This window comes from Lemur catta, chromosome X (genome assembly GCF_020740605.2).
Source record: "Lemur catta isolate mLemCat1 chromosome X, mLemCat1.pri, whole genome shotgun sequence".
NCBI classification, from domain to species: Eukaryota; Metazoa; Chordata; class Mammalia; order Primates; family Lemuridae; genus Lemur; species Lemur catta.
The window spans coordinates 44,687,909-44,832,087 of NC_059155.1; the positions used below are offsets into that span (position 1 = coordinate 44,687,909).

Consider the following 144,179-nt stretch of genomic DNA (forward strand, 5'->3'; position numbering starts at 1 on the left):
AAGCTGGGTTATTAAAAAATAAAAAGGTGTTATTAGTAAAGTAATAATAAAAATACTTTCAAATTGTCAACATACATTTATTTTTGCCTGGGTTTTACTGGACATTTTTATGTTCTTGAGGTGTCAAGATTTGACATAAAGGTTATAAAAATATAAACTCAGCCAAAGACAAAATAATGTGTGATTTTTGATAAGTAAAAGCAAATTTAATATTTGGTCTGATAATCACTAAATCTGAGTTACCAACAAAAATACCTATGTGTTTAACTTTAAGGTAAAAATGCAAATGTGCCTAAGTGTCAGCAAATTAGAATAAACAGGAAGTAAAGCAAAAAAACAAAAAAAAACAAAAAAAAACTTATGGTCAAAGGTGTATGAAAATATTGTTGTTTTGGTCTTTTAACCCTAACTGCAGATATAGTTTACTTCCACTGATTCAATGTCTGTAGAGAGGTACACAAAACATGTTTCTAACTCAGTATCATCTAATATTAACAGTACTGTTAGGGATTCAAAGTTGTCCTAAAAGTTGCAGTTAGAAGAGCTTAAATTAGAAGCTTCAGTTTTCCCCTTGGTCTTGTCCATTTTTGTCCCACTCTTTACAAGCTAGCCAGTTCTGTGTACATTATTTATGTTCCTGTAACAAAGTTTGTGCCTAAATTATTAATTTTTATGTAGTAATTTATTTTAAGGTAAAAAGTGAATGATGGTTAAAATCAAAGAGAATCTCAAAACAGTCTTACTCTTTATAAATATTGCATGTACTCAAATTTACACCCGCACCAAAAAAAAAAATTGTTTTGAGGCTATCTGGATTGTATTCAAAACAGCTTAATCTTGATCCTCATGAAAAAAGCATGTTACAACTTTGTATCATTGTTTGAGGTGCTAAGGATTTGCGCTGAAGGTTTTTTCTCTCAGTCTACAGTCAGGTGATCTTATGTTGATGGGATTGAGAAAACTAACTTAAAGGCTTCAGAAGCAAAAAATTTTCTGACCTTGCCTTGTCTGGCTGCCTCTTGTACCAATTCTTCCCTGAAGCTAGCCATAAAAACCGGAGTCCCTCTACCCAAGGCAGGTCGTAAAGCCCAGAACCCCTTTTTTCTGAAAGCTAGCCATAAAACCTAAAATTATTCTATGTAAAATGGCCATAAAGTAATTATCTGACCTACTTTGTTTTTACTTTGTTTTACTGTAAAACCCCATGCCAGAAAGGGCCTTGCCCTACACCCAGAAGGAAGGAATGCACACTCAGAGAGGCCAAGCAGAATCTAAATATAAAAACCTTGCTGGTTCTGCCACTTAGCCTGTTAGAATTAGCTCATACCCCTTTTTGTCCAATCATATTTCTACTGGACTGTCCATACTTTAAACATAAAAAAATGGACAATTTCACCTACATCTTTGAGTGTTTGTTCTGAAGGTGTCCATGTATAAGTTTTAATTCTTTCTCCTATTAATCTTCATGTCAGTAAATTTTCAGCAAGTCTTTATGGGAACAGTGGCTTTTGCTCCCAAACTTTGGGGGGCCAGGGACACTTTAATCCCTATGATGTCAATAGATTTGTTTTGGGACATGATGTTTTGGAAGGATCTAATTAACTAATACCTTTAAATGGGATATTCTAAAATGTCTACTATGTTTATAAAATTTAAAAGTGACGTTATTTGTTTAATAAGTCTTATTGAAATACTTATTTGCTTTTCTCAATAAGATTTATGAGTTTAAGATTAAAAAGCCAATAACTTAAACTATATTTTAATCTCTGTTCTGTGTTACATATCTAATTTATAGGGTATAAAAATGGTAAACAGAAAAGTAACTTAAACTAATAGCTGGAATCTAAGTAAACTGCTAAGATAAATGAATAAATAAGACAAAGTAGGTAAATATAAATGAAATACAAATGAAATTTTCATACAATTTAAAATTTTAAAGTCATTATGTTAAGTTAAAAAAGATAATAATAAAATGTTTGGATCATTCATAAGGTAAAATACTACAACATTAGTTCTTAAACATAAGTTTAAGCTTATACCTGTTATCTTTCTATTCAGAAATGCTACTAAAATTGACTAACAGTTCAAAGTTACTTTAACTTCCTAGGTTTTTCTAAGAGTTGACATTATCATCCGTATATGTAATTAAAACTCCTAGATGAAAGGAAAATAATTCTATACAAAAATTTTTAATAAAAATATTATAAGATATGAGTATTTTCTTAAAAGATAATTTTGTCTAATTTATTGATTTTTGAAACTACTTTAAAATTCAATATGTAAATGGTCATTAAAAATTAAGTGGACATAAACGTTAAAGGTTATAAAAGGTTTGTAAAAGGCTTAACTTACAGTCAAGTTGGTTAAAATTAGATGGATTTGTTTATAAGATTTTATTAAAATTAACTTTATCATTACACTAATATAATGAAATTTGGTTTTGTCTTTTGAACTCAATTTTCATGACAATAAAAATAATAACAAGATTTTTCACCTTTTAATAAACTGCAAAAAGGAAGGGAAGAAAAGAAAGACACAGATTCAGCCTCATATTAACTTGTACTTCAGTCTGTCTATTGGGTCTTATACTTGTTTGAGAAACTGAGTCTCCTCTTTCTCAAAGAACAGAATTTTTGCATTAAAAAAATTACTTATCAGTTTGGCTATAATTGTATAGTAACCTGCAATCTTGCTTCATGACAGCAAGTGTCTTATGATGTACAATTCATGACTTCCTACTTTTTAGCTTTTACTAAAATTTAAAGTTATTAAAAATAAGAATTCTATTCAATGCATGTAATTGTATATATAAGGTGTAGCAAAAAATAAGATGTTTTTAATAAGAAAAATTATTAAAAAAACAGAATGTGTTATTAAAATATGTATACTTTGTCTAATTCAGAGGTTATTTGAAGGTTAAATCGAAATAAATTTAGAAAAAAAATAACAATTCCGCTTGTAAGAAAAAGATGTAAAAAGGCAATAAATATAGAAATATATTTTTTTGATAAGAAAGGTTAAACAGAAAAAATAATGTAAAAAAATGATCTTACATGGAATTTTTTTTTTTGTCCTAAAATGACTGGTTATTTAGGAAAAGGGAATGATAGGACAAAACAGAATGTTTTTAGGCATGTTTTGTAGATAAGTGTATGGTACGTGCAGGTTGGAATAAAGTTTATGAAAGGGAATTTGTTAATAATTTACTCTTAATGAAATGACATGATGTACTCATTTTGATTCTATAACATGTTTCCTTTTTAATTTAAAAAAATAACGCACTACAAAAGGTTTGTTTTTTTTTTTTTTTTTGAGACAGAGTCTTGTTTTGTTGCCCGGGCTAGAGTGAGTGCCATGGCATCAGCCTAGCTCACAGCAACCTCAAACTCCTGGGCTCGAGCAATCCTCCTGCCTCAGCCTCCCGAGTAGCTGGGACTGCAGGCATACGCCACCATTTCCGGCTAATTTTTTCTATATATATTTTTAGCTGTACAGATAGTTTCTTTCTATTTTTAATAGAGACGGGGGGTCTCGCTCTTGCTCAGGCTGGTCTCGAACTCCTGACCTCGAGCCAGCCACCCACCTCGGCCTCCCAGAGTGCTAGGGTTACAGGCATGAGCCACCACAAAAGGTTTTTCTTTTCTTTTTTTTTTTTTTTTGAGACAGAGTCTCTCTTTGTTGCCCAGGCTAGAGTGAGTGCCCTGGCATCAGCCTAGCTCACAGCAACCTCAAACTCCTGGGCTTAAGCGATCCTTCTGCCTCAGCCTCCCGAGTAGCTGGGACTACAGGCATGCGCCACTATGCCCGGCTAATTTTTTCTATATAGATTTTTAGTTGTCCAGATAATTTCTTTCAATTTTTTTAGTAGAGACGGGGTCTCGCTCTTGCTCAGGCTGGTCTCGAACTCCTGACCTCCAGCGATCCACCCACCTCAGCCTCCCAGAGTGCTAGGATTACAGGCATGAGCCACCACGCCCGGCCACTACAAAAGGTTTTTCTTTAATTTTGGTAATTAACCTTAAAGAAACAAAGATTTTATCCCTTATCAGATAATTCCTATGCTCTCTCTAGTTTGAAAAACTAAACTTTAAAAGGGTTAAGATTTACACCCATATAACTTTATCACCTTTAGAATCTTTCGATGAGTATCTCTTGGTTAAATAAATGACCCTTATTTTATGGTGGTTTGTGATTGTATATTAACAAATGTTTTAAACCTTTGATATTTGACAACCTTTCCAAAACTGAAATTTTAAATCCAGCCTTTTGACCTTAAACTAGCTTTTTATAAATTGGGGCCACTAAAAGTCTAAGACACATTAGGTTTATTTAGTATGTCAAAACCACACAGGAAACACTGTCAAATATAAAATGGCATTTAACTTTCTTTGGGCTATATTATTAATATATATTCCAGTATTGTAAAATATTGACATGTCTTGGTGTTGTGTTGTCAGTAATAATTATGATTATTATGTAAGTTGCTATATGCCACAAAAATAACCAATTTGGTTTATCAATTGTCTCTAACCATGGCTAGTCTAAGTTCCATCATCTTTAGAAAATTTGTTATTTTACTTTAATTCATCTAAAAAAATGGTTCTTTCTGGCTAAGTCCAAAGTTGGCTTCTTCCCAGTAAAATCATGGAAAGGACTGACAAATCCACTTGAATATTGGTTTCTACTATCTTTAGAGATTATATATCATTGGACTAAAACAAAACAAACTTCTAGGACTTTAATTTTAATTAGAAAACTGATATGACCATGAGTATAGCTAACTCAACCTCATGAAACTGAACTAATTTTCACAAAGAGACTCTTAATAAAATTATTAATTCTTTTGTTTTCCAGAGTCCTGACAAATTTTAAGTAAATAACAAGTTTCCCTGATCTCTGGGGCCTTAGAACCATGCAATCTACCAAAGCCCTGTTCAAATATCCTCCCTCTAGGCCCAGGGACTATTGTGGAAGAGGGGGGGCGTGTGAGATTGTAAGGGCTGATTCTGAGGGATGGAATTAGTTTACACCCTCCAGATCAAGGAAGGGCACACAAAAGTCTAAAGGAATACTAACTGAAATACTTTGTCTCTCATAGACTTAGCACTTCTTGAGTATAATTTTTCTCAGTTATAGATTTATACAAAAGGAAATAGGAGTAATTTATCAGCCACCTTAATATAAATTACTAAAGAGACTAAAATATTGTGACACAGTAAGTCTCTAAATTCCCTTACCTTAAATGTTAATGATGCTTACATTTCCTAGAAGTCTACCACGAAGCCCAAGAATATAGTAGCTCAACACTTATAGATAAATTACTTTTGTAGCCTTGCCTTTGGCATTTTGGATTTTACTCTTATGTCACCTAGAGGGTTTTAAAGTGTTGATGAGTGCCTGCCTACCTCCAGCCCTGTTTGGCCTAAAATATTTAATTGGCTGTAAGCCTCCCCTCGGCTCTTCAGTCCTCTTGGCCACAAGGGTCCCACTGAGGGACTAGATGGACCCAGGGCAGGTAGCCACACCACCCTGGCAACGAATGGGACAAAATAAAAGTTTGGCCATAGATGCTGTCTCTGACATATCTTGGCCAAAAGGGGGGAATTGTGAACTAAAATAAAGTTTTAAGGCTCACCTCCCATTGGCTGACTGAATAGACCCCCTCATGGCCAAAGGAATATCCTAAAACTAAATTGCCTGTCAGGAGGAGGGAGGTCAGACATGCCTCATCATGCCCCCTCCCTTCTTGGGGACATCTTTTATAACCCATTAACAAGCCTAAAGGTATGCAAGACAAACCTACAGGCCCTCAATTTATGCAACAAATCTATGTCTGGTGGCTTATCTCTGATAAACAGCAACTATGTTAAAACATTCCAAGCCCTTAGACAAAGCTTCATGTCTTTAACCAATTACAAGCCAAAGAATCTTTAAACCCACCTATAACCTGCAAGCCCCTGCTTTGAGATGGCCCACCTTTTTGGGCCAAACTAATGTATGAGTCCCACATATTGATTTATGACTTTACCTGTAACCCCTGTCTCCCTGAATGTATAAAACCAAACTGTAACCCAGCCAAAGCGAGTCCACTTGCTCAAGGCCTTTTAGGCATGGCTCCGGGTCATGATCCTCAAATTTGGCTCAGAATAAATCTCTTTAAAATTATTTTACAGGCCGGGCGCGGTGGCTCATGCCTGTAATCCTAGCACTCTCGGAGGCGGAGGCGGGTGGATCGCTCGAGGTCAGGAGTTCGAGACCAGCCTGAGCAAGAGTGAGACCCCATCTCTACTAAATATAGAAACAAATTATCTGGCCAACTAAAAATATATATACAAAAAAATTAGCCGGGCATGGTGGCGCATGTCTGTAGTCCCAGCTACTCAGGAGGCTGAGGCAGTAGGATCCCTTAAGCCCAGGAGTTTGAGGTTGCTGTGAGCTAGGCTGATGCCACGGCACTCACTCTAGCCCGGGCAACAGAGTGAGACTCTGTCTCAAAAAAAAAAAAAAAAAAAAAAATTATTTTACAGAGTTTGGTTTCTTTTCCGTTGACACTATAATAAATAATAATGCACTCCATATTTCAAAATTGCTAAAAAGGTATATTTTTTAATGTTTTCACAAGAAAATAAGTATAGGAGGTGATAGATTTGTTAATTAGCTTGATTTAGTCATTCTACAATGTAAACATGTATCAAAACATCACATTGTGCCCAATAAATGAAAGGGTGAATGACCCAAAGGACAGATTTCACACACAGGCTATGTGGGAGCAACAAGGTTGGTTTATTCACCCAGGTGTGAGTGGGCTGAGTCCAAAAAGAGTCAGCACAGAAGGGGGTTTTGTGAGGGTTTTTATAAGCGGGGATAGCTGACCCACTCCCACCTGCCCTGTTCAGTTCTTTGTTTCTGGGCCAAACTCCTGATCTGTATCCTTGTCGTGGTCAGGCAGGTGAAGAATTGCTTCCTGCTATGTGCAGTTTGTGCATGGCAGAGGACAGTGGGCAGAACAAGCTCTTTGTAATAAATTCTTCAAACAACCAACTTCTATGACCATTTTGCCCCAGTCACATCCATCCTTCTGCTCTGGCCTTCTTATCAGGAGAGCTGGAGGGGGGTGGGTAACCTTCCTCTCTATCAAGGAGGGAGGGGGAAGGAATGCTGGCTGCAGCTGTCCCTTAGATCTGTAAAGTCCCAGGACTCTCCAGACCGCCGAGGCTATTGTTTTACAAGTCTAAGTTTTACATTAACCACATTCTGTCTTATACATACTTTTTGGATTCCCACCTGGAACAAACCTAACATTCCACACTTTTTATTATATACATATAAGAAAAGGAAGGGTAAGGTATGGGGAAAGGGTAAAAATTAAGAATTAGAAAGATTGGGAAGTGGGTTTCATTGTCTTCCGACTGCTTGTTTTTGTCTGTTCCAGATTTGGTCGTCTTTGAAATGCAGTCAGGCCCACTGCAGGGGATGTGATCTTTGCCCCTGAGATTTGGTTTTAGGCAAGAAACAAGGGCCTGGAATTCACCCCCCTGCAGTCTGTCCTACAGGTTTTCAGGAACATTCTAAAAGCTGTGAGCAGGGAAAATGTAAAGAGAAAGATTTACATTTCTTTTCAGGGCTCTTTTAGGTGTTTGTGAAAACAGAGTCCCAGCAGGTTGCCTGCTAGTCTGGGAGGGAAATAGCAAAGAGTAGGGAGAGCTCAGGATTGATTTTTAGTTGTCATAAGAAAACTGGGAGATTCAATACTGCCTTACCATTCCTCACTTTTTGTCGTTAAAATTAAATTTTTATGTAAAATGAATTCAGAAGTTGGGAAAATGGGTGGAGATCTTTCTTTTGTAGCTTCTTCGAGCTGAGGAGGGGGGTAGAGATTGTAAGGTGTTTTGGATTACTCTTCACCAGAGAAAGAAAGACCAGCAGAGTTGAAAGGGATAAGTAAACAGGCTTTATTGGAGTGCTCCCTGGTGAGGGTAACGAGTCCCAAGAGAGGGCCCTGGCAAGATTTTCCGGTCGGGGGGAGAGGGGGAGAGACACCCAAGAAGTTACCCCGCCCAGAAATCTTAGTAGGTTTACAGGTTTTGGGGACTGGGGGATGGGTTTCCTCGGCCGGAAGATTTCAGCTCGAAGAGTGAGGAATTTCTTTGTTGCAGTTTTAGGGCGGGTATTGAGGAATAGGAGGGACTTCTTCTTTTTTTCATTGAGGGAGGGGTGCCTGCCACCAGCCTTACATTCTGGCCTTTTAGTGATAATAGGGCGCAGCATTCTTTCTGGCTACTTCCTGCTTTTGAGGGGCATAGTGGAGGCTATGGGGCAGAATCCGCTGGTGGAGGAATGACTGGAAGGGGAGAGTAGGGATGAAGAAGCATCTGATTTACTGTCACTCTGGATAATTTTTGTAGGCGATGTTGGAGAAATTTAAATCTCCAGACATAAATTGCATCAGGAGCAGCTGTTGGAAGGGTCAGAAGATATAGAACTCTGCATAAAACGAAGTTTAGTGAGACCAACCTGGTGGCAGGAGTAGGACAGGGAAGTACCTTGAGGTGAGGACCTTTTGATGCCTGAGATTGTTATGGTCTGGGACACGAGAAATCACCACCTAAAGACCAAATGGAGCCAAATCAGGAGTCTTTATTAGCTGGCCAGCGACTACTCTCTGCACCGCCCAAAGGCAGCACAGAAAGCAGCAGTGACCCTTTGAAACAGAAAGTTTTTATATTGTAAGTTTGTGGGTGGAAAATTATTAAGGTTGAGCAAGCACGTGTACAAAAAGCCTTGAGTAAGCATTACATAATTTTCTTATCTTTGGAGTAACAGGATCTGGGCAGTTTGGGCTCTGGGCCATATCTTGTTCACGCAAAACATGAGTGTTGTAATAGCTTCATGCAAAACGTGGGGGCTGTAATCATTTTACGTAGAACATGGGTGTTGTAGTCACTTAGGAATTTCTGTGTTGGGGGTAGCAAGCAGGAGCAAGCAGGTTTACAGAAGCAGAATGGCAGATTAATGATTTTTCAGTGAGAAACTCAGACTCTAACATTCCCAACTGGTTTTTAGGAGGAATCAAATCATTGATTCTTTGTTATTAGTATCACAGATATGTTGATAGTGAGTTTGGAGGAACATAAGTTTGACAGCTTCAACTCTTTGTTTAACATAAGAAGTTAGGCTGTTTATGATGCAGGGGCCAAGGAGCAGTGTCAGCAGAATGGGAATAACTGGTTTTATTATGGCTGACAAAAGTGTTGTCATCCACGGGGTTTAGGAATGCTAGAGATGACAAGTGCTTTTAAACTTACCCCCCTTTGTTTGGTGTTTATAGCACTGTCAAATATATTAATATATATTGTTAAAAATGATTTCCCAAACAATCTATTTTAACCTTTTTCTGGCTATCTGCACCACCCTGCCCTTCACATAAATGTTTTAAGTAAATAAGGTGCTTAGCTTATGTCTAAGGATTTATCTTTTAAGTACGGAGTGGAATTTTGTGTTTAAAGGACAGTCTTTTCTCCCAGCCTGAGAAGAGGGGGAGGAGGCCACTGAGAGACATGTCTTTAGAGGCAGCAGAGGGGCAGGGAGCTTGGACAGGCTCTAGCCCAGCTCTTGCTAAGGCTCTCCAGGCCTGCCTAATTATGACAGTGTCATTTATTTATTTATTTATTTTTTTTTGAGACAGAGTCTCACTCTGTTGCCCGGGCTAGAGTGAGTGCCGTGGCGTCAGCCTCGCTCACAGCAACCTCAAACTCCTGGGCTTAAGCGATCCTACTGCCTCAGCCTCCCGAGTAGCTGGGACTACAGGCATGCGCCACCATGCCCGGCTAATTTTTTTCTATATATAACAGTGTCATTTATTGTCTTTGTAATCACCTAAGTGTAGTTTATAGGCTGGTGGGAATTGTCATCTGCTGGATTAAAACAGGTAACTAGGAGGAGCCAGAGGAGTCTCTGGAAAGTCTTATCTTTAGTGGGTCCTCGGTGGGCCAGGTGATCCATTTTTCGGGGAGTTGATCTGGGGTCACATTTTGATCCGCGTGTGGTGGATCCATTGGTGCTTTTCGGCAACATTCACGGCTGTTGGCGTGGTGAGGACCACTGGCAGGGGTCCAGTCCACCTGGCCTCTAAGCTGGCAGGCTGAAGTTTTTTTATCCAGACGAGGTCTCCAGGCTGTACCTGAAATAGAGCTTTCTCGGGAGTGGGGTTAGTCGGCTGAACATGATTTTACATAGGGTTATGCTTTTAACATACGGAGTGTATCTGGTTTTCAGTAGGGCAAAGGGAAGGAGGCTTAGCCAGTCTGCGCCAGTCTCTACCTTTAATTTGTTTAATGTTTTTTAAGTTCTATTTATCCTTTTTATCTGTCCTGAACTCTGAGGTCTATAAGCACAGTGTAATTTTTAATTAATCTTTAATGTCTTAGTTAACAATTGAGTCTTTAGGCAATGAACACCGGGCCATTGTCAGACCCCAGTGCAAGTGGGAGGCTAAATTGGGGAACAATTTTAGTCACTAACTGTTTTTGCAACTACCTGTGCTGTCTCTGACTTCATAGGAAAAGTTTTCACCCATCTAGAGAAGGTGTCAATGAATACAAGCAAGTAGCGATATCTGTATTTGCTTAGTTTTACTTTTGTAAAGTCCACTTTCCACTGTTCCCCCAGGGTTTGTCCCCTTAACCTGGTGGTGGTGGGGGAGGATTAGTCCCTTTACCTGAATTGACTTGTGCACAGGCGAGACATCTCGTTGTTCCTGCTGGGCCATCTGATGTAGCTGAGGAATGTAGTGGTCCCTCTGGAGAAGTTTGGTTAACTTGGTGGTGCCAAGGTGGGTGTTCTCATGTATTTGTCTGATTAGGTCTCATCATGGGTGTTTAGGGTTTAAGACCCTATTGTCTGGGAGGATTTTCCAACCTCCTGAATTGGTTTTAGTCTTCAGGGTTTTTCTTAATTTAACTTTTTCTTTGGTATAGTTTGGAGGGTTTGGCAGGAGCCGTTCTGGCAGAATGGAGAGAATTTGGAGAGGCCCCACTGGTTTTTGTGTGACTTTTCTTCCTGTCATGTCGCCGAAAGTATTGTTTCTCGTCACTGGGGAGTCAGTCCTCGCTCTTGGTAAAGTGTCCCACGTACATGTGCCATTGCAAAGGCTCTCCCCCATCTTAGGGCCTGGGTCAGGGCTATGAGTTTAGCCTTTTGGGCTGACATTCCATGTCCGACAATCTGTGCCCAGATAACCCGGCCTGCAGTTACGACAGCCGCCCCTGCATACCTGACTCCTTCTGAGACGTAGCTGTTCCCATCTGTGTATAATTCTTCGTCGGGGTCCGGCCACGGGCAGTCAGTGAGGTCAGCTCTCAGGTAGGTAAGAGACTCGAGCATTTTGAGACAGTCATGGAGTGGCTCCGACGGCTCATCATCCGGAAGCAGGGTGGCAGGGTTGAGGGAGGCTGTCTTTAGGAACCGGATTCTGGGGGGATCTAGCAACAGCACTTCATACTGGGTTATACGCGAGTTGGAAAGTCATCTTTCAGGTGGCCTTTTAGTAGATCCTCCACCGATTGGGGGGGGGGGAATTATATGTAAGTCCTGCCCCAAAATGAGCTTGGAGGCTTCCTTTGCCAACACGGCTGTTGTAGCAATGGCCTGCAAGCAGCCTGGCCAGCCAGATGCTACAGGGTCCAGCCTTTTAGACAGGTGTGCAACCGGTCTGCTCCAGGGTCCTAGTTTTTGCGTTAGGACCCCTTTAGCTATCTCTCAGTTTTCAGCAACATATAACTGGAAAGCCTTGGTCAAACTGGGCAAGGCCAGTGCAGGGGCACTCACAGGTGCCTGTTTGAGGCTCTTGAAGGCTTTAGCCTCGTTTCCAGTCCAGATCAGAGCGTCCCTCTTTCCCCCTATGCTAGCATATGGGAGTTTTTGTTATCTCTGCAAACTTGGGGACCCAGAGTCTGCAGTACCCCACTGTCCCCAGGAACTCTCGAACTTATCTCTTAGTTCGGGGCTGTGGGATCTTTAGCACAGCTTAATCCTACTGGTGGAGAGGGTTTGTTTGCCCCTCTTTAGTTCCTACCCTAGGTAGGCTGCTGTCTGGGTATAAAGCTGAGCTTTTTTAGCTGGAACACGGTAGCCCAACTGAGCTAATCCTGTTAGCAAGTCCTCAGTAGCCCTTTTACATGTGGCTCGACCCTTGGTGGCTCCGGTGTCTATCAGAAACTCTATAGTTTTGCCCCCCACATTCAGAGTTACCTTGGGCCCCTGGGGGCTTATCAGAATGGAGCCCCGGCCCCCTCAGTCTGTGTCCTCCATGAGGACTCACGGGCTTAGCCACCTCCTGCTTTCGGTGAGGACATTCGTTTTTCCAGTGACCATGTTCTTTGCAGTAGGCACACTGGTCACGGCTTAGGCTGGTCTTCCTCCTTCTAGTATTCCCCTCTGGTCTTTTGGGCCTCTTGCCTTTTTCAGTTTTATATTTTTCTTGTTTTACCATAGCAGATATGAGAATTTTGGCCATCCTTTTAGAATGGGCAGTCTCAGGATCCTCTCTGTTGTTATAAAACTTCTGGGCAATTTCTATTAACTCAGACAGTAATTTTTCCTTAAATCTTTCTAATCTCTGCAGCTTTTTCCTAATATCAGGGGCTGACTGAGTGGCAAAGTCAATATTAATGGCACGTCTATTCTCTGGTGCCTCTGGGTCTATGGGAATATACAGGCGGTAAGCTTCAAAAAGGCATTCTAGGAATACCGCTGGGGACTCGTTAGGTCCCTGTACGGTTTCGCTTACCTTGGACAGATTAATTGGCTTTTTAGCTGCTGCTCCTATGCCTTCTAGCAGAGTCTGGCGGTACCGACCGAGAGCCTCCTTATCTCGTTTCTCATTTGGGTCCCAGTCCGGGCTCGTGGTGGGGAAGACAAACGAAGGTTGCCCGTCAGGGCCAGAAATTGTCTATGGATGACAAAACTCTTAGAATAGCCATGGGTAGAGAGACAATTGACAAAGTTGGTTAATTTTATGGCATATAACAATGTAACATAATAACTATAATTAATACTGATAATATATACGAAGATTATCAATATTTTACAATTTAGAACATATATTAATAACATGTTTATATAATCCCAAGAAAGTTAACACCATTTCCTGTTTGATAGTGCTTTCTGTATAGTTTTAGCATACCAAACAAGCCTAATATATCTTTCTTAGAGTTTTAGTGGCCCTAATATTTTAAAAAAGCTAGTTTGAGGTCAAAAAGACTGGAATTTCAATTTTGGAAAGTTTGTCAAATATCAGAGGCTTAAATCCCCTTTCATGAACTTTATCCCAACTTGCACAGATCAGCTACAACATATTGAAAACTTTTTGTCTTGCCTTAACTTTTATTTTGGAACAAAAGTTTACTATACAAGATTCTTTTTTATACAGTATTCTCCTGTTGTTTAACCTTTTTTACCAAAAATATGTTTATATATTTATAGCCTTTTTACATTTCTTTCCCTTACTTCACTGGTTATTTCCTATTTTGTTTTTATTATTATTTTTCAAATCTATATTTTGAATCAACCTTTAAATAACCTCTGAATTAGATACAATTCAACATCTAAGCAGACCACGTTTTTTTTTTTTTTTTTTTTTTTTTTATTTCAGCTCATCATGGGGGTACATAAGTTTGGGTCATATACATTGTCCATGTCCCGCCCATCCCCCTGAGTCAGAGTCCCAAGCGCGTCCGTTCTCATTCTCCAGACAGTGCGCCTGGCACTCATCATGTGGTCATACCTCCATCCCCTCCAGCAGACCACGTTTGACACAAGACTGGGACTGGTCCACACTGGCGACAAAAGAACTACCTTTTGTGAGGCATGAGGACAAAGAGAGACAGCACAAGGAGACAGACCAGAACAAATGGAAACACAGTTGGCCAATACCACTCAAAAGAACCCCATAAAGACAAAGACAGACAACATCATTCTTGACTGCACTGTGCGCCTGGTGGGCGGCGGTGGAGGACGAGTTGGGCAGCCCTGAGGTCGGCCTTACTGTTATCTTAGACCGAGACCCAATTTCACATTTTAGTCAAACGATTTCATATTTACAACTGATTGAGATGTAATCCAAGAGAGACACCAAAGCCCCAACAGGACCAACAACCCAAAAGTACCGATGGTGATATATTAGACTGGCTCTGTAGTAACCACCCAGAAGCCAGAATACCAGGAAACCAGAAAACCAGAACCAGAGTTTCCACCAAGTGGCCCTCGAAAAAGAAAACCAGAAAACCAAAAGTTTCAGCTGCCTAAAAAGATCTGAAGACCACACACATAGAGAAAGGCAGGGACAGAGAGGTGGGGGGGAGGCAGAGAGGGAGAGGTAGAGGGAGGCCCGGTTCTACCACCCCAGACAGATAGGAAACTGACAATCCCAATGATAGGCGCCTACCTTTCTTTAAAGTTCAAAACTATTACCTAAGACCCAGAAGACAGGTGAAACCAAAATGGAATCGAAGCCGAGAGAAATGAAAGCAGAAGAAGAGTAATCCGAAAGAAAGTACTCAGGAATCCGACCAGCAATCACAAGTCTTTGGTGACGTCTCACGTCCCAGGACTCGCCTGAGGAAAAGGGGAAACAGAATCAGATTCCAACAACACCCAATAAGTTCCAGGTGACGTCTGACCTCCTAGAACCCGCCTGAGGAGTGAAGCTGCGTCCAGCCAATCTCCTGAGGCACCAGACAACTCCGGAGCCAGAAACAGACCAGAACTCACTGGTGAACAGAACCAGAAGACTCATCCAGAAGAATTTGCGGGTTTGAAGGTGTCGGGGGCTGGTGCATTGTCAAGCCTCTGCCCAGGGCTGAGGAACGTCTCTCAGAGGCCTTCCCCTGGGCAAGACACTCAACTCCGCACCCAGTCTCCAGGCACCGGTGGTCGGGTGGTCGCCAGGTGCCCTATCTTAGCACAGGATCTCGCTGGGGCCTCCAAATGTTATGGTCTGAGACACGAGAAATGACCACCTAAAGACCGAATGGAGCCAAATCAGGAGTCTTTATTAGCTGGCCAGCGACTACTCTCTGCACGGCCCAAAGGCGGCACAGAGTGCAGCAGTGAGCCTTTGAAACGGAAAGTTTTTATATTGTAAATTTGTGGGTGTAAAATTATTAAAATTGAGCAAGCATGTGTACAACATCATTTTCTTATTTTTAGTGTAACAGGATCTGGGCAGTTTGGGCTCCAGGCCATTATCTTGTTCATGCAAAACATGGGTATTGTAATTGCTTCACGCAGAACATGGGTGCTGTAGCTGTTTTACATAGAACATGGGTGTTGTAGTCACTTACGAATTTCTGTGTTGCGGGTACTATCTTGAGTAAGCAGGAGCAAGCAGGTTTACAGAAGCAGAATGGCAAATTAATGATTTTTCAGCACGAAACTCACACTTTAACAGAGATGTGATGCCAACAACCAGTAGGGTCGTTTAGGAGTTTTACAGCCGTAGGTATTGTCAAAACGACTGTATGAGGCCCCGTCCACCGGGGCTCAAGCGGCTTAGGATGAAGAGTTTTAAGAAGTACCGAGTTGCCACACTGTATACCTGTGTGAGAGATATCAGAGTCAGTCTCCGGAGGCTGAGGCAAATATCTGTGTTCGTGGGCACGGAGAAGTTGCCTGAGGAGACAGAGATATGGGAGATACGAGGCCAAAGGTGGGAGCTGGGCTGGAAGATGATGGTTAATGAGAAAAGGCCGGCCGTAAATGAGTTCAAAACGGCTAAGGTAGGTAGGATACCGAGGGGCTGCCTGATCCAGGTGAGAGCTAAGGGTAAAAGGTCAAGCCATGATTGGCGGGTCTCAATAATGACTTTGGTGAGGTGGTCTTTGATTAATCTGTTAGCCCTTTCAACCTTTCCTGAGGGCTTCGGCCTGTAGGGAACATGAAGTTTCCACTCAATATCAAGAGCCCCACAGACATGATGAACAACTTTAGAAATGAAAGCAGGGCCATTGTCAGACTGTATGGAGGAAGGAAGGCCGAAGTGTGGAATAATTTCAGTAATGAGAGTGGAGGCAGCAACAGCAGCAGTTTCACTGGTGGTGGGGAAGGCTTCAACCCATCCTGTAAAGGTATCTACCAGTATTAACAGATATTTGAAACGCCTGTGAGGTGGCATATGAGTGAAATTGACCTGCCAGTCTTGTCCAGGGAGGTGACCACACATCTGGTGGGTGGACACAGGGGGTTTGAGGCCCCCTTGAGGGTCAACAGAGGCACAAATATCACCGTACGAGCAAACAGTTTTGATGAGAGAATATAGGTAAGGGTGTGAAAATAGAGGCTGTAGGAAGTGGGAGAGGCCTTTGCTGTCAATATGAAGTGAGGAGTGGACCCGGTCAATGAGTTTTAGGGCTTGTGTCTTAGGGAGAGCCAGCTTGCCGTCCTTAAGAAGGACCCGGCACCAAATTAAAGGGTGAATGACCCAAAGGACAGATTTCACACACAGGCTATGTGGGAGCAACAAGGTTGGTTTAATCACTCGGGTGTGAGTGGGCTGAGTCTGAAAAGAGAGTCAGCACAGAAGGGGGTTTTGTGAGGGTTTTTATAAACGGGAATAGCTGACCCACTCCCACCTGCCCTGTTCAGTTCTTTGTTTCTGGGCCAAACTCCTTTTTTTTTTTTTCTTTTTTTGAGACAGAGTCTCGCTTTGTTGCCCGGGCTAGAGTGAGTGCCATGGCGTCAGCCTCGCTCACAGCAACCTCACACTCCTGGGCTTAAGAGATCCTCCTGCCTCAGCCTCCCCAGTAGCTGGGACTACAGGCATGTGCCACCATGCCCGGCTAATTTTTAATATATATATTTTAGTTGGCCAGATAATTTCTTTCTATTTTTTTAGTAGAGAAGGGGTCTCACTCTTGCTCAGGTCGGTCTCGAACTCCTGAGCTCAAACGATCCACCCGCCTGGGCCTCCCAAAGTGCTAGGATTACAGATGTGAGCCACCACGCCCGGCCTGGGCCAAACTCCTGATCTGTATCCTTGTCGCGGTCAGGCAGGTGAAGAATTGCTTCCTGCTATGTGCAGTTTGTGCATGGCAGAGGACAGTGGGCAGAACAAGCTCTTTGTAATAAATTCTTCAAACAACCAACTCCTATGACCCTTTTGTCCCAATCACATCCATCCTTCTGCTCTGGCCTTCTTATCAGGAGAGCTAGGGAGGGATAGGGAGGGAGGGGGAAAGGAATGCTAGCTGCAGCTGTCCTTTAGATCTGTAAAGTCCTGAGGCTATTGTTTTACAAGCCTAAGTTTTGCATTAACCACATCCTGTCCTATACATACTTTTTTGGGTTCTCACCTGGAACAAACCTAACAATAAATACATAACAGACACAAGTTTTTAAAATTTTTTTTTTTTTTTTTTTTTTTTTTGAGACAGAGTGTCGCTTTGTTGCCCTGGCTAGAGTGAGTGCCTTAGCATCAGCCTGGCTCACAGCAACCTCAAACTCCTGGGCTTAAGAGATCCTACTGCCTCAGCCTCCCGAGTAGCTGGGACTACAGGCATGCGCCACCATGCCTGGCTAATTTTTTTTTTCTATATATATTTTAGTTGGCCAGATAATTTCTTTCTATTTTTAGTAGAGACGGGGTCTCGCTGTTGCTCAGGCTGGTCTCGAACTCCTGATCTTGAGTGATCCACCTGCCTCGGCCTCCCAGAGTGCTAGGATTACAGGCGTGAGCCACCGCGCCCGGCCCAAGTTTTTAAAATTTTAAGGTAGCAAATTATAAGTCAATACCTCTAACGAAGATACAAAAATTGTCAACAAAATATTATCAAATCTAGCAATAAAAAATAAAATTATTTTAAACACTGTAATACACCACAATCAAGTGAGTTTCATCCAAGGAGTGCAAAGTTAGTTCAACATTCAGAAATCTATCAGTGAAATTCAGTACCAACAATTTAAAAAAAAAAGACTCCACAATCAAGTCAACAGATGTGGGAAAAGGTATTTGACAAAATTCAATGTATGTTCACAATAAAAGCCCTCAGACAACTAAAAATAGAGTGAAAAGTGCTTAACCTAATGAAGGGCATCTATGAAAGACCTACAGCTGACATAAACACTGGAAAGAAGGAAAGCATGCCCTCCCCCTCTACCCTATTCAATATCATACTGGAAGGCATACTCATTCAGTAAAGCAAGAAAAACAATTATAAGGCACAGATATTAGAAAGGAAGAAATTACAAAGGCTCTTATTTGCAGAAAACAGAATTGTGTATCTGGAAAATATCAATCTACAAAAGAAAACTTTTTAGAACAAAAAATGAGTTTAACAAAGTTGTAGAACATAAGGCCAGTAAACAAAAATCAGTTGTGCTCCTAATATGTAGCTATGCATAATTGGAATTTGAAGTAAAAAAATAAAAACAATAGAATTTATAAAAGCATCCCCAAAACAAAGTTCTTATGTATAAATCGAGCAAAATATATGTAGGCTCTGTATGCTGAAAACTGCAAAACATTGATGAAAGAAATCAAAAAAGATCTACTTGAACAGAGAGAAATACTATGTGTATGAAACAGAAGACTCAGTACAGTATCAATTCTCCCCAATTTCATCTATACATTCAAGGTCATCCCAACCAAAATCTCAGCAACCTCTTTTTGTAGCTATTGCCAAGCTCATTCTAAACTTTATATTAAGAAGCAAAGAAACTAGAATAGCCAAAACAATTCTGAAAAATAAAAAAGTTTGAAAGCTCACACTACATGATTTAGAGACTGATGATAAAGATGTAGTAACCAATACTGTGCATGGTTTTGGTGAAAGGATAAACACAAATGTCAATGGAACAGAACAAGGATTCCAGAAAAAGACCGGAGCAAATCTAGCTAACTTTATTTTAAACACAGATGCAAAAATCACGAAACCTAGAAAGGACAGTCTTCATAATAAAAGGTGCTAAAACAACTAGAGGACCACATGTCAAAAAAGTATCAACACATACCTCATTCATTATTCAAATATTAATTAAAATGGTCATAGACAAAAGTAAAAGGGAAAGCATACATATATATGACAACTACAAGAAAAAACAGAAGAAAACACCTGCATTTTTAGAAACTGCACTGAAGGCAGAATACTAATAAATTTGTTTTTACAGGAACATGGGCAGTTATAAAACCACTTTACATGTATAATAGAGTAAAACAAGTAAATAAGTTATAGATGGTAAGACAGTTTCCTTACTGTCCGAGAAAGAGGTTTAAAATAAGGGGGATAACAACTATGAGACCTAATCTCAGATTAGAATCAAAGATACACTGTTCACTGATGTTTATTTTAATAGATACATAGATACTTTTGTCTATAATGTGTATATATAAATAAAGATACAAGCATTACTCTGTACACATACATTTTCTAGCTCTCTGCTTAGAGGGTCCAGAAGCAGTGACACCACAGTAGCTAAAATGGCACTCAGTGCTCAGACCTTTGTTTCTTTTTTTTTATTTTTATTTTTTTACCTGGAGCCACGCCCAAGAAGCCTTGAGCAAGTGGATTTCAATCTCTAAATGTATTTTTCAATAAAAATCATATATATACATATATATATATTCTGATATTATGCTTTGAGAAGGGCACTTGATCTGTGTGATGTTCATCCCAAAAATCCATAATACCAATCTAATTATGAGACCATATCAGACAAATCCAAATTGAGGAACATTCTACAAAATACCTACCAGTACACTTTAAATCTTTCAAGGTCATGAAAAATAGAGACAGACTAAGAAACCATGAGGACTAAGTACAACATGATATTTTAGATTGCATCCTGAAAAAAATGAAAAGGAAAAAAACTGGCAAAATCCAAATAAAGTCTATAGTTTACTTAATAATATTGTGCCAATGTTAATTTCTTAGTTGTGATGCATGCATCGTGATAAATGTAGGATAATAACATTAGGGAAATTTGGGAATTCTCTAAACTATCCTGGAATTATTTCTGTAAATTTAAAACAATTTCAAACTAAATAGTATTTTTTCAAATTAGAGATATAAATCTAACAATACCAAGAATCAAAGTTAATATGAATGGGCTTCACATAGTAATAAAATGAAAGACATTGCTAGACTAGATTTAAAAACATCATCTGTTTCTGGTAGGTTGAAAGCTAGAAAGAACATTACTTCCACACTTACAGAAAAGGGGGGAGGATGGGAAACAACAAGTTCACACCTTTTCTTGAATTCCATAGACACACCAGGTCTTGTGGGGGCCAACTGGCCAAAACCTAAATTGAGGTGCCTGAAGGGAGTAAGGAGACACAACCACTGGCTTAACTGTGAAAGTAGATGCTATCAGACATCAGTAAGAGACCAACTAAAGTGGTTGGTCAATTTGGCAAGAACAAGTGTTAACTGGTGTCAAGTGTGAAGCCCATGGGGGGGACACAGAAATTGAGGGGTCTATTCATTATTCAGTGACTTTCTCCACTAACCCATTCAAGAGATCACACAAAAGATAGGTGAGAGTCCAGAGAAATTACCTGGAAGGTAAATACCTGGGGAAGGGGAACAAAAGCAGTTTGGGGAGGATCAAAGAAATGGTTCAGATCCTATTCCCATCTACAGAACCCTTATTCATTGGGAGGAAGGGCAACAAACACTCTGGCCCTTAGGACAGCTGTAAAAACTCTCTGACCCTAGGGGAATGGAACAGGAAAAAAAAAATAGCCCTGAGGAAAGGGCAAAAAAATGCACATGAGTCCAAAATTACAGCAGTGGGGAGGGGCAAGAGTACTGCGTAGGACACAATCATAATACCCAAGGACATGGTACCTAAGACTAAACCTAAATAAATAAAACAATAGATAAGGCACACCCCCTGCCAACCACCACCAGGCTAAAAAAATCATATAGCAATAGCAAGTAACAAAGGAATACTACTGAGAAAGGGACAGAAGAGGGACAATCATGTGGAAAGAGACCTTCTCTGAGACACAGCAAAAATAGAAGACTTAACCTGAGGGTGACACAGTCATTTAGGAAAACCAGAGGTTACCACCCCTGCCAGACACCCTGCTCGTGAAGTAGAGGTATCACTGTAAGAAAAGTGAGCCACTTGCCCTGCCCTCAGTTTAAGAGCAGCAGTGCAGAGGTTTTGCTCAGGGGGCAGAGGGCAGGCTGTGACAGCACTCCAAAGAGAAGTGACTTAATTTGGAACACAATAGGGTAAAATAAAAGCTGAAAGATGCTTCCAATAACAATAGAGATTTTCGTGGTAAGCAATTAACAGGAGACTGGTAACTTCTTGAGAGCAACAAGCTAAAGGAATACCAGCTAGACGTTTACCAGAGAGAACCAAAGAGACAGGAGCCCACCTGGGGTCTGAACCAACCTCTAAGACTGGACTCAAATGCAACGACCTCTGCAAAAGGGCCAAACTTATTGGGATCACAGTGGAGCAATTTATGCCCTGGGGCATGGTCAAAAACAATAGAGCAATCAGTCTGAAATTGGTGCAAACTACTGGTTAGGTGTGACAGCAACAGAGGCAGACAGTTTAACAGAGAAATTAGGAAAAAACACTGAAACGTAGCCCTGCTAAAACCCGTCATTCCATAGTGAGTATGCTTATGCCCAAAGCTGTTCCCTCTAAAGAGGGACATCACAGGATGGATGCACAGTGTAGGTAAAAAATACATCACTGAAAGCCCCAGCAAATCACTAAACAAATAAAGACCTAACACCAATAAGCCCCACAGAGGATGGGGCAGAGGGTAGCAGTATCCAGAATCACTACCTAATTCAAATCTAAAATTATAGCAGCAAAAAGTATGAGGCAAAGAAACAAAGTGAGATTCATAAAAGAAACAAAAAAGCAGGCTAACAGAAAATGCCAGAGAGGGCTGTGTAGAGTAGACTTTACATAGAGGCCTGAGGCTCATACTTTGAAAGTCCTGCTTACAAGGATGGCTCTTGGCTGGCATCTGGGAACTTGGATTTCAAGAGGGTTCCCACCACTGCCTGACGGCTTACCGTGGCTAACCTGTCTAAACAATGTGGTTTATGCTGAACACCTGCTTTCCTTCCACAAGTCTGGAATTTTACTGCATTAGGCAGAGGGTGCTTACATGACCAGCTCCCAACAAAAGCTACAGTCACTGAGCCTTTAAGGAGCTTCCCTAGCAGACAACACTTCATATGTGCTCTCACAATGCATTCCTGGAGGACTGAGGTCTGTTCTGAGTGACCCTACTTGGAAGAGAACACTTGGAAACTTGCACTTGGCTTCAACAGACTTTTGCCTCATGTACCTTTTCCCTCTGCTGATTTTGCTTTGTATCCTTTTCATGGTTATAACTCATAGCCATGAGTACAATTAAATGCCAGGTCTTGTGGGTCCTCCTAACAAATCACTGAAACTGCCCTTGTGTTGGTGACCAAAATTTAAGGGGTAAAGAGCAAGCAGTTCTAAAGGCATTTTAAGCATTAAATATTTGTCTTTAAAAAGGTCTCCTATCATCAATCTAAGCTTCCACTGTAGGAAGCTATTTAAAAAACAAATTACATTCAAAGTAACAGAAGAGTAAAATAAAGATTGGAGCAGAAATGACTAAAACTGCAAATTATATATCAATGAAACTAAAAGCAAGTTTGTTTAAAAAAGTCAACAAAATTGATAATTGTAAGGCTGGTGGTAGGCACCCCTCCCCTCCTTAATGGAAAAAGAAGAAGCCCACGAGACCTGCCGAGAACAATGCCTGCAAGGCCCAGGTAAGTTAAAGAATAGCCACACCTGGATGGTCACCCCGATAAGAGTCTCAGTTCCTGGAGTCACACATACCACCAGCCCTCCTATTTCTCAATACCTGCACTAAAACTGCAATGGAAAATTCCTTGCTCTCCCCACCATAAATCTTCCTGCCAAAGAAACCCCTACCCCCAGCCCTAAAAACATACATAACCCCCCTCAAAACTTCTGGGGGATGCGACTTCCTGGGTCTCTCTCTTGGGGCCCGTGAACCTCACCCGGGAGCGCCCCAATAAAGCCTCGTTGCTTACCCCTTTCAACTCTGCTCGTCTTTCTTTCTCTGGCGCCGGCCAATCCAAAAAACCTTACAATAATCTATTAGCAAAAAATTACCACTATAAAAAGAGAAGAAAATCAATTTATGAATATCAGCAATGAGAGTGTACACATCACTACATACTCCACACACATTAAAAGTGTAGCAAAGAAATACTATACTACACACAACAATAAATTTAACTTATATGAAAAGAAGCAATTCCTTGGAAAACATAACTTTCAATAACTCACAACTCAATAAAAAATAGAACTGTATCTCTTTCAGAAATTAAATTCACAATTTAAAACCATCCACCCAAGAAATAAAATCACCAGACTTGAATAGTTTCACTAGAAAACCAGCTCTTCCACAACAAGAAGAGGAATAAACACTTCCTGGCTGGGCAAGGTGACTCAGGCCTGTAATCCTAGCATTCTGGGAGGCCAAGGCAGGAGGATAGCTTGAGCTCAGGAGTTCAAGGCCAGCCTGAGCAGGAGTCAGACCCTGTCTCTATAAAAAAATACAAAAATTAGCTGGGTGTGGTGGCATGTGCCCGTAGCCCCAGCTACTTGGCAGGCTGAAGCAAGAGGATCGATCGCTTGAGGCCAGGAGTCTGAGGGTTCAGTGAGCTATGATGACACCACTGTACTCCAGCCTGGGCAACAGAGCAAGACCCTTTCTCTAAAACAAATAAATAAATAAATAAAATTTTTAAAAAACAACCCAATCCCCATTCATGATAACAAGTCTCAGCAAACTAGAAAATTGAAGGAAACTTCATCTTGATGAAAAGCATCTGCATAAAACCTACAGTTAACATCATACTTAATGGTGAAAGATTGAATGCTTTCCCAATAAGATTATGGGGGGGTGGGAGATGTCTGCTCTTACCATTATTATTCACAGTACTGGAAGTTCTAGCCAGCACAGTAAGAAAAAGATAAAAAAAAAAAAAAAAAAGACATACAAATTGGAAAGGAGGAAGCAAAACTGTTTCTGACAGGCAGAGCAAAGAAATTACAAAAACAACAACAACAATAAAAAACTATAAACTAATATCCACCAGGAACATAGATGGAAAACCCCTCATGAAAATATCACCAACTCTAATCCAGCACAGGCAAGTGGAATTCATCACCACAAAGCAAGGGAAGTTAAACTTTTAAAAATTGATCAATGAAATTCACTATAACAACAGTCTAAAGAAAAAACAATCATCTCAATGGATGCATAAAAAATCATTTGAAGCTACTCAGGAGGCTGATGCAGGAGGATCATTTGAGCTCGGAAGTTTGCGGTTGTAGTGAGCTGTAATCATGCCACTGCACTCTACCATAGGCTGTCTCCAAAAAAAAAAAAAAAAAAAAAAAACAATGCATAATAATACATGCTAGCAACAAACCATTATAAATTGAAATTTTGGTAAGTCACATTTACAACAGTAACAAATAATATGGAATACCTAATATAAAACTAACAAAACATATTCAGCATGTATATGCTGAAAACTAAAATTGAAGGTTTAAATAAATTTTGATATTGCCCTAAACTGATATATGGATGCAACATAATCCCAATTAGCTGTACCAAAAATTTATATGGGACTTCTGGTCTACAGTCCAACATGCACAAAGCCTGAAAGTTACCACTCCATTGTAAAAATAAGCAATAAGTTAAACAATCTGAAATATCAACAATTCTTAGATCCTTCAAAAATCACAAAGCAAAACTTCTGTGGGAATCAGTACTGGGACAGGAAAAGGTAAATTGTAATTAATGAATAGCTGGAAGCTCAAGGTGGATAAATCTGACAGTGCAAAACTCTAGGGGGGGCTCAATCCTATGGAGAATCCAACTACTTTTATGGTTTTTACCTCTGAGAGCACTATCAGGTTCTCACAGTGAATATCATACTTCTAGTAAGGAAAGCACATGTAACCATTTTGAAACACATGAAAAGTAACAATTTTGAAATATATGACAGCATTCTGTCCATAACAAGGCCTCAACTCAAGATAAAGTAATTTAGTAGAGCCTAACTGACCTGGGGGAAAGAAAATACCCAATTCCAGCCTCTCTGGCCTTCCACTTGGAGTAAGGGAAATACCCAACTCACCCTCCTCTAGCCATCATATCCCACCTGAACAGGGGATGGTGAGGACTGAGAAGCAGTTGCTAAGTTCATAGTCCAGGAGCACAGGCTCATTAAAAGACTGAAAACTAACAAGAAACTTTTCCCCACACATCTTACCGTATCACAAAAGGCCTATTTACTAAAGTTCCTTTTACTCAGTACATCATGTCTGGCTTTCAAAAAAAAAGGTTTTTTACAAGGTATTTGAAAAAGGAAAAAACAGTTTGAAGTGACACAGCAAGCAACAGTACCAGACTCAGATATCTCATAGGTGTTGGAATTATCAGACTAGAAATTTAAAATAACTGATTAACAAACTCAGGGCTCTAAAGGAAAAAAAGTAGACAATATGCAAAAGTAGACATTATGCTTACATTACATGGGTAATGTAAGCAGAGATAGAAATTCTAAGAAATAATCAAAAAGAAATGCTAAAGATCAAAAAGATTACTATAGAAATAAAGAATGCCTTTGATGGCCTCATTAGTAGACTGGACATGGCTGAGGAAAGAATCTCTGAACTTGAGGATATGTCAATAAAAACTCCCAAAACCAAAAATCAAAGAGAAATAAGATCAAAAAAAGTAGAACAAATAATTGAAGAACTGTGCAATAATCATAAAGGGTGTAACATACATGTAATAGAAATACCAGAAAGAAAGGAACAGAAGCAATATTTGAAGCAATAATGATGAAGAATTTTCCTCAAAATAAATGTCAGACACCAAAGCACAAATCCAGGAAGCTGAGAGAACACCAAGCAATTTAAATGCAAAAAAAAAAAAAAAAAACCCTATACCTAGGTATATCATATTCACACTGCAAAAAACAAAGATACAGAAGAAAATCTTCAAAGAAACCATGGGGAAAAAACAAAACTTACTCGTAAGGAACAAAGATAACAATTACACCTGATTTCTCCTTAGAAAACACGAAAGGAGAAAAAGTAAAATATTTAAAGTGTTGAGAGAAAAAAACACATAGAATTCTGTGCCCTAAAAAATTATCCTTCAAAACTGAGGGAGAATTAAAGTCTTTCTCAGAAAAACAAAAATTGAGGGTATTTGTTGTCAGTAGATCGGACTTGCAAGAAATGTTAAAAGGAGTTCGTCAGGAAGATGGAAAATGATATAGCTCAGAAAAAGAAGGACAGAAAGAAGACTTTCTTCTCCATCGGAAAAGGAATAAGTGACAGTAAAATAAAACCTTTTTTTCCTATTCTTAATTAACCAAATGGTTAACAGTTTGTTCAGAATAATAACACCAACAATGTATTTAATGGTTATAACTTATATGTATAAGCAAAATGAAAGATATCAATGATACAAGGCACAGGAGGGCAGAATTAAAAATATTTTGTTATTATAAGGTACTTGCATTATCCCAAAAGTGATATAGCATTATTTGAAAGTGAACTTCTAATAGTTGTAAATGTATATTGCAAGCACCAGGGCACCCGCTAAAAAGGTGGGGAAAAAAAGCATAATTGATATGCTAAGAGAGAAAACAAAATCCTAGAAAATACACACAAGGCATTTTATATTAATGTAAAACCACAAAAGGCATAAAAATGTGGAAGACAAAAATAAGAACAAAGAATAAGGGAAATTAACAGAAGAAAGCAATAAATATGGTAGATATTAATCCCATTATATCAATAATCACATTAGATGCCACTGGTCTAAATATATGAATTAAAACACACCGATTGTCAGAGTGGATCGGAAAAACAAGACCTAACTAAACGTCTCCAAGAAACCCACTTTAAATATAAACATACATGTAGGCTAAAAGGGATAGAGAAAGATATACCATGATAACACTATCAAAAGAAAGCTGGGGTAGCTATAGTTAAAGCAGTCTTCAGAGAAAAGAAAATTATAAGGGACAAAGAGAGGCATTACATAATGATAAAGGGGTCAATTCTCTAAGAAGATATAAACAATCTTTAATGTGTATATGACCAAGAGAGTGTCAAAATATGTGAGGCAAAAACTGATAGAACTACAAGGAGAAAACAGATAAATCCACTATTATGTGTGAAGGCTTCAACAACACTCTGTTAGAAAGACACAAACACAGCAGGCAGAAAATCAGTAAAGACGGTACTGAACTCAACAGCACAGCAACAATCAACTGGACATAATGGAATTCATCCAATTACACCAGAATACACATTATTCTCAAGTTCACATGGAACATTCACTAAGATAGACTACATTCTGGGCCAAAAAACAGCCCTTAACAAATTTAAAAGAATAGAAATCATACCATGTATGCTCTTAGACCACAGTGGAATTAAACTAGAAGTCAATAACAGAAAAATAGATGCAAAATCCCAAAATACTTGGAGATGAAATAACACACTTCTAAATAACACATGGATCAAACAAAAAATGAAGAGAACAGAAAATATATTTTGAACTAAATGAAAATACAACCTAAGAAAATTTGCAGGATACAGTAAAAGCAGTGATAAGAGGGAAATTTGTAGCATTAAACCCACATATTAAAAAAAGAAGATCTAAAATCAATAATTTAAGCTTCCACATTAGGAAACCATAAAAAGAACAAATTAAATCCAAAGAAAAGAGAAGAAATTTTTTAAAAAGAGCAGAAAACAATGAAACTAAAAATAGGAAATCAATTGAGAAAAATCAACAAAAACAGAAACTGGTTCTTTCAACAGATCAACAAAATCAATTAGCCTCCAGCCAGGCTACCTAAGAATAAAAAAGACAACATAAATTAAGAATATCAGAAATGAAAGAGGGGACATCGCTACAGATCCCATGGACATTAAATGGATAATAAAGGAATACAATAAGCAATTCCATGCCCACAAATTTGATAACCTAGATGAAATAGACCAATACCTTGAAAGAAACAACGTGCCAAAACTCACAGAAAAGGAGAAACAATCTGAACAGGCCTATGTCTATTAAAGAAATGAATCATCAATTAATAACCTTTCAAAACAGAAAGCACTAAGGCCAGATAGATTCACTGGTGAATTCTACCAAACATTTAAGAGAGAAATCCTGTACATCTCTTCCATAACATAGCAGCAGTAGAACAATTCCTAATTCATTCTAAGAGGCCAGCATTACCCAAATACCCAAAGCAAAGACATTACAAAGACAAAAAATTACACACCAATATCTCTCATGAACATAGATGCAAAAATCCTCCAAAAAAATTACCAAATTGAATCCAACATCCTATGAAAAGAATATATGCCACGAAGAAGTGGGGTTTATCTCAGGTATTCAAAGCTAGTTCAACATTCAAAAATCATTTAATGTAATTCATCACATTAACAGGCTAAAGAACAATCACATGATTATATAAATAGGTGCACAAAAAAGCATTTGACAAAACCCAACACCCATTCTTGGCAAAAAAACCTCTCAAAAAACTAGGAATAGAGCGGACCTCCCTCAATTTAATAAAGAACATCTACAAAATCCTCAATTTGATAAAGAACATCTACAAAAATCTTACCACAAACATCATACTTAAAGGTGAAAAACTAAACACTTTCCCACTAAAATTAGGAACAAGGAAAGGGTGTCTCTTCTCACTACTCCTTTTTAGTATTATACTGGATGTCCCAGCTAATGCAATAGGACAAGAAAAGGAAATAAAAAGTATACACGTTGGGAAAGAAGAACTCAAATTACCTTTCTTTTTAAAAAGTTAGGTTGACAATTAGCTGAAAAGTATCAGTTTGTTTTTAAATGTTATCCAAAGATATACTTCACAATTATAATTCTATTATACCTTAAGATTTTAAGGCCAGGCGTGGTGGTGGCTCACGCCTGTAATCCTAGCACTCTGGGAGGCCAAGGCAGGAGGATCATTTGAGCTCAGGAGTTAGAGACCAGCCTGAGTAAGAGCGAGACCCCGTCTCTACTAAAAAAAAAAATAGAAAGAAATTAGCTGGACAACTAAAAATATATAGAAAAAATTAGCCTGGCATGGTGGCACATGCCTGTGGTCCCAGCTACTCAGGAGGCTGAGGCAGAAGGATCACTTGAGCCCAGGAGTTTGAGGTTGCTGTGAGCTAGGCTGACGCCACAGCACTCTAGCTCAGGCAACAGAGTAAGACTCTGTCTCAAAAAAAAAAAAGATTTTAATAGAAGAACTCTACCCCTTAATTTTACAAACAGAGTCAATGGGAAAATAGGAGTAATATTTATAAACACATTTTGAGGAGTGGGTCTAGTCTACAAATTAGTAGCCTCTTAAATCTTTATAAAATATTCTATTTAATGTAACTCTTTATAAATAAATCTTTCACATCCTGCAAATAATTATCTGTAATGACAAAATCTAAGTCTAGCTTGTCAAGTTTTCTCTATAACATATTCTCTTAACAATATGCACCCTTGAATACTAAGGTAAGAATAGTCAAACACTTTGTTCACATGTAGGTGTAAAAAAAAAAAAAAAAGAATAGTCAAACACAGTTCCTGCAAATGAACCAATCACTAATCAATTAAAGAAAAGCTAGCAAAAATTAATTAAATGGTCTCAAACACTGCTTTCATAAAAAAAATACAAAATGAACACCAATGCAATTTCAAACAGTGCAAAAAAGGTAAAATGTTTTATTCTTTACGTAGATTTCATCAAGTGTTCTGCCTTCTCTTAAGGGTTGAAAGTTTAGAATTATGAATGTTCTATGTCTACAAGGTTGTTCTACTAACAAAGTCCATGTCCTGGAACTAAATGATTGCTAAAATGTTTTGCATATAGCAGCTTAATGTAATCACATTAATATGAAACCAGAAACAACTGATACATCTATGAGTAACCTCATTTCCTTCAGATGCCTCCAAGGCAACTGAAATTCATAGGCTTTGTCTGATTACAAGTGCAGGTTCAAATCAATTTGGAATTGAGTTGGGATACAGAGTTTTTGGTTTGTTTGTTTCCAATCTCAGGCATCTTGCTTATGTAACATTCTTTCTAGCTTGAGATTGCTTCCATTCCCAGCTGCTTACCTTCTTTTCCACTAGCATTTAATCTCCTCCCTCTGACTCAACTGCTTGCTAGATTCTCTTCTCAATTAAGAAATTTCTATTGGCCCCTGTTACAGTAATCCAGATAACAGACACAAGTTTTCTTCTTTCTCATCGACTTTCTTTTTTAAATTCATCTTCAACATTTACAAAAAATAACCCATGCTAGAAGTTCATATGTTACAAAAGTTTACGAAATGCATGGGAAAAATAATCACTAACTTTAAAATAATGGTTACCTATGGAGATGGGGAGAGAGAGATGCAATCGGGGTAGGGTACACAGAAAACTTCAACTGAAATGGTAATGCCTGATTTTTTATTTTGGGTGGTGAGTACAGAGGTTCACTGTATTATAAGTGTTTATATGTTTGTATATGACTTAAGTATTTCATAATACATAAAGTCCCACTGAAAAGATAAAGAAAAGCTAATCCTACATTCCCCATCACCCCCTCACCACCATAAGAAATAGAATCATACTATTCTGCAACTTACTTTTCTCACATAACAATTGTTCATAGCATCCTCTGGGGCAAGAATCAAAATATTCCATAATATTAATGTACCATAATTTATTCAAATATTCCATTAATGGATACACAGGTTGTTTCCAGTTACTTGTCACAAGAACAAAGGTGCACAAATATCCTTGATAATGTGTCCTTATATATTGGTACTTTTATTTCTGCAGGATGGATTATTAATACACGGGTTGTTTCCAGTTACTTGTCACAAGAACAAAGGTGCACAAATATCCTTGATAATGTGTCCTTATATATTGGTACTTTTATTTCTGCAGGATGGATTATTAATACACAGGTTGTTTCCAGTTACTTGTCACAAGAACAAAGGTGCACAAATATCCTTGATAATGTGTCCTTATATATTGGTACTTTTATTTCTGCAGGATGGATTATTAATACACAGGTTGTTTCCAGTTACTTGTCACAAGAACAAAGGTGCACAAATATCCTTGATAACGTGTCCTTATATATTGGTACTTTTATTTCTGCAGGATGTATTATTAAAAGTCAGACTATTGGGTTCCAGTATTTGGTCAAGTGATAACTGCATTTTTTATTTCCCTAAATACTGCCAGATTACTTTCCTAAAAGTTTGCAAAAATTCATACTTTCTCCACCAATACATTAGTGAAATATGGGCACTTCTTAACTGAAAATTTTTAACCACATAAGCATTTAACAACAGATTAAATGTCATTCTTTACTGGCCTCCCATATAGTGAGCATATTATGCTTAACATAAATTTATTTTCACCAAAAGATCTGAACACAGGAAATCTAGCTCTTTTCTTACTGAATAATAAACCTAGCAATCTACATAATGTGGCAAGTCCTCCAAAGGTTACTCGTACACGCAAACACACAATTCTGAGGTATTTTAAGAATAAATGTTAAGTATTATATGCCCCAAAGTCCACATTTGGAGTGGGTACAAAAAATTTTTTTAATCTAGTTCATAATGAATACGTTACAAAAAGGTTAGTTTATCAAAACTACAACAGTTTGGACCCGCATGGCAAAGCGAAGGAAATACCCATTTAGACAAGGAAAAACAAGAGAATGACTCAGATATACCTCCTAAGGAGCTAACTTCCGCAACCTCTTTGCCTCATCTGTGGCGGTAAGGTGATCAGGAGACAAAGAAATTATTCTCCGATATTTTGAAGAGACGAGAAAGAGAAAAATGAAATACAAGCCGGTTCCTCCCCCTTTTGCCCCACCCCCAGGCAGGCTACACCATCCCGAATTGTGTAGCCCCGCCAACAGCCACTCCTCTAGCCGACTTGAGGCTTAGCACTCACCACAGCACAAAAACTGACGAGTTTCTGGACTTTCGTTAGCAGATTTCATCCTTTGGCCGCCTTGCCACCCCGGGTGAGCATGCAGCACTTGCACGCAAACGCCGCCATCTTAGGTCTTCCACTAACCATACAGCAGGCCAATAAAACCTGGGGTGACAGTCACAGTCAAATAGGCCCCGCGCCTAGCCGGCGTGCACTACCCAAATGGCTCCGCCGGCAACGTGACCCAGCCGCCCTGCGGCCCGTCCCCCAGTTTTCCCCACGGGTTGCACTTCTCTCACAGCCTGTGTTATCTCTTTTAAAATAACCTCGTTCTTCCTCCTTTTCTTTCCCTTCATTTCTTTTTTCCTTTTCCATCCCAAATTTCTTTTAGCTTTGCCTCGACTCCTTTCTACCTTCCCTATTTCCAGATCTCTCGCTCTCATTAACCATGTCACAAACCTAGAGCACTTTGTAATAGACAAAGCTGTCATTCACTTCTGTTATTGTTACGGCAAGTGTTACAGCGAGTGGTCCCGAGGACAAACCCAGCGGCACACGGAGAGTCGGAGAATCAACGTTTATTCGCCGGCGGGCTCAGAGGGGTCTCGCCACCAAATTCTGAGCCCCGTCTACCTAATTTTTCCGATTTTTATTAAGTTGGGGTGATCCAAGGGGAGGGGGGGTCTCAGGTGACAATGCCCGCCAGGTAATAAGTTTAGTGTCTGCACTAGGCAATAGGATTAGTGTTATGCTGATGTGCCAAATGTTAGGTTAGTGATATGCTAATGTGGGTCCTCCGCGGGGGGTGGGGTTCTCGGGCGGCTGCTGCGCCAAGTAATGATAGATGGAAGTTTTCCTTATCATTATCTCACAAAGTTATTGCAACATAAGGTAAGTTGAAGACTGATTTTCCCTGTTTTATAGACAAGGAAACTTAAACTCAAAAAGGTGGTCCAACTTCCCAAAAGTTCCAACAGCTAGTGTTAGAGTGAACTAGAACCTAATTTTTTTTTTTTTTTTTTTTTTGAGACAAGAGTCTTACTCTGTTTCCCTGACTAGAGTGCCGTGGCGTCAGCCTAACTCACAGCAGCCTCAGACTCCTGGGCTCAAGTGATCCTTCTGCCTCAGCCTCCCCAGTAGCTGGGACTACAGACATGCGCCACCATGCCTGGGTAATTTTTTCTATATATATTTTTAGTTGTCCAGCTAATTTCTTTCTATTTTTAATAGAGACGGGTCTCGCTCTTGCTCAGGCTGGTCTCTAACTCCTGAGCTCAAACGATCGGCCCGCCTCGGCCTCCCAGAGGGCTAGGATTACAGGCATGAGCCACCGCGCCCGGCCCTACAACCTAATTCTTTTCACTCAAGTAAGCCCCGTGCTCCTATAGATCACAGTCTACTTCAAGCACCTAATTGAAAAGATGGGAAAACTGAAACCAGAGATAGGATGGGTTTTGGCCTAAACTCATACAGTGAGTCTGTCAATGGCAAAACTGGATTCAAAACAAGCCACTTCCTTTAATTTTGTGCTTCCTTTAATTCTGTAAACAAAGGAGTCTTCGTAAAGAGGTTGGGATGCTATTCTCCAGCCTAAAAGTTCTTCCTTTCTCCCTCTTGTTTTAGACTCAGTTCAAGTCCTGACTTCTTTTTTTTTTTTTTTTTTTATTTTACTTCATCCTTCAACTGCTTGAAGGTCCTGACTTCTGTAAGAGGCCTCTATATTTATAAAAATGTTTATCATTTTTGTTCTCTCTCCATGATGGAAAATACAGTAGCCGGATGCCAACCACAAAGTATTAAAAAATCGAGACCAAAATGCGTTTATGAAGTATTATGTGTGAGTGGTGTAGAAGGTTAGTAGGTGAAGGTCTGTTCAGTACAGGTTAGGAAAAGACAATTTAGAGGTCCTAATCCCCTTCCAAAACTAGTTTCTGTTTGCACTAATGTTGCCTCTGGCTTTCTACAGGAACCCATCATAGAACACCTCTTATTCTATTCATTTGCATCGTTATTTTTTCTACCTTTATTTTGATATTGTCACCTTCACATGGAGAGTAATGGTAGAGAATTGTATAAAACATCGGGGCTTTGATGTATGGCCATTTTGGTGTAAAACACCACATGAAGCCACTATGTGTTACATTTTCATTAATGTGTCTGGGAAAAAAATGACCATCTGGATTTAAAGAAATATGTATAAATAAATAATCAGCAAGAAGCATTACCAGAGCAATAGGCTTGTAAAGCTACTAGTCAAATTTAAAAACGAAAAAACTGAGGCCGGGCGAGGTGGCTCACGCCTGTAATCCTAGCCTTCTGGGAGGCTGAGGCGGGTGGATCGCTCGAGGTCAGGAGTTCGAGACTAGCCTGAGCGAGACTCCGTCTCTACTAAAAATAGAAATAAAAATTATCTGGACAACTAAAAACATATATAGAAAAAATTAGCCGGGCATGGTGGCGCATGCCTGTAGTCCCAGCTACTCGGGAGGCTGAGGCAGTAGGATCGCTTAAGCCCAGGAGTTTGAGGTTGCTGTGAGCTAGGCTGATGCCACGGCACTCACTCTAGCCCAGGCAACAAAGTGAGACTCTGTCTCAAAAAAAAAAAAAAAAAAAAAAAAACAACCCTGATGCACTGGTTTTACTTGGGGATGTTTCAAATTGGAAGGTGCTAGACCCAGAGACCTAGGGACAAAAAAGCTGTATTAATTCACAGACAAGGTGCAAAGTTCATACCCCTGCCTCCACCCACTCATGTTTCCCCTACTCTACCTGCCTCGATTTAAATCCCCCCCCAAAAAAAGTGACTCCAGAAAACACCAGAGACAGAGTTTGGTTGCCAGGATTGATTTTTTAAGATTGATCTGCGTGGCTTCACGGACTATTGGCAAGCCAGTGCCTATTCCATTCTCTATGGCAACCCACTTTTCCTCTTTCGTAAGTAATTGTTCCAAAGGTAAGAAATGTCTCCTGCAAGGATATAAAATCCAAATAGGCAAAAGAAGAGTTGGGATTTCACCATCATCCAACTGTATTTGGCAGGCACTTACTTACAAAGTGCTCTCAGTTGGAAAATTTACAGAGAAAATTGCATAGGCAATGACCCCTGAGATACTACTTCCTGTTAGCTTTGCATTGACAATCTAGGACAAATAACAGTCCTGACAGTCAAAATGATAGATACATGCAAAGTTAGACTAAAACACAGTCATTTGAAACATGAGTTGGAAAAGTACAATTTGATGTGGCAAGTGGGAGAATAAATATAACATAGAATTCATTCATTAAGAACTTATATGTAATGAATAAGACTGCACAAGAGGGCAGTGGAGAGTACAGAAGTGAATGCAACTTAGTATTGATCTTCAAGGAGATTACATTCAAGTTGGGGAGGGGAAAATAAGAAGAGTTCTAAAAGAATTATAAGCAGTGTCTATATTCCAGGTACTGTACTAGGTACACAGTAGAAATAGAACTGAGGGTTGGGTGTGGGAAGAGAATATGGGGATGAATCTAGCATGAATCTTAGCCTTAGGGAATTTACAGACTACTAGGGAGAAATAAAACAATAATATTTTTTATTGGGGGACTCAAGGAGATGAAAAAGTAATACATTTCAACACCTAAAATAGTTTATAAAGTCATACATTTTGCAAGGCACTGTACTAAGTAATGTAAGGAATGGGAAAAACAACAAAAAGGAAACTTATGAATGTAATGCCACCCAATAAAGGCAACATATTAAAATAAAGGTTGTATCATGAGATATAAAATCACACCACTTATACTATGTGTAAACTTGACCTGTCCTGAGGCTCCTTTTTTATTGAGATAAAATTCATATAACTTAAAAAGTTCACCCTTTCTAAGAGTACAATTCAGTGGTTGTTGATATACTCACAGATTTATGTAACTCTCACCACTATTTTTAGAACATTCTCATCACCCCAAAAAGAAACCCCATACCCATTGTTAGTCACTACCCATTCCCTCTTCCCTTGACCAGCCCTGGCAAATACTATTTTTTGTCTTTATAAATTTGACTATTGTGAACATTTCATATAAATGAAATCAATAGGTGGCCTTTTGTGCCTGACTTCTTTTATTTTGTATATTCATGCATTTTCAAGGTTCATGCATGTTGTAGCATGTATCAATACTTCATTCATTTTTATGACTAAATATTTCATTGTATAAATATACAATATTGTTTATCCATTCATCAAATGATGCATGTTTGGGTTTCCACCTTTTGGCTACTATGGACAATGCTGCTATGAACATTTTAATGTACAAGTTTTTGTGTCAACACACATTTTCAATTCTCTTGGGTATATACCTAGGAGTGTAACTGCTGGGTAATATAGTAACTCCATGATGACCCCTTTGAAGAATTACCAGACTCTCTTCCAAGGTGCTGCATTATTTTACATTTCTACCAGCAATGTATGAATGTTCCAATTTCTTCACATTCTTGCCAAACTTGTCATTTTAATCATAGCCAGCTTAGTGGGTATTAAGTAGTATCTCATCGTGCTTTTGGTGTGCATGTTCCTCGTGGCTAATTATGTAGAGCATCTTTTTATGTGTTTATTGGCCCTTTATATATCTTCTTTAGATGAATGTCTATTCAAACCTTTGGCCTAGTTTTTTGATCGGGTTATCTATTGGTCATTTATTGAGTTGTAAGAGTTTTATATATATTCTGGATGCATGTCCATTATCAGATAAAAGATTTGCAAATATTTTGTTCTATTCCATGGGTTTTTTCAGCTTCTTGATATGTCCTTAGAGCACAAAGGTTTTTCATGTTTATTGAGTACAATTTATCTATTTTTTCTTTTGTTTCTTGTGGTTTTAGTGTCATATCTAAACAATCATTGTCTAACCTAAAGGCACAAAGATTGACAACTAAGTTTTCTTCTAAGAGTTTCATAGTCTTAGAAGTTACATTTAAGTCTTTGATCCATTTTGAGTTAATTTTTGTATATGATGGGAGATAAGGCTCCAACTTCTTTCTTTTGTGGGTAGATATCCAGTTTTTCCAGCACCATATGTTTAAAACTATTCTTTCTTTGTTTAAAATGAATTGACCATAAATGTAAGGGTTTATTTCTGGACTTGCAATTCTATTCCCTTGTATATATCTAACTTTATGATAATCCCACAGTCTTGATGACTATAGCTTTGAAGTGAGGTTTGAAATGAAGAAGCATGAGCACTCCAACTTTATTCTGGATTGTTTTAGTGATTCTGGTCCCTTGGAGTTTCATGTGGATTTTAGGATCAGCTTATCAATTTCTGCGGTAATCAAGCTGGGATTTTGATAGAGATTGTATTAAATCTGTAGATAAATTTGGAGAGTTTTGACATTTTAACAATATTAAGTCTTCCAATTCATGAACACAGAATAAATGTCTTCCCATAAACTTAGGTATTCTTAAATTTTTTTCAGGAGTGTTTTGTACTTTTCTATGTACAAGTTTTAAACTTCTTTTGTTAAATTTATTCCTAAGTACAGGTATTTTTTATCCTATTATAAATAGAATTGTTTTCTTAATTTCATTTTCATTTTTTTAAAATTTTTACTTCCCATGTAACATCCTGTTGAAATTTCATTTTCAGATTGTTCATTGCAAGTCTTTAAAAATACAATTGCTTGTTGTATATTGGTTTTGTATTATATAACCTTTTAAAAGTGGTTTGTTAGTTCTAGTTCCAGTACAGTTGTCCCACAGTATCCACAAGGAATTTGTTCCAGGACCCCCCATGAATACTAAAATCCTTGGATGCTGAAGTCTCTTATATAACATGGAGTGGTATTTGCATATAACCTACATATATCCTTCCACATACTTTAAATCATCTCTAAATTACTTATAATATCTAATACATGTAAATGATATGTAAAGAGTTGGTATACTGTATTTGTCTTATATTTGTATTATTTTATTGTCGTATTTTTATTTTTGTTTTATTTTTGATCTGTGGTTGTTTGAATTCATGGATACAGAACCCATAGATATGTAAGGCCAACTGTAGTTTTCTGTGGATTCCTTAGGATTTTCTATACACAAGATTATTTCATTTAAAAGTGGATATAGTGTTACTTTTTCCTTAATAATCTGGTTGGTTTTATTTTTTCCTTGCCTAATTGTCCTGGACAAAAACCTCCAGTACAAAGATGAATAGGAATGGTCAGAGCAAACATTCTTGACTTATTCCTGATCTTAGGAAAAAAGGATTTTCATAGGTGTTAGATTAGCTTCCTATTACCAGTGTAACAAATTATTGCAAAGTTAGTGGCTTACAATAATACAGATTTATTCTCTTACACTTCTGGAGGTCAGAAATCTGAAATCAGTTTCATTGGTTAAAATCAAGGCATCAGCAAGCCTGTATTCCTTCTAGAGGCTCTAAGGGGGAATCCATTTATTTGCATTTGCTTGCTTCTAGAGGGTACAGACATTCCTTTGTCTATTGGCCCCTTTCTCCATCTTCAATCCAACAGTGTAGCATCTTCTCTAATTTCTCACCCCTGCTTCTGGCCTCTCGTCTTCTCTTTGACTCTGATCCCCTGCCTCCCTCTTGTAAGGAATCTTGTGATTTTTATTGGGCCCACCCAATTCATCCAGCATGATGTCCCTATCTCTAGACCTTAATTTAATCACATCTGCAAAGTCCCCTTTACCATATAAGGTAACATACTCATAGGTTATGGGGATTAGGACATGGACATCTTTGGTCGAGGGCATTATTCAACATACCAAAGATGGCCTTTATCTTCCTTCAAGGGCAAGTTTTGAGTTCCCTTCTATTCCTACTTTGTTGAGTACCCTAGTTTTTGTCATGAAAAGGTTTGGATTTTGTCAAATGATTTTTCTGCATCTATTGAGATGATCATGTGGTCTTTGTGCTTTATTTAATTAATAGGGTGATTGATTTTCCTATGTTGAACCAACCTAGCATTCCTGAAATAAATCCCACTGGATCATGATGTATAATCCCATTTAGCACTTCATGCCTGCTAGAATGGCTATAACCAAAAAGACAGACAAACAAGTGTTGGCAAAAATATGAAGAAATTGGAACCCTCATACATTGCTGGTAGTAACATACAGTGGGGAACAGTTTGGCAGTTCCTCAAAAAGGTAAACATAGAGTTATCATATGACCCAAAGTTTTTCTTCTAGGAAAATACCCAAGAGAAGTTAGAACATAGATTCATACCGAAACTTGTTTATAACAGCATTGTTCATAATAGCCCCGAAGTGGAAATAACTCAAATGTCCATTAACTGATGAGTGGATAAACAAAATGTAGTATATCCACACAATGAAATATTATTTAAAATAAATGTCATACTGAGACATGAATGGACTTTGAAAATATTATATACATGAAAGAAGCCAATCACAAAAGACCACATGTTCTATAACATTATTTATATAAAATGTCTAGAATACACAAATCTATAGAGACAGAAAGTAGATTTGTGGTTGCCTAGGACTAGGAAGAAAGGGGTTGGGGTGAGGATAGTGTGCGCTGACTACCATTAGGTAGAAGATTTCTCTTTGTGGTGATACAAATTTTCGAAAACTAGATTATAGTGATAGTTGCACAATTCTGTAAAATACTAAAAACCATTGTATTGTACACTTTAAATGAGTGAACTTTATGATATGTAAGTTATATCTCAAAAAGTTGTGGAAAAAGTAAAATAAAACATTATATTAAAATATTATTTATCACGATTACTGAGTTTTTTGAAGTTCTCTGAAATTTTATACCAAAGGTGAGTGCATTACTCACCTCACCCTAATCCTGACTCTGGGAATAAGTGATTCCCAAAGCCTCCTTGCATAAAATAACATCTCCCACAAGCTACTGATCCCTAAAATTTCAATCTTCAGAGATTGTCCCTTAACCAAAAATTTTCACTCCTGTTAGAATAACTCAGGCTGAGTCAGGTTTAGGCTGAGGCAGAAGGATCACTTGAGCTCAGGAGTTTGAAGTTGCAGTGAACTACGATAACACCACTGCATTCTAGCCCAGGCAACAGAGTGAGACCCCATCTCAAAAAAATAATAATAATAGCTACAAAATTTATGAGGGAATACACTATATAAAAAGGCATAAATTATAACATCAAAAATGTAAAATGCTGGGGGGATTAAAAATGTTGAGATTTTTATGTGATCAAAGTTGAGTTGTTAGTTTAAAATAGACTGTTATAACAATAAAGTGTTTTTATATAAACATTATGGTGCCATAAAGCAAAAATCTATAGCAGATACACACAATATAAAAAGTAAGGAATAAAAACATACCAGTAGAGGAAAACATCTAATCATTAAGGAAGATAGCAAGTGAGAAAGAAAGGCACAAAGGATCTGCAAAAACAGAACGAAAAATGACAGTAGTAATCCTTACCTATCAATAATTACCTTGAATGTAAATGGATTAAATTCTCTAATCAAAAGACATAGAGTAGCTGAATGAATAAAAAATAAGACCCAACTGTATGCTGCCTACAAGAGACTCACTTAACCTGCAAGGATACACATAGACTCAAAGTAAAGGGTTGAGGCCGGGTGCAGTGGCTCATGCCTGTAATCCTAACACTCTGGGAGGCCAAGGCAGGTGGATCGCTCAAGGTCAGGAGTTCGAGACCAGCCTGAGCAAGAGCGAGACCCCCGTCTCTACCAAAAATAAAGAAATTAGCTGGACAACTAAAAATATATATAGAAAATATTAGCCAGGCATGGAGGGACATGCCTGTAGTCCCAGCTACTCGGGAGGCTGAGGCAGAAGGATCACTTGAGCCCAGGAATATGAGGTTGCTGTGAGCTAGGCTGATGCCACGGCACTCTAGCCCAGGTGACAGAGTGAGACTCTGTCTCAAAAATAAAAAAAAAGTAAAGGGATGAAAAAAGATATTCTGTGTACCCTATGTTAGAACACAAAACAAGTCTTAACAAATTTAAGAACATTGAAATCATATCAAATATCTTTTTTGACCACAATGGTACTAAACTAGAAATCAATAACACAAATTTTAGAAAATTCAAAAATATAAGGAAATTAAACATGTTCCTGTACACCCAATGGGCTAAAACCAAAATTAAATATGAAATTTAATAATATTCCCATTCTACTAAGTGAAGTATCCCAAGAATGGAAAAATAAACACCACATGTACTCACTATCAAATTGATTTCACTGATCATCACATAAGAGCACATTTAGGAATAACATTAATCGGTGTCGGGCAGATGTGGGGGGGGAGGGGGTGAGTGTATACATACATAATGAGTGCAATGCACACCATCTAGGGGATGGACACACTCGAAGCTCTGATTTGGGGAGGCAAGGGAAATATACAGAACCTAAACTTTTGTACCCCCATAATATGCTGAAATTAAAAAAAATAATAATATCTTGAGCAAGCAAAAATAGAAACACAATATACCAAAACTTATGGGATGCAGCAAAAGCAGTTTTAAAAGAGAATTTTACCGCAATAAATGCATACATCAAAAAGAAGAAAGATTCCAAATAAACAACCTAATGTTCCACCTCAAGTACTAGAAATAGAACGAACTAAGCCCAAAGTTGGTAAGAACAAAACATTTCCCCTTCCATGATGGAAGCAGTTGAACATAATCAACCTGCCACCAGGTAGCTGGCTGATCACACTGGGGAATGGTGCCATCTCAAGAACTCAGCGTTAGTCTCTGCTCCTGGGCAGAGCACTCCACTCAGTAGTGGCTGTAGCCAGGCTGGCCTTGGTAAATGGAAGTTCATGTCACTAAGCCCATGTATAGTCAACACCCCTGCCACCATGGTCACTTTGTTCATGATGCCATTGAGTAATGAACGGGTGTTAAAATCCTCCTTTGCTGAAGTCATTCTTTGATGAGTATTCACATGGGACACAAATGTCTTCATGGTTTTACCCATTCAGAGAGATCTGTTCACATACCTCTTCCCCCAATTTCTTTGTCACCAAATTTCCAATCCTGTTCATTCTAAGTCCCTAACCATCCAGCCAAACTACTGGCCACAGCCTATGAATTGGCATATAATTACACATCTGGATATTTCTCCATCCAAGCAAAGTAAATGACCAGGTGCACTGCTGAGAGTTCTGCGGACTGGAAGGATTTTGTATTCCTCAGGGACTGTTGTGCTACAGGTATTTACTTTTCGGTGGTGCCTGTAAATCATGCAGAACCATCTGTAAACCAGCCAAACCTGAGTCTTCTCTTCCTCTGCTAACTGACCATAGGGAACTCCCCCATGAGGTCATGGGTGTAGGCTGAGAGAGAGAAGGGAGTGTAGCAGGAGTGGAGGCCAAGGGCATTTGAGCCACTTCTTCATGTAACATACTTGTGCCCTCAGGGCCTGCTCAGGTCCGATAACATATGTATCACTTCCATTCAATGATGAAGTGTTGCTGTGCATGCCTAACTATATGGATTTGTGGGTCAGATAACATCCAGTTCATGGTGGGCAGCTCAGGTTGCATGATAACTTGGTGGCCCATGGTTAAATATTCAATCTCCACTAAGACACAGTAGCAGGCCAAGAGCTGTTTATCAAAAGGAGAATAGTTATCTGTTGAGGGTGGTAGGGATTTGCTCCAAACTATTAAGAACCTATACTGCAATTCACCTATAGGGACTTGCCAAAGATCCCAAACAGCATCTGTATCTGCCACTGACACTTGAAGGACCATTGTATCTGCTGTATCATGTGGCTCAAGTGGCAGAGCAGGTGGCACAGAAGTCTAGACCTATTGCATAGCTTTTTCCAACTCTGGGCCTGATTGAAAACTAGCAGTTTTTTTGGCTACTTGGAAAATGAGCCAGAGTAGCATACCCAAATAAGGCATGTGTTGCCTCTAAAATCCAAAGAGGCCTACTAGGCCTTGTGCCTCATTTTTGGTTGTAGGAGGGGCAACAACTTATAACTCATCTTAGAAGGAATAACTGGACTCTAGAAATTTCACTGAAGTACAAGGCCCCTGAATTCTTGTTGGATTTATTTCCTACCCTCTGGCATGCAAATGTCATACCAATAGATCTAGAGTAGTTTCTACTTCCTGCTCACTAGGTCCATCACCAATATACCAGTGTAATATCTTATGGAAGTAAAAGGTGATCAGCATCTCTGTGAACTAAATTATGATATAGGACTGGAGAGTTGATATGCCCCTGAGGTAGGACAGTGAAGCTGTACTACTGAACTTGACAGCTGAAAGCAAACAGCTTCTACAGGATGTTGTTGATGGGGTGGAGAAAAAAGGCATTTGCTAGATCAATAGATGCATAGCAGGTACCAGGAGATGTGTTAATTTTCTCCAGTAATGAAACTACATCTGGTACAGCCACTGCAATTGGTTAAGTTTACTATAGCCCGCTGTCATTCTCTAAGATCCATCCATCTTCTGCACAGGCCAAATAGGTGAGTTAAATGGGGATGTGGTGGGATCAACACCCCTGCATATTTCAAACCCTTTAAGGCAACACTAATCTCTGCAATCCCTCTAGAAATGCAGTATTGCTTTGGTTTAGTATTTTCCTAGATAAAGGCAGTTCTAGTGGCTTCCACTTGGCCTTTTCCACCAAAATAGCCCTCATTCCACAGGTCAGAGAACGAATGTTGGAATTCTACCAGCTGCTGAGTATTTCTATTCCATTTATTCATTCCAGGACCTAGGAAATAACCACAGGGTGGGTTCAGGGACACACTGGGCCCACTGTGACACAGACTTGGTCTAAAATTCCATTGATCACCAGATCTCTATAAGTTTCTACTCTGACTGGTGGGCCACCCTGATGGTTTGGGTCTCCTGGAATTAGTGTCAGTTCAGAGCCAGTGTCCAGTAGTCCCCAACGGTCTTCTGATTATTTCCTATCTCTAATTCACAATTACCCTGGAAAAAGGCTATAGATCTCTTTGGGGAAGTCTGAGGGAAAGATTAACATTACAAATTTTAGTTGCATGCTGGATCCTTTCTCAAGAAGACCTGGTTTCCTCTTAATTCAAGTAGGTTTGGTTCTGTAAACTGGCTCAAGTCTGGAAATCGATTGAGGGGATGTAACTCTCTGCTTTTATGGTTCATGTTAGACTTTTGTTCACTTAACCTGGAACTTCTATGCTTATACAAATCAAATAAGAATTTAGTAGGCTTCCTATCTTTTTCACTTCCAAGAACACCATGACCAACTAGCCAAAGCCAAAGGTCTCTGTGAGTCAGAATATTCTGATTGCTCCTTTTCCTCTGCTGTTCATTATAATAACCATACCACCTTTCCTTTGGCAGCTGAGTGCCACCACTTGATCCCTGATGGTCCCACAACCCAATTATTGCCATTGCAGTTAGGTTTCCCAATCCAATGTCCACAGTTCTCAGTGTGAGGTCTTGCCTACAAAGATAAATGATCACTGAGCTCTTCAAGAATACCAGAGCTCCCCCTACAAGTTTATTTTTCACAGTATTGGTGAAAGGTATGTCTTCTGGACCCTCACAGTATGGGTGAATAGGTTTTAAATGACAGATCCATTCAACATTCCAATCTCCTCAGAGCTTTAAAAATTTTTTTAATTAATTATTTTTATTTTTAATTATTATAGGTACACAATAGTTGTATATCTTTATAGGGTACATGTGATATTTTGATACAAGCTTACAATGTGACTTAATCAAATCAGGGTAATTGGGGTATCCATCACCTCAGGCATTTAACATTTCTTTGTGTTAGGAACATTCTCATTCCACTCTTTTAGTTATTTTAAAGTATACCCTAACCTATTGTTGATTATGTCACTTTGTTGTGCTATCAAATATTGTTCATTCTACCTAATTAACTATATTTTTGCACCCATTAACCATCCCCAGTCTGTCCCCCCCAACCCTTCTCTGCCTCTGATAATCATCATTCTACTCTCTGTCTCCATGAGATCAATTGTTTTAAATATTTAGCTTCCACATACGAGTGAGAACACGTGAGATTTGTCTTTCTGTGCTTGGCTTATTTCACTTAACATAATGTTCTCCTGTTCCATCTATGTTGTTGCAAATAGCAGGATTTCATTCTTTCTTGTGGCTATATAATATTCCATTGTGTATATGTATCACAATTTCTTTATCCATTCATCCATTGATGGACACTTAGATTGATTCCAAATCTTGGCTATTGTAAATAGTGCTGAAATGAACATGAGAGTGCAGATATCTTTTTGATATGGTGAATTCCCCTCCTGTGGATTTGATTTGCATTCCCCTGATGATTAGTGATGTTGAGCATTTTTTCATATATCTATTGGCCATTTATAAGTCTTAATTTGAGAAATGTCTATTCAGGTCATTTGCCCATTTTTTAATTGGGCTATTTGTTTTCTTGCTGTTGAGTTCTTTGAGTCTCTTATATATTTTGGATATTAACCCCTTATCACATGTTTGGTTTGCAATTATATTCTCCCATTCCAAAGGTTGTCTCCACAATGCAATATCACCTCACATCTGTTAGAATGGTTATTACCAAAAGACAAAAGTTAAGTGTTGATGAGGATGTGGAGAAAAAGGAACCCGTATACAGTGTTGGTGGAAATGTAACTTAGTACAACCATTATGGAAAATATTATGGAGGTTCCTCAAAAAACAAAAAATAAAATTACCTTATGATCCAGTAATCCCACTTCTGGGTATATATTATTCAAAGGAATTAAAATCAGTATGTTGAATATCTGCACTCCAATGTTCATTGCAGCATTATTCACAATAGCTAGCCAAGATATCAAATCAACCTAAGTGCTCATCAATGGATGAATGGACAAAAAAATGTGATATATGTATATACACAATGGAACACTAGTCAGCCTTAGAAAAGAAGGAAAATCTGTTATTTGCAACAACATGTGTGAACCTGGAGGACACTGTGCTAAGTGAAATAAGTCAGGCACAGAAAGACATACTACATTATCTCACTTACACGTGGAATTTTCAAAAGTCAAACTTATAGATGTAGAGAGTGGAATGGTGGTTACCAGACCTGAGGGAGAGGGGCAGCGGGATGAGGTCGAAGGATAAAAATTTTAGTTAGAGGGAAGGCGTAAGTTTTTGAGATATATTGCACAGCCTGGTGACTATAGCTAAAGTATTGTGTATTTCAAAATTGCTAAGAGAGTAAATTTTAAATATTCTCATCATAAGAAATAAGTATGTGACCTGATATATATGGTAATTATCTTGATTTAATCATTCTGCAATGCATACATATACCAAAACACATTTTATCTCACACACACACATACATACTATTTGTGAATTAAAACCAAATTTAAAGAACTATTAAACTAAAAATAAGTAAATCAATCGATAAATAAAATCCTTATGTAGTAAGTCCAGTGTTGGTGCTTTATCAGGAACCATTTTTATTAATTACAATTTTTTTCTATGTATGGGCCATACTTTCCTGTTTTTTTGTATGCCTTGTAATTTTTGTGAAAACTGCATATTTTTAATATTATAATATGTTAACTTGGGAAATAAAATTCATCCCCCTCCGCAGTGTTTGCTAGTAGTACTTTTAATAGGTTATAGTTGTTCATCTTTGCAGATTGGCTCTGATTTGTGACACTCCTTCAATCCTTAGCCAGACTGATTACAATTTTGCCTTAGCATTCCCGTCCCATTTACATAGAGCCTAAGGACCAGCCAGATCTTTTAAGTGAATCACTTAAGTGGCTATAAGTGAAAGCTTACAATTTTTTCTTTTCTGGGTGTGCATCTAGCTATGGTCATGCTTATAGCCTTCTTGATTTATCAGTATATGCAGAATCTTTGCAAAACATTTATTTTCTCATTATCTCTTTCCTCATACTCTTTCTTCCTTGGCTTTATGGTTTGCTGCTTGCCCTGTTTGTTGTCCCTTGTCCAGGTGTCTGGAAGTAATATATGCCTTTAAATACTTTGAATAAACACCAGCTGGGAGGCTGCTCTAGTCCTGAGTGAGTTCTCAGGGGTGTGAAACAAAAGCAAACCCCTGAGCCAATTTCTCAGGGAGCCCTTAGACAGGCCAAAATACCCAAGTAAAATTCTTTGAGAACAAGATCCATGTTGCTCCTTCTGGCACCAGCAAACCACAACAGGAATGCAGGCTGACATCCCCACTGCACCCGCCAAGTTGTGATATGGGAAATGGATGGTGGGCAAGCAAAAATGCCACAATGATCTCTTATCGAATTTTAGTAGCCTTTCTTCATTAATCACTCCTCTAGTTGCTCTATATTTTTAATTAGGTTTCAGAGTTCCAAAAAAGTTGATTCTGACAGTTTTCCCAAGCTTTAATGGTTGTTTCAGTAGATGGAGGAATCTTTGGAACACCCTCCTCTTTTATTCTCAGTGATATGCCCACACACACACATTTCATTTTGTTTATGAAAATTTTCAATCATGCAGCCAAAATGAAAGAATATTACAGTGAAGACTCACCACATAGGTTCTACTACTAATATGCTATTATACTTGTTTTATCATATAACCACGTACCTATCCATCTCTCTATTCATCTATTAGTTTATCTTGTGTTTTGATGTATTCCAACATAAACTGACACTTTCCCATGTATATCATTAATAGAATTCAATATTCCTTTACAGTAGTTTCAATGTTGATGTAAAGTATATATACAATGAATTGTTAAGTGCACTCACTGAGCCTTGAGACATGTAACCCTATGGTCCCTTTTGATAAACTAGAAAACCTCTCCCAACATCCTGGTACACTCTTGAAGGACACCATAAATAGTGTGTGTGAGGTCAGGGCTGGAGGAATGCCCCAAATACTCTGATGAGGTTCAGAGGATTTGGGGCTATTTAGAAGACCCTTATAGGACATGTGGCCCAACTTTTCTATCTGATGATTATCCCTGTAGCATCCACACAAACTCCACCATTGGTTTGCATACCTTCAGAGTGTTAGAGCTGGATCCCCTCGGCCCCGGGAACAGAAAGACAGGGTCACTGAGGCTGCAATAAGGCAAAGGAGTTTTATTGACTAGCTCGAGCTAGGGTCCAAGCCCCGAGCACCAACGCAGTGGTCTCTTTCCATGGGCAGGGACCCCGCGCAGCGGGGGCGCATGTCTTTTATATTTTTCAGCAGATTGCATGCATGGGGCATGCCATCCCCCCCTCCCTCCCTTAATTCATTTGCTCCTTCAAAAGTGGCTGATTGTCTTGGCTCCTGATTGGTTGGTTTTCAAGCCACGGTACTGGCTTTTGATTGGTTGGTTTTTAAGTTGTGGGACAGGCTTCTGATTATGCCTTGCCCTTCTAATCTGGTTGGAGGGCCCCGGGACTCTCCAGCCCTTTATCAGGAAGTAACTTGCGGTTATCTCCCCGGGGCCTGTTACCACCATTGAGGCTTCACTTAAGCTAGGTCAGCAAGCCATATTTACAGAAGCAATTAGCATCTGTTAGAATCAAAGAGAGCACACTTTTTTTTTCTTTTTCTTTTTTTAAAACAATTCCCATTCTTCAAGAGATTGGCATCTCACCAGTTCTGGAGGTAGTCTGTTCCATATTTGGACAGCTCAAAGTGTTGCGGCCCGATTACAGAACGGGGGATGAACACAGAAAGAAACACACAGACACACAAAGACGGTACAAGACTGCAGTGCTGACTGCACCAGTCGTTTTATTTTTATACTTTCTGCCCCGAAGCTACTTCCTGGTACGTGACTTTCTTTGATGCTTTGAGGTAACCTGTTCCATTCGTTCTGGGCGATTGCTCAAGGGAGGTGAATGTTTGCATCTCAACCTCTTGATCTCATCACTGCGTGCAGGACAATGAGACGCCTTGGCTTGCGTGCAAGACCCCAGGCCCTTGGCTATCTGTCATAGGGAACGGTTTGTTTGTTCAACAGGCCATGTCCGGACCTATTGATCTCTGGCCTCAAGAAGCACATCCAGCTTCGCTGACTCTGGGCAAAAGCCAATTTCCTGCCCAGGGGCGGCCCCTACACAAAGTATTCAGACATACTATTTATATAGAACTACAAACAACAAGATTATTTATCTATTAATATTTCTCTCTTTGCAGACAATCCTTCTGAGTTGCTAAGAGCCCTTCCCTGGTTCTTCTATTCTCTTTTCCATAATATGTCCTGGTCCCTTTAACTGCTTTTCAGGGCCCCCACAGGTCTGCTAATTTGACCCCGAATGCTTTATCAAAGTCCTCTTTAAAGAAGACAGACTAATGGCCAGCAAACATATAAAAAAGTGCTCAACATCTCTAATCATTAGGGAAATGCAAACTACAATGAGATATCACCCAACTCCAGTGAGAATGGCTATTATCAAAAAGTCCCAAAACAACAAATGCTGGCATGGATGTGGAGAGACTGGAACACTCTTACACTGTTGGTGGGACTGCAAATTAGTATAACCCCTGTGAAAAGTAATTTGGAGATACCTCAAAGAGCTAAAAATAGACATACCATTTGATCCAGCAATCCTACTACTAGGCATCTCTCCAAAGAAAAAAAACACGTTCTATAATAAAGACATCTGCACTTGAATGTTTAGCACAGCACAATTCACAATTGCAAAGATGTGGAAACAACCCAAATGCTCACCAACACATGAGTGGATTAATAAAATGTGGTAAATGTATACCATGGAATACTACTCAACTACAAAAAACGATGGTGATCTAGCACCTCTTATGTTATCCTGTATAGAGACTGAGCCCATCCTTTGAAGTGAGGTATCACAAGGATGGAAAAACATGCACCACATGTATTCACCATCAAATTGGCACTAACTGACCAACACTAGGGTGTTCACATGGTAGTAATACTCATTGGGTGCCGGTCAGGTTGAGGTGGGTAGCAGGGGTAAACCCACAACTAATGGAAGCTGAATGCACTGTATGGGGGAGGGACATGCTTGTAGCCCTGCCTTGGGAGGGGCAAATGCATTACGTGTAACCAAAATGTTTGTACTCCTGTAATATCCTGAATAATAAATAAATAAATTAGTTAATTAAATTGAAACTCGAACAAAGAAAAAAAACGTTCTCTTTAAATAGTACTACCCTGTAGCCAGACTCCCACTCTTAAAATTAGAGGAAATTGAGTACTATTCTTTCACCCTTTCTTTGAATACTGAACTTGTATGAATCAGACTTTTTCCCTTTCATATCAGGTCCCAGTCCTGCTTGGTATAAGACTTCGGCTCCATGCTCAGAAGTGAAGCTGTTAAAGGAAAAAAAAAAAAGACTTTGGCTCCTTTCTTGCATTCTGGTTCAGTGCTTCTTTGATAATTTTATGCTGCCATCTGGTGGCTACATCAGACAGTGCATGACTTTTTTTTTTTTTTTTTTTTTTGGTCTTTGTTTAGCAGAGTAGAGGACAAACAGGTTAACAAAGTGACAAGTCTAGAATTAGAATAATCTGAATCTTTTAAAAAGAGGGTCTGATTTTTTCCAGTTGTGTGCCATGCATTTAGGAGCCCAAAGTAAACGATGGTTACACAGGTAGGGCATGGCCACAAAAAATATACATCCAACATTCCCATTTGGGTCCAACTCTAACTAGCTAATTGACTTTAAGTAAGTCACTTTTCCTTCTAGTGTCTCGTCTCAGTTTCCACACCTATGATCCTAACAGGTTTATAAAATGGAGCCAAGCAGTGGTGAAGGTAAGGTAAGGTCTGGAAGGGGAGGAAGTGAAGTGGAGGATTGAGGCCTGGTGGGTGAGGGGAGTAAATAAAGCCTGAAGGTGATAAATGGCAGCAGAGCTGCTCCAGGGCATGTAGTGCCCTAGGCAAATATTTTTGGAGAGTCCCTTTCTATATAGACAGTTTGATTAAAAGTATATTAAAAAATCCTGGGCCCATGTGAAGTATAGTGATTTATCAATGAAGGTTTAGAATACTGGGTAGAGAAGAGACACTTGCATATTTGCTTATTCAACAGTTAATGTGAAAATTCTTCATAATGTCTTTGCAGAATCTCTTCTTTTTCAGGTCCAGAAATCATTTTTTGTGTTCTTGATTGTCAAATTCACCATTTCTGTTTAATTTCTTATCTTCCACCAAGAGAAATAGGTAGCAACATGGTTGCTACTTCCAATGCAATGGCTGTTTGGAAACTGTTTGTATCAAAACAATGTAGATTTCTTGCTTCCGCAGTTCCTTTAGCCTAAGGGTCAATAGTAGACCTTGGTACCCCATAGCTCTGAACGTGCCATGTTCAATGTGTCACCCCAAATTGTCATGTCAGCACCATTTTGGAGGCTTAGTCTAAGGAGTTTCCATGAAAAAAAATACAATGACAGCCAATGAGAGTGATCTGCTAGCCTGGGCTCCCACCTGGAACCAGGGCCTGTGGCCACAGAAACCGAGGACAACCAGTTTATAACTTGTCTTTTTGTCTTTTCACTTTTTAAGGTATTTTTGTGGAACAAAAGTTATAATTACAAAGAGTCAAATTTTATAGTAGATGCTCCTTGAGTCTTGTTTAAGAAAAATTTCCCTAACCTATAAGGTCTAAAAAGTATAGAACATTTCTACAACTGTAGAAACTTTAATTATCTTTCAAATTATTTTTTAGAGCAGTTTTTGTGAAACCAAGGATACCAAGGATACATCAAAAATTTGAGTTATTTTCAAATATGAGTTCCATTGTTGAACCAATGAAGCTCAAAATAGCAATGAAGTGTTTGGGAAGAATGTGGCTAATGCACACATGGCACATCGATGGTTCCAGAAGTTCCGTTCTGGTGATTTCAATCTTGAACATGAGCCATGTGAGCAACCTGAGACCAAGATGGAGAACGATGAGCTGAAAGTTGCAGTTGAAGTGTATCCATCTCAACCTACATGTGAATTAGCAGCAAGGTTTGCTGTTACTCTTCAAACAATATTGGAACATTTTAAACAAATCATCAAGGTAAAGAAGCTGGATAGATAAATTCCACATGAATTAAACAAGTGTCAGAAGAGAAATTGTGTCAAAGCTTGCCTTTCTTTGTTGTCATGATATAAAGGCAAGCTATTTCTATACCGTACTGCAATGTATGATGATAAATGGATTCTTTTTGATAATCCTGAGTGTTGGGCACCATGGTTGGATAAAAATGAAGTGCCAAAACACAGTCCAAAATCCACTATTCATCAAAAAAGGTAATGTTGTCTCCTTGGTGGTCTGGCACTGGTATCATCCACTACAGTTTCATGAAGCCTGGTCAATTGCTTATGGCGGACGTCTACTGCAACCAATTGGATGAAACGATGAGCATGCTTGTGATTAAGCAGCCAATACTGGTCAATAGATATAGGCCAATCCTCTTGCAAGACAACTCTCAACCACATGTCACCACTCAAACTACAGAAGGTGGACTTGCAAACTCTTATCAGCCGCCATATTGGTTAGATGTTGCTGCAAACTCACTACCACTTCTTTGCGGCTTTGGAGCACTTTTAAGGAAAAATATTCAATTTTCAACTAGCTGTAGAGAACCCTTTTCTCCATTTCATTGTGGATGGTTGAGGCACGTACTTTGATTAATCGTACTTTTTTTTTGTCTTTTTTTATATTTCAGCATATTATGGGAGTACAAAAGTTTAGGTTATGTATATTGCCCATGTCTCCCCCCCCCCTCCCCCCCCCCCCCCGAGTCAGAGCTTCAAGCGGGTCCATTCTCCAGACAGTGCGCATAGCACTCATTATGTAGCTATATACCCATCCCCTCCCCCCCTTACATCTGCCCGACATCCAATTGGTGTTATTCCCAAATGTGCACTTAGGTGATGATCAGGGAAACCAATTTGCTGGTGAGTACATGTGGTGCCTATTTTTCCATTCTTGGGATACTTCACTTAGTAGAATAGGTTCCAACTCTATCCAGGAGAACATAAGAGATTCTACATCACTGTTATTTCTTATAGCTGAGTAATACTCCATGGTATACCTATACTACATTTTACTAATCCACTCATGTATTGATGAGCATTTGGGTTGTTTCCACATCTTTGTGATTGTGAATTGTGCTGCTATAAACATTCCACTGCAGATGTCTTTTTTATAGAATGTCTTTTGTTCTTTTGGCTAGATGCCCAATAATGGGATTGCTGGATCAAATGGTAGGTCTACTTGTATCTGTTTAAGGTATCTCCATATTGCTTTTCATAGAGGTTGCAGTAGTTTGCAGTCCCACCAGCAGTGTATGAGTGTTCTTGTCTCTCTTCATCCATGCCAACATGTATTGTTTTGGGACGTTTTGATAAAGGCCATTTTCACTGGAGTTCAGTGATGTCTCATTGTGGTTTTGATTTGCATTTCCCTGATGATTAGAGATGTTGAGCATTTTTTCATGTTTGTTGGCCATTCTTCTATCTTCCTTTGAAAAGTTTCTATTCATGTCCTTTGCCCACTGTTTGATAGGGTTGTTTGATTTTTTCTTGCTGATTTTCCTGAGTTCTAAATAGACTCTAGTTATCAGTCCTTTATTGGATGTGTAGCATGGGAAAATTTTTTCCCATTTTGTAGGTTGTCTGTTTGCTCTCATGACTGTTTCTTTGGGTGTGCAGAAGCTTTTTAATTTAATCAGGTCCCATTTATTTATTTATTTAATTTATTTATTTATTTATTTTTGAGACAGAGTCTCGCTTTGTTGCCCGGGCTAGAGTGAGTGCCGTGGCGTCAGCCTAGCTCACAGCAACCTCAAACTCCTGGGCTTAAACGATCCTACTGCCTCAGCCTCCCGAGTAGCTGGGACTATAGACATGCGCCACCATGCCCGGCTAATTTTTTCTATATATGTATTTTAGTTGACCAGATAATTTCTTTCTATTTTTCAATAGAGACAGGGTCTCGCTCTTGCTCAGGCTGGTCTCAAACTCCTGAGCTCAAGCAATCCACCCGCCTCGGCCTCCCAGAGTGCTAGGATTACAGGCGTGAGCCACCTCGCCCGGCCCATTTATTTATTTTTGTTGTTGCTGTGATTGCCTTTGGGGTCTTCTTCATAAATTCTTTGCATAGGCCAATATCTATAAGAGTCTTTCCCACATTTTCTTCTAGAATGCTAATAGTTTCACACCTAAGGTTTAAGTCTGTTATCCACCGTGATTTGATTTTTGTGAGAGGTGAAAGGTGTGGTCGTGTTTCAGTCTTCTACATGTGGCTATCCTGTTTTCCCAGCACCATTTATTGAATAAGGAATATTTTCCCCAGAGTATGTTTTTGTCTGCTTTGTCAAAGATTAGATGGCTATATGAGGACAGTTTTATATCTGGATTCTCAATTCTGTTCCACTGGTCTGTGTCTCTGTTCTTGTGCCAGTACCAAGATGTTTTAATAACCATAGCCTTGTAGTATAGTTTGAAGTCTGGTAAATTAATGCCTCCCATTTTGTTCTTACTGCCTAAAATTGCTTTTGATAAACAGGGTCTTCTCTGGTTCCATACAAAGCATAAAATTATTTTTTCTATATCTGTGAAAAGTGATGTTGGTAATTTAATAGGGATTGCATTGAATCTGTAGATCACTTTGGGTAGTATAGACATTTTAACAATGTTAGAGGCAAGAAAGTTGAGTAGAAAGGCAGTGTGTGTGTGTGGCTGTTGGGGTATGAGGGGCTGCAAATTAATAAATTGTCCACATATTGGAAGACAGTACTCGGCTGTAAGGGGCATTGAAGAAGATCTTGGGCAAGAGTCTGACCAAAGAGGTGGGGGCTGTCCCTGAACTCCTGAGGCAGGACAGTCCAAGTGAGTTGTCGAGACGTGTTTGTGTCAGGATCTTCCCACGTGAAGGCAAAGAGATTGTAGCTGCCTGGGTCTAAAGGAATGGTAAAGAAAGCGTCTTTGAGTTCCAAGACAGAAAAGTAGGTAGTGGAGGGCGGAATATGAGAAAGTACTGCTTGGCCCAGTGGCCTTCCTTACCGCACTTGAAGCAGGTGCCTGGTGGAGCACGGCTGGTCGCCTTAGACAAGGTCGATGGCTTCATGGGTCCCGCCGGCCACAGGGCTGCAACCAAGGCTCGCACTTGCAGATGTGCCTTTTGGCGGACACGGGCCTCCTTTTAAGCCTCTGCCTGTTCATCTTGCGAATTGAAGACTTTAAATGCCATGTTCACCAGGTCTCGGATAGGGGTCTGAGGGCCCTCCTCTGCCTTTTTGAGTTTTTTTCTGATGTCAGGGGAAGACTGAGTAATAAAGTGGGTTGAAAGGACAGTAGTTTCCGTGGAGGAGGTAGGATCTAGGCGGGTATATTGGATAAGGGCATCTGTAAGGCAGCCGAGAAAGGTCTTGGGGGTTTTTGTGTGCCCTTTCAGTGATTTTCCTGAGTTTATCATAATTTACAGCACGATGTGCTGCAGCCTGAAGGCTGGCAAGGACACACTGTAACATGCGGTCCCACCATTCCCTGCCCTTCCGGCCGGCCGGGGTGTCGTGTTGGTATTCCCACTCCGGCTCTTTGCAAGGGACAGGTTCAGACCCCACCAGCATAGAGTGGTCTGTAAGATGGACTTGGTCAGCATGTCCTTGAGCCCAGACGCACTCCTTTTCATCAGTAGTAAGGGTAGAGGATAGTATAACAAAAATATCATGCCAGGTAAGGTCATATGCCTGTGTCAAGTAGTGGAACTCTTTGGTGTAGGCTGTAGGGTCATCAAAAAATGAACCCAGGTGCTTTTCAATCTGGGAAAGGTCGGAATGGGAGAAGGGAACATGCACCCGTACGACCCCCTCGGTGCCTGCCACCTCCCATAATGGACATATGGGATCTCCGACCAGTTGCCATTCCTGTGACAAAAATTATCAAGGTCTTGTAGAATATTGAAATCAAAAGTCCCATTCTCAGGCCATTGGGAGCCATTGTCCAATTTATATATTGGCCAGGGAGTATTGTAGTAAAGAATGAGGCGCTTGGGCTGGATGTCTAAATCCAGGGCCTTCAGATTGGCCAGCAGATACCCTAGGGGCGTCTCGCGGGGAATTTTGGAAGATTGACTACCCGTGTCACCTCAACCCGGATGGGCAAACAGACAGGAACAGTATCCCCACTATGGAGGAAGCAAAAGTCTGGGGGAACGTCTCCACTGGAGACTAGTCTGCTGGTATGGAAAAGGGTGAGAGGAATTCAGATGTCCCCAAGTAGCCTCAGCCCCTGAATGGGGGAGCCTCCGACATGGGCCCACGGTTTAATGGACAGGGAACAGTTTCCTGGAGAACAGAGGCTCCTGGTGGAGGATCCAGGCTGGGACAACACGGGGTGACTCACCCAGGCCGAGGTAGTCAAGTAGGGACTCAAAGGCAGTCAGCAGAGGTCCTGGTCTGGAATTCGAGAGTTTGCAGAAGGGGGTGGTGCCCCCAAACGCCCCTCCTTGGTTTCAGCACCAAATGTAAGGGTTTTTGGATTGGCTGGTGCCAGAGAAAGAAAGACCAGCAGAGTTGAAAGGGATGAGTAAAGAGGCTTCATTGAAGTGCTCTCAGGTGATGGTAACGAGTTCCAAGAGAGGAGCCTGGACGAGGTTTTTGGGTCCCAGGAGAGAGAGACCCAATAAATCACCCCGCCCAAAAGTCTGAGTGGGTTTATATATGTTTTTTGGGCTGGGGGCTGGGGGTTTCTTCAGTGGGAAAATTTTGGGGTGAAGAGTGAGGAATTTCTTTGTTGCAGTTTTAGGTCGGGCGTCGAGGAGGAGCTTCCTTTTTTCATTAGGGAAAGGAAGAGTGCCGGCCACGAGGCTGACACCACGTTCCTCACCTTTCGAATTCAAAAGCAAATTAGGTTGACACATTACCTTTGTTATGCATTTTGTGGAAATTTTTGCATAAGCTATCTGATCATTCAATGTTTTGCAAATGAGCCACTTACCGACTGATTAAAGTTATTCTTGCACTAGAGGTGGTCTTCTTGTAGTTAAGCATTGTTTACAGTATGTTACCAAGTTGTTGAATTTTCCCTTTGTTTTGTAAATTTTGAACCGTTCCTAACCCTCAGATCTCTTTAAATGTGTTAGGCCACGCCTTTTATGCCTTCCCTACCGCCATACTTCCCGCTGTGCTTAGAGCACTGCAATTGTCTCCTGCGGCCATGTTTCTTCTTCTCCTCAGTATCCTAACTTCCTGACCGAAGGTCTTTATGCACTTATGGACCTTTTTGGAACCTTTTTCCATACCCTACCACCACTTTTGGTGTATTTCTTGAAAGAAAACATCAAAATTCTGTAAAATATTTTAAAAATTCTATACTTTCTCCTAGTTGTTTCTTGACAGTTCCTCCATATTTTTCAGGTATTTGGAGTATTTTTAGGCAATTTTTAATTTTTAAGGAATTTTTTTCTTTGGGATGATTTTTGGTTGACATCACTTTTTTGTATCATTTAGTATTCTTAGTGTATACTGTTTTTGTATATTTGGCCCATCGGGGCTGCGGATACCTGGTTTCATTATTGTTTTTTCTTTGCCCAACGGGGCTGTGGATAGCTGCTTTTTAATTCTTTTTCTTTTTCAAAATTTGCCTATCGGGGCCGTGGATACCTGCTTTTTTTTTTTTTTTTCCTTAGCCCATCGGGGCAGCGGATACTTGCTGTGTCCACCCGCCCCTCCCCCCACTCCTCGCTGGCTGATCGGGGCAACGGACACCCGCTTTTTAAAAATATTTGTTTTTGGCCCATCGGGGCCTCGGATACCTGCTTTTATTATTTTTTTCCTTGCCCATCGGGGCCTCGGATACCTGCTTTTATTATTTTTTTCCTTGCCCATCGGGGCCTCGGATACCTGCTCTAATTTTTTTTTTCCATCGCCCAGCGGGGCTTTATGTGGATGAAGAAGTGTTGGTTTTGTCGGCTGTTCCACTATCTGGAATAGCTACACATTTTTTTCTGCTGATCATTTGGTGGTGTGTGAGTGTATCTACGGCTTTGACAGGAGAATGGCTTTGCAGTTATGCTAAGGCGCTGTTCAGGTTCTGGAGGACAAGTGGCCGCCATTTTAGACTTGCCACATAACTCGGTTTAGGGGTGTTTGTGCTAAGTATAATCTAGGGAGGCAAGATGGATGACAGAGGCAGTCAAGTGCGTCACAGGAGCTAAACGTGTTTGAAGGAGCTAATTTGGGGTTTGTTAGGAGCTTTGCCTGAATTGTATAGGGAGGCAAAGAAACAGGATCTTGTCTTATATCGGCGCTAGGTGAAAATGAGAGGTTCAAGAAGAGTTATGCGCAGGGCTTCAAATGGCGATTTTGACATGAGGCATTGCTCAGGATGGCAGGCTATGGTTTCCCCCAAATGGTGGATCTAGTTCTGCCACAGTGTTCAAGTGGCAGGAAGGCCACATCATGACGAGTGAGGCTTTGTTCCTGTGCATAGCATGCAGTGGACATGTGCGATCACAGATTAAAAGATGGCGGCTGAAGGACTTGCCGCAGTGTGCAACGTAGTGGTCCTCTTTGTCTTTGCTGTGTGCTTTCCATGTTGGATTTCACAGCAGGGACGATATGGCAGACTTTGTCATGTTAATATCATGGCTTTTGTCACCTGGACGTCACAGCAGGTGTTTGTTTAGTATGATCTTGGTGGACTTGCCGCATCATGCTTGCCACTTGGTATTGCCGCACACAGCAGGTATTGCCGCACACAGCAGGTATTACCGCACACAACAGGAATTGCCGCACAGCGCAGGTATTGCCGCACACCGCAGGAATTGCTGCACACAGCAGGTATTGCCTCACACAGCAGGTATTGCGGCACACAGCAGGAGTTGCCGCACACAGCAGGAGACCGGGAGAAACGGTGGGATGGACAGTGCTGGATTGCCACATGACACAACCAATGAGAAATGCAAGTGGAATTGGTCACAATCAGTTAGAGCAGAGGATGTAATTAGACCGATGACACACTGTCCAGCTACTCAGGACAGACTTGTCCCCCCCACCCAGGGAGGACTTGGGTGAATTAGCACATCCCATTCCTTTGTATTGGTGCCATGGGCTGAGGCTAGTCTACTCCCCCCTCCTCGGCCTCTAATCTCTGCACTGTGTGGAGATGGTGGTAAGCCATGGCAAGGACCAGAGTGGATCACAGATGATCGTTGCCCAACAGGTGGGAGAAGAAGAATTCCTGCCTTCCTCAAGAGGAACACCTACCCCGTGGCTAATGCTGGGGTCGGATTTTGATTTATCTTTCCGGTATCAGTCATATTGTCTGATTGTGTGATTTGATGCTGTTTGAATTTAAGTCTTAAGTGACTATTATAGAAATGTATTTAGGGGCTTTATTTGTAGAAAATTCATTTTAATTACATTTAATGCGTTTTCATTTTGGGTTTTAAAAAATTGTTTAAAGTCTCCAGTTTCTCTCTAAATGCCTTAATTTTTTTTTTTTTTGACGAGAGATATTGAAAGTCAAATCATGTGGCATTTTTTAAAAAAAGCTGATTATTTTCTTTAAGATTAGCTTAACAAACTACTTTCCTCTGGCTTTTTGAAGAATTTTAAATCACAGAAACAGTTAATTAAAAGTTTAACGTCATGACTGATTGTAAAAAGGAGTATTTGAAGGTCCACACTGGTCCAGGCCTTGCTTTGTTTCCATCCTTGATAGTGCTGCACTAATTGACTAACGACCTACCTAGTTGGTTAATGGCCTACCTATTCAGCAACTTGATTGCTGTGGTTTGGTATCCTATGCAGGCTCATGCGAATGTTAATGGCCACATTTCAATTTTCCATGACACCCTGCCTTCCCAGTACCCAGTTCCTCCCATGTCCTGCTCCCAGCAACCCCCAGCCTATCCCTGGCCCTTCCCCAGCCCCTATGCTCCATCCCTGCCCCAGCCCCAGCCCCAGCCCCAGCCCGAGCCCCAGCCCGAGCCCCAGTCACCCCAGTCACAGTCGCCGAGACCCCAGCCCCAGCCCCCGCTGGCCCCACCTCCCAGCCCCAGCGCCGCAAGTCCCAGTCCGTCCCAGCCAGGCTTCTTTCTATTTTTTTTTTTTTTTTCTTTTTGAGACAGAGTCTTGCACTGTTGCCCGCGCTAGAGTGCCATGGCGTCAGCCTAGCTCACAGCAACCTCAGACTCCTGGGCTCAAGCGATCCTCCTGCCTCAGCCTCCCGAGTAGCTGGGACTACAGGCATGCGCCACCATGCCCGGCTAACTTTTTCTACGTATTTTTAGTTGTCCGATTCCACCCGCCTCGGCCTCCCAGAGTGCTGGGATTGCAGGCAAGAGCCACCCCGTCCCACACAGCTTGTTTCTAAAGCCACGCTAATTTTCATTGATTCAGCGCTCAAAATAGTCTGTTATTTATCTCATTACAATGGAATATCTACCTACCTCTGGCATTGCCGATCTTCAGTGCTGATGACTGGAGTCGCCATCTTCCATTTGTTAAACAAATTCCTGCATATCAGCATTATTGCCGGTAATTAAAGTTACTCATCTTCTCAGTCTCCTGCGGGTAAGGAAGAAGCCATTGCTCCGCCATGGCTGCAGTCTTCGCAGTCCCAGTTTTCTAAGTAGTTCCAAGCCAGGATTTGTTACCTACTGCATCAGTCTCCCAAAACTTTTTGCACTGAGTGAAATTCTCGAATCCCTGGACTTGAGCAATCGTTCCTTCTTGGCCTCCCAGAGTGGTATGGTTAACGTTAAAGGCAAGAGTCACCACGCCCAGCCTGAGTGAAATTCTAATTGCCAGTTGTCCTGCCCCCTTTTCATTGAATTAAACCCAGCCGGAACCTAATTTTCATTCATCCTGGTGTCATTTGTTGGACAGTTAAGTGCTCAGTCCCAGTTGTCATAGCCTTGCCTAGTAAACAAAGGCACTTTTTTTTTTTTTTTTTTGGCGACAGAGTCTCACTCTGTTGCCCTGGCTAGAGTGCCGCAGCGTCAGCCTAGCTCACAGCAACCTCAAACTCCTGGGCTCAAGCGATCCTCCTGCCTCAGCCTCCCAGGTAGCTGGGGCTACAGGCATGCGCCACCATGCCTGGCTAATTTTTTTCTCTATATATTTTTAGCTGTCCAGATAATTTCTTTCTATTTTTAGCAGAGACGGGGTCTTGCTTTTGCTCAGGCTGGTCTCGAATTCCTGACCTCGAGTCATCCTCCCGCCTCAGCCTCCGGGAGTCCTAGGATTACAAGCATGAGCCACCTCACCTAGCCTGATACTCTTTTAAAGTCCTGCTGTTCTTGGACAATTAAAGAACAAAAATAGTAATTATTCATTGTCCCATCCAGTAATCACAAGTACCTCCAATCCCCTTTGCATCTGCTCTGAGGCAGTGCTGACCACCTGAGACCACATTTCTTAAATTCTTGAGTAGAATCCCAATTGTCCATAGTCCTGCTAAGTACACCAGGGCCCTTTGCAACCTCTTTGCACAACAGCAGAGATGCTCATTCTCAAAGCCCCTTCCCTGGGAATATTAATGGATATAATCATAATTGTTCATGGTCCTACCTAACAGAAAAGACACACCTATGCCCTTTCCATTGCTCCTACATACTGCAAACTACCTACTACCTTGCATTAATATGTAAAATCCTCATTGCCCATGGTCCCACCCATTAGTCTAGGATGTCTCCTACCTATACCTCCATGCTATTGTTGCTGAATTCTTAACTACCCAAGGTTCCTTCTCTTAAACAGCTGATATGCATAATTGCATATACCATGGCTCTGTGCAATAAAAAATGGATTCTCACCCCATCCCACCCTCTGTGAAATGTTGCTAGGGAATGAAAATTATTCAAGAACCCAGCTCTTGGACAGTTAATCAGCACAGTTGCAGTTGTCCAGAGTCCTGTCTATTAGAAAGGGCCACTGTATCCTACGTGCATGCTATAATGTGGGCTGATCACCCAAGGCCACTTCTCTTGAATTAATGATGTCCATAATTGCATTCGTACAAGATCTTGTGTACTAGCTTCATCCACTCTCTGTATTCCAGCAGCATAACCTTACTAAACAAGACCTCTGCACTGGACAGTTTATATGCATAATCTTGATTGATTAGAACTGAGTTTTTTATATCAGGATCCTCTTGCTATATATCAAGAGGGTGCTGATTACCTAATGGCCCTCCTTCTGAAATTACTGGAGTGCAAAACTGCAACTGTCCGTTTCCCATTAGTATGAGATCGCGTTCCCTCATACTCCTTTTGCCTCATTGCAGGGGGTACTTGGGACTGTAAATGTGGGACTGTAAATTGCAATTTCTCCGGTCCATGAAACTAAGGTCCCACCTAATCATACCCTCTTAGCAATAGAGGGTGTTAACCACTAAAGAAGCCCCGCCTTTTGTACTGTTAAGGTGCACAGTAGCATTTGTTCCTCTTTCTGTGTACTAGGTAAAAGACCTCACTCATTTCCCTTAAATTCAGCAGTGGATAACCTCTGCTGAAGACCTTTGCAGTGGGATAGTTAACATGAACCATGGTAATTGGTCACAGCTGTCTTTCAGATCAGTTCCACTGTACACTCCTTGTTTTACAGCAAGGGGTATTAATTACCTTCATTACTTTTTCCTGGGACTGTGAATGTGCCAAATTCCAATATTCGTTTTCCCTCCCTTCAAACTAATGCCCCACTCCTTTTATATTAAAGCAAGGGATGCTGGTGACCCAAAGTCCTTCTCCTGGGACTCTTAATGTGTATATTTCCAATTGGCATGACTCTTAATCTGCATATTTCCAGTTGTCTATGGTCTCTCCCAATAAGCTAGTATTATAGCAGGAGGTACTGATGCTTAAAGTTTTTCTCTTGCACTGTTCATGTGCAAAATTGCTCTAGGATTCCATCCCCTCAAACCTCCTTTGCATAAAAACAGGAGCAGCCATGGCTGCTGCTCTTATACTGATTAAATGTGTATAATTTACAGTAGTTGATGTGCCCTTAGAGTCAAAGCCCATTTCCTTGCTCCATTTGCATTATTGCAGGAGCTTCTAAATAACCAAGATTCACTCTTATGCATACTTACATTTTCTCCTGTACTTTTACACCAGGTAAGGACCCCACCTACTCTGTTTACATTCCACCAGGAGGTAATTACTACTCAAGACCCTTAGACTAGTAAAGTTAATGTGCACAATCTTAGTTGTCTTGTACAGGCTCTCAGTTGTCCACAATTATACATTTTAGATCAGGACTCCTGTACTTATCAAAGCAGAGAGTGCTAACAAACATAAAGCCCTTCTCTAATTACGTATATTATGCACATATACATAATTGCAATGTCAGTGGTCCTTCAAGTTAGGCTTAGGTCTCTGACCCTTCACATCCTCTTGCTTTATTGCGTGGGGTACTGTTCACTTAAGGCCCCTTTCTCAAACTGTTAATGTGCCTAATGAAAATTCCATTAGGATCCCTGCCCTTCACACTTCCTTTGAAGTACAGCACGGATGCTGACCCCTAAGGCCCCACTTTTTTGCTTGTTAATATGTGTGACTGTATTTGTCCAGGTTCCTATGCACTAGACAAGGAAGATCTTCCCCCATCCCCCACCTTTCCCTTCCAGCAGGAAGTGCCCGCTCTATAAGATCCTTATGTTTGGGCAGTCAAGGTGCACAATTGTAAGTGACCACAGCCATGCACCTTGGACACTAATGTGCTTAACTGCACACGGCTCATCCCATTTGCGTAAGATCCTACTCTCAGACCCCTTTGTAGTACAGCAGGGGTGCTGATCACCAAGGCCCCTTTTCGTGGCCTGTTATGGGGATGATGCTTGTCCGAGTTCCTGTGCACTAGACAGGAAGCCTCCCTACCCCACCCCACCCCCAATCTTCCTTTCCCTTCCAGCAGGAAGTGCCCACTGTATAAGATCTTTATGTTTGGGCAGTCAAGGTGCACAATTGTAAGTGACCACAGCCATGCACCTTGGACACTAATGTGCTTAACTGCACACGGCTCATCCCATTTGCGTAAGATCCTACTCTCAGACCCCTTTGTAGTACAGCAGGGGTGCTGATCACCAAGGCCCCTTTTCGTGGCCTGTTATGGGGATGATGCTTGTCCGAGTTCCTGTGCACTAGACAGGAAGCCTCCCTACCCCACCCCACCCCCAATCTTCCTTTCCCTTCCAGCAGGAAGTGCCCACTGTATAAGATCTTTATGTTTGGGCAGTCAAGGTGCACAATTGTAAGTGACCACAGCCGTGCACCTTGGACACTAATGTGCTTAACTGCACACGGCTCATCCCATTTGCGTAAGATCCTACTCTCAGACCCCTTTGTAGTACAGCAGGGGTGCTGATCACCAAGGCCCCTTTTCGTGGCCTGTTATGGGGATGATGCTTGTCCGAGTTCCTGTGCACTAGACAGGAAGCCTCCCTACCCCACCCCACCCCCAATCTTCCTTTCCCTTCCAGCAGGAAGTGCCCACTGTATAAGATCTTTATGTTTGGGCAGTCAAGGTGCACAATTGTAAGTGACCACAGCCGTGCACCTTGGACACTAATGTGCTTAACTGCACACGGCTCATCCCATTTGACTACGATCCTACTCTCAGACCCCTTTGTAGTACAACAGGGGTGCTGATCACCAAGGCCCCTTTTCTTGGCCTGTTATGGGGATGATGCTTGTCCGAGTTCCTGTGCACTAGACAGGAAGCCTCCCTACCCCACCCCACCCCCAATCTCCCTTTCCCTTCCAGCAGGAAGTGTCTGCTCTATAAGATCTTTATGTTTGGGCAGTCAGGGTGCACAATTGTAAGCGACCACAGCCGTGCACCTTGGACACTAATGTGCTTAACTGCACACGGCTCATCCCATTTGACTACGATCCTACTCTCAGACCCCTTTGTAGTACAGCAGGGGTGCTGATCACCAAGGCCCCTTTTCGTGGCCTGTTATGGGGATGATGCTTGTCCGAGTTCCTGTGCACTAGACAGGAAGCCTCCCTACCCCACCCCACCCCCAATCTTCCTTTCCCTTCCAGCAGGAAGTGCCCACTGTATAAGATCTTTATGTTTGGGCAGTCAAGGTGCACAATTGTAAGTGACCACAGCCGTGCACCTTGGACACTAATGTGCTTAACTGCACACGGCTCATCCCATTTGACTACGATCCTACTCTCAGACCCCTTTGTAGTACAGCAGGGGTGCTGATCACCAAGGCCCCTTTTCTTGGCCTGTTATGGGGATGATGCTTGTCCGAGTTCCTGTGCACTAGACAGGAGGCCTCCCTACCACACCCCACCCCCAATCTTCCTTTCCCTTCCAGCAGGAAGTGCCCACTGTATAAGATCTTTATGTTTGGGCAGTCAAGGTGCACAATTGTAAGTGACCACAGCCGTGCACCTTGGACACTAATGTGCTTAACTGCACACGGCTCATCCCATTTGACTACGATCCTACTCTCAGACCCCTTTGTAGTACAACAGGGGTGCTGATCACCAAGGCCCCTTTTCTTGGCCTGTTATGGGGATGATGCTTGTCCGAGTTCCTGTGCACTAGACAGGAAGCCTCCCTACCCCACCCCACCCCCAATCTCCCTTTCCCTTCCAGCAGGAAGTGTCTGCTCTATAAGATCTTTATGTTTGGGCAGTCAGGGTGCACAATTGTAAGCGACCACAGCCGTGCACCTTGGACACTAATGTGCTTAACTGCACACGGCTCATCCCATTTGACTACGATCCTACTCTCAGACCCCTTTGTAGTACAGCAGGGGTGCTGATCACCAAGGCCCCTTTTCATGGCCTGTTATGGGGATGATGCTTGTCCGAGTTCCTGTGCACTAGACAGGAAGCCTCCCTACCCCACCCCACCCCCAATCTTCCTTTCCCTTCCAGCAGGAAGTGCCCACTGTATAAGATCTTTATGTTTGGGCAGTCAAGGTGCACAATTGTAAGTGACCACAGCCGTGCACCTTGGACACTAATGTGCTTAACTGCACACGGCTCATCCCATTTGCGTAAGATCCTACTCTCAGACCCCTTTGTAGTACAGCAGGGGTGCTGATCACCAAGGCCCCTTTTCTTGGCCTGTTATGGGGATGATGCTTGTCCGAGTTCCTGTGCACTAGACAGGAAGCCTCCCTACCCCACCCCACCCCCAATCTCCCTTTCCCTTCCAGCAGGAAGTGCCCACTGTATAAGATCTTTATGTTTGGGCAGTCAGGGTGCACAATTGTAAGCGACCACAGCCGTGCACCTTGGACACTAATGTGCTTAACTGCACACGGCTCATCCCATTTGACTACGATCCTACTCTCAGACCCCTTTGTAGTACAGCAGGGGTGCTGATCACCAAGGCCCCTTTTCGTGGCCTGTTATGGGGATGATGCTTGTCCGAGTTCCTGTGCACTAGACAGGAAGCCTCCCTACCCCACCCCACCCCCAATCTTCCTTTCCCTTCCAGCAGGAAGTGTCTGCTCTATAAGATCTTTATGTTTGGGCAGTCAAGGTGCACAATTGTAAGTGACCACAGCCGTGCACCTTGGACACTAATGTGCTTAACTGCACACGGCTCATCCCATTTGCGTAAGATCCTACTCTCAGACCCCTTTGTAGTACAGCAGGGGTGCTGATCACCAAGGCCCCTTTTCTTGGCCTGTTATGGGGATGATGCTTGTCCGAGTTCCTGTGTACTGGACAGGAAGCCTCCCTACCACACCCCACCCCCAATCTCCCTTTCCCTTCCAGCAGGAAGTGCCCACTGTATAAGATCTTTATGTTTGGGCAGTCAAGGTGCACAATTGTAAGTGACCACAGCCGTGCACCTTGGACACTAATGTGCTTAACTGCACACGGCTCATCCCATTTGCGTAAGATCCTACTCTCAGACCCCTTTGTAGTACAGCAGGGGTGCTGATCACCAAGGCCCCTTTTCGTGGCCTGTTATGGGGATGATGCTTGTCCGAGTTCCTGTGCACTAGACAGGAAGCCTCCCTACCCCACCCCACCCCCAATCTTCCTTTCCCTTCCAGCAGGAAGTGTCTGCTCTATAAGATCTTTATGTTTGGGCAGTCAAGGTGCACAATTGTAAGTGACCACAGCCATGCACCTTGGACACTAATGTGCTTAACTGCACACGGCTCATCCCATTTGCGTAAGATCCTACTCTCAGACCCCTTTGTAGTACAGCAGGGGTGCTGATCACCAAGGCCCCTTTTCGTGGCCTGTTATGGGGATGATGCTTGTCCGAGTTCCTGTGCACTAGACAGGAAGCCTCCCTACCCCACCCCACCCCCAATCTTCCTTTCCCTTCCAGCAGGAAGTGCCCACTGTATAAGATCTTTATGTTTGGGCAGTCAGGGTGCACAATTGTAAGTGACCACAGCCGTGCACCTTGGACGATGTGCATAATTGCACATCGTGCATCTCATTTGAATAAGGTTCTACTCTCAGACCCTTTTTGCAGTACAGCAGGTGTGTTGATCACTAAAGCTTCTTTCCTTGGCTTGTTCATGTTCCTCTGTACCAGATAAGGACACCCTCCCTCCCACTCCATTTGGTTTTAAGCAGGGTATGCCCACTACTGTAAGATTCTTATATTTGTACAAAGTATGTGGTTTTGATGACCATGACCATGTCCCTCGGACATTAATTGTTATGTGGTTCATCCTGTTTAACCAACGTCCTATCCTCTTGCCCTCAATTTGCAGTTTACCAGAGGTGTGGACCCCTAAATCCCCTTTTCTTGGGCTGTTAATGTGAATAATTGCATTTGCGTGGGATCTTGTGCACTGGACAAGGACATTCCCCCTTGGACTCCCTAGCTTGGATGGGGAATGTGCGGCCTTCTGATTTCAAGATTGTTCTTTTTTAAGCACCAAAGGAGGCAAGAAAAGCTTCATCTTTCTCTGCACCCCTTTTAATAAAGGGATTTTTTCTGTAAAATTTGGATTCAGTCAAAAGGCTGTACTTAAGGACCCCAGGACCTTTACATTTGGACAGTTATTATGCATAATTGCAGTTGTTCACAACCCTGTAACTTTCAGGACCATCGTGCCTCCTTTGTGTTACTGCAAGGGATACTGTTTTCCTCCAAGGCCCCTTGTAGTGGACTGTTAACATACATAATTGAAATGTTCTTTTGTCTTCATCAGTAGACTAAGGTCATACACCCTAACCCTTCCTTTGCAGTACAGCAGGGTGTGCTGATCAACCAAGGCCCTATTCTTTGGGACTGTTAATTTGTGCAATTGTATTACCTCCTATTTTGTGCACTAGATAAGGAGCCCACCTACTTTCTTAACATTTTCAGTAGGTAGTGCCCACTACTCGAGACTCTTTCACTTAGAAAGTTCATGTGAACAAACACGATTTTCTAAGCATGTCTTACACCACCAGAACCCTTCCTGTATCCTCCTTGCTTTAGAGCAGGGGATGTTGTTCACCGAGTGCCCCTTTTGGACTTTAATGTGCATTAATGCAATTTCCCATCCCTTGTTTTGGACCAGGATTTTATCTTCTCATAGCCCCTTTGGGTTAAGTGCGTATTAACTATGAATGATCCCCTCTCTTTTGAATATTAATGTGCATAATTATATTTGTCTGTGGACCTGTATAGTAGAAAAGGACCCTGTGCTCCTGCCACTGCTTTTTTGATAGCTGCTGAGGAGTGCTAAATATTCATAACCTCAGCTCATGGACAGTTAATATGCAACAATAACCGTTAGTAAGAGTACTGATCATTAGATAGATCCCTTGCATCCTCTTTGCATATATCATGGGTATTGACCAACTAAGGCCTCTTGGACTGGTAATGTGAATATTTGCAATTATACATGCCCCTTTCTGTTAAACTGGGATATTATGCCCTCACACCCACTTTGCATTACTGCAGGGGCTGCTTCCTACCCAAAACTTCTCCGGGACTGTTAATAGACACAATGGCAATTATCAGTGATTTCTTCCTTTCCTAAAACTTTCCTGGGATTATTAACAGGCACAATGGCAATTATCGATGGCTTTTTTCCTCCCTGGCCTTGTGAAGCAAGCATCCCTCACCCCCAGTTTCCCATGGCATAATAAAGTATAAACAGTGCAGTGTGCCATGCACTTGTCTATCCAACAATGGCCCGTACTCCCACTCCTTTTGCATTACTCCAGTGTATAAAATCCTAGGTAGCCATGGTCTCACCCTTCATACAAGGTCTTCCCTTTCCCTGCCCCTGTCTGCCCTTGGCCCCTTCTTATGGGCTACTAATGCTCACAATCTCAGTTGTCCATGTATCCAGCCATTAGATAAGATTGTGCTCCCTCTCTCCCCACTTCTTCCTGGCCCTGCCCCTTTGGCCTCTTTGCTGGGTAATGTTGACTGACCAAAGCCCTTTTTCTTAGACTTAAAAAGTTAACAATCCCAGACATCATTGGTTTACCTACTTTGTATTGCTATAATGTCTCAGTTGCACTGTCCTTGCTCCCGCCCATTATGAAGCCCTCTATTTCTTTTGCATTGCTTCTGAGTAGTGCTAACTACCCAAAGCCCTCTCTGTGTTGTTTAATGAACACAGTACTAATTGTCCCATTTTTAAGCCCATCAGTCCAAGGTCTCCCTACCACTTTGGTGTCTTTGTGCAGTGTTGACTATCAAAAGCAGGCCTGAACTAGGTGTATGAACCTTAACTCTTTTTCTTTCATTTGTTAATGATCTCAGTTTAAATTATTGTCCGATTCTGGGGACAGGAACTATTCCTGTCCACCTCTTTTACTGCTTTGCAGTGCAAAATACTCAAGGCAAGTCAGGCCCAGGAAGCCGGGTTGCTACCCTTTATTTTATGTTTTTAATATACAGCATCAAATTGTCTCCCCAGCAAGGAAGGTTAGCACTTTTTTTGCATTTTTCAAGAGGAGATTGCCTGGTTAAAAATCTCTCCTTGTCTCCTTTGTATATTGCTATTGTACAGTGCCAGTTGCTAGGATACAACCAGAAAATTTACTATTGATTTTTTAATCTTTTATGAAAGACATCTAGATTGCAAAGTGGAATTGATAACCTGGTCATTTTTTTACCCCTCCCCCAATCCATTGATGTTATGTACCTGATGACCAGTGTATCTCATTTTCTCATTTTACTGAGGGTGGTGGATCTGTGGATAGACCACTGTGACTCTTGCTATTTTAATATTACCAAAGGAGACTAGTATCTTTGTTTGGGCTGTACCACCATTTTAGAACCAATCCTTGTTTGAGCTTTAACACCATTGACTTTAAGAAAAATGACCTACACTTTCTAATCCTTAAATTTCTTCATCTACTTATTTCAAGAATAATGCTGTAAAAGGATTAAAGGAGAGAATATATGCCGAGGCACTTTTAAGAAGCATAGGTCACCTTGTTTGATTAATCTATTATATAAAATGAACCATTTAATTATGCTATTAATTTTAAGTAGTTTGAAACACCACCCTGAAGTGAGTACTTATCTGAGAAATGATGAAATCAGTTTGCCCATTTTATAAGAAAAATAAGCCAAGATCTAATAATTTATATTTCAACAGTGAGAGATAGCTGCCTAGTAAAAATGAATTAATATCCCAGCCTCTAGTGTACAGGGTGTTTGTGGCAAAGGAGCATTTAATATGGAATTGCTGAAGCAAATAACTAGTTAATGCAACAGAAGTTCTTTTTAATCACTTGAAAAGGATACTATTTCTCTGAGAAGAATGTCAAAAGATTGGCCCAGCTCAGTGTGCAGTTTGCGCTACTAGCTCCTTGGACTGCTGTAAGAAGAGTCTCTGGAATACTGTAAGTACTACTTTGTAGTTATTAAGTAATCTTTTCCCCATTCTATTTTCTTTCTTTTAAATGCCACCCATAGAAAAGTCAGAGGGTCCAGTCATAAGCTTGAGCTTTTAAGGTTTAAGGATTGAGGGTATAAATCTGATACTTTGGCTCTTTGCACCATTTTACTATATTTCTGTCCAAGAACAGATGGCCATGGATAATCCAGACCAGCGATACTTTTTTAGTTTGGAATCTTTAGTTTGGAACCAAGAGGGCAGTGGAGAACTGTAAGTTTTAGAAGAAAACCTTGACCTTCCTTGCCTACTTTATACTGTAGTTTATATGCCCTCTTTCCCTTCATCTTTTTCAATGGTGTTTTTTTTCAAAGAAGCCTAGCATCCTTGATGTAAAACAAACACAAAGTCCAGCTGAAAAAATATTCTTTAACACAAAATTTGAAACTCTTTTTGGTGCATATCTATGCATCCTAGCAGGAGCAACAAGAATCATATAAATGAGTTGGGCTTCTCTTACTGCCCATTTTAATTCATGTCCATATTTCTTTATAGCTTGTCTCCCCCACCCCCACCCCCAATGCCCAATGACTTTGGCTGACTCGGGGTAATATACATAATGGTACTGAATCTTCTTGAAAATGTGGTCTGTGCCACTGTTTCTCAAACTCAAGTAATGTTTCAGGATGAAACACCTTTTAAAGGAACAAAATTTTCTGAGACCCTAAATAATATTTGTTTTGAGGAACACTGACTTAAGAAAGTTATTTGAAATGTAAACATGTTTTCCAATTTCAAGTAATTTTTGTCAAAGACATGTTTTATGCAATTCATGTGGAACTTAGGGATCCATGAAAATATATCCACAGACCCCTAGTGTTCTTATCATCCCAATTTGAGAAACACTGGTCTATGCTTATGAAATCTTCTATTGCTACTAATCAAATTGTTATTCATTCTCAATGTTCAACTATAACTATTATTGGAATTTGTTTTAAAGGGATGAATTTAGAGGCGGTTCTGTACCACAACTCAAGAGGAACGATGGCTTGATTTTTGGTGGATTGGTGCCTCATAGATAGCATCCAAAGGTGAATCTTGGAGTTGGATTTCAATTCATTGCTTGCAATAATCTCTATCCTTAAGAAAAATCTCAGCAGTTGTAAAAGAGGATGCTCTAGAAATGTGGGCATCTTCAAAACCGAGATAATTCTTGTGTTAATTCAATAAATATTTATTATGCCAGGCACTACAAAACCAGACATAATTTCTGCCAAGGGATTTGCTTTCTTATGGTGGATGCAGAAATGAACAATTCATTATGGTGTTGTGCAGTATGTTGAGTACCATAAAAACGGTAGGAAGTGGGGCACAGAGGAAGAGTGGCAGAAACACTCTTATTGAGCAAAGTAATAGGGAAAATGCAAGGTGTGACCTTGGTTGGTCAGCTCAGGATGTGTAAACTTAAGGCTTACAGGCACTGTTCCAGTATATCTTGCTTTTTGCAAGTGCATTTTAATGAACCATATGTTCCCTTACATGGAGTGAATTGCTATTTCTCATGGATTGGGAGTGGGAGTTAGATGCTGGCAAAGTTATGAAAAAGTTCTGAACTGGGAATAAAACTTAGATTTTAGTCTTGATGCTAACTTTAGTTCAAATTGCCATCAATTTGAACTTCAACATCTCAGGACTGTGGATAAATTAAGATAGGGACTTAAATTGAATGCCACAATCCCTCAGAATGGCATTTTAAAAGATCAATAAAAGCAAGCACTTAAATTTTTTTTTTGGCATTTCTCTAAATGATTATCATGATTTCTGACTTTTATAGAACCTTAATGTATAAGATTACAGGAAGTTTTCTGACCCTAGTTTTGTACATCTTTTCTCACACCCCCTTTCAGCTTTCTCTTTCTGTAACATTTCTACCCATTTCTCTGGCCACCTGCCTAAATTACAAAAGACCATGAGACTGAGGGCTGTTATGATTAAGCATTCATAATTTCTTTTCAGGGTATTTGGGCCCTGGTTATCAAATGTATGGCCTGGATGGGAGTTTGTGTCTTGAAGTAATGAATTAAAAGTTGGTCTGTGGTGACTGCTGGAATATTCTTTTTTTTTTTCGAGACAGAGTCTTGTTCTGTTGCCTGGCCTACAGTGCCATGGCATCAGCCTAGCTCACAGCAACCTCAAACTCCTGGGTTCAAGTGATCCTCCTGCCTCAGCCTCCCAAGTAGCTGGGACTAAAGGCCTGCGCTACGACACCCAGCTAATTTTTCTATTTTTAGTAGCAACAGGGTCTCGCTCTTGCTCAGGCTGGTCTCAAACTCAAGTGATCCCCCTGCCTCGGCCTCCCAGAGTGCTAGGATTACAGGCGTGGGCCACCACACCTGGCCTGGAATATTGTCATATGTGAAAGCATCCTGAAAAAATTCTTTCAGCTTAAACAGAAGGAAACTAGAAGTTAGATCTAAACACGCTAATATTTCTTTTGTTCCTCTAAACTTTGTAAGCTTGGATGACAAAAGAGTACTTATATGTATAGTTAAACAGAGCTAATGCCTTCCTGTGCTTCAGGTCTTACAGATTGCATTGAAAGGAAACCTGCTATTCCTACTACCATATTTTGGGTTGCAGACAAGTAGCATTTTACAGGGGTGTCCTTCAAAATACAACTCAAGTTGGATCCTCAAGTATTTGAGACTTAGCTGGCCTGCTGAATTTGACAAACTAAACTTCAGTGGCCATGCACAGTTATATATCAATGTGTTGGGCCATTGAGTTGGATATGTTTTTGTGGTGATTTAGGCTTTAATTCATAGCTCTTCCTTGGCCTCTCCACATTAGAGCACTGAGATATGGAACATTGGACTCCTTCTGCATCTTGTACAAATGAGTTTGGTAAAGAACTCTTTCCTTTACTGTTTTGTTTTGATGCCTATATTGGAAATGAGCTTTTGATTTTTTTCTTGTTAGGATAAGAAATTAAAACAAAATATAAATTAGACTAGTGCTAGACTTCTTAGATTATGGGTAGAAGGGTAGAATTAAAGTATTATTTTCTTTAACCAACTAGAATGTTATTCTTTTAGTTTCCCTGGAAATATTTGAGACTATACAGTAGACCTAAGTAATATCTTCTTATTGCATAATCTATGTAATCAAATGCTTAAAAGAATTTAAAAATAGGGATATGGCTGGGAGATCAGTGTACTTTACTGGGTCCCATTATAAAATGTCTAGGTTATTTTACCCATAGCTTTAGAAACTGTTGGCAGACTATATTTTATAGTGTGGTGTTACTATGATTGCCATTGTACAGTGTTGGGGTATAATCACTCTACAATCTATATATTAAAGTTTTCCAGCCTTATAGGTCTCCCTTGACTGAAAACTAGCTACTAATTCACTGACTTGCTTTTAGAACAGATTGACTAGGGCTTTCTAGGAAATCTGTTGATGTGCAAAAAGAACAAAGTTTAATTGCTAAAGACTTTTAAAAAATAACCTTTTGATATTATGGATACCTGGCTATTTGGGCCTTGTATATTTCTTTTTTTAAATTTTTATATATATATTTTTATTTCAGCTCATTATGGGGGTACAAAAGTTCAGGTTATATATGTTAACCATGTCCCCCCATCCCCCCCTAGTCTGAGCTTCAATCATGTCCATTCCCCAGACAGTGCGCATCGCACTCATCAAGTAGGTATACACCCATCCCCTCCCCCCAGCCCCAGGGCCTTGTATATTTCAACTTCAAAACTGAGTACAATTAAATCCATATAAACAGAAAAGAGGCAAGTCTTTAGATTAGATCTGTAAATAATGATGGGGCCTACGGTTACATTTTGTAACCGTAGAACACAGACTTACCAGTTCTCAGGTTCCATTTTGCTTGCTTTTTAAAAACTGTGTCTTAGAAGTCTTCAGCACCTGGTTGGGAGATTTAAAAAAAAAAAAAACCTTTTAATTTTATACCAGTTTAGAGATTTACAGAACAATTCTGAAGACAGTTATAGAGTTTCTGTATATTTCACACAAGTTTTCCCCAGTGTTACTATCTTACATTAGTATCTTACATTTGTGACAATTAGTATCTTACATTTGTGACAATTAACAAACCAATATTGCTACATTATTTTAAACTAGGGTCCATATTTTACTTAGATTTTCTCAGTTTTAGTATCAATTAGTATCAATTAGTGACAATTAGTATCTTACATTTGTGACAATTAACAAACCAATATTGCTACATTATTTTAAACTAAGGTCCATATTTTACTTAGATTTTCTCAGTTTTCCCTTAATGCTTTTATGTTACAGGGTCCCATCCAGGATACCGCATTGCTTGTGTCCTTGGTAGTACGTCTCCTTGGGCTCCTCTTGGTTTCTTGGATACTTTTTGTTTTAATGAACTTCACAGTTTTGAGGACTAATGGTCAGGTATTCTGTAGAATGTCTCCCTATTGGGATTTGTCTCATGTTCTTTTCATAATTAGATTGGGTTTATTAGTTTTTGGGAGCAGGACCAAAGAGACAGAGTGCCATTCTTATCATTTATCAAGAGTACATGCTATCAATCATGTGGATATTGCCCTTAATCACCTGTCTGAGGTTACCGTTAGGTTTCTCTACTGTGAAATTATTTTTTATTTTCCCTTTCCATACTGGACTCTTCAGAAGTAAGTCACTATGTGCAGCCAACACTTTAAGAAGCAGGGAATTATCTTCCATCTCCATGAGGGCAGAGTATCTACATAAATTATTTGGAATTCTTCCGCACAGGAAGTTTATCTTTTCTCCCCAATTTATGTATTTATTCAATCATTTTTTTTATCAGTATGACCTCATAACTTTCAGTTATGTTCTAGCTTTGATCATTTTTTTCAGTAACTCCCTGACATAACTCCCTCATTGTGAGTCTTTCGTTTGAACACTTTTTTTTTTTTTTTCACCTTCCCACCCTTCCTGGCCAGACTGGGGGCAGGATGTTGGCTCCCAGGTCAAGGTCTTGCAAGGCAGGGCCCTCCCCTCCCTGGGCCTCAGCTTTTCCATCTCTCATCTGTGCAATGGGGTTGACCAAACCCCATCCAGAGCCACTGGATGGCAAACCCCTGAGCAGAGGAGAGGGGCTGCCATGCCGCTCCACGTGTCCCACCCAGCAGGTTGTGGAACTTTCAAGCCCTGGAAGCAAAACAGGATGGGGAAGGCTCCGTAGGACTGAGGCCAAGTCACTTTGCCCCTCCCCTGCTGCCTTGTGGGGAGGCCGGACACTGACCTAGGCCTTAGCCTCGGCCCCGTCTGTCCCTCTGCCTCCAAGCTCTCTCATCACCTCTTCGGAGAAGTCCTCCTGAGCTGCCTGTCCTGGCTACGTAGCCTGTGTTCTCTGCACAGCACTGGGGCGCGTCAGAAGCAGCCCATGTTCACATAAGCGCTGCGTCCACCCCTCGCGTGCTCGTGACCGATCCCCTAGGACAGCACCTGGCACAAAATAAGCTCCCAACACGGTGTCACGATGTGACCCAGTGGCCCCTGGACCTGCGCTGTCCCTGCGCGCTACGCGACCCGCCACTGCGCGGCCCCGCACCCAAACAGACCAAGGCGCCTTCGGAGGCAGCGGGGTCACCCGTGGAGGAGGAGGGGACAGGACATCCCTGTCCCCGGGGAAGGGAGCGGGGACCGTCGCAGGGCTCCACGGGGCTCCCTCTCCCGCCATGGCAGGACCCGGGGAGCAGTTCCCCTCCTTACCTGAGAGTCCCGTGTCGCAGTCAGGCCCCACCGCCGCTGCCGCCGCCGCCAATCCGCCGCCGCGGGACCCGGCACAAGCCGCCACACTGCGGGACCCGGCACAAGCCGCCACACTGCGGGACCCGGCACAAGCCGCCACACTGCGGGACCCGGCACAAGCCGCGACACTGCGGGACCCGGCACAAGCCGCCACACTGCGGGACCCGGCACAAGCCGCGACACTGCGGGACCCGGCACAAACCGCGACACTCCGGCCTCCAGCGCCGCAGCGAGGCGACTGGGCTGGGGGGCGTAGCTCAAAAGCCGCAGGTGCCAGGAAGTAGGGGTGGGGAGCCCGGAAAAGTGACCCGAGGTCAACGCCCCGGGACCCCCCACAGGGGACCGCCCACAGCGCTTCTGGCAGCAGCTACCTGGAAGGCAAAACAGTCCCTTGCCTCCAGCCACAATTCTGAGCACTTTCTTATTTTGGGCACTGCAGTATGCTCCATGCTCATTTGTTATTTCCTGCCTGATCCTAGAGTCAGCTGTTTCTCCAGGGGGCCTTGATTCCTTTTATTGGAGAATGATATTAGAAATCAAGATCTGAGGCCGGGCGTGGTGGCTCATGCCTGTAATCCTAGCACTCTGGGAGGCCGATGCGGGTGGATGGCTTGAGGTCAGGAGTTAGAGACCAGCCTGAGCAAGAGCGAGACTCCGTCTCTACTAAAAATAGAAAGAAATTATCTGGCCAACTAAAAGTATATATAGAAAAAATTAGCTGGGCATGGTGGGACATGCCTGTAGTCCCAGCTACTCGAGAGATTGAGGCAGGAGGATTGCTTGAGCCCAGGAGTCTGAGGTTGCTGTGAGCTAGGCTGATGCCACGGCACTCTAGCCCAGGCAACAGAGCGAGACTCTGTCAAAAAACAAAACAAAACAAAACAAAACAAAAAACAAATTTAGTCAGCTCTTAAGGTGGTTATTGGTTTGACCCATATTTTCATGGAGCTCTTTTATCTTCATTTGCCTAATCTTTCTGTGGTACCGACAGTGCTTTTCATTACATGACCTTTGGGAGACCAAACAGGCTACAAAGTAGGCAGAAGACACCTATGTCTAATGCTTCAGCTTATACTTTCTAGTTTTTTTCCTTAGGGTATTTGTAACAGTTTTGATATCCTACTGGTGCTTTGGTAGCCTACTGAACCTTGTCTTTCTTTTCAAGGACATTCTGAGCATGTGAAACCTGAGAACTGCAAGCAGCTGTAAGAGGCTCCAAATTCAGCAGATCTTTCCTTTTGAGAATCTGGGACAAACTCTAGCTAATCTGAGCGGATGGCTTGCAAGCCACCTGGAGAAACAGGTAGTTTGGGGAGCTTATTGTTGTAGGACTCCTGTCTTTGGCTTTAAGGGCTTTGAACTTCCTGCAACTCTCCTTTTAAAAGCAGAGCGTAAGCCAGTTTTCGTAAGTTTATACACAATTTATTTTTTGCATATACACATATATTTTAACTTTTCTATAGTGAGTTTGACTCACTTCATTTATCCCTCAGAGCTGGGGTCCTGTGAAGTCTGTAAGGGCAAGGATACTTGATCCCCATTTCATAAATGAAGAATGAGAGATTCAGAGCAATAAATTACTTCCTTTCCAATCACATAGCTAGTGAGTAAGAGAAGTAGAATGAATCTACACCTTTTGATGAGTGGGCCCTTTAAATTATTCCTGCCTTCCTTTGGCAAGCTGGAATTAAGTTCTCAGGATTTGTTTATGACTAGGACCAGTTTGATCTGTGTCCTCTGTTTGGGCAGGCCAGATTCCCTTATCACTGCCATTTCCTTGTTTTAAGAAATTGAGGGCTTCTTAATTTGAACAACAATTAAATTGCTGAAAGGTAGAATAGGAGGGTCCCAGGGCCTGTATGAGCTAGTTACTGAATCCCTAGCCTTCTGTACCATTTTTCCTTTTGCACAGATTTGATTAGCTGTTGTCATAACTGGGGTTCTGTATGCCTTTGACCATTCTTGGTTTCTCTGAATATCCTAGAATTCTGGTGGTGCCCTACTGTACAAGTTGTTCAAGAAATATTACCATGTGGATTGAGTAGAAAGCAATTCTGTGTACCTTGTCAGTATTTCAGCATAGTAATACTTAAAGTACAAATTAAAAGAGGGGAATGCTGAAAAAGACAGGAACTTTGATTGAGGTGGATTGCTCAGTTCTTAAAATAGTGCTTTATGAAAGAAGCCAGGGGCAATGTGAAGGAGAATTCTTACAGAATTCATAGGGTCAGACCACATTTGAGCTTTTCTGAGGGGCTTCATGACTTTCTTGGTTAAGAAAGCTTTAGCTTCTCCTTCCATTAGTTTCAACCCCTTGATTTCTTGCCCCCCACTATATTTTCTGATGAGAACCCAAGAGTGTTAATAATCGACATTCTAGAGGATTGTCATTAATAAAGACTGGAGAATAAAATGCAGTGTGGAAATTTTGGTAATTATTCAGGTCTAAATTGCTCTTGGAGATGAGGGGAAGTACATGAAATGGAGCTGGAATGAATAGAAGTCTCATGTTGCTAGACTGATAGCCAGAATAAAGAGCTCTATACAGCTGTAAATGTCCACTCCTCAATCCATACGAAGAAAAGGGCTGAATTCAACTACTAGTTACCCATTGGGACAGACTTTCCCAGTGTACTCCATTTCAATAATTTATTTTTCTTTTGTCTCTTTTCCAGGTTTTCCTCCAAAGAATAGGCTTGTTGCTTTACAGTGTTAGTGACCCATTCCCTTTGACGATCCCTAGGTGGAGATGGGGCATGAGGATCCTCCAGGGGAAAAGCTCCCTACCACTGGGCAACAACCCTAGGTCAGGAGGTTCTACCAAGATACTTTTCTGGGCCCAGATAGGAAGATGAAGTCTCGAAGACAACCACCACATGTCAAGGTGGGTAAGCTGTCCCTAAAAGCATAATAAGTCATTGATCTTATTTTCCAGTATACATTGCACTTAGCTTTCCATCATTATCCTGTGTCTGCTTTGGCAAAAACAGCTTCCTAACTAACCTGGGAAGCAACTGGGTGAGACATTGGTGAAAATGATGATGTGTAGAGGGTAGAAGGTTGCATGATTGATTTAAGGTGTTTAGGGTGAGAATGTAGTAAGTGGTAGAGGCCTACAACTAAATTGTTCTTGTTTTTAGGAGAACACAGACAACTGCCACATCAGTGACACTGATCTCATGGGCAAATCGTTCTGTTCCATCTCGTCCTCAGTCTCCTTGAGGCCTAAATGAGAACTTTGTCAATCATTTACATATAAGATGCCTTGGGATGTCCATGGGAGATAACACACAAGAAGCTGTTTGAGAAGATAAATAAGAGCTGTATCTTTTTATGCTTCGTTTGCTGATTCATGGGCGCCTCATAATCACAAATGGAAACCTGACCAAAGATGGCACAAAGTTTTCTCTCATCAGGCAAGATCTAAAGAATCGGGACCCTACATTCTCTAGGTCAGTGATGGAAGAGGCTGATTAGTGGGTGAGGGTTGGCAGATGAAGGTGACCATTCAGTGCAGTGAATTCTGATTGTACAGGCATTGTCCAGCATTCTTCATAACCAGTGGGTGCCTTGTAAATTTTTTTCTTTCTTTTTTTTTTTTTTTGGGCTGGTCAAGTGAAGTGGTGGGAGTGGAGAATACCTTGTAAATTTCATGAGATGTTTTCATGGGTAGAACCCTTGAAATGTTATAATTGACTAGAAAGACTCGTAGATTTAAAAATAGAGAAAGTTAGTAACAGAACATAATAGAATGCTAAGGTGAGAGTTATCTAGGAAGATTGCTACTCTATGGTTGTGTTTTGGTAGTCCTGAACCAAGATTTAAATAAAGCAAATTTGAGGCAGTCCTGTTCTTAGACCTTATTCCCTTTCCCCCTCATATCTATTATTTGTTTTTTGTGATCTCAGTTATTAATCATTTAAAGGGACTCCTTCCTAGTTGATTGCCATGTTAAACAGGATTCCAGTCTTCAACTAAAGATATAAGCCTGTGACTGGTGGTAGTGTCTCCTAGTGAGTTATTAAGTAATATTGGGCAAGACATTTTCTCATTTATGTCATAGTTTCCTATTCTGTTGAATGAGAAATTGTAGTCATTTTATCTCTAAAGACCTAAAAGCTTTGACTTTATAAGTGTCTAAGCTCTGTAGAAACACTGCCTATATCTAATTTGAATCTTCTGTAATCTAGCACAGTTCTTAATACCTACAGCATTTACATGGTTTCTCTCTTGTTTTTTTTAGCTCTTGATTGTTCCCTTCATATTTGCCAAATCATTATCCTTCTCAAAAGCAGTGGAGAGAGTTGGGTTTTCATCAGAAACAAGAAATTTGAACACACCAAAAGAAGTCAGCTTTCCCACTCGAAGATCAACATGCCTGGCACTCTAGCACTTTAGAATAGCAGGATGAAGTAAGTTGTTGGTGTTGCAATCCTGTGAGGATTGCTCCAGAACTAATAGCTGTTTTTTGGGAGTTGGTATTGGATGGGAATGTGGTGGCCTAACATGGAGCAGGGCCAAATGTGAGATTAGAAGATGAGCAGCCTCCCATATTACTGACTGGGTTCACTGAAACAACTCAAAGACATTACAGTCTGCTTACCAGATGTATCAGAGGAATTTAGCCTCTTTTTGTCTGTCGTATGTCTTCACTGCATTGAGAAGCCTAAAACAGTTTTTGCTTTCTGCCGAAAAGGTGGCCCTTTCTCATCTCCATTTGTGAGAGAATATCTGCAGTTAAGGTTTAGTATAAAAAGAAATTTAGACCCTGAAGCAACCATTATAATTGTGAAGGATGTGAAAACTAAGTTTTCTAAAGGGAGGGGGAAAGGAGAAAGTATAAAATGAGGGGAATGACTTAAGTGCTGTGTAAGGGTCCTTTATGGAAATATTCACTCATCTGTGATGTCTCATTTGGCTCTTATGGAAATCCTAGTAAATAGTTGGAGCAGAATGTTAAGAGGCACACATTCTAATTACATCCTCTCTGCTACTCATTGGGTGTGTGACTTTTGACAATTTAGAGTCTCCCAATAGACTTGTCTGTTTGTGAGGCTTAAATGAAATAATGTGTGTAAAATGCTTAATACAGGTGCCTGGCACATGGCAAGTAAAAGGTAACCCAAGACGTTTCATAAGTTCATTGGATACAATACAAGTGACCACTAACACTATTTGGTAGCAGGCAGAGTCGGCACATTTTGGTTCTATGTAAGAAATTCCCTAAGGTAAAAATTTGTTTAAGTAGGAGAGCATCTATGCTGGTGGTCGTGGTTGTTTTCATTATTATTGGTAGTAGTATAAGTAGTACTGTTATAATAATTGCTTATAATAATTATTAATGGCATTTTTGCTTTTATTTTTGTAATCTTTTTGTGACAGTTTTCATGTCTGTTGTGCCCCTCACTGTATCTTATTTTTTCTACTTCTTACCCTCTTTTCCTAAATGTTTGCCTTTGCTTATATCTCATTTATAAGGGTGTATTCCTTTGCTTATTTCTTTCTTCCTTGAGTGTCTTTGCTCTTTCTTCTCTCTCTACAGTGTCTCACCCATTTCCATGTTTTCTCTTGCTAATTTCTTCTGTGTGTGCCTTTGCCCCATTTTCTCTTTGTTCCCGTGAGTGGTCTGTGCCTTGGCTTAGATGTATCTCATTTTTTCATTTTGTTGCTCTGTCTCTTTAATGTCCTAGATCTCACTCTTCCTTCACTCTTTTGTCCTTTTGTGTCTCTTCTTTGGGTCACATGCTCCCGTACTTTTTGTGGTTTTCTTCTTCTGCCTGCCTCTCTTCTTTTTCTCTTTGTGAATTCTGATTGTCACTCTTTCCCTTTTTCTTTTGACATTTCACCTTTTTCTGAGTCTGGCCTCCTTTCTTTTGTTTCTACTCCTTATCTCACATTTCTCTTTTCTAGACTTCCTTTCTGCCTCTCTTGGGCTGTTTTCTCTCCCCCCAGCCCCATGTGCCTCAGTGTCCCTTTGCTGTTTGTGATTTTCTGTTTCAACATTAATCTCTCTGCTTGCCTGTGTTTCTTCTCTGCTTTTTACCTTTCTACTCACCTTTGAGTATTCCAGCCTCTTCATGAGTCTATGTCTCCCTCTTTTGATTTTATATAATCCTCTCTCCTTGAATTTCTTTGCATATGTCGGCATGTGTATGTGTGTGCATCATGTGTGACAAAGTAGGTGCGGAATGTCAGCTATCAAAATAAGCATTGCAGAGCTGTTCCTTATGCCAGGCTGCCCTGCGAGATGATCGAAGACCAAAACAAGGCCCTAGGGTCTAGACTGAAGTAAATCCCAAGATGTAAGACAGACAGAAGGTGGAAGGCTCATAATGGACAGATGGCCCAAAGTAGAAGACAAATGGTTTGAGACCTGAGGGCTAAGATGGAAAGCCCATGTCCCAAGATAGATGGAAACTTCAGGCCTGAGACCAACAAAAGCCTCAAGAGCCAAGATGTACAGAAGGTAGCCTGAGTTGGACAGAAAACCTGAATTGGATAGAAGGCTCAAGTCTTGAGTTGGACAGAAGGCCAGAGACTAGGAGGGAGGCTGAAGGCCTAGGAGCTGGGACAGGACACATGGAAGGCCTGAGAACTGAAACCTGTGACACAAGGCCCAAGTCCTGAGATAAGCCCAAGGTTGTATTTTGAAGACCTATGACTCAAGGATGGAAGACCCCAGACACAAACAAGACCAAGTACTCAAACCTCCCTGGATGGACAGAAGGCCCAAGAGAAACATATCTTAAGACTAAAGGCTGGAAGCTGGAGGTTCCTGACCCAGAACCCAGAAAAAGTAGAAGCCCCAAGACCAAGGGAAGTCTCAAGATGAGAACCCTAAACCCTGTCTCTTTTCTATTGTTATATCCCCTTAGACATTTTCAGTTCTCTTATTTCCATTTAAGTCTGTTTCTTTCAAGATGTACTTTTTTGATGTTGCCATTTACCTTAAAGGAACATATCTTTAGATTGATGGTATTATTGCTGGGCAAGTCTTGAGCAAGTTTTTAATTACAGTTTTTAGCTATTCGTTAAGGTGTTAGTGTTTTTTAAACTTCCATATCTATTCACATCTACTCCACTTACAAGAGACACCAAAATCCAGCCAATATCTGGGCTGGCTTTTGTTATTCTTCTCAGGAGCAAGCATCCATTGGGATTTCTAGTGATGGTTACAGAAGGGATGACTGGGCCTGGGACACAGTGAGGCCCCAAAGGGACAGCTGAACTCCCTGCTCATAGTAGTGGCCAAATAGTTTGGTGGATTGTGCCAACCCTACTCCTGGATTTAATAGACATCTCTAGGCTTAAAGATGAGAGAATTTGGGACTATTTAGTAGGTTTAATCCTTTCCTTGATTTTCCCTCCTTTATCAGGGAAGTTGATTGAAATGATTGATAATGTGTATGAAAGTACTATAAAACACAAGAGAAAAAAGCAAGGCATGCTTATTAATAGTATATTGGCAATCATGCACAGCTAACATTTGAAAGTGCAGTGTAAGTTGTAAAGCATTGTGTAAATCAGTAGTCATCACAGTTTTTCTGTAAGGAGTCAGATTGTAAATACTTTAGACTTTACAGGCCATGTGGTCTCTGTTGCATATTCTTTGTTTACACAACCTTTTTAAAAGGTAAGAACTATTCTAACCTTTTGAGCCAAGTAGATTTGGCCTACCATTCATAGTTTACCACCCCCTGAGGTAAATGCCAGAGAATTCGCCTGCATAATATTATTAATTGCCTTCTCTGTGCCTGTCCCTGTGCTAGGCACTAAAGATGCAATGATTATTTATCACATCCAGGTTACCTGAAGAAAAATATGTGAAAGTGCCTTGTAAACTATAAAGCACTTGCACTCTATTGTGCAAGGCACTGTAGATACAAAGAAAGAAGCATGAATAAAAAAGTGCTTTGTCAAAAGAATACTATGTAGACATAAGAAATTAAATGTTCAATAAATGAATAATTTATTCATATTTATATATTTGAGGCCAATGTGTTTCTGTTGCTCTGGTGATTTTGAGTAAAGATACAGTATTCCTGGTAGCAGAAAAGAAAACACATGGAAACTGCTTTTAAACTATAAAGTATACCGCAAATACAAGGCATTAAGCTATTGTGATCACCTATAATGTGCCAGATACCATGCTAGGCACTGGAGATACCAAAGTGTTCTCATAGAACTCAAGATTTCAGAAAAGGAGCACAGATTGAAGTGCTTTGTAAGCCAAAGCACTATACAAATGTCAATGGGCTGCATATTTATGAATGAATGAATATTAACCACCTCTTACCTACCAGATACTGTTTTGTGTTCTATGAAATCCAAGATAAATTCTCCCAAGTAATTCTCCCGTGTAATAAGAGGAAAGTTTATGTTCTATACTATTTAGATGTAAGGAATGAGATATTGTTTAATTTATCAACCGAGCCCTTACTGGTGAAGTCAAGTTATTACCAGTATATTTTCCCAGGTAACAGAGGAATAGGCAATGAATGTGAATGTGCTTTCTAAACTATAAAGCACTATGTAAATGTAAGACATTAGACGATTTCTGTATGAGTAAACTTTCTGTAAGATAGGCATTGTCTCTACAAAATTCTTTTTGTACTTGTCCCACAATGAGAAAGGGTAGCATAGGCCAGGTGCAGTGGCTCACACCTGTAATCCTAGCACTCTGAGAGGCTGAGGCAGGAAGATCCCTTGAGGTCAGGAGTTTGAGACCAGCCTGAGCAAGAGTGAGACCCAGTCTCTACTAAAAATAGAAAAATTAGCCGGGATGTGGTGGTGTGCGCCTGTAATCCCAGCCACTCAGGAGGCTGAGGAAGGAGGATCACTTGGGTCCAGGAGCTTGAGGCTTCTGTGAGCTAGGCTGATGCCACGGCACTCTAGCCCGGGTGACAGAGCGAGACTCTGTCTCAAAAAAAAAAAAAAAAGAGGAGAAGCATGGTGTAAATAGTTATACAAACCAATGGTTTAAATATCTGTTAAATGAACTAATCAATTTCAAATGCCTACTGTGTGAACTCACTGTTAAAGGCACTGAAGAGATACACAGATTTATTATATTTAATTGTGCACACAGCTGAGAATAAGGCAATATATATGTCAGCATTTGGTGAACTCTAAAGCACCATGTAACTATTGATTTTCTCACTTGGTGCTGAGTACTAGTTTTATAAAATTATTTCATAGTTATTACACTGTGCAAATAAAGTAGAAGAATTTGGGTGAAAATTGTTAACTGTTGAATACTCTAAATATAATATGTATGGGATTCAAAGTCTGATGAGTGCAAGAATAGATAGTAATCATCTAATATGTGCCAGTCTCATTGCTAGCCATTGCAAAGATAAACCATTTTTATTGTGTCCTGGGTAGCAGAAGAAAATATGTGTAAAATCAGTTTATAATTTGTAAACTGCCATAATATATAAGCAGTATATACAGAATGAACATTGATTATTTACTCTTTTCCTCAGAGATGGCAACTGAGGGTACAAAAATTGATTATCATTATTATTGAACCTGCAACAGAGATCTGTGTGTAAATTGAAAAAGCCTTCAGTTCAACACAGATAGGAATTAACTATGGGCTTATTGAATGATTACTGATGACTTTCTATGAGGCTTAGAACTACATGCCCTAGGATATAAAAATGATGTTATCATTATGGGGTGCTCACAGGAGGAAATGAAGGAATAGATGTGAGAATCAGACCAAAAGTCACTTAACTACTATTAAGTCAATGTGTCCAATGCTGAGCTAATTCGAGAGAGAAAATACTATCCAGAAGGATACATGCTCCTTGGCCTGATTGAAGAGATGGAAAATATTTCTAAAAGCAAGATGTTGTGGTCCTCCATCCAGTTTCTTAAATGCTGAATGCTGATGATGGAGATGAATTAGGCCTGTCTTGGCCTGGCTTAGAGACAGTAAAGGATTAAGAATAAAGAGCTTGCATTTGCTTCGTGATTCATTTGCTAAACAAAGCATCTTTTATATGGAATATACTGTTCTGGGTTCTGATAATAAGAGAGGTGAAATGGGCCTAGTCTAAAAGGCATTAAATCACTGATCCAGCTAAAGACAGAAAAACATCTTTGATTTGATTATTGTGTAAATAATATTTCATTGCCTGTTCTCTGCAAGGTACTATGCTTAAAGAATTAGTTAACTAGGTCTGGTCCAGAAGACCTATTGACTTGCCTTGGAGATTAAAAAGAAGGAAAAAGGCAAGGTTCTTTCAATGTAAAATGGAGACTTTTTTTCTAGTTCCAGAAATCCTCAAAATCACTTGCTCATTGGCCTGGTTTGAAGCCAGAGGACTGCTAAAAGGGCTTACGGTTTGTCCTTTAATTCATCAATTAAACATCTGCTTTTATTATAGTTAAATGTTCAAGATGAAGCAACTGGTTTTAAAGGTATTTGCTCATTGGCCTGGCTTAGTGTCAGGAAGACACTTGAGCAATAAAAAAAGATTCTTTCATATTTACCATTATTTAGTAAAAAATTATTAAATCTGAATTAAGTGCTGTTCTTAAGTACTTAAAAGACATAGACCAAAATGCACTTTATCTCATTAGTTTATGGAGGAAACAAGAACAAATTTTATAAGACACTGCGTTTCTTTCTTTAGTTGAAAAATCTTCATCAAACAGCTGTGATATGTAAGACACTGAGAAGGTGAGATAAAATAATAGGTCACCTTCTCTTCTGGCATGCTTTGTAGAGTGTGAATAAGAGAGGGCTTTTTATCGTTTCATTCATACAGATATTGATAAAGATGGCACTAAATGCTAAATGAAATAGATCAGTTCCAAAAGGCATTTAGTATGACTTCGAGATGCAATAACACAATAAGTGGAGTAATAACTTTTCATCAAACAGAAGTGGCTATTATGCTGAGCCATGGTGTTAAATCTTAGAAAACAAAAAATAATCTTGACTGAAAGACACTTGCTTATTAATTGGCTCAGAGACTAGAATATAGGAGGAAGGTTACTGTTCATTCATTGTTTTCATTTATTCAGTTCATTCTACAAGTATATTTAGGTGCCTATCGGATATAACATCCTTTTGTAGGTTCTCAGTTGACTCAGAGACATGAAAAAAAGTGCATTCCTTCCCGGAGAACTAAAACTTTCCTTTTGGCCTGTTTTCTTGTAAGGGGTATGGCTTAGTCCCTAAATAACATTGTGTAGTGTAATTCCTACTCCATATCTCTTCTACCACTCTGGCCACTACAATAAGCAGGTAGCTAGGTTTTGTAGTATGCTTGCTCCTTAAGTTACAGGTACCCTCCTTATAATAGACAATTCATTTTCCCAGCCCATCCGTCATGAAAACTGTCTGTGACCACTGTTGGGCAGAAGGAGGGATGATGACCAACTAATTAATTCCTAATCCCCAGTCTCATTGGTATCAGCCTTGGGGAACCACCCATACTCGAGCCACAGTTGGTTTTGAAATGCATTTAAAAGTTTTATCTATTTTTGATTCTTTACCCTTTACATGCTGACACATATACACTGCCTACATAGATCTCTTTCAGGAACAATCCTCAGCACGTAGCAAACTAGAGATGGAGACATGATTTCTCTTGCAGCAGCTTTTCAACATACACCTTAGGAATGTTATCCTTTTTATCATCAAAATCTGCTCAAGAAGGGCTTGTTATAGTAGAATAATGTCAGTGGATGAAAACAGCTTAAAATTTTACCATGTATAAGTTTTAAGAATAAAATAAAAATTGGAAATAATTGGCAAAAATTGAAAGGAAAAATCCCCCCCCCCCCAAAAAAAAAGAAAATCCTCTAAATCTAGACCTGACTGGGCTTTGACCTTTTCCATTTTTAAATCACTCACAGAGGGTGGGACAGGAGGAAGAGTGAAGGAAAAGGTCAAACCTATTTCTAAGAGCAGCCTCTCTTTGTTCTGGGTTGGCCTTAATAGTATTACTAGCTCCAGGTCAAACTTGGAATTGCTGTTTTTAATTTAATGCAGTTCTATTAAGTGAGCATTGTTGAGATGAGGGGAAAGTCCTTTGTTCTCACTAATTTGTTATATGTTTTTGACAAATAATTTTGTCTGAATGGTTATCAACTAAGCCTTGGGTTAGATGGCAATGGAATTTCTTAATTGAATCAATATGACCTCTCTATCATAAGGTTGTCTTAAAGCTGAAGTCAAAATTTGCTTTAAAGGAAGAGGACTTTATTGTTCATTGTAGTTCATACATAGTTTCAAAACATCTAAACTGTAGTTTCCATGTCAAGCCAACAATGACATACATAAGTGTAATAGGAAATAGATAAATAGCAAAGTATAATAGGTGGAGGGAGCAAGGTTGAAGATTTGGGGTTGAAATTTTCTGGTTTTCACTTTGTACATTTTCATTAATCAGGCATCAGATATATCTGAAATATTAATAATGTTTGGCTTTTAATGTGTGGTATCAGTTGGACTTAGTAACAACCTTTTCTTCAGGTGAGGGTGGGGGATACATTAACAGAAAATGGAAAGGAGAAGTAACTAAAAAGCCTTCCTTTCACAGTTTCTGGCATCACTACCACTACTGATTAAACAAGAATAAAAGAACATGCTATCATCATCTGCTTTAGTTGCATAAATGAAATGGCTTCATCTCTACCCTTCTATCTCAAAGGGAATCCATGCCAAAATGCTAAGATAAATGGAAGACACTTGTAAACTGATGTGAAATGCAGAATCTGTATTGAGTATTTAGTGTTTTGAAGATTGAAAAATTTTGCTCAGCTTGAGTGACCACAAAAAAGTAATCCAAAGCCATGTGAATGTCACAACTGAGACAAATTGGGGAGTTTATTGTCTATTGTAAAATAAAATGTACTGTTTTGAAAACTTTGTATTTTGATGTGAGAGTTTCTAACCCACTGTCCCTTTCTAACCACACTAGTTTACCTTAATTTTTTTTTTCTTTTCTTTTTCTGTTCTTTTACTACCTCAATTACCCGGTTTGGGTAACTGATTTGAGGTCTCATTTTTTACAGCTTCGGTTGCTTTGGTCAGGATACTAAGAAGCACAAGACCAATAAAAAATGTGAGAAGCAAAAACTGTTGAGAAACAGGAGTGGGGTAGGAGTAGGGCATAAATAAATTATAAGGTTCTGGGAATTAAGAAGCATTCATTAAAAAGGCCCAGTCCCTGAATAGGTGGAGGGATCTTTGGTGTTTCTAGAATTCTGAATGATTAAATACCCAAACATTGGATTGGTGACTTCATAGGCAGTCACTTCATAGGCAGTATTTTATAGGCTTTGTTGGAAATTAAACTTAAATTAAAACTATTGTTTCTGGAAGAAAGCCTTAAGCTATTATGGGCCAAATGACTATTCAGTACATGTGCTTTTAAAACTGATGCCTGAAGAACTCTTATCTTACATGCTACAGTTGAATCTTGTCCTCATAAATGAGTAGAGTTTGAGGTGATAAAATTGACCCTGGGTTGTTGCTTCTGAACTGGGATGGTCCTAGGTGGCCTTTGCTGCTTACTTCCATTTCTCTGCAAGACTAGGTGTGTGGGCCAGGGGGAAAGCAGGTGGGGGAAATAGGTGGGAAGGTGAGGAAAGACTTCTTCCTGTTCTTGGGTGTCCTCCCTGCCTCTGTCCATCCCATTTTTTTTCTTTGTTTTGGAGACAGAGTCTTACTCTGTTGCCTGGGCTAGAGTGCCGTGGCATCGGCCTAGCTCACAGCAACCTCAAACTCCTGGGCTCAAGCGATCCTCCTGCCTCAGCCTCCCAAGTAGTTGGGACTACAGGCATGCACCACCATGCCCAGCTAATTTTTTTCCATATATATTTTTAGTTGTCCATATAATTTCTATTTTTAGTAGAGACGGGGTCTCGCTCTTGCTCAGGCTGGTCTCGAACTCCTGAGCTCAAACAATCCACCTGCCTCGGCCTCCCAGAGTGCTAGGATTACAGGTGTCAGCCACCACGTGTGGCCTGTTAACTCTTTAATGCTGGAATAATCATTGGAAAGAGCAGGTCTTAGCAGGGAATAAAGTTATTTTTGAGCCACCACTTTCATCACTTAATAAGTGGTGAAAACGTACAGAAATGGATTCTATCTGTCCTCACGCTATTAATCTGTTGCCTCCAAAGGGAACAGAATGAACCAAGAAGAATATAGCTGACACTGGCTAGTATTAGCTCAACCAGATTCCGACAGAAGGGACTTTCTGTAAAGTAACTGCACACAACTGGACACATATTTTTGGGTTCTGAGACATTTTGGGTTCTAGGTAGCTCTGAGCAGCAAGGGTTGATAGCAGGACATGAACTGTAGCCAGATGGAAGTGACCATTGATTCTTGTAAATGGCAGGTTAGCTTTGGAGAGAATCCAGAATGAACAGTAAATCCCATAATTTTAATTCTGTAAGGTTCACAGAAAATAGCTCCAGTAACAATAGCCCTTTTAGGCACTACATTGGTTGAAGGGCACAACATTCATTTTAGCTATTCTGGAAAGGTTAAACAAAAGACATGGGGAAGTCCCAATCAACCACATCTTTCCTTCCAAATATAGTCTGGAAGCAGAAATCCGTTTATTCAGGGGCTTCTGTCTCATGTCCCCTCCCTGCATTGCCATATAAAGACTGAAATAGCCAGAACCTACTCGCAGCTCCTCAATTAAGTAGTGAAATGGCAGAGAATGCTTACATCTTACAGGGGCCAGGTGTGTGTGTGGGGGTAGGGAACGGAATAGCCCATATAGTTCCTTCTATTATGCTAAATCAGGCACTGGTTGTGCTAAATCAAGCACTTATCCCTTTTTGTGCCATTTTAATGGAGCCAGGGACAGTGCTCAGCTGCCTTTTTTAATGCCAATCCCTGCTCAATTATTTCCTCTATCAAAGTTTCTTTGTCCATCTTTGTAATAAGAAATGCTGGAAGAATGGCCAGTGTTAAAGGAAACAGGTCTGTAAAGGAAGGCACAGAAGATGGCATCAGGCTTAAAATAGCAAGGCATGCAAGGTTGTCCCATATCCTAGAGGTCAAAAACAGATGTTAACTGGTAGAGAACAGAGTGGGCAGATTTAAATCGATAAGCTGATTAGACAGATACAAATGCCATTTAGTGGCTTCTATAACCAATGTCTATATTCTGATCTTTTCTTACCTTAGTGTTTGCAGTTTTTGCCCCTGTCAACTGCTGTCTCTGTCCATTTCGTAAGTAATGTCTCTGAAACACTCCAATCTCGTTTATATAGAGCTAGACTTATATATAAGTACAGCTATTTGGTGCCTGTGTAGTATAATTTCCAAGGTACAAGGCCTTCTTTCCCAAGACTATATTTGTCCTTAGTATTAATAGCTGATGTCTGAAATTCCATTGTCTAGAGATGAATCATTGATTTTATAATAAAGCAAGGACTACTTTATTTTTGAACCTACACAGAACCTAACAAGAGTGCCTTTCTCGTAGTAGATGCTTAACAAAACTGTTGAATTAACTTTTTAAGATTAGATTTAAACTTCAGAGCTCTCTAGAAGAGAAAACATGACCTTCATTCCACATTAAGGCAAGATCAGATAATACATAACACGCATGGGTGTCACAGTTTCTTTCTTCCAATTCATGGAAGATATCATTAATCAATCACGGCACTTATTCCTGCTAAGCCTAGTGAGAGAGAAACTACTAGTTGCCCACCAAAATACATTTTTCTCTTCTTGTGTGGCATATGGCTGTCCAGCTATACTACCTTTCCCAGCCTTGTTTGCAGTTATGTGTAGACAAATGACTGTTATAATCAATGAAATGTGAGTAGAAGTGATGTGTGCCATTTCCATGCCTGGGTATGACACAGGATGTGCTCTCCTCCTTATTCTTTCCTTCTCCCACCAGCTAAAACTCAGACTTAACGGCTACCCAGTTTCAGTCATACAGATGGCAGTCACTCCTTTTGAAAGTGCAATGACTTGGAAGAAAATCAAGTCCCTGAATGACTGTTAGAGTTGTCCCTTTGACCTGAACTTTTTACATTGGGACTGTCATGTAAGAAAGAATTAACTTTTGCTTTAATCCATTGAATTGTTGATTCTATTTCTCACAGTAGCCAATTTTCCCTATAACTAATTCAACCGGATATAGCCCCCAAAGCTGCCTTTACACAGAATTTTAGGTAGCTACTACTACTAATTTAGAGTTGGCATGCAAGGTAAAATTTATTTACCATCCTAGCACTAAGGGATAAATCACCGAGTGCAGATCCTATTTGGAAAGTAGATTTTGAAGAAGCTGGAGAGTGTCATAGTTCCACGCCTAACTGGCTACGGGGCTTGAGTGAGTCCGAACCTGTGGTTCTGTGGCAGCCTCATACGGCATAACGGTGACTCATCCTCTGGAAAGAGAGGTGACCTGTCCTAGGGTTTATACAGGAGCACCTTCAGCCAAGACGTGCCTAAATCTCCCCAAGGGGAGCGGCCAGGCGGACATCTGACAGTAAAAATCCTACCTCGTGTACTCCGTCTGTACTTGTATGTTCTGTCTGTGCCTTTATGTCCTGTGTGTTCTGTGTAAGTCGTATTTGTTTTTAGAAACTATTGTCTTGTCTGGATTTGAGGAGAGTGTATGATATATTTGCTTTAACCGGGCCCGGGATGGGGCCCGAGGAACAAGGTGAAAAGGCAGGTTAAGTCCCAAGAACAGAACAATCAAGGGGCTGGGTCAGTCGGGCTGGGGACCCAAGCGGGGCTGGGCGCCCACCGCGGCTGGACGAGGCGCCGCCGCTCCCCCCACCCCTTCCCCGCGCGGCTCCCGGAACTTCCCTCCGTCACCGGTCGGTCGCGGCTCCCTCCCGCTCGCTGGCGCTCTCTCTCCCTCTCTCCTCCCTGGGGATCGTCGGGGCGGGGGCGGAGGAGGAGGAGAAGGGAGCCGGGGGAGGGAGATGAGGGCGACGGTGTGTGGCGGGTGGCCGGGTCGCGCGCCGGCCGGCCGCGGCAGGGGCGGGGGGGGGGGCGCGGGGGTCCTGGTCTACCGCGGCTGGGCCCGGGAACCGGCGGCGGCGACTCTGGACGCGAGCCAGGTCCTTCTCGCGGATCGCCCCAGCTGCCGGCGGCAGCCGCCCCAGCGAGCCCCGAGCCCCGCGGGCACTAGCGCCGGTTCGCCCCCGGGCTGCGGTTCCGCGCAGCGCCTCGGGGGGCGCCTGGCAGCCGACTTAGAACTGGTGGCGACCAGGGGAATCCGACTGTTTAATTAAAACAAAGCATGAATAGAAATTTTTCAAAAGAAGATATAAGAGTGGCTAACAAACATGAAAAAATGCTCAACATCCCTAATCATCAGGGAAGTGCAAATCAAAACCACAATGAGATATCACTTAACTCCAGTGAGAATGGCCTTTATCAAAAAATCCCAAAACAGCACATGTTGGCACGGATGCGGAGAGACAGGAACACTCATACACTGCTGGTGGGAATGCAAACTAGTGCAACCCCTGTGGAAAGCATTACGGAGATACCTTAAACAGATTCAAGCAGACCTACCATTCGATCCAGCAATCCCATTATTGGGCATATACCCAGAAGAACAAAAGTCATTCTATAACAAAGACACCTGTACCCGAATGTTTATAGCAGCACAATTCACAATGGCAAAGATGTGGAAACAACCCAAGTGCCCATCAATCCACGAATGGATTAGTAAACTGTGGTATATGTACACCATGGAGTATTACTCAGCTATAAGAAATAACGATGATACGACATCTCTTTGGTTCTCCTGGAAAGAGTTGGAACCCACTATATTAAGTGAAGTATCCAAAGAATGGAAAAACAAGCATCACATGTACTCACCAGAAAATTGGTTTCCCTGATCGTCACCTAAATGCACATCGGGGAAGGAAACCAACTGGATATCAGACTGAGACGGGGGTGGGGGGGTGGGGAGGGTAGGGGGGTGGAGGCAGGGGATGGATGTATGCCTGCATGATGAGAGCGTTGCGCACCATCTGGGGAATGGTTATGCTTGAAGGTTTTAACTCGGGAGGTGGGGGGGAGGGGATGGAGGTATGACTGCATGGTGAGTGCCAGGCGCACTGTCTCGAGAGTGGACGCGCCTGGGGCTCTGACTCAGGGGGATGGGCGGGACACGGACAATGTATGTAACCTGAGGTTTTGTACCCCCATGAAGAGCTGAAATAAAAAAAAAAAAAAAAAAAAAAAACAAAAAAAAAAAAACAAAGCACCGTGAAGACCCGCGGCGGTTGTTGAGGCGATGTGATTTCTGCCCAGTGCTCTGGCCAATCAAAGGCCAGTCCCAACTGGGGCCGCCCGGTGGCGCTCTTTGTTTTTTTTTTTTTTTTTTTTTTTTTTTTTTTGAGACAGAGTCTCACTCTGTTGCCCAGGCTAGAATGAGTGCCCTGGCATCAGCCTAGCTCACAGCAACCTCAAACTCCCGGGCTCAAGCGATTCTTCTGCCTCAGCCTCCGGAGTAGCTGGGACTACAGGCATCCGCCACCATGCCCGCCTAATTTTTTCTATATATATTTTTAGCTGTCCATATAATTTCTTTCTATTTTTAGTAGAGACGGGTCTCGCTCTTGCTGAGGCTGGTCTCAAACTCCTGACCTCGAGCAATCCTCCCGCCTTGGCCTCCCAGAGTGCTAGGATTACAGGCGTGAGCCACCTCGCCCGGCCTCTCTCTTTGTTTTTGTGCTACACTGTGTGCTGAAAATTGTGATAAGGGATTAAAACAGCAGGGGGCGGGGACAAGTACAGGATTCGATGGTGGCTCACTTAGAGACATGGCTGACTGATTGGATTCATGCGAACAGAGGCTGGGAAGGATTCAGAACTTTATGTGGGAACAAAAGCCCGGAAAATCAGCAGAGCAGAGGTTGGGCATCAATAACAATGATGCTGGTTGGAGCTGCTGCACTGGGAGCCCTCAGAATTATAAAGTGTCTCAATTGGGTAAAACTCTGAGGGGGGAAAAAAGGGGACTAACAGTAAAAATATTATATAATGACCAATTCCCTTTTAGGCATTCTGCATGGGATTTGGTGAACAGAGTGTGGAACCAGGTAGAGACCAGGCCAATGACAGACGCGGGTTTTATGCATGGGAAGGACGGCCTTTCCGGCCTGGTCCCGGGTCTCCTGACTGCCACCATTATTGTCTAGCCTGCCAAAGGCGCATATTGGCAGAGGCGCATATCAGTACCTCCGCTGGCTCCGAGATGGACTTGGTGTGCGTCTTTTGGTAGAAGTGCCTCCACTCTAATAGTTGGGTGTTTTCTCTGAGCTTGTGTTTTCTTGTGCAATAATGGGCCAGTCCCAGTCTGTACCTTGTGTCCACTGTACACCTATTGAATGTTTTTTGAAAAGTTTCCGGGACTTTCAGCGCAGGGCAAAGCCCTATGGGTTCACTGTTAATACTTTTGATTTACAGAAATTTTGTGAGCAAGAATGGCCCACATTTGGTGTGGGATGGCTGCCAGAAGGAAGCACCCAGGCCACCCTCGCCAATCGTGTTCAGGCTATAGTTTTTGGAAACCCAGGGCACCCTGATCAGATTCCTTATATACAAGTTTGGAGTGATATTTTAGTGGATAACCCAAAGTGGCTACAGGCTTGCAAAAAAGCCAGGTGGAAAGGCTAAAACAACAGTTCTTGTAACCACGCCTTCCACTGGGGATAAAAAACAACCTAAATTATACCCAGTCTTGCCTAATTCAGTGGAGGATCCTGTTTTGTCAGAACCTCCCCCATATGCTTCTGCCCCTGAAAAACCCCAAAACGAGCCAGAACCGAGCCCCGAGCCAATGAGCCCCCCACACACTCGGAGTGGCTCACATTATGGTTCCTCTCCTGATTCATCCCCAGGGGCAGCCCTACTGCCCTTAAGACAAATGCCTCCCCCATCAGGCTCTGATTGGCCACCATTCATAGTCTATGTGCCCTTTCTAACTAGTGACTTGTATAATTGGAAGAACCAGAATCGTTCCTTTTCTGAGAAACCCCAGGGCCTAATCTCTCTTTTAGAGACTATCTTTTTTACACGTCAGCCCACCTGGGAAGACTGTCAACAGCTGCTACAAACTTTCTTTACCTCTGAGGAGGGGGAAAGTGTAAGGCTGGTGGCAGGTACCCCTCCCTTCCCTAATGGAAAAAAGAAGAAGTCCCTCCTATCCCTCAATACTCGCCCCAAAGCTGAAACAAAGAAATTCCTCACTCCTGGTACCGACATCTCCTGGCCGAAAAACCTCCCATCCCTCAGTCCTAAGAACCTATATAAACCCACTCAGACTTCTGGGTGGGGCGGCTTCTCTGGTACCACTCCGTGGGTCCCATGTGGCTCGCCCGGGTCCCTCTCTCTCAGGGACACGTTACCCCCACCCGGGAGCACCCCAATAAAGCCTCTTTACTTATCCCTTTCAACTCTGCTTGTCTTTCTTTCTCTGGCACCGGCTACTTCAAAGAAACCTTACACTTGGTGCCGAAACCCGGGAGGGGCGTTTGGCTGCGCCACCCCCTTCCGAGAACTCTCACTTTCCGGACCGGGACCTCCGCTGACTGCCTTTGAGTCCCTGATTGACGATCTCGGCCTGGGTGAGTCACCCCGTGTTCTCCCAACCCGGATCCCCCAGGAGCCTCCATCCCTTCCGGGAAGCTGTTCCCGGTCCGTTAAACCGTGGGCCCATGTCGGAGGCTCCCCCGTTCCAGGGGCTGAGGCTATTCGGGGACGCCTGAATTCCTCTCACCCCTTTCCGTGCTGGCACACTAGTCTCAGGTGGAGACGTCCCCCCAGACTTTTGCTGCCTCCGTAGCCAGGAAACTGTTCCTGGCTGTTTCCCCATCCGGGTTGTGGTGACACGGGTGACCAAAATTTCCTGCGAGACGCCCCTGGGGTGTCTGCTGGCCAATCTGAAGGCCCTGGATTTAGGCATCCGGCCCAAGCACCTCATTCTTTACTGTAACACTGCCTGGCCAATGTATAAATTGGACAATGACTCCCAATGGCCTGAAAATGGGACTTTCAGTTTCAATATTCTGCAAGACCTTAATAACTTTTGTCGCAGGAATGGCAAATGGTCGGAAATCCCATATGTCCAAGCCTTTTTCTGTTTGCGCTCCCGTCCTTCTCTCTGTCTGCCCTGCCACCCTGCAGAGGTCCTCCTTGTGCTGGCTCCCCCACCGCCCTCCGCCTCTTCTTTCTCTAACTCTCCTCTGGATGTCTCTTCAGACGCCCCTTCTGCTTTCTCCGATCCACCCGACTCCCTCTGCCCTGCCCCCATCCGACCCCCACCATACCCACAGGCGCCCGCCCATCCTCCCACAGGGCCCAGCCGCTCGACGCCGCCGTCTCCAGTCAGCCAGCACACTCGCTCCCACGCAGGCCCCTCGGACCAGCCCCTCCTCTGTCCGTTACAGGGGGTGGCAGGCGCCGAGGGGCTTGTAGGCGTACATGTTCCCTTTTCCCTTTCTGACCTTTCTCAGATTGAAAAGCACCTAGGTTCATTTTCTAATGACCCTACAGCCTACACCAAAGAGTTCCGTTACCTGACACAGGCATATGACCTTACCTGGCATGATATTTTTGTTATACTATCCTCTACGCTTACTATTGATAAAAAAAGGAGTGCGTCTGGGCAGCAGAGGGACCACCTGTTGCAGTGTGTCCTTGCCGGCCTCCAGGCCCCCGCCCACCATGCTGTAAATTATGATAAGCTCAGGGAAATCACTCAGCAGGCAGATAAAAACCCTGCGGCCTTTCTCAGCCGCCTTACAGACGCCCTTATCCAATATACCCGCCTAGAGCCTACCTCCCCCACGGAGACTACTGTCTTTGCAACTCACTTTATTACTCAGTCCTCCTCTGACATCAGAAAGAAACTCAAAAAGGCAGAGGAGGGCCCTCAGACCCCTACCCGAGACATAGTGAACATGGCATTTAAAGTCTTCAATTCCCGAGATGAGCAGGCAGAGGCCCAAAGGGAGGCCTGTGTCCGCCAAAAGGCACACCTGCAGGCCCGAGCCTTGATTGCAGCCCCGAGGCCTGGGGGACCCGCAAAACCATCGACCTCGTCTAAGGCGACCAGCCGCGCTCCACCAGGCACCCGTTTCAAGTGCGGTAAGGAAGGCCAGTGGGCCAAGTGGTGCCCACAGCCACTTCCACCCACCATGCCTTGCCCGGCATGTGGTCAAGAGGGACACTGGAAAAGTGACTGCCCCTTGGGACAGAAGTCCGGAGGGTCAGTCCTTCCATCCCTAGACCTTCCAATGGCAGCTTTTTGGGTCTGGCTGCTGAAGACTGAAGAGGCCTCAACTAGGTGACCCCGATAACCCTCGCCGAGCCCAGGGTAACAATCAAGGTAGCGGGTAAGGCAGTGTCCTTTCTGGTTGACACGGGGGCTACCTACTCTGTCCTGCCTTCCTTTTCAGGCCCTACTTATCCTTCCCAGATGTCGGTTGTGGGTATTGACGGCAATCCCTCTCGAAGCCCCACCACCGGTCCCCTAACCTGCCTGATAGATGACCGTCCCATCACCCATTCCTTCCTTATCATGTCCTCCTGTCCTGCTCCACTATTGGGAAGGGACTTATTAACCAAGCTGGACACCACCCTCCACTTTTCCTCCGAAGCCTCCGCCCTTCTTCCTCCCTCTCCCTCTCCCTCTCCCTCTCTCTCTCTCTCTCTCTCTTTCTCTCTCTCCAGATTCCTCAGCTCCGCCCACAGCCTCTCCCGCCTTACCAAGCCCTACATACCCTCTCCTGTCTGAACTGGTAGACCCCCGAGTTTACATTAAAGAAATTATATGTGTAATTTTGTTTAATTCAGAGGTTGTTTAAAAATTGATTCAAAGGCTAGATTTGGAGGGAAAAATAAAACCAAGATAGAAGGTAACTAATAAGGTAAAAAAGAGATGTAGAAAGGCTATGAACATGAAAATGTATTTTTGTTAAAAAATCAGCAAGAGAATAATTTGTGTGGAGAAGGATCTTGTGTAGTGACTTTTGTCCTGGAACAGAATGGCTGGTTATTTGAGAAAGAGGAAATTTAGGACAAAAAAGAAAGCCCAAGTATGTCGTAGATGGTCTGTATAGGTTATGATGAAGTTCATAAAAGGAATTTACAAAAGAATTTTATATATGGTTGAGTCAGCTATAATTAAAAAAAGAAAGGTTTGGTTAAAATCACAAGGTATTCTTTTTTTTTTTTTTGAGACAGAGTCTCACAATGTTTCCCAGGCTAGAGTGAGTGCCATGGCATCAGCCTCACTCACAGCAACCTCAAACTCCTGGGCTTAAGTGATCCTCCTGCCTCAGCCTCCCGGGTAGCTGGGACTACAGGCATGCGCCACCATGCCCGGCTAATTTTTTCTATATATATATTTTAGTTGGCCAGCTAATTTCTTTCTATTTTTAGTAGAGATGGGGTCTCGCTCTTGCTGAGGCTGGTCTCGAACTCCTGACCTCGAGCAATCCACCCACCTCAGCCTCCCAGAGTGCTAAGATTACAGGCGTGAGCCACCGTGCCCGGCCCACAAGGTATTGTTAAAATACCAGTTAGCTCTTAATAAAACCACAGAAGTGTTTTAATTCTAAATCTACTGACAGCCAAAAAAGGAGGGACCTACATCTTCCTTCAGGAGAAATGCTACTACTATGTCAATGACAGGCCCCCTCCAAAGTTCAGCTGTCTAAGCCTACTGTCACATACCTTGGACTTAGCCTCACCCCCACTTCCCGACATCTCACTATTGTTCACCAGCAGGCTCTTCGAGACCTCCAGCCTCCCACCACTGCTAAACAAATTCTGTCCTTCCTCAGGTTTGTTGGTTTCTTCCGACACTGGATCCCCAACTTTTCTCTCCTTGCCAAACCCCTCTATGAGGCAGCACATGATGCCTCTGCTGGCCCTCTCTTAAACCCTCAGGCTGTCTGTCCCATGTTCCTAAAACTTCGCGTCTCTCTCCTACAAGCACCCCCTCTAAGACTCCCTCATCCTAAAAACCCTTTAACCTCTACACGGATGAGTGCCAGGGCCTGGCCCTCGGCGTCCTCACCCAACCTCTGGGACCTACTCCCATTTCCACCCCAGTGGCCTACTTATCCAAACAGCTGGACACCACGGTCCATGGCTGGCCCCCCTGTCTCCGCGCCTTAGCAGCGGCCACTACTCTCACCAGGGAGGCCCTGAAACTCCCCCTGGGACAAGACTTACATGTCTTCTCCACCCACCATTTACAGGACCTTCTAACTCACCACTCTTTAGCCCTCCTCACTCTGTCTAGACTACAGGAATTCCATCTCTTGTTTATTGAAAATCCCACCATTACTTTATCTCAATCCCCAACTCTAAACCCTGCCACTCTGCTCCCCATTCCCTGCCTAACCCTGTCCTCACACTCCTGCTCAGAAATGGTTAAAGCCTCCACTACCCCTAGACCTGATCTCTCAGATAAGCCACTCCCTACAGGGGACTTAACTTTCTTTGTTGATGGCAGCTCAGTCACAGGTGAAGATGGCAAACGCCGGGCAGCCTATGCCATTGTCTCTGCCTCTCAGGCAACTTCTCCAGGCCCATGCAGACAGACCTGCCTCAGCCTCCAGAGACCAACTCAGATATCTCTCACACGGATATCCTCTACCCTTGAGACCAGCGTTGCAAATTAAAGTCACAGGCAAAGTATACTTAAAAAATACAACTATTACCCTTCAGTGACTATTCATGTCAGCTGTGAATACATCCTGGCCCACCAGACACAGGTTCAAATATCTATCGATATTCTGGAAGCAGAACAAACTCTAGCAGGACAACTTTCCTCCCGCCCTAAACATTCCCCTCTTACCTCCTGGCTAAATATGATTCAACATACCCTCACCTTCCTAAACTCCTCCAAAATAATCTCTAATGTCTCCCACTGTTTCCTCCCTTCAACGACCGCCTACTGGCCGCTGTTCCCCTAAACTTTTCTATCCCCTAAAAGACTCCCTCATCAGGTCCCTCGTGCTCCACTCCGCTCACTCGAGTTCCCCTATGGGAACCTGAGCCCACAGGCCAACCTTATGCAGATCACGTATGCTTTCTCACCACCCTCACTGACCCCAACCTACAACTTCATGGACACTGTCTCACTAACCATACTGTGACCACGACCACGTCTTCTGCTCCAGGACAGTTCTCCTGGTGCAACGGAACATTTACCCGCTACGTCAATACATCCACCCTGGGTCCTTGTTTCCCTGTCATGGTTGTCCCTCAATTAACTCTATACGGTGAGTCTGAATTCGGGTGGCTTCTCCCGGGACCCCGCTCAAAACGAGCCATCTTCTTGCCTGTCATGGTGGGTCTCAGCGTGGTCTCCTCCATTGCAGCCTCAGGGCTTGCAGGAGGCGCCCTGGGCCACAGTATCATTTCTGGCCAAGACTTTGCAGATCGCCTACAGCTGTCCCTGGAAACCACGTCCGCATCACTAGATTCCCTGCAGAGACAACTGAGTTCTCTGGCTCACGTAGCTCTCCAAAACCAGAGGGCCCTGGACCTATTAACAGCTGAAAAAGGAGGAACCTGCATTTTCCTCCACGAGGAATGCTACTACTACATCAACGAGTCAGGCCTTATAGAACAAAACATAAACAAACTCGACACCCTGAGCAAAGAGCTACACAACCGCCACGGGCAGAGTACTTCCTCCTTCGGATGGATACAGTCCCCACTAGCCGCCTGGCTGTTACCCTTAATAGGACCCAATTGTCACCATTTGCCTAATCTTTCTCTTTGCCCCCTGTCTTTTACAGTTTCTCCAACGCCACCTGCAGGAATTATCCAGAGTAACAGTAAACCAGATGCTTCTTCATCCCTACTCTCCCCTTCCAGTCATTCCTCCACCAGCCGACTCCAGCCCATAGCCCCTACTATGCCCCTCAAAAGCAGGAAGTAGCCAGAAAGACCGCAGCGCCCTATTATCACTAAAAGGCCAGAATGTAAGGCTGGTGGCAGGTACCCCTCCCTTCCCTAATGGAAAAAAGGAAGTCCCTCCTAGCCCTCAATATCCGCCCCAAAGCTGAAACAAAGAAATTCCTCACTCCTCGCACCGACATCTCCTAGCCGAAAGAACTTCCATCCCTCAGTCCTAAGAACCTATATAAACCCACTCAGACTTCTGGGTGCGGCAGCTTCTCTGGTACCACTCTGTGGGTCCTGTGAGGCTCGCCCGGGTCCCTCTCTCTCAGGGACTCGTTACCTCCACCCGGGAGCACCCCAATAAAGCCTCTTTACTTATCCCTTTCAACTCTGCTTGTCTTTCTTTCTCTGGCGCCGGCTACTTCGAAGAAACCTTACAGAAAGAATACAGAGAGAGGCTATTAAGACAATCCTCAGCCCCGATGGACAACCAACTACAGATTTGGGGCATGTGCAACATGTCTTCCCTTCTATACGTCCTAACTGGGACCCTAACTCAGATCAAGGTAAGGGGGCTCTGAATCAGTATCGCCAGACTCTCCTTAGGGGCATATGGGCCGTGGCTAAAAAGCCTACTGATCTCTCTAAGGTAAGCGAAACTGTACAGGGACCCAATGAGTCTCCAGCGGCATTCTTAGAACTCCTTCTCTCTCTCTCTTTTTTTTTTTTTTTTGAGACAGAGTCTCACTCTGTTGCCCAGGCTAGAATGAGTGCCGTGGCATCAGCCTAGCTCACAGCAACCTCAGACTCCCAGGTTTAAGCAATCCTCCTGCCTCAGCCTCCCCAGTAGCTGGGACTACAGGCATCCACCACCATGCCCGGCTAATTTTTTCTATATATATTTTTAGCTGTCCATATAATTTCTTTCTATTTTTAGTAGAGACGGGGTCTCGCTCTTGCTCAGGCTGGTCTCGAACTCCTGAGCTCCAACGATCCGCCCACCTCAGCCTCCCAAAGTGCTAGGATTACAGGCGTGAGCCACCGTGCCCAGCCTAGAACTCCTTCTTGAAGCTTACCGCCAGTATACCCCTATTGACCCTAAGGCACCTGAGAGTAGGCGCGCTATTAGTATTGCATTTGCCACTCAGTCGGCCCCTGATATTAGGAGGAAGTTGCAGAAGTTAGAAGGTTTTGAGGGAAAATTGCTATCTGAACTGGTAGAAATAGCTCAGAAGATTTTCAATAATCGGGAGGACCCGGGAACTGTGGAATCAAAGAAAATGTCAAAAATTTTGGTCTCTGCTATGGCTGAGCCCAAAAAGGATAGAGAAGTTTCTAGACAAGGCATGAAGAAACGGAAAGGAGAAGATAGGGGAAGAAGAAATGATCTAGACCCTGATCAGTGTGCCTACTGTAAAGGGCATAGGCATTGGAAACAGGACTGTCCCCACCGGCTGCAGGCTGGGGTTAAACCCACCTCAGTTCTTGTGGAAGATGCAGAATGACGGGGCTGGGGTTCCATCATGATGAGCCCCCAGGAGCCCAAGGTAACTTTAAATATTGGGGGCAAGCCAATAGAATTCCTGGTGGACACTGGAGCTACACATTCAGTCCTACAGAGGGCTGAGGGGCCTGTATCTGACAACAAAGTTTTAATACAAGGAGCCACGGGGAAAACTAAGGCTTATCCGTGGACAAAGACTAGGATAACTGACCTAGGGACAGGAACCATTACTCATTCATTCCTGGTGATGCCTGAGTGTCCGTATCTGCTCCTGGGAAGGGACCTGCTTCAGAAATTATGAGCCACTATATCCTTTCAGGGGGATACAGCTGAACTTTCATTCAACCCAGGCCCCTCTGCTGGCCCCTCTGCTATCCTCCTTACATGTCCCCTATCAGAGGAATATTTACTAATGGAAAGAGCACCCTCACACCCAGTCCCAAGCCTGTACCTACAGGAACTCCAAAGTAAAATTCCCAGTGTGTGGGCAGAAACTAACCTGCCTGGGTTGGCTTCCCACCTACCTCCTACTGTTGTACAGCTAACTAGTATGACTACTCCTGTCCGCATTTGACAGTATCCCATCAGTTTAAAGGCAAGAAAAGGAATTGCTGCCCATATTAAAAGATTTTGGGAGGTGGGTATTTTGGTTCCCTGCCAGTCGGCTTGGAATACTCCTCTGTTCCCTGTCCAAAAACTGGGGACTGATGACTACCGGCCAGTACAGGACCTCCGGGAAGTTAACAAGAGGATTGAGACCATCCATCCAACTGTGCCTAACCTATATACACTTCTGAGTCTACCGCCTCCAGGCCATTGGGTTTACACTGTATTGGATCTGTATTATCTCAGCCATAAAAAACAATGGTGAACTAGCACCTCTTGTATTATCCTGGATGGAGCTAGAGCCCAGTCTTCAAAATGAAGTATCACAAGAATCGAAAAACAAGCACCACATGTACTCTCCATCAAATTGGTACTAACTGATCAACACATGTGCGCACATCGAAGTAACATTCATCGGGTGCCAGGCAGGTGTGAGGGGGGTGAAGGGGATGGGTAAATTCACAACTGATGGGTGCAGAGCACAGTGTCTGGGGGATGGGCACACTTGTAGCTCTGGTTTGGGTGGTGCAAAGGCAAAATGTTTGTATCCCCATAATATTCTGAAATTAAAAAAGAATAATTATAAAAAAATTAAATGAAAACAAACAAATAAAATTCTCAACAAAATACTAGCAAACCTAATCCAACAGTACATTAAAAAGTAATTCACCATGACCAAGTGGGATTTATCTTAGGGATATAAGCAAGCACGTTTCAATATGTGCAAATCAATAAAAGTGATACATCAGTAGAATCAAGGACAAAAACCATATGATCATCTCAATAGATGCAGAAAAACATTTGCTAAAGTTAAACATTGCTTTGTGATAAATATTCAATAAGTTAGGTATAAAAGGAACATACCTAAACACAGTAAAGGCCATGTATGACAAACCTACAGCAAACATCATACTGAATAGGGAAAATTTGAAAGCTTTTCCTTTAGGATCTGGCACAAACAAGGACATCCACTTTTGCCACATTTATTCAGTATAGTACTGGAAATTCTAGCCAGAACAATCAGCCAAGAGAAAGAAATACAGGGTATTCAAACAGGAAAGGAAGGAGTCAAATTGTCCCTGTTTGCAGGTGACATGATCTTTTATACAGAAAACCCTAAATTCTCCACCAAAGAACATTAGTAGTGTTCTTATACATCAACAACAAACTAGCAGAAAAAAATTAAGACAGCAAATTTAACTAAGGAGGTGAAAGGCCTCTACAAGGAAAACTATGAAACACTGATGAAAGAAATTGAAGAAGACATGTAAAAAAGGAAAGAAATCCCATGTTTATGGATTAGAAGTATTAATATTGTGAAGATGACCACATTACCAAAAGTGATCTATAAATTCAATGCAATCCCTATAAAAATGCCAATGACATTCTTCACAGAAATATAAAAAAATCCTAACATTTGTACGGAACCATAAAAGACCCTAAATAGTCAAAGCAGTCACGAGCAAAAAAAAAAAAAGCTGGAGGCATCACGCTACCAGACTTCAAAGTATACTACAAAGCTAATGTAACCAAAACAACAGGGCACTGGCATAAAAGTAGACACATAGACTAATGGAACAGAATAGAAAACAGAAATAAATCCACAGATTTGCAGCCCACTGATTTTCAACAAAGGTGTCAAGAAAATTTAGTGGGTAAAGGCTAATCTCTTCAATAAATAGCACTGGGAAAACTGTATTTCCACATGTAGAAAAATTAATCTAGACCTCTATCTCTCACCATATACAAAACTCAACTTAAAATGACTTAAACACTTAAATGTCAGACCTGAAACCTTAAAACTATTGGGAGAAAACATACGTAAAACATTTTAGGACATCAAAGAAATATCTGCTCTCCAATATTTATTAGAGTACTATTCATAATAACCAAGATATGGAATCAAGCTAAGTGTCCATCAACAGATGAATGCATAAAGAAAATGTGGTGTATATATGTACAATGCAATACCACTTGGTCATAAAAAATAGCAAAATTCTCTCCTTTATGACAATATGTATGAGATTGGAAGACATTACATTAAGTGAAATAAGCCAAGCCCAGACAGGTAAATACCACATGTTCTTACTCACATGTGGAAGCTAACAAAGTTGATCTCATAGAAGTAGGGAATAGAATAGTTGTTACTCGGAGTAGGAAATGGTATCAGGGACTAGGGTGTAGCCAAAGATTGGTTATCAGATACAAAATTACAGCTAGAATAGGACAAAGAAGCTATAGTGTTCTATAGCACTTAAGAGTGATTATAATTAACAAATTATTATATGTATTAAAATAGAAAAGCAGATTTTGAATGTTCCCAGTATAAAGAAGTGATAAATGTTTGAGGTGATAGATATGCTAATTACCCTGATTTGTTTAATACAGATGGTATACATATATGGAAATATCACTCTAACCCATAAATATGTACAATTATTATGCGTCAATTAAAAACAATAAGAAACAAATCAATTTTGTGTCTAAAAAATAACAATGAGCAAGCTGAAATTTAATAGCACCAAAAAACATGAGCTAGTTTGGTATAAATCTAAGAAGATATGTGAAAGATCTATATGTTGAAACCTACAAAGTACTGATTAAAGAAAGCATAAAAAAGAGATAAAGGCATCAGGAATTCAAAGAATCAATATTATGGAATGATGTCAATTTCCCCTGAATTCAATTTAATTGTATATTATTCACTCTTGTGTAAAGCTTTGTTGACTCAGTATAACACTTCATGAATTGTACTGAGGTATATACAATCAACTGCATCCATTTAAAAGTGTAGAATTTGAAGAATTTGGACATATGTATGCACATATAAACTAATCTGTATTAAAAATATAAAACTTGTGGTTACTCTGTCAGTGTAGGGGTGGAGATTGACTGGGAAGGGTCATAAGGGATCTTGCAGTTTTGACAATAATGTTCTCTATCTCAATAAGGGTTCCTATTACATGGGTATAGTCATTAGTCAAAACTCATTGAAAGCTATGATTATAATTCATGCACTTTCTTGTATATAAAATTTTCTGTAACAAAGAACCATAAAAGTATTGTAGTTAATGATATTAAATTGAAGTATAATACTATTCACAATAACATCTGCAAACATTAAAATATTTAGGGATAAATTTAATGGTAAAATGTATAACATATATATCCTAAACATTATATCATACTATTAAAAGTAAGAAAATCCTAAATCAATAGGCAGGTATACTAGTTCTCGAATCCAGAAGACTCACTATTGATTTTAATTTTCCTTAAAGTGATCTCTAGATTAAATGCAATTTCAATAAAAATCCCAACAAGCTCTTTTGTAGAAATGCACAAAGTGATTTGAAAATTTATATGGACATGTAAAAGAACTGGAATAGCCAAAATCACGTTGAAGTAGCAGATCAAACTTGGAGCCCTTATTCTATCTGACATAAAACTGACTATAAACCTAGTAATAAAAATAATCAAGACAGATTGATGTTCATGAACGGGTAAACAAACTGATCCAATGTACTCAATGGAACAAAATCAAGAGGAACGAACCCACATGTATATTTTTAAAACGTGTTTGACAAAGGCAACCAAGAAATTCAATGGAAACAAAAGGCTTTTCATTAAATGGTGCTGAAACAAGTAGATACCCAAATCAAAATGGAATTATTTTGACCCCAAATTATATCATACAAAAAATTAATTTGAGATGGGATATCATCTAAACATAAAAACTAAAAGCCAGTGTGGTGGCTTATGCCTGTAATTTCAGCACTTTGGGAGGCCAAGGCAGGAGGACAGCTTGAAGCCAGGAGTTCAAGACTAGCCTGAGCAACATAGCAAGACCCTGTCTCTACAAAATTTTTTTTAAAAAACTCAACCAACTAAACAAAAACACACACACACAAAATAAAAACTAAAAATATATAAGATTCCTGTTAAAATATGTAGAAGAATATAGTCACAACTTCACAACTAAGAAAAACAGGGACTTAAGACATAAAATGAGGCCGGGCGTGGTGGCTCACGCCTGTAATCCTAGCACTCTGGGAGGCTGAGACGGGTGGATCGCTTGAGGTCAGGAGTTCGAGACCAGCCTGAGCAAGAGTGAGACCCCGTTTCTACCAAAAAAAAAATAGAAAGAAATGATTTGGACAGCTAAAAATCTATTTTAGAAAAAATTAGCCGGGCATGGTGGCGCATACCTGTAGTCCCAGCTACTCGGGAGGCTGAGGCAGTAGGATTGCTTAAGCCCAGGAGTTTGAGGTTGCTGTGAGCTAGGCTGATGCCATGGCACTCACTCTAGCCCGGGCAACAAAGCGAGACTCTGTCTCAAAAAAAAAAAAAAAAAAAAAAAGACATAAAATGTACTAGCCATAAGAGGTAATGTGCATTTTGTTGAATTGGATTTCACCAAAATTAAAATCTTATTCATCAAAATATATCATTAAGAGTATAAATAGACAAGCTACAGATCAGTGGAAATTATTTGGAATATGTATATCTTGAGAAACAGTTGTCTCAAAACTATAAAAAATGCAAGCTAATAGAGAAAAAAATGACAGAGTAGGGAAAGCTAAATGTCTGTCCATTTACAAAAGCAAAAATTAAGCTGGCAATAACTGCCAGAATCAACATTTTCAGAACCCTGGAATCTGATCGAGGCTTATAGGATGGTGACATCAGCAAGATGATGAACTAGGAAGTTTTATGTTCTTGTTTCCCCATAGAAACCCACTAAAAAAATTTTAGAAACTTATGGGAGCTCTAGAAATCAAACATCTACATCCACCAAGCAAATGCTCAATCGGGAAAAAGGTTCATTAAAAATGGTAGGGGACTTTGTGGTATTGTTACTGGCACTTGCTCTACTTCTGCCTGATGCAGTACAGTGCAGTGGGAGAAAATAGTGGTGTGATTTCCACTTACTGTTTGGGAACTAGAGAGATAAATGCAGACCAAATTTGGTGTGTTCTAACTTGTCTGTGCACTACCTGAGGGAATGGTCTCTGTGATCAGAGATCAAATTGCCAAAAGTGGCATGGATCTCTAGCTAGGGGGAGCCATGAAAAGCAGTGGACATGGCTCATAGACACCACAAGGAGACTACAGACCTACAATTTGCTTGAGACAAAAGACTACTCATTGAAGAATACATTAGAATAGCCACGCCTCTAACAGTAAACGGGTGAGAGTATTATGGAAATCGAGACACTTAAAAGCAGTCTTGTATACATTTCCTGATTTTAAAAGTTACTGTAAAGCTATAGTAATCAAAAGAGTGTGGCACTGGCATAAAGACAGACATATAGAGTAATAGAATAGAGAGGCCAGAAATAATCCCTTGTATGTATGGTCAAACAATTTTTGAAAAGGGTGGGAAGACTGTTCAATGGGAAAAGGAAAATATTTCCAACAAATAGTTCTGGTATAACTGGATATCCACATATAAAAGAATGACATTTGAACCTTACTATTCATCACATATAAATATTAAATCAAAATGGATCAGAGATAGACCTAAGAGCTATACAAAATTCTCCGATGAAAACAGAAGAAAATCTTCATGACATTGGATTTGACAATGATTTCTTGGATGTGACCCCAAAAGTACAGGAAACAAAAGAAAAAATAGATAAATTTTAAAGAAGATAAAACCTTTTATGCATCAAAGGACACTATCAACAGAGTAAAAAGGCAACCCATGGAATGGGAGAAAAGATTTGCAAATCCCATAGCACAGAAAGGACTAATATCCAAAATATATAAATAAGTCCCAGTCCAATGTCTAAGAGAGTTTTCCAAGTTTTCTTCTATAATTTTAATGGTTTCATGCCTTACATTTAAGTCTTTAATCCATCTTGAATTAATTTTTGTAAGTGCTGAGAGATAGGGGTCCTGTTTCATTCTTCTGCATGTGGCTGTCCAATTTCCCCAGTACCATTTGTTAAATAGGGTATTCTTTCCCCAGCCACTATGGAAAACATTATGGTAGTTCTTGAAATATTAAAAATAGAATTACCATATTATCCATCAATTTTCCTTCCTGATAATATGTACCTAAAAAAATTGAAACTAGGGACTCAAACTGATATTTGTAAACCTATGTTCATAGCAGCAATATACACAATATCCAAAAGTGGAAGCAACATAAGTCTTCATTGATGGATGAATAAACAAAATGTGTGTGTATATATATATGCATATGTGTATGTATATATAAGTATATATGTATATATGTATATGTGTATGTATATATATGTATATGTATAAGTATGTGTATATTACACATGGTTATATTACTCACCTTAAAAAAAAAGAACATTCTGACACATGTTACAGTACTGATGAACTTTGAAGACATTATGGTCAGTGAAATAAGCCTGTCACAAAATGACAAATACTATGAAGGTGTGTCCTAACACCCACACAACCCATCTGCAGAGTGTGAGAGAGTTTTCTTTCTTGATTCCAGACCTTTAAAGAAATTTCTGTCAAATAACTATCTGACTGCTAAACTAATGGAACAGAATATTCTGTGGCCATACACAACAAAGAATATAAACTTTAGAAAATTAGTTCCAAAAAGTCACTAAGCAAACAACAAGTAAAATAAGCAGCAGCAATATCCCTGGGAAGGGGGGAGACCAATCTGTTTCCAAAGTTGCCACATTATAATATTAAAAATGTCAAGATGTCAAGAAAAATTTATAAGACGGGCAAAAATCAAGAGAGTATGGCTTGTTTGTACAGAAGAAAAATAGAAATTATCTATTAGCAAGCCCAGATTGGATTTACCAGACAAAGATAAATAAACTGTTTTATATATGCTCAAAAGCCTAAGGTAAATTATGTACTGGAAGTAAAGGAAATAGTGACATGAAGGTGGTGTATCTTCAAATAGAGACCAATAAAAAAATTGAAATTATAAAAAGGAAATAAAAAATCTCCATGCAAAAGAATGAAGGTGGATTCTTATCTTACACAATATACAAAAATTAACTCAAAAGTGAAAGCTATCTTCCTTCCATGGACTCTCTGGGAGGTATTAATTGATCAGCACTGATGTGCACATATAGTAGTAACATTCATCGGGTGTTGGGCTGGTGGTGGGGGAAGAGGGGATAGGTATATTCACACCTAATGGGTGCGGTGTGCACTGTCTGGGGGAGGGACATGCTTGTAGTTCTGACTCGGGCAGGGCAAAGGCACTATATGTAACTTAAATATTTGTACCCCCATAATATTCTGAAATAAATTTTAAAAAATGGATTGAAAAGACTTAAACATAAAACTCCACACTATGAAAACCCTAAAACAAAACATATAGGTAAACTACATGACATCGGATTTGGCAATGATTTCTAGGATATGACAACAAAAGCAAGTTGACAAAAGCAATGAAAGATAAATGGAAATACATCAAACTTAAAAGCTTTTGTGCATAAAAGGACACAATCAACAGAGTGAAAAGGCAACCTATGGAATTGAAGTAGATATTTGCAAATCATATTTTTATAAGGGGTGAATATCCAAAATATATAAAGAGCTTCTACAACAACTCGAAAACAAATAATCAAATAACCTGATCAAAAAATAGACAAAAAAATTGAACAGACATTTGTTCAAAGAGAATATGTCATCAAGCATATAAAAAGATATTTACCATCACTAATCAGAGAAATGTAATCAAAATGACAATACTATATCTCACATCCACTAGGTTGACTGCTATCCAAAAAAAAAAAAAAAAAAGCCCAAACAGAAAATAACATGTGTTGGTGATGATGTGGAGAAATTGGAACCCTTGTGCCTTGTTGGTGAGTCCTTAAAATGATGAAATGCTATGGAAAACACTAAGGTGATTCCTCAAAAAATTAACAAAAGAACTACTATATGATCCAGCAATCCCACTTCTGAGTATATATCCAGAGGAATTAGAAAAGCAGGGTCCTTCAGAAATATTTCACACCCATGTTTATAGCAGCATTATTCACAATAGCAAGGATGTGGAAACTATTCAAATGTACATCCATGGATGAATGGATAAGGAAAATGTGGTATATTCAGACAATGGAATATTCTCCATTCAGCCTTAAAAAGGGAGGAAATTCTGTCACATGCCACTACATGGATGAAATTTAAGAACATTATGCTAAGTGAAATAAGCTAGTTACAAAAGGACAAAAACTGTGAATCCACTTATAGGAGGTATCCAAAGTAGTGAAATTCATAGAGAAATTAAAATATTGTTATCAGGGGCTGGGTGGTGAGGGAAAGGGGGTTGTTTAATGGGATAGAATTTCAGTTTTATAAGATAAAAAAGTTCTGGTGATCTTTTTCACAACAATGTGAATATAGTTAATACTAATGAACTGTAAAGTTAAATATGATTAGATGACAAATTTTATTTTGTCATTTTTTAATTACAAAAAAGAAACAATAGAAATTCTGGAGTTGTAAAGTTTGATAAATTGGCAGAAAATTCATGAGGCATTTAACAGCAGATTTGAGCAGTCTGAAGTAATAATCTCTGAACTTGAAGATAAGTCAACTGAGATTATCTGTTCTGAAGAGTAGAAAGAAGAAAGAATGAAGGAAAATTAACAGAAGCTAGGAGATCTGTGGGACACCATCTACCATACCAACATATACATAATAGGAGTCCACAAAAGAGAAAAGAAAGTGAAAGGAATGGAAAGGGTGTTTGAAGAAATAATGATTAATACCCTTCTCAATCTGATGAAAGACATGGATTTAAATATCTAAGAGGTACAACAAGATCCAAGTAGGATAACTCAAAGAGATCCATGCAGAAACATATTATAATCAAATTGTTAAAAGAGAATCTTGTAAGCAAAAAGAGAAGTGACTCTTTAGGTTCAAGATATCCTCAAGAAGATTAATATCTGACTTATCATCAGAAACCACAGAGGCCACCAAGCAGTGAGATGTCATGGTCAAAGTCCTGAGTGAATGAACTGACAAAACTATATATATATAGTTATACCAGGCAAAACTATCCTTTAAAAACATAGGAGAATTTTTTATCCCCAGAGCAACAATTAAGTAAGAGAGGTTATCACTAGTAGATTTGCCTTACAAGAAATGCTAAAAGAAGTCCTGCAAGATGAAATAAGGTACACTAAACAGTACCTCAAATCCACATGAAGAAGTGAGCAAAGGTAACAGCATATATAAATAGAAATGGTAGTATTAATGTACTTAGTTTATAACTCTTCTCTATTTCCTATATGATTTAAAAAGAGAGATGTATAACACAATTATAAAACTATGTTAATGGACACAACATATATAGGGATGTAATTTGTGACAATAACTTCAAAGGGGGCAAAGCAATATAAGAGCTAAGATTTTGTAAATAATTGAAATTCAGTTGATATTAATTTGAAGTAGATTTTTATAAATTAAGATCTTAATTATAATCCCCAGAGTAGCTACTAAGAAAATAACTGAAAAATACACAGTAAGAGAAACAAAAAGCGATGGAAAAAGTTACATGATATATCTATTAAACACAAAAGATGACAGTAATGGAGGAAGTGATGAAAAAAAGACATAAAAAATAAGTAATAAAATGGCAGAAGTCCTTCCCTAATTATAATTACATAATATATAAATGGATTAACCTCTCCAATGATAATCTAGAAATTAAATGGCAGACTGGACAATGAAACATGACTGAACCATATGCTGTATGAAAAAGCCAAACTTTAGATACAAATACACAAATGGTTTAAAGTGTAAGGAAGGAAAAAGATATTAATATAAAATAACCAAAAGACTGCTGGGGTGGTTATATTAAAATCAAACAAATAGAGTTTAATATAAAAATTGTTACACCAAACAAAGAAAGATATTATATAATGATAAAATGATCAGTTCATCAAGAAGAAATAACAATTAAAAGCACACATGCAACTAACGAGACAGCTCCAAAATATATGAAGCAATAACTGACAGAACTAAATGGAGAAATAGACAGTTGAACAATAATAATTACAGACATTAATACTCTTCTTTCAATGATAGATACAACGAGGCAGAAGATTATCAAGGAAATAAAGGACTTGACAACATTGTAAAATGACTAGTCCTAACAGAATTACATGGATGACTCCACTAAGCAACATCAGAAAAGACATTCTTCTTACTTGCATATGGCATATTCTCTAGGATAGACCATACACTAGGCCACAAAACAAGTTTTGACAAATTAAAAAAATTTGGAATCAAAGTTTCTTCTCTGACCACAATGGAATTAAACTAGAAATCAAAAACAAAAGAATATCAGGACAATCCACAAATAGATGCAAATTCATAAACATGCTTAAACAATCAATAAGGCAAGAAATTATAAGGGAAATTATAAAATACTTTGAGATGAAGAAAAATAATAGCACAAAATATTAAATGTTATGGAAAGCAGCAAAAGTAGTGCTTACTGGGAAATTTATACTTGTAAATGCTGATATTAAAAAAGAAGAGTCTAAAAAACAATGTGACTTCACCTAAAGTAACTAGAAAACAAACTAATTTTTTTTCTTTTCTTTTTTTAAAATTCTTTTCCTTTTCCAACAACAAGTCAGAAACTATAAACTAATTTTTAATTTAGCAGAGAAAGGAAATAATAAACACTAGAGATAAATGGAACAGAATAGAAAAACAGTAGAGAAAATAAAAACAAACCCAAAGTTGATTCTTTGAAAAGTTTAACAAAATTTATAAACATTTAGCTATACTGACCATTAAAAAAAGAGAGAAAAGTTAAAATTACTGAAATCAGAAATGAAAGCAGGGACATTACTACTAACTACAGTGGAATAAAAAACATTACAAGAGAATATTATAAACAATTGTAAGGTAACAAATTCAATAAACTAGATGAAATAAATATTCCTAGAAACATGAAAACTAATAAAACTGCCTCAAGAAGACATAGAAGATATAAACAGATCTATAACAAATAAAGTGACTGAGTTAATAATCAAATAACTTCTGTGGTGGTTTAGGGTTCAGAATGTAAGCAGCTTGGAATTCATCATTCTCATCTTCACAAGAAAACTGAACATACTGAAAATCAACAACCTTTCTTAGATCCAGAGAATTGTTGTCACAGGGCAAACTGCTATGTTCAAAATTGGAAAAAACAAGAGTAGGGAAGAAGGAGGAAATGCAGCCAGGCATGGTGGCTCACTTCTGTAACCCTAGCACTCTGGGAGGCTGAGGCAGGAGGATCGCTTGAGTTCAGGAGTTTGAAGTTGCAGTGAGCTACAATGATGTCACTGTATTCTAACCAGGGTGACAGATTAAAAAAAAAAAAAAAGGATATGTTCTATTTTTAAATACCTCCAGAGCATTCTGCTCTTCTTAAGGCCTGACTTAAGAATATGTAATTTGCCAGAGGCTAACCTAATGGGATTTGAAAAGAGCCTAACCCATGCCTATTAATAACGCCAGACACTTTACTTTTCTTGGTACAATTAATGGGAAAACAAAATAATACAAAACTGAGAATCACTTATGAAGGTTACATTCCAGGGACATAGGCTTACTAAAACCCTGAGACTTAATCATAGGAATATTGAAAATTTACCCTCCTATCCACACCTCACCACCACAGAGGACTCCTGTAGAATAAGATGGGACTACAATTTAAAAAACTGTACAGCTCAGACTTTATATAAGAAGTCTCTAGGGAAATCCAAAGACAACAGGACATTTATAGATTTTTGTATGTTGAACCACCCCTGCATCTCTGGGATGAAGCCTGCTAGGTCGTGATGAATTATTTTTTTAATAAGCACTTGGATACGATTTGCTAGGATTTTATTGAGAATTTTTGCATCTATGTTCATGAGAGAAATTGGTCTGTAGTTTTCTTTTTTTGTTGCATCCTTTCCTGGTTTTGGTATCAATGTTATATTGGCTTGGTAAAATGTGTTGGGGAGAATGCCATCCTTCTTGATATTGGAGACTAGTTTATGTAGGATGGGCACCAGTTCATCTTTGTATGTGTGGTAGAATTCGGGTGTGAACCCATCTGGACCAGGGCTTTTATTTTTGGGAAGGTTTTTTATTGCTGTTTCAATTTCAGTTCTCGATATTGGTCTATTCAGGAATTCTATTTCTTCCTGATTGAGCTTGGGAAGGCTATGTGTTTCTAAGAAATTGTCCATTTCCTCTTCATTTTCCAGTTTGTGTGCATAAAGATTTTTGTAGAATTCATAGATGATATCGTGTATTTCTGTGGCATCGGTTGTGATTTCTCCTTTCATGTTCCTGATGGAAGTTATTAGAGATTTTTCTTTTCTGTTCTTGGTTAGTCTAGCCAGTGATGTGTCTATTTTGTTTATCTTTTCAAAGAACCAACTTTTTGTTTTATTAATTTCCCTTATGGTATCTTTGTTGTCCTTTTCATTGAATTCTGATTTGATCTGAACAATTTCTCGCCTTCTGCTGGGTTTGGGGTCAGTCTGTTCTTCTTTCTCCAGCTCTTTGAGTCTATTCATTAAGTTGTCTATTTGTAAGTTTTCTGTCTTTTTGAAATAGACATTTATGGAAATGAATTTTCCTCTCAGGACTGCTTTAGCTGTGTCCCATAGATTTTGATAAGTCGTGTCTCCTTTGTCATTTAATTCAAAGAATGTTTTGATTTCTGACTTGATTTCTTCCTTTACAAAATAGTTGTTCAGGAGAAGGTTGTTTAGCTTCCATGACTTTGAGTAGGAATGAGAGTTTCTGTTAGGGGTCATTATTACTTTTATTCCACTATGATCTGAGAAGATGCATGGTATGATTTCTATTTTTTAAAATTTTTTAAGACATGCTTTATGTCCTAGGATATGGTCAATCTTAGAGAATGTCCTGTGAGCTGATTAGAAGAATGTATATTCAGTGGATTTTGGGTAGAATGTCCTGTAGATGTCAGTCAGGCCCATTTGTTCTAGCATTCTATTTAAGTCTACTATTTCTTTGTTTATTTTCTGTTTGGAGGATCTGTCTTGTGCTGTCAGTGGGGTGTTAAAGTCTCCAGCTATTACAGTATTGTTGTCTATCATTTGGTTCAGATCAAGTAGGGTTTGCTTTATGAATCTGGGTGTGCCTAAGTTGGGTGCATATAGACTTCAAACTATACTACAAGGCTGTGGTTCTTAAAACTGCCTGGTATTGGCACAAGTGCAGGGACACAGACCAGTGGAACAGAACAGAAAATCCAATATAAAACCATCCTCATATAGCCATCTAATCTTTGACAAAATAGACAAAAACATACTCTGGGGACAAGAATCCCTATTCAATAAATGGTGCTGGGAAAACTGGATAGCCACATGTAGAAGACTGAAACAGGACCCACAGATTTCACCTCTCACAAAAATCAAATCACGGTGGATAACAGATTTAAACCTTAAATGGGAAATGATTAGAATTCTAGAAGAAAATGTAGGAAAGACTCTTACAGACATTGGTCTAGGCAAAGAATTTATGAAGAAAACCCCTAAGGCAATCACAGCAACCACGAAAATAAACGAATGGGACCTGATTAAATTAAAAAGCTTCTGCACAGCCAAAGAAACAGTCACAAAAATAAACAGCCTACAGAATGGGAAAAATTTTCACATACTACACATCAGATAAAGGACTGATAACAAGAATCTATTTAGAACTCAGGAAAATCAGCAAGAAAAAAATCAAACAACCCTATCAAAAAATGGGCAAATGACATGAATAGAAATTTTTCAAAAGAAGATATAAGAATGGCTAACAAACATATGAAAAAATGCTTGACATCCCTAATCATCAGGGAAATGCAAATCAAAACCACAATGAGATACCACTTAACTCTGGTGAGAATGGCCTTTATCAAAAAATCCCAAAACAACACATGTTGGCGTGGATGTGGAGAGACAGGAACACTCATACACTGCTGGTTGGAATGCAAACTAGTGCAACCCCTGTGGAAAGCATTATGGAGATACCTTAAACGGATTCAAGTAGACCTACCATTCAATTCAGCAATCCCATTATTGGGCATATACCCAGAAGAACAAAAGTCATTCTATAACAAAGACACCTGTACCCAAATGTTTATAGCAGCAGAATTCACAATTGCAAAGATGTGGAAATAACCCAAATGCCCATCAATCCACGAATGGATTAGTAAACTGTGGTATATGTACACCATGGAGTATTACTCAGCTATAAGAAATAACGATGATACGATATCTCTTTGGTTCTCCTGGAGAGAGTTGGAACCCACTATATTAAGTGAAGTATCCAAAGAATGGAAAAACAAGCATCACATGTACTCACCAGAAAATTGGTTTCCCTGATCATCACCTAAATGTACATTGGGGAAGGATACCAATTGGATATCAGACTGAGATGGGGAGGTGGGGTGGGGTGGGGGGAGGGGATGGATGTATGCCTATATGATGAGTGCGTTGTGCACCGTCTGGGTAATGGTCATGCTTGAATGTGCTGACTCGGGGATGTGAGGGGTGGGGGGATGGGATGGAGGTATGACTACATGGTGAGTGCCAGGCGCACTGTTTGGAAAATGGACACGCTTGAGGCTCTGACTCAGGGGGATGGGCGGGACATGGACAATGTATATAACCTGAACTTTTGTACCCCCATGAAGAGCTGAAATAAAAAATAAATAAAAAATAAAAAATAAAAAAAACAAAGACAACAGGACAGACAAAAAGCAAGGTTACTACAAGATATTTTGCCTCTGATATCTATGGCTATAGCAAATAGTAAACACAGTGTAACTCCTAGTCAGATAAACAAAATCTTTTCTAATGGCCTATTTACCTGATTTACTTTTACAGAGTAGATCACATCTCACTTTTAATAAAAAATTATAAGGCATACTAAAACACAAGAAGCACAGTTTGAAGAGACAGAGTAAACATCAGAACCAAACTCAGATATGGTAGACATGTTGGAATTTGCAGAAGGGAAATTTAAAACAACTATGATTAATATGCTAAGAGCTCTGATGGAAACAATAGGAAACATATAAAAACAGATGGAATGGTGACATCAGCATGATGGCAGAAGAGGAACCCCTGGACTCTTCCTCCCATGCACATGCTGCCCACAGATACATTGATTCAACAACAATACCTAAAAAAAATTCCTTTGTTGCAGTGGCTCACTCCTGTAATCCTAGCACTATGAGAAGCTGAGGTGGGAGGATCACTTGAGGTCAGGGGTTTGAGGCTAGCCTGAGTGAGACCCTGTCTCTACAAATACAGAAAAATTATCTAGGCATGGTGGCAAGTGCCTGTAGTCCCAGCTACTCAGGAGGCTAAGGCAGGAGGATCACTTGAGCCCAGGAGTTTGAGGTTGAAGAGAGTTATGATGATGCCCCCACACTCTAGCCAGTGTAACAAAGTGAGACTCTGTCTCAGAAAAGAAAGAAAGAAAGAAAGAAAAGAAAGAAAGGAAGAAAGAAAGAAAGAAAGAAAGAAAGAAAGAAAGAAAGAAAGAAAGACTGAGAAACTCCTGTACCCTGAGCAAGCATGAAACCCTGACATTAAAGCCAGCAGGAAATTTGAGACATGCCTCTCCCAGGCTCAGCACAGAGTGAAGAGGTAAAAGTCACAGGTCCCAGTTTATCTCTGAGGAGAAAAACACTTGGGCCACACATCCAATGTTTGAACATTTTGGGGACTGTCCAAAGTACTGACTTCTTTCTCACTTGTCTTAAAGCACTGATGGAACCCTGCATACTCTAGATGTTTGGGGCCAATGTTAGTGGATATGCTATAGAATTTTTGTATGTGATTGAAAGTGTTAGCTTAAGAGAGAATATTACAAATATGAGATATTTTATGTGAGCCGCATGACATCCACAAATAAAATATTAATGCCTACTGAAGATACACAAAAGAAAATGAGAAAAGAATTGAAGTATATCAATATAAAAAAGTCAATGAAACACAAAGGAAGACAGCAAGAGGAACAGCAGGACAAACAAACTACAAGACAGAAAACTAACAATAGAATGTCTTTCCCTATCAATAATTACTTTAGAGGAAAAAATAAAGCATGACTGATCATGTGCACAGGAGGTTTTTGGAGGTGATGAAAATGTTCTGGAATTACATAGTAGAGATAGCTGCACAACCTTGTGAAAATTCCAACCTGCCGAGTTATACCTTAAAGGGGTTAATTTTAAGTCTTCTTTTCAGGCATGGAGGTACAGTGGTGGTAAATTATGTTGGTCTTCTAGAAGCTGGAAGGATAAAAGAATTTGAAAGCACCATCATTCAGGATTGGGTCTCTGTAGAGAGTCTCCACCAGCAAGAAGGCCCTCACCAGATGTGACCCTTTGATCTCGGACTTCCCAGCCTCCAGAAGTGATACCTTGGTACTAAACCTGACCCATTGGACTTTCTTCAGGCAAGAGCCTTGGCAGGGGCCCAGCATAAATAATTTATAGTCTATGAGTTGTAATTTATATCACATCCATCATCTTCTACCTTCTTCCACGGGAAAAATGTACTGACCATGAAAGAATCCTGGCCCAGGAACAAGGGTGGGATGAAAAGGAAGAGAGGCTGATGAGTAATACTCTAGTAATCACTTTATATAAGTGGATTACGTAAGGTTGACATAGGGCATCAGCAATGCATTTGGATATTTTAGGAGATATTTACAACATGCCACTTGAAGTAATGTAAACTCTATGAGAAATCTTGATGGTAACTTCTGGTTGACTTAAGCATCCCTGTTCTGCTGTTCCATTAACATGTAAATAGAGTTGTTATGTGACTCGTTTGTGGTGGTTCTAACAAAACATTTTAGTTTCGGTCATCAAAATGGGACTGCTTGAAAGCTACTTTCCCAGATTGATTACGATGAAGGTCTTGGGCTTCAGCAAGCGAATTAGAAAGTACAGTGATGACTGTCTCAGCTTTGCAGAACAAAACGTTTACCTCTGAGATAAAACCTTGGTTTTTATTTTCAAGGATATCCTGGAGTAGGTAAAGGTAATGCAATTATTCTCAGAGGAAGTACATAGTGACAGAACAATGGGAACATTTAAAAGGTGCCCTTAACCATTTTCACATAAAGGGAAGGCTGAAAAGGCTCTGTTCATTCATTTATGATATCATTATAAAATGCCTTGGAAACCAAGGTTCATGAATGTAAATTACTGGGGAAGCAACTGACATAATTAATGGAGGAGAAAATGTTCTTTTAAAAATGTTTTTACAATCAGAGCTTGGATATAGTGTTCTTTGACATGTGTGAATACTGACTGGTATTCAAATTTGGCTTGGAGATATTTTTCTCTCTCTTGTGTATCCATTGGGCATAAATGAGTATTAGATTCTATACTCAGCCTGTTATTTTGTAACAGTACTGTGTGTATGACACCAGTGGTACCTGAGCATCTATGAATTTTGATCATTTTTGTATGTACATCATATTCCAGACATTCATTAATATTGTTAAAATAAATTACCAGGCAAAAGTGACACAATTTAAAACATGATGGCAAGCTTATAAAAATTGTCAATATATTTTATTTTGCAAGTGTTTATACCTTTTATCTAATTTCATTGTTTATGGTGATTATAGCAAAAACAACCACAGAGAGAAATACATCAAATTCTGTGTCACTTCTGCAGAAGATTGGTGCCATTTTATAGCAATAACTATAAAAAATAATGTTATAATTGTATTTTATCCTAAATAATATTGACAAGTACAATCTTAAAAAGTAATGTTTCCCATTGTGATTCAACATATAATTAAATCTAATTGACTTTGTAATATATCTATCAATTTTATATTTAAAAATATTAAAGTTGGAAAATGTAATTAATGATAGTACCTGCCTTATAGGTTTGTTACAACATTTCAATGAGTTAATTCATGAAAAATGCTAAAAGTAGTGCCTGAAACATAGTAAATACTCAATAAATTATATTTATTATATTATTAATATAATTTACTGTTAGCCTGACAATTACAGTGAGAGTTGAATACAGTTGAATCTTTTTGACATTTTTTCAACTTTCCTATATTTAGATTAGCTCTTTATCTTCATTTAAAATATCTAGGGTTAGATCTTTCATCCCAGTAAATACTTTCTAAACCTCTACAAATGTAGTGAATGTTTTATAAATTCCAAATATTCTCTACAACTATGATCTAGTAGGTAGTCCCCATAAATAAAAATCAAAACTTGCAGAAAATACACAATTAAACATATTACAACTTTAAAAAAATAATTACTTTAAATGTAAATGGATTGAACATCCCAACCAAAAGATACAGGGTGGCTATATATTAATAGAAAAAAAAGACAAGACCCCCAAATATATGCTGTTGACAGGAGACTCACTTTAGATCTAAGGACACACATAGGCTGAAATTGAGGGGATGGGAAAAAATAGTCCATGCAAATAGTAGCCAAAAGATAGCAAGACTAGCTATACTTACATCAGACAAAATAGAATTTAAATAAAAAACTGCCACAAGAGACAAAGAAAGTCATTATGTAATGTTAAAAGGGCCAATTCATTGGGAAGATACAACAATTATAAATGTATAAGCACCCAACATCAGAGATCCTAAATATATAAAGCAAACATTGATATATCTGATGAAAGAAATAGGCAACAATACAGTAATAGTAGGAGACTTAAATACTCCACTTTTAATTTTTTTCAAGATGGCTGACTAGATACATCAGTTGCCAGTTCTCCTCACAAAGAAGAACCAAAGTAGCAGGTGAATAAGCATGGCCTAAATGAAATACTGAGGGAAGAATGTCAGAACATGTAGGAGAATCCACAGGAACAATGTGAAGTGCAGAATAAGAAAAAAGTGAACTGAACAAACACAACATACATTAGAGGCACAATCTCAAGGGTCAAAAATTTAAAAATAACTCCAATCCAAATGAAAGTAAATTCAAGAATAAGAAGTGACAGCTTCTCCAGGTGAGAAGGAACCAGTGTAAGAAGCCAGGCATATGAAAAAACAGTATTTTGACACCCCTTCCCAAAGGATGTAACTAGCTCTTTAGCAATGGATGACAACCAAAATGAAAATCTGAACTGACTGATAAAGAATTCACAATATAGATTGTAAGGAAGCTCAATGAGATCCAAGAGATATTTGAAAACTAACATAAAGAAACCAGAAAAATATTTCAGGATATGATGGAAAAATTTACTAAAGTGATAGATATTAAAAAAGAAAAAAAAAACAGTACTTCTGGAAATGAAAGACTCATTGAAGGAATTAAAAAATACAGCTGAAAACTCAAACAATAGAATAAATCAAGCAGAAAACAGTATTTCAGAGCTTGAAGACAAAGCTTTCAAATTTACATAGTCAGACAAAAGAAAAATGAATTTAAAAAGTGAACAAAGTCTTTCAGAAATATGGGATTATGTAAGGTATTCCAGAGGGAGAAGAAGAAAATGTAAAAAATGTGGAAGATACATTTGATGGAATAATTGAAGAAAACTTCCCTGGTTTTGAAAATATATATATACATTCAGATACAAGAGTCTCAGTAAACATCAGGGAGATGCCTTGTAAGGCAGACTTCACCAAGACACACAGTCATCAGATTACCTAACGTCAATGTGAAGAAAATTTAAAAGCAGCAAGAGAAAAACATTTAATTACTTCTAAAGGAAAGCCCATCAGAATAATAGCAGACTTCTCAGCAGAAACCTTACCAGCCAGGAGAGATGGGGTCCCCTTTTCAATATTCTCAAAGGGAAGAATTCTCAGCCATTAATCTTGCATTCTTACTAAACTAAGTTTCCTATATGAAGGAGAAATAAAATCTTTCTCAGGTAAGCAAATGCTAAGGATATTTTTCACCACTAGACCAGCCCTCAAGAAATGCTCAGGGGAGTTCTAAAAATGGGAATGAATGGTTGATACTCACCATTATAAAAATACATAAAACCATAAAATTCACAGGTCTTATAAAGCAGTTATGCAATTGAGAATACAAAACAACTAGGTAACAACATTAGGACAGGGACAGAACCTCATATATCAATAATAACTTTGAACATAAATGGATTAAATGTCCCACACAAAAGATATAGATTGGCAGAATGGATAAAAACAGAACCCAAATATGCTGCCTTCAAGATACTTACTTAACTTACAAAGACATTTATATAGACTCAAGGTAAAGGTGTGTAAAAAGATATTCCTTACAAATGAAAACCAAAAGTGATAAGTAGTACCTATACTTGTATCAGATAAAACAATTTAACTCAACAACAGTAAGAAAAGACAAAGAAGGTCATTATGTAATGATAAAGGTATCAAGAAGAAGATATTCAAAACGAAAACATAAGAATACTAAATATATATGCACCCAACACTGGTGCACCAGATTCATAAAACAAATGCTACTAGACCTAAGAAAATTGATAGAAAAAATATACAATAATAGTGGGGGATTTCAACACCCCACTGATAGCATTACAGAGATCATTGGGACAGAAAATCAACAAAGAAATGAGACTTTAACTGGACTTTAGAACAAATGGATCCAATAGACATTTATAGAACATTCTACCTTACAACTATAGAATATACATTCTTCTCATCAGCAAATAGAATGTTTTCCAAGATAGACCATAGGATAGGGCACAAAAGAAGTCTCAACATATTTAAAAATACCAAAATCATATCAAGTATCTTCTTAGACCACAGTGGAATAAAACTGAAAATCACTTCCAGGAGGAATTCTAAAAACTATACAAATACATGGAAATTAAACAATCTGCTACTGAATTATCTTTGGGTCAATAATGAAATCAAGATAGAAATTAAAATTTTTTGAAACAAATGAAAATAGTGATACAACATATCAAAACTCTGAGATACAGGAAAAACAGTGTTAAGAAGGAAATTTACAATATTAAATGCCTATATCAAATGATTGAAAGTTCACAAATTAACAACCTAATGTTGCACCTTAAAGAACTAGAAAAATAAGAACAAATCAAAGAAAAGTTAGAAAAAAATAAGAGCAGAAATAAACAAAATTGAGACAGAAAAAGAATACAAAACATCAATGAAATGAGAAGTTGCTTCCTTGAGAAGATAAACAAAATTGATAGACTGATACTAGATTAACCAAGAAAACAAGAGAGAAGGTTTAAATAGCTAAATAAGAAATAAAGAAGACATTACAATTGATAACACAGAAATACAACAGATCATTTAAGACTATACTGAACATCTTTACACCCACAAGCTAGAAAACTTACAGGAAATAAAAAAATTCCTGGAAGTATACAAACTCCCAAACTTCAATGAGGAAGAAATAGAAATCCTGAACAGACCAATAATGAGTAGTGTGATTGAACCAATAGTAAAAAATCTTCCAAACCACCACAACAACAAAAAGCCCAGGACTAGACAGATTCACAGCCAAATTCTACTAGACACACAAAGAAGAACTGGTACCAATTCTTCTGAAACTCTTCAAAAAGTCAAGGAAGGAATCCTCCCCAACGCATTCTACAAAGTCAGTATCACTCCAATTCCAAAGCCAGGAAAGGCCAAAACAAAGAAAGAAAACTACAGACCAACATTCCTAATAAATATAGATGCAAACATCCTCCACAAATTACTAGCAAACTGAATCCAACAGTACATCAAAAAGATGATACATTACAATCAAATGGGTTTTATTCCACATACACAAGTATGGTTCAACACATACAAGTAAAAAAAGGTGAACAGAATTAAAAACAAAAACCATATGACCTTCTCAATAGATGCAGAAAAAGTGTTTGACAAAATCCAGCACTGCTTCATGATAAAAACCCTCAATAAACTAGGCATAGCAAGAACATACTTTGAAATAATAAAATCCATATATGACAAACCAACAGCCAACATCATGCTGAATGGGAAAAAGTTGAAAGCATTCCCATAAAAACCAGAATAAGACAAGGATGCCCACTCATACCACTTCTATTCAACATACTACTGGAAGTCCTATTCAGAGCAATCAGGCAAGAGAAAGAAATAAACGGCATCCAAATTGGAAAAGGGGAAGTTAAAGTATCTGTTTGTTGATGATATGATATTATATCTAGAAAACCCTAAAGACTCTTCCAAAAGACTCCTAGAATTGATAAATAAATTTGGTAAAGTCTCAGATTACAAAATCAATGTACAAAAATCAGTAGCATTTCCAATTACTAATAACAACCTAGCTGAAAATCAAATTAAGAATTCAATCTCATTCACAATTGCTGCAAAAATATAAAATGCCTAGGACTATATTTAACCAAGAAGGTGAAAGATCTCTACAAGGAGGACTACAAAACATGGATGAAAGAAATCACAGATGACACAAATGGAAATTATCTTATGCTCATGGAGTGTAAGAATTAATATTGTTAAAATGACCATACTGTCCAAAGCAATCTACAGATTCACTGCGATTTTGGTAAAAATACCAACATCATTTTTCATAGAATTAGAAAAAAACAATCCTAAAAATTATTTGGAATGAAAAAACAGTCTGAATAGCCAAAGCAATACTAAGTAAGGAGAACAAAGCTGGAAGCATCACATTACCTGACTTTTAATTATACTAACAGAATAGAAAACTGAGAAATAAAGCCAACATACCTACAACAAACTGATCTTCAACAAAGTAGACAAAAACATACACCGGGGAAAGGATGATCTCTGTCCAATAAGTAGTGCTGGGAAAATTGGAGAGCCACATGCAGAAAAATGAAAATGAATCACTATCTCTCACCATATACAAAAATTTACTGAAAAATGGATTAAAGATTTAAATGTAAGACCCGAAACTATAAAAACACTGGAAGAAAACATAGGAAAAGCTCTTCTAGACATGGTCCTATACCTAAGTTAAATACTTGTATCTAAAGCCCCAACAGCAAATGCAACAAAACCAAAAATAAATAAATGGGACTGAATTAAACTAAAAAGCTCTATACAATACAAGAAATAATCACGATAGTAAATATGCCACCTACAGATAGGGAAAAAAATTTGCAAACTATGCATCTGACAAAGGACTAATACCCAGAATTTACAAGGAACACAAACAAACCAGCAAGAAAAAAACAAATGACCCCATGACATGAACAGACACTTCTCATAAGAACACATACAAATGGCCAACAAATAAAAAATGTTCAACATCACTAATTATCAGAGAAATGTAAATTAAAACCACAATGAGATACCACGTTATCCCATTCGGAATGGCTAAGTATTAAAAAATCAAAAAGTTTTAGATGTTGACAAGGATGTGGAGAAAAGGCAATACTTGTACAGTGTTGGTGGTAATGTAAATTAGTACAGCATCTATGGAAAACAAAGAAACAAAGAGTTGGTTTTTGAAAAGATAAACACAATTGAAAGATCTTTAGCTGTAACAAAAAGAGAGAGAAGAACCAAGTGAACGAAATCACAGATGAAAATGGAGGTATTACAACTGATAATACAAAAATACAATGGAAAATAAGACTATTAGGAATAACTATATGCCAACAAATTGGAAGGACCAGAAGAAATGGATAAATTCCTGGATACATAACCACAAGAACACCAGATGGAAGAATTATCCACATAAGAAAGCACGAAAAGTCAGGAACAAAATATCAGGTGAGCAATTACAGTACCTGTGTTTAACATTATATCAAAGCAAGAAGCACTGAAAAGAGTAGGAAAGACAGTCTTGCATTGCCTACACCACTCCTCCCCCACCCATTGGCAGTGCTCTGCCAGTGTGCTGGGAGGAAAGAGAATCTGTATGCTTAGGGGAGGGAGAGTAAAGTGATTATGGGAATTTGCATTGGAACACAGGGCCATCGTGTCACAGGGGAACACAACACAGAGCAAAATTCTGTCAGCTCCCATGGAGGGAGCATTTAGACCAACCCCAGCCAGAGGAGAATGCTTTGCTCCAGTAGTAGGAGTCTTAGTTCCAGCTAGCTCCACCACTGGCTGATGAAAGCAGCCTGAGGTTTGGAATAAATCTGTAAGGTAGTCAGGCCACGAAGACTGCAGTCCTTGGACAATTCCTGTGCCTGTGCTGGGCTCAGAGTCGGTGCATCTGGGGTGCTTGCTGTGACCCAGTGAAATACCAGCAGTGGTGGCCAAGTGAGTGCCTGTGCCACCCCTCTGCCAACTTCAGCAATGCTACTCAGGGAAAGTGTTCTTCTGCTTGGGGAAGGAGAAGGGAACAGTACAGAGGACTTTGTCTTGCAACTTTGGTACCAGCTCAGTCACAGTAAAATAAAGTATAAAGCAGGATCCTGAAGTCCCTGAGTACAGGCCCTGGCCCCTGGACAGCATTTCTAGATCCACCTTGGGCCAGAAGGGAACCCGCTGCCTTGAATAAACAGCTGTAGGCAGGGAGTAGTTGCCACAGGCTTTGGGCAAGACTGCCAGCTTCAGGTGTGACCTGGTGCAATCCCAGTTGTGGTGGCCATGAGGGAGTGCCCACGTCTCTCCTCCCGCAACTCCAGGCATCCCAGCACAGAGAGTGAGACTCCTTCTGTTTGGGGGAATGTGAGGAAAGAGTGAGAGACTTTGTCTGGTAATCCAGAGAATTCTCCCATGTCTCACTCAAGTCCATCAAGGCAGTACAAGGAGGCTGCAAGAGTTGCAGCATTAGTGGGCTTGGAGTGCCCCCTAGTGCTGATATGGCTTCAGTGACCAAAGACTTAGATCACAACACTTAATTCCCTTTGAATTTCTGGAAAGTCTTCTCAAGTAGGACAAGTTCAAGCAAGCACAGACGGCAAAGATTAAAATAAATACCTAATTCTTCGGCCGGGCGCGGTGGCTCACGCCTGTAATCCTAGCTCTGGGAGGCCGAGGCGGGTGGATCGCTCGAGGTCAGGAGTTCGAGACCAGCCTGAGCAAGAGTGAGACCCCGTCTCTACCAAAAATAGAAAGAAATTATCTGGCCAACTAAAAATATATATACAAAAAAATTAGCCGGGCATGGTGGCTCATGCCTGTAGTCCCAGCTACTCGGGAGGCTGAGGCAGTAGGATCGCTTAAGCCCAGGAGTCTGAGGTTGCTGTGAGCTAGGCTGATGCCACGGCACTCACTCTAGCCCGGGCAACAAAGTGAGACTCTGTCTCAAAAAAAAAAAAAATAAATAAATAAATACCTAATTCTTCAATGTACAGACACCGATGAACATCCATAAGCATAAAGAACACCCAAGAAAACGTGATCTCACTAACTAATGTAAATAAGGTACCAGTGACAATTCCCAGAGTGATGGAGATAAATGACCTTTCAAAGAATTCAAAATAGCTGTTCTAAAGAAGCTCAATGAACTTCAAGACAACATAGAGATGGAATTCAGAAGCTATCAGAGAAATTTAACAAAGATAATGAATTGAAATAATAAAAAAACAGGTAGAAATTCTGGAACTGAAAAAATCAATTGAAAAACAGAAATGCAACAGAGTCTTTCAATACCAGAATTGATCAAGCAGAAAGAATTAGTGAGCTTGAAGACATGCTATATGAAATGCACAGTCAGAAGAGAAAAAAAAAAACAATAAAAGAGTATAAAATACACCTACAAAATCTAGAAAATAGGATGAAAAGGGCAAATCTAAGAGTTATTGGCCTTAAAAAGGAGATAGACAGAGAGGGAGATTGGAGTAAGAAGTATATTCAAAGAAATAATAACAAAGAACTTTTCAAACCTAGAGAAACATATCAATGTTCAGGTACAAAAAGCTCATAGAACACCAAGCAGATTTAACCCAAACAAGACAACCTCAAGGCCTTTACTAATCAAGCTCCCATAAATCATGGATAACGAAAAGCCCCTAATGCAAGCAAGAAAATAAAAAAAAACATATAAAGGAGCTTCAATACGACTGGCTGCAGACTTCTCAGTGGAAACCCTACAGGCAGGAGATAGTGGCATGACATATTCAAAGTGCTGAAGGAAAAAAAAAATCAATCCTAGAATATTATATCCTGTAAAAATATCCTTCAAACATGAAGGAGAAATAGACTTTCCCAGTCAAACAAAAGCTAAAGGATTTCATCAACAACAGACCCATTCTGTCCTACAAGAAATGCTAAAAGGAGCTCTTCAATATGAAAGAAAAGGATGTCAATGAACAATATCAAATCATCTGAAGGTATACAAATCACTGGTAACAGCATGTACAAAAATACAGAATACTCTATTGCTATAATTGAAGTGTATAAACCACTTATATCATCAGTAGGAAGGCTAAAAGACAAATCTATCTAAAATAATAACTATAACAACTTATTATGAGACAGTATAAAATATATAAGTGGATACAACAAAAAGTCAGAAGGCAGGGAGTATGGAGTTAAAATGTAGTTTCTTGTAGCTTTCTCTTTGTTCAGTTGTTTTTTTAATAAACAGCTGTCATCTGTTGAAAATAATTGGTTTTAAAGGTGGTTTTGTGAGCCTCATGGTAATCAAAAATAAAAAAAAATTACAAAAGGTACACAAAAAAATGAAAATCAAGAAATTCGGGCCGGGAGCAGTGGCTCACGCCTGTAATCCCGGCACTCTGGCAGGCCGAGGCAGGTGGATTGTTTGAGCTCAGGAGTTTGAGACCAGCCTGAGCAGGAGCGAGACCCTGTCTCTACTAAAAATAGAAAGAAATTATATGGACAGCTAAAAAAATATATATAGAAAAAATTAGCCAGGCATGGTGGCACATGCCTATCTATAGTCCCAGCTACTCGGGAGGCTGAGGCAGGAAGATTGAGGAGTTTGAGGAGCCCAGGAGTTTGAGGTTGCTGTGAGCTAGGCTGACACCATGGCACTCTAGTCCAGGCAACAGAGTGAGACTCTGTCTCAAAAAAAAAAAAAAAAAAAGAAATTCAGAGACACTATAAATAACTTTATTCAAAGGAAGACAGGAAGGAGGGAAGAAAGGAAGAGGGGACCACAAAAGAACCAGAGTGCAAATAACAACATGGCCGTAGTAAGTCCTTACCTATCAATAATAATATTGAATGTGAATGGACTAAACTCTCCAATCAAGTGGCTGAATGGATAATAATAAAAGATCCATCTGTATGTTGTCTATGAGGAACCTACTTCACCTATAAAGACACACAGACTGAAAATGAAGAGATGGAAAACGATATCCCATGCAAATGGAAACCAAGAAAGAGCAGTAGTCATACATCTATCAGATAAAATAGTTTTTCTGCTTTTTTTCAATTTTAGCATATTATGGGGGTACAAATGTTTTGGTTACATGGATTGCTTTTATACTGCTTGAGTCAAAGTTATGTGTGCCCATCACCCAGATAGTGTACATTGTACATGTTAGGTATGATTCCACCCACCCCTCCTTCCCCACTCCACCTGCATGATTTCCATTGAGTTTTAGTGCCATCTGTGCCACATGAGTGCTGAACAGTTAGTTCCAATTTAATAGTGAGTACACGTGGTGTTTGTTTTTCCATTCTTGTGATACTTCACTTAGAAGGATGGTCTCCAGTTCCATCCAGATTGTTGCAAAAGGTATTAATTCATTTTCTTTATGGCTGAGTAGTACTCCATGGTGTACATATACCACATTTTATTAAACTATTCATGAATTGATGGGCACTTATATTGATCCCACACCTTTGTAATTGTGAATTGTGCTGTCATAAACATTCTAATGTAAGTGTATTTTTGATAAAATGACTTTTTTTATTGGGAAAATACCCTGTAGTGGGATTGCTGGATCAAGTACTTTCAGTTCTTTGAGGAATATCCATACTATTTTCCATAGAGGTTGCATTAGTTTGCAGTCCCAAAAAGAGTGTATAAGCATTCCTTTCTCTCTGCATCCACACCAGCATCTGTTGTTTTGGGACTTTCTCATAAAGGCCATTCTGGCTGGGGTTAGGTGATATCTCATTGTGGTTTTGATTTGCATTTCTCTGATGATTAGTGACATCAAGCACTTTTTCATGTTTATTGGCCTTTAGTCTATTTTCTTCTGAAAAGTTTCTGAAATGGGCAGGTCAGGAGTAAAAGTTGTAACATTGATATGTATGATTGTGTTTACAGTTAAAGCCGAGATAAAGGTTAAATATGCTATATTGTTGCCACTCTTAAACTGATAATATAAATATTCTTGAGGAATAATTTGTACACAATGCTCAACATTTGGTAAGGTGAAAAAACAAATAGGAGGGTTACTAGCAGTAAACAGTATGGAATCATTATTATGTAACCATTCAGTATGTGATGTTAATTGTCCTGATGGTGGTAGCCAGATGCCACCATTCCACCCTGTGTCATTAGAAGACAAAGGAGGATCTACATCCCACCATGTAAGTACATGAAATAAAGGTGGGTTTAATAAATGACTCCAATAAACTGTGGCACCAGCTGAAGATAGCAATGACCATCCTAAAAGGAGTAGAAACCATCATCCTACCTGTTCAGAAGCCTTGCCAATGATGGCCAAATATGCCAAAAATCGATTTTCTGCTGTCGGGGCAGCCTCAGCCTTTCTAATTACCGTTACCGCCTTTTGATCAAACCTTTTCAATTGTCCCCAGGTCACGTCAGGAGCTTGTCTCATCCTGGTCAATGTTGACCTTTCTTGCTCCAGGGTCAGATTCCGCATCTGTGGGATGGAATTGTCTGGTGTTCTCCACCTCATGGTATGGCTTCACTCTTTTTATAGGGACCGACTCTGGACCTGTTTCTCAAGAGACACAAACTGCACCTCTGCTCCATGTTAATACAGGAAAAGGTCCTTGCCATAAATTATTAACCCAGTCTTTAACCAACACTTTCTTTTGATTTAATTGATTAGAATTATATTTTCCCAATCTATGATCCATAGCAGTATAGCCATCATCGCCAATATTATGAAATTTTAAAGTAAATAACCTTTAGCTATTTGTTCTCTAGGTGATAGTCCCTTGCTCCCCCTTTTTTGTTTTAATAGATAAGTTTTTAAGGTACAGTGTGCAAGTTCTACTAGAGCTTGTCTGGAAGAATTGTAAGGTATTCCTGTGATATGTTTAATTTTCCAATTTTGAAGGGTAGAATTATATTTTTTGACAGATATCAAGGGCCATTATCTGTTTTGATAATTTTGGGTAATCCTAAAACGTGAGTGTTTCCAATAAATGTTGGATAACATGATGGCTAGTTTCCCCTGACAAGGGTGTGGCATGAAGTCTGAATGTGTATCAATAGTAACATGTATATATTTGAGACATCCAAAATACGGTAATTGTGTAATATCAGTTTGCCAAATATCATTTGGCATTGCCCTCGTGAGTTTACTCTGGGACCCATTGTTACAGGGGACAAAGAGAATTATTGACAGTCAGGACAAGTTTTAACAACAAGTTTTGCTTGAGCTAGAGTAATGGGATAAAGTTTTTTCAATGTTTTAGCATTTTGATGAAAGAAGTTGTGATCTAGCCGTGCCAGCTGAAAGGCTGTAGTATCTTCGGCAAGGAGACATAATTGATTAGATACAATATTGTCTACAAAATTATTAGCATCCATAAGCGGCCCAGGTAAGGAAGTATGTGATCTAATATGTGTAATAAAAAAATGGATGACATCATTTAGAAAATAGGATATGTAAATTAATAAACAAATGTAATAAAGTTTTGTTAAATATGTCCTTAATGAAGGAGGTATCAAGGTTTTGTAGAGCATGAACAGCATACTGAGAATCACTAATAATATTGATAGGGATGTTAGGAAAGGTATTTAATGCTAGTATTAATGCTCCAATTTCAGCCTGTTGAATGGATTGGAAATCTTTCTTATATAAGTAATTCCATTTGGCATCTTTCCAAGCTGTGGCTGCTTTGCCTGTTTTGCCAGAGCCATCTGTGAAGATGGTCTTAGCACTTGTGGTAGGGGTAGATTATAAAATATTAGGCAAGGTGACAGGAATAGTTTGAAAAAACTGTAATAATTTGGATGAAGGATAATGAATTAGTAATTGTCCAAGGTAATCTGAAAGAGCACATTGCTGCTTTAAGTCTTGAGCTAACAGAGTGTCTAAATTTTGTTGGTCTAAATGAATATATATGCACACTGGGTCATATCCTGAAAGCTGAATGCAGCGTGTTCTTCCTTTTGGTGTAATATGAGCTAACATGTCTGTAACTTTATAAAAAGTCCTTTTATAAGTGTGGCCTAAAAATATCCATTCTAAACAATGTAACTCAGTTATAAACTGTCCTAATAGGCCAGATGGACTATGTTTAGTATTAAAGAGAAAATGATCAATGGGATAAGATGGGTTAATTCTAGATAAAAAAGAACCTTGTAATTTTTCCTCCACTAATGATAATTCCTGTAATGCTTGTTCAGAGAGAGAGCGAGGGGAATTTAAGTCTGAATTACCTTTTAAAGTATTAAATAAATGTGTTAATTCCCCTGTAGTAATACCCAGGATGGGACATACCCAATTTATTTGTCCTAGTAGTTGTTGTAAAGAATTTAAAATTAGAGGCTGAGGAATATTTATTTTTGTAAATTGTGGGTGAATACTTCTGTGTGTTACAATATAACCTAAATATTTCCATGGAGTAGAAGTTTGCACCTTTTTTGGTGCTATATGTAATCCCTGTTTATGAGTAACTTGAGTTACTATCTTATAGGTTTGTTCAACTTCCTGTGTGGTAGCTGCAGCAAGTAAGATATCGTCCATATAATGGAATATTTTTGTGTTTGGAAACATCTGTCTAACAGGCTGTAGGGCCTTATGAACAAAATATCGACAGATGGTAGGGCTATTCATCATTCCCTGAGGTAGAACTTTTCACTTATGTCTGTCTACTGATTCTTTATGGTTGATTACAGGTACCATAAAGGCAAATTTTTCTTTATCATCAGGATGTAGGGAAATAGTAAAGAAACAGTCTTTAAGATCCATAACTATTAATGGCCAATTTTCTGGGATCATAATTGGGGAGAGTAATACAGGTTGTACAGTGCCCATAGGTTTCATAACAGCATTAATAGCTTTAAGATCATGCAATAGTTTCCATTTTCCAGACTTTTTAGGTACAACAAAGATAGGAGTATTCAAAGGACTATTGGATTCTTCTATATGATGAGCTTTTAACTGTTCTTGAATGAGTTCCTTGAGATGTAAAAGTTTTTCAGCTTTAATGGGTGACTGCTCAACCCATACCAGTTTATTTGTTTTCCACTGCAGTTTTAAGGGCTGGATTAGAGCAGTGGCCACTCCTAAAAAGGGGAAATAGAAAGTTGTAGTCCCCACTGTTGAAGTAAATCTTTTCCCCATAAGGAGAAGGGAATATTCATAACAAAAGGTTCGATATTGGCCCATGTAAGATGCCCTTCACATGTAAGATGAAAGGCACTTAAATTGGGCATTTGATAACCCCCAACACCTTGAACCATAACAGAGGCTTTAATCATAGGCCATTCAATAGGCCAATGTTGAGAAGCTATAATAGATTTATCTGCTCCTGTATCTATAATTCCATGAAATTGTTTTCCTTTAATAGTGACTATTAATTGAGGCCTTTGTGTAGCTACTGGAGCAGACCAAAAGGCAGTAGAACTGGAATGACCAAATCCTTCATTGTTTCTTTGTTTATTTTGAGCATTTCCCTGTAAGTAAGGAATTAAAAGGAGCTGAGCTATTTGTGTTCCTGCTGATAAAACATGAAGGCCTATAGCTTTTACCATTACTTTGATATCACCATGATAATCAAAGTCAATTACTCCGGGTAAAACTTGTACTCCTTTTAAAGTCCAACTAGATCCTAATAATAGCCCAAAAAATCCTTTAGGTAGTGGCCCAAAAATTCCTGGGGCGATAAGGTACACCTTGTCTTCTTCCTTAAGAACTATCTCCTCTATTGTTGAGTTCAACACTGCACTGACAGTTGTTGTGGCAGAGAGGTCTGCAATGGTATTTCATTGGCCAGGGCTGGAGGAGCCTGACTGGCCAATGCCCCCTAGACATTTTTCAGGGCATCAGAGGGCGCACCCCCTGCTTCAAGTTTCCCTGTATAGGAATACCATCCCCATCAAATTTAGATCAGCACTGATTAGCCCAGTGTTTGCTCTTTCCACACTTAGGCAGGTTTTAGAAGGCTGTTTTTCTTTCCCAAAATTATTACTCTTGTTATTGTTCCATGATTATTTACAATATTTTGCTGCATGGCCAGATTTTCCACAGTTATAGCAAGTATCTCCTTGCACCGTAGCGACAAAGGTTTGAGCTAATAAATGAGTAGTAATGCTCACATATTGACAGGCCTTAATAAAAGCTCCTACATCTGAGGAGGAAGTACGGATGGGAGCTAATGCTGTTTGACAATATTTATTAGCATTTTCCGAAGCTAATTGTAGGATGAGAAGCTTAGCGGTGTCCTGGTTAGGCACTTGTCTTTCTACCACTGTTTGCAGTCTATTGATAAAATCAATATATGGTTCAGTAGTGCCTTGTCTTATAGTAACAAATGATCCCTGTGGTTGACTAATAGGGATATGTTTTCATGCTTGAATAGCTAATGCTGAACTTTGGACACATAGTCTAACATCAGCTTGGGTTTGAGCTTGAACTGTAGCATAGGTACCACTGCCTTGTAACATCTCAGTAGTAATTGGTATTCCATGATCTAAATTTTGTAAGGATTGTTGAATAGCTAAGTCATTATATTCCATAAGCCTTACAGTATATTCTGCTGATGAAACTAGGACACGAACTAATGTTTTCCAGGCAAGAGGAGTCATTTCATAACTATTTCGTAATGCATCAACCATACCTGTGGTAAATGGAGATTGGGGGCCATTTTCACGGATACTCTTTTTTAGCTCCTTAAACACAGTAAAAGGGAAAGTTTCATGTTGTCTCCTATTATTTCTTACCACAACAGGGAATGCAGCCATAAAGGCATCAGAGTCTCCTGATTTTAACCCTTGTTTTAAACAACACTCGATCAAGGAGGGTAGTGCCCCTGAATTAGTTTCTGAAAATACTTTAGGTAGGGGTAGAGTCCATGGAGGTGATTCATGATAAGTACCTCCTGACTGTGGCACAGGAGGCGGAGGCGGAGGGTAAGCCATAGGGGCAGATGGCTGTGTTTCATCCCGCTCTTTTAATGGTGGTGGAAATGACAATTCCTTTTCATCTGACTCAGCAGAATCAAAAGACATTAAAGGCTCAGGTTTATCAATAGGCTTCCCTGCTTCTTCATGAGGCACCCCCTCCACTTTAGCTAAAAGGGGGTGATCTGGATCATTACGATCTGTTATAAAAATGGATAAAGAGCATTATGTACTAAGCTCCAAGTTGTCAGCAGAGTAACATTAGTCATAAGACCCTGTTCAAATTGTTTCTTTAAAACTCATCCTGCCTGTTCCCAGAGCTCAAGATTGAGAGTACCAGCATCTGGAAACCAAGGACAATGTTCACGAACCGCGAAAGTAATAATTGTTGTAATGCCTTTGGTTCCACTGTACACTGAATTGCTTTAAGTAATTGTTGTAAAGTCTTAAAGTATAATTTCTGTTCTTTAGTGAGTTCGTGACCCATGACTCACAATTAAATGATAAAATCCACCTCTAGTATTACATGCATCGGCCCCGTCCTCTTATAGAGTTGAGACTGTCCCTTACCGGGATTCCCTGTTAGTGCATCGAAACTTCTCCATGCATGAGTTGGCCGAATCACGTCAGGGTCACCAACTGTAGAGATTGTCCAGTGTTTCAACCAGTGTTATGGTGCAATGAAGAATGCTCCAGACCACAATCTCAGGCTGAAGGAGGAGGAGAGACTCTTTTCCTTTCAAAGAGCTCTCAAACCTCTCCAAATCTCCATATTTATTGTAAGGAAAGGTATATGTGTTTACAGTAAAGAACATATAGATAAAATCTTTGGTGTCATATAGTAAGTAAGCATATTGTTCTAAACAAGTCTATTTAGTGATATACATTAAACTTATAATTATCTTGCTATTTCCTTGTTGTTCCTTAAGGCTATAAAGAAAAGGGCAGGGACCCAACATCAGTCATGCTTCCATACATTCCAAAGCCTGCTTGTGCAGCCAGCTGATAACAATCATATCCCAAGTCCTGTTTGCAGGACTGCCAGATTTCCACCTTTCTCACAGTCCCTTTACCCAGGCCTTTATGTCTTTTCTAATATTCTCTATACTCTCTTATAAGTGGGAGCTAAGCTATGGCTACGCATGGTCATATAGAGTGGTATAATGGACATTGGACATCCAAAAGAGGGGAGGATGGGAGAGGGGTGAGGAATAGGAAAATTATCCATTAGGTACAATGTACACTATTTTGATTGGTACAGCAAAAGCTCAGACTTCACCACTATACAATATAGTCATGTAACAAAACTCCACTTGCACCTTCTAAATCTACTGAAATAAAAAAAAAATGAAGAAAACAAGAAAAAAAAAAGAATGTCTAATATTTTAGTTTTTCCTTTATGTCATATTATTTTCATGTATTATTTCACTAAATTGTTACAAGAACATTAGTAATTTGGTATTATTAATTTGGTGATATTAATGAGCAAACTAAGGCTTAGGGAGGTTAAGTAACCTGCCCTAGGTCAAAGAGCTACTAAGTGGTTAATTCAGATCTAGCACCAAAGCCCATTATTTTCATAATTATGCTATACTGTCTAAAAATAATAAACCATACTTGGAATAATGTTTAGCCTTACTAGAAATAAGTGCAAACTGAATTATTAGAGTCATTTAAGTTTTCTTACGTTAATAATAATAATAAAGGAGTCCATTGCTGAAGAGGTTGTCAAGAAAAAGGAACACTTATTCATTGTTGATAATGATATAATTAGGCAGTGTAAATCTTTATAGAGAGCAATTTGGCATTATGTATCAAGAGTTCATAAAAATGTCAACCTGCCCTTTAACCTAGCAATCCTATTTCTGGGATATATCTTATGGAAACATTTATGAGTAAATTAAGAAATATTTGTACAAAACTATTGATATTTTTATTAGTAGAAAACTGGGAATTGTCCAAAAGCTCACAATGGAGAAATGTTTAAATCCTATGATCATAGAATGCTGAACTAGAATCTTTGAGGTCACTTTGTCCAAATATCATTTCTTTGCCACCCCATTATATTTTTCAGATGAAGCCACTGAACTCAAACTATGATATCGACTGGAATGAATATTCTGCAGCCAACAAACATGATAAAGACTATGAAATATAAGAAAATATATGGATAAAATATTGTAGTCACAGCTTTCTATGAAAAAGGGAAGAAAAAGCCTCTGAAAAGTTAAATCTTTAGGCCCACTCTTTGACAGCTGATATCTTTAAATTATTGAACAGTTGGCACCGTGGTCCTTGGATCATTTGCCTGATTCAGAGATCATTTATCCAGAAATGGGGGGCGAAAAAGGAAGTTGTTCTGTTCTTAATGTAAAGATAACTCAAAATAGAGTAAGAAATACTGGATTGGGAATCAGTAACTTTAGCTTTAGTTCCAACTCTGCCATTAAAAGCAAGTCTCTGACTCTACCCTGGGACTGTACTTTCTCATTTCTATTACAGTAGATGACCTCAAAGATTTTCTTCCATATTGAACACTTTATGTCACCCTATAACATGGTTTCTAGAAGCTTAAAATTAAATGCAAAGAGTTGGTTAGAACATCATGCTCATGAGGCCAAACCAATGAGTTTGGATGTCCCCTTTGTTCTATAATCACAAACTACCCCCTCAGCCCTAGCTAGTAATCTAGCAAGTATGTGCTACTTGTCATAAGGAGGCATGAATAGAATTGTTTTGGCTACATTCTCAAAACTGGTATAAACAATGTCAATATAATATTAGGAAAACAAGGCATGATCTGCTTTAAACGATTATGGCAGTTTGTTGGAAGTCAGTTGAAAGATCTAAAAGGAAGGAAGGAAGGAAGCCCCCTTGAAGAGCCTATGGTTGGAGGAAAAAAGCACATAGAAAAGTACATTAATTAGTAATCTTTAGTACTATATGCCACTGAGGTTTTACGCAAACTTTGAACATCAAATGAGAGGCTGATAGCTGTAGTTCACTGGCTACAGCTCCCTGAGGGAGAGGATCCCTCCTTTTCCACTGAGCCCATATAGCCAGTATGTGTAGAGGTATCCTGGACAACAGAAATACTCTCTTTTACTTTACAGTTTGGAAAGCTCTTCCACATCCATGATCTCATTAGAGTTTACCAATAGTCTTGTAAGTCAAGGATTATTATATTCTTCCCATTTCATAAATGCTTCAAAGAATTTAAGTAATCTCAAAGCTAGTAAGATGCAGAGCCAGAATTTGAATCCAGACAATCTGATTCCAAGTTCAGAACTCTTTCCACAAAATGACTTTTCCTCTACCTCAGATACAAAGTCTCACTGAAGTCTCCAACGACTACCTATTCTTTCCTTACCTACTCACTGGCCCATGATCTCTTTTCATTCCTATCTTTAGTTCTGTTTTCCATTCTGTTGTAACCCAACAGACAAGAAAGTGGAAAAGATCCATTGCATACTTAAAAAACAGAGAAAAATTTTAAAGTAGATTATGATTGTGTTGTAGGCTCAGTTGCTGGCATTTCTTGAGGAACTATTCATTTTCACAAATTAGAAATCATTGCCCAAGTCATGAAGCCATGGTCCATGGTCAATCTTTTCTATTAAACAACTAGACCATATGGACATAAATTATCTCTGTCAGCCATTACTTGTCTGAGGTGGAAATGGAGGATAGTCTTTGGGAAACACTTGGACTTATTCAGATCCAACAGCATATATTCTTTCACTTGCTCTATTCTTCATGGTAGGTCTGGACTCATTCTTACCTTCCTTACAACTTCTAGCACATAGCATTCTGGTATCTTTTAACCAGGCACTCTTTCCTCCCATTGAGACTTAAACAAGACTTGGTACCTGGAATATGACAAAGTTTATTAGTCTTAGAAGCCAAGCAAACATTAACATGAGTCAGATGAATTCAGTGGGGTGGTTAGGAGAGTTACCATTCCCATTTACCAACACAGATTTATTAATATTTGTTGACTGTTTCCAGCCCACTTTAAGCAAACAGAAGTTTAAGACAAAGATGAAGAAAAATCGAGTTCTAGATAAAGACAAAAGCCAAGAAGAAAGACAAATGAAAGTGAAGATTTTATAACATAATGTTATAATTGATTACGCATAAACTCTTATAGATTGTCAGACTAACATTAGAGATATCATGGAAAATGGGGCTCACAGTACAGATGTGTTTCCCTTCCAATATGGATGTTAAGAGTATCCAGTTGAAAGGTTCATTTATTTGAAATTTTCTCTTCTCTAGCCACCACAAATAATCAGCTGGAGGAAAAAGGGCCCCTGAAAAATTTCCCAACAACCAAAAGTCCAAACCCTTGTTTATAATTTATCACTAACTGCTCTTGCTAACTACCTGCCCCATTATGTAAACCCTATTTTAGTTCATTAAAACTTCATTAATATGTGTGAACTAAAATGAATTAACTAAAGCTAAGATTTTAAAGTGGAATAGGAGGATTGTGAGAGGACTGCACTCACATCTGCTAAAGGTCAAAGCACAGGATGTTCCAATAGATATAGATTACAATGGAAGTCGGTATGTCCTGGCCTTCAGCATCTCTCAGCTAAGCATAACCTAATTAAACAATCAGAATGGGTTTGCAATTTAGGATTTCTGCCCAGCCAATTAATTACTTCTGAAAACAACATTTTTGTGGAAATCCCTTATTAAAAAAACCTTTCCTGTGCTTGCCTTAGACAATGCTATTCAGGGCTTCCCTGACTTGGTGTACCTGAATTGCAATTTTTTCTCAAATAAATGCTATTTTCTTTGACTTCTGTGTTAATCTTTTTTTAATTAACAGCTTGATGTCAGAAGTAGAACCCAAGAGTGATCTTATCTTCCAGTGGACTGGTGTTCTCTGGAATCCAGTGAGATACCCACAACAAAAAGCCCCTTGTGCTCTCTGTTTCCTTGAATTGCTGACATCTTCACTGGTAAGTCCCCTTGAGCTCAGATCTTCTTCCTTTGGTTGAGATCAATCCCTTTATTTGGGAATTTGGGAATAGGTCCATTTGTGGCAACAAAGGCTTTTAGCCTGTGCAAGAGTTTTCCTGGTTTGTGAGTTTTCCTATTGGTCTATTGGTTAGGAGTTCTCCCATTGATAAGTATTATTATTACAAATATGGAATTCTTTAGTTGCAAGCCTTGTAATAATTGTTCCCCTTCTGGGACTCCAGCTGGTCATATGTTCAAAAATTATGGACTCTCCAGCCTTATTTATCTGGAACTGTGGACCTTCTATACAAGGTACTTTGGAATTACAATGGTCAAATTGGGGCTCCTTTGATTTACCAAAACTAGGTGTTCTCTGAGTTAAATCGGAAGACCATAGTTCTAAAATAAAACAACCCGAATAGGGTGCATGTTTTAATTGGCATTTGGAAACATCCAAATGCATTCAGGACTATTAAAATGCCTCTCTCCAAAACAAAATCTCTAAACTCACAGAGGCTAATAAAAATTTGAAAGAGAGAGAGAAAAAGTCCTCAAGGCCCAGGTTTCTTCCTCCAACTTTCATTCCCCCACTCCTGCCTCTGTCTCTGTATCCTACATGTGTTGAACTTCCCTTCTAGTCTTCTGTTCCTGAAGCTTCCTTTCATTCCCGTTTCTGCTAAACCTGTTCAAATTCACCTTTTCACCCTTTCAAGCTCCATTCAAATAATGTGGGCACTCTCTTAAACGTTTCTTATACATCCTGGACAAAGTCTGACCTTAGGGTTATAGCTAAAGAGCTCCTCAAAGTTACTGAGGACCCTAATAAGTTTGCTGGAAATGTCAAAATTGTTATCCAAACTTATGTACCTGGTTTCTCTGACCTTTATCAATTAATGCATGTACTTGTTGGAGAAGGTCAGGCACAACATTGCATGGAAAAAGCAGGTTGGAACAACCATCTAATGGATCTTCAACACAGTATGCCTCCTGATAGGGAAAAAGCCCAAGAAAGAGCCAAAAATTTATATCAAGCCATTCCTTTAGCATTCCTTAAACCAGCAGATTGGAACAAGATTCAGGCTGTGTAAGGGAAAATGCATTTGTATAGGCAACAGATTTCTTAGGCCAAACTGAGATGACTGCCACAGTGTTTTTTCCAGCCTGGCACCCTGGCTAGCTCTCTTTCTGGGAGGGGGCATGAGTCAGCATACATATGTAACCAAGATGTTATCTCCTATGTGAACCCATGTGATCACGCTTTCCCATGGCATTTTGCCACTATTGTTCAGAGCCATATATAAGCACTCGCCATGTTCTCATCCATGCTTTTCACCATTGCTGTATCCCCCTGACGATAAAGAACATGTCTCACCTGCCTGCTGCCACTTGCCTTTTCCTCCAATTTCTGAAGGCTGTGCTGGAGCACGCGCTAGCCACAGAGCTTCCTCCTTACACTTGGCATAGTCTGGCAGGATTTGGAGGGGTAAGTGTCTCCTCCACCCCAGCAGGGGAGGACATGTGGCCTTCTGTGGGCTTGTGGCAG

General features: G+C 40.1%; 1 protein-coding gene and 3 long non-coding RNA genes across 4 annotated transcripts; 3 read left to right on the plus strand and 1 right to left on the minus strand.

Moving 5' to 3' along the window:
- Positions 1-9,831: 9,831 nt before the first annotated feature.
- On the minus strand, positions 9,832-49,020 carry LOC123628223. The gene is made up of 4 exons (XM_045537854.1): positions 48,992-49,020; positions 48,610-48,735; positions 48,022-48,082; positions 9,832-12,949 (listed from the first exon to the last, which is right to left on the minus strand). Exons 1-4 carry the CDS (start codon positions 49,018-49,020, stop codon positions 12,173-12,175), a joined length of 993 nt encoding a protein of 330 aa, XP_045393810.1. The 3' UTR covers positions 9,832-12,172.
- Positions 49,021-50,533: 1,513 nt separating this feature from the next.
- Positions 50,534-51,812, plus strand: LOC123628614. The gene is made up of 3 exons (XR_006731706.1): positions 50,534-50,591; positions 50,688-50,755; positions 51,669-51,812. It is a non-coding gene; the product is annotated as an uncharacterized LOC123628614 (long non-coding RNA).
- A 6,847-nt stretch (positions 51,813-58,659) lies between these two features.
- On the plus strand, positions 58,660-77,830 carry LOC123628429. The gene is made up of 4 exons (XR_006731636.1): positions 58,660-59,223; positions 70,643-70,745; positions 71,739-71,829; positions 77,697-77,830. It is a non-coding gene; the product is annotated as an uncharacterized LOC123628429 (long non-coding RNA).
- A 1,380-nt stretch (positions 77,831-79,210) lies between these two features.
- Positions 79,211-82,193, plus strand: LOC123628430. Its single transcript, XR_006731637.1, has 4 exons — positions 79,211-79,415; positions 79,672-79,983; positions 80,775-80,943; positions 81,914-82,193. It is a non-coding gene; the product is annotated as an uncharacterized LOC123628430 (long non-coding RNA).
- The last annotated feature ends 61,986 nt before the right edge of the window (positions 82,194-144,179 follow it).

Excerpts from the sequence above, each read along its gene's own strand:
- LOC123628223 (XM_045537854.1), bottom strand. The coding sequence starts at position 49,020 with ATGTGCTTCTTGAGGCCAGAGATCAATAG. Across the intron at positions 48,736-48,991 it reads TTGAGGCCAGAGATCAATAG|TCAGCACTGCAGTCTTGTAC; the intron begins GTCCGGACATGG and ends CGACTGGTGCAG. Across the intron at positions 12,950-48,021 it reads CCAGCTCTAACACTCTGAAG|ACAATTTCTGGCCCTGACGG; the intron begins GTATGCAAACCA and ends TGTCATCCATAG.